The sequence below is a fragment of the Eumetopias jubatus genome, unplaced genomic scaffold (genome assembly GCF_037043125.1).
Source record: "Eumetopias jubatus isolate StellerSeaLion01/CBP00866 unplaced genomic scaffold, mEumJub1_p1.0 scaffold_2, whole genome shotgun sequence".
Lineage (NCBI taxonomy): Eukaryota > Metazoa > Chordata > Mammalia > Carnivora > Otariidae > Eumetopias > Eumetopias jubatus.
The window spans coordinates 118,868,439-119,012,617 of NW_028274808.1; the positions used below are offsets into that span (position 1 = coordinate 118,868,439).

The 144,179-nt window shown below is 39.4% G+C and overlaps 1 protein-coding gene across 1 annotated transcript; it reads left to right on the forward strand.

The window, feature by feature from the left end:
* Positions 1–25,669: 25,669 nt before the first annotated feature.
* On the forward strand, positions 25,670–93,339 carry SLC39A8 (solute carrier family 39 member 8). Its single transcript, XM_028091210.2, has 8 exons — positions 25,670–25,888; positions 51,119–51,281; positions 59,216–59,385; positions 60,508–60,630; positions 61,309–61,476; positions 90,331–90,538; positions 90,727–90,911; positions 93,190–93,339. The coding sequence occupies exons 1-8, from the start codon at positions 25,670–25,672 to the stop codon at positions 93,337–93,339; spliced, it is 1,386 nt and encodes a 461-aa protein (XP_027947011.1).
* Positions 93,340–144,179: the final 50,840 nt, after the last annotated feature.

Here is a 144,179-nt window from a genome sequence, read left to right on the forward strand (position 1 = left end):
GTGAGGAGGTACTGAGAGATCAGTGGGAAGCACTATGGAGTTTGGAGGGTCTGGGGACTGATGGACGACAGGACTTACCTATGGATAGGGGGCGGGGGACTGAGGTACACCTCCAAAGCTGGTGTGACTCATAGGACTGAGGATGAGGCTGAGGATGAGGAGGCCATTTCAGGCCGAAGAGTGTGAGCACAGCCCCAGAGAAAGGACAGAAGAATGCCTGCAGGGAAGTCTGAGAGCTGCCGCAGAAAACGTGACAAGGTGAAAATGGGGCAGGTGGTAGAGGGCCAGGCTAAGGAATGCAGGTTTTTGTCTTGCAAATGTTTGGGAATTAAAAAATGCGTTCGGATTTTTTACAGGGCCATGCTGTACTTCTGAAACTCCAAAAACCCAGAAGAACAAAGGAGACTGCAGTTATGTAGACTTTGTGATTATTTCAGAATTGAAAGTCCAGTCTGCACTGGTACTGGTGGGAGGAGGAGAGCAGGGCTGGATGTTAGCGAAGTGATACAAGAAAAATCAGAAGAATTTAGCAATTTAGAGTCAAGGGGCAAATAACTCTCAAACTTTTTGATAATTATTATTCTAAGACAGGCATTTATATTTTTCACATATAAATACGTATATGAATAATACATGTATATGTAAAACAGAAACAGAAATGCAAATTCTAAGAAACAGTATTTACCTTTACTTTAAAGTGATTCTTGCCTTGACATTTCTATTTCATTAATAAATAACCTAGTGTTAACCCACTCAATGGGTTGTTATCCCCAATTTGAATACTATGTCCCGAGGGGTAAGATTTAAAGGATACCACAAAGGTATCTTCCCCTAAGACCTCTTACTGATGTTGCATTTCTAACATTAGAAATGAGATTTTGGTTCTCTGTTAAAGGAAACATCTTTGGAAAGGGCTAATTTTTGCCAATCTAGTACTCGAGAGTGAATGATTTATTAATTTTTCTGGAAAGCAAGTTGTGTGAGAGGTAAGAGTAGAGAAAAACTGGGAGCTTGAAATGTATGCCCGAAAGGGACAAAAGGGGAGAGATTCTGAGAAAAATGTTACCTTTACCATTTTACCTAGAGGTTACTGCAATACATACAAAATAAAAGTAATATTTCTTGCTAAGTCGGGACCTTAATAGTTCATTCTCTGAATGAGGAAGAAAGAATCTGGGAAGAAGGTTAAACCAGGATTGGCAAACAGGACAGTAACATGTCATTTCTTAACTGTGCAGATAAGGTATTAACCAGTACAGCTGGAAGATGGAAGACGGGAAAGGGAGTGGTCTGGAGTTACCAGAAGAGGAAAGGAGAGAAAATGTAGGGTTTACCTTATTTATTTATTTGAGAGAGCGAGACAGAGAGAGAGCATGTGTGTGCCAGGGGGAGGGGGGAAGGGAGGGACGGGGCAGAGGGGGAAAGGAAAGGTGGGGGAGAGGGGGAGGGGAGGGGAGAGGGGGAGGGAGAGAGAAGCAGACTTCCTGCTGAGCAGGGAACTAACGTGGGGCTAGATCCCAGGACCCTGAGATCATGACCTGAGCCAAAGGGAGATGCCCCGGGGATTACCTCTTCTAAGCAAGATGTGTCAATGGGCCCTAATAAAAGTGACTCTGGTCTTCAGGTTTAGGCAAGTTGCCCAATCTGGGTCCTCTATCTTTTGTTACCAAGACTCAACCCCAGCAGAGTAATCTGTTCAAGCAAATCAACAGCTGGAGAATTAGGAAAATTGGTTCAGAGGTCATCAATCGTTTTGTCAGGAGGACAGAAGAGTCAGGCTGCTTGTATTCTCCTAGTGGTTCTACGGATAAGAAAAAGAAAAGACATATTGGAAAAGGGGTTTTGAGCACATGTCTAAATTTGTGTGTCTAGAGAAGAACTCTTGCTTCCAAGCTTGAATTCTGCCATGTCGGTATGTTCTGCACTTCCATGATTTTGTCTGGGCTGAGGGGTCACTTACTAACAATGCAGGATTATTTTTTGCAGGCCACTTTGTCAGTATGTAGAACTTGGCAGTTTCACCCTCAAAACCGAGGTGTTAATTTGTTACAAATAGCGGTCAATGAGTGAAGTCAGATAATTTAAATGGAGCACAATGGATGCATTAAATTTTATCACAGTCTCTGTGATCGGTTGCATGAGACTACTTTTCTCTGGAAGGACCAATACCTGCAGAGGAAAGATCAATTTTCCCTTATTTAATAAATAGAGGCATTATATATTATGTTGCAATTCAATCCTCAAGATTTCTACCTAAAAGTTTCTCTTTAAATTGGGAGTCATTTCTGTGGAACTGGAATAACCGGATGAGTTCATCTGTTTTCTCTTTATCAATTTACAGAGGAATCAGATAAAAGGATATGGCCACATTGCTTTCATCCCAGAATAACAATCACTCAAGTGCCCGAGAAGCCCAGCACAGAGTTCAAAGGCTTTATTTCTAGTCTCTGGTGAGAGTGTGAGAGGAAGAATGTGGGCCTGTTCTTACCTGCCTAAGATTGAAGAGGAAGGGAAGGGTGTGTTTGACCACCTCCCTGCCCCCTTCAGTGACTTTGCCCTTAAAGCCTTGCAGTCTGCCTTGAGTCCCCACTTGCCCTAGACTGGTAGCAAGAGAACTTAGCTGGATGGTAGGATCTGGAATCCCCCTGAATGTTGTAGCCTGAACAAGCTTTGCCATTTCTAGTAATTGTGTAAAACCACATACAACTAACAGTTGGCTGTGACTCCAGCTCCTCAACTCAAGTGCCCCCCAACTCTCTAGTCCCTCTTGGAGATAGAGGTAAATCCTATCTGAGCCACACTTGGGATGCTGCCAGCCTGGGCCAGAGACGAGAGTCTGCAGAAGAACCAGTGGACCACGGCACTGGGTCTGGAAGTTCTGAGTCTCTCGTTCCGAAGCAGGGAGTACCTGTTTGAGATCTTCAGTGAGTCACAGCGCCTGTGTCCCCTGGCAGTCCTCCTTCATCACTTCATTGAGTCTGCAGTGGACCATACTCTAAAGGGTTTGCCGGGGGATCCGGTCTGTGAACATTCACTCCTAGTTCTGTTTCACAAGAACAAGTGTGAGAACTTCAAGGTCATAAACAAATCCAATGACCAGCCTGGAAGACCAATTCACTGTCTACAGGAGGATAGCATTTGCACATTTGATATGATTTCACAACCGTGATAAATGACTAAGAACAGTATGAAACATGCAGTGAGCCAACTGCTCAAGAATGGCTTGGGGAGATTGCCTCTCCATCCTCTGAAAGACAAGGCTGAAGAGGCCTGATTTTTGTAACACATCCCTCTCCTCTCCTGAGTTGCAGTTGGATAAAACTCTGGGCTGTATACCAGTGATTCCCAACCCACGTGGTACAGTTATTCATGAAGGCAGGGTGAAATGAGAAAAGTCACCAAATGCAGTGGGTTGTTGACAGAATTTCTCTCACTTTAAGATTATGCTTTTACATTTATGTGATAAAATATCCTTCCTTCTAAAGGAATATTATGTAGAGTGAGTGTGGATATACTGGTATGTGTATGTGTGCCCACGTGTGTATTTAATGTACTTACTTGGCAAAGGAAAGTGAAAAAAATCTGTCTCTTTCTGAGAAATTTTACTGGTCTCCCAACTTCCAAGATCTGGGAGCTGTTGTTTTGTACAGTGTTTTATAGACTGGAAGGTAAAAGAGAGAGCCTATTTCTTTAAAAAAATTAATTGATTTTAGAGCAGTTTTAAGTGTATAGAAAAATGAGTGAAAAGGACAGAGTTTTCATAAGCCCGCTTCTGTTCCCTCAGTTTTCCCTTAAAAATACATAATGTGCTGGCGCCTGGGTGGCTCAGTCGTTAAGCGTCTGCCTTTGGCTCAGGTCATGATCCCAGGGTCCTGGGATCGAGCCCCACATCGGGCTCCCTGCTCAGTGGGAAGCCTGCTTCTCCCTCTCCCACTCCCCCTGCTTGTGTTCCCTCTCTAGCTGTGTCTCTCTCTGTCAAATAAATAAAATCCTTAAAAAAATACATAATTTAGTATTCATTTGCTATTAATAAAAGGATATTCATCATGAAATTTCAAAAAATACAAGAAATATAAAAAAGAAAATAAATGTAAAAAAATGTTATTGGTCATCTCACTCCAAAGATCGCACTAGTAACTCTTAGTGCATATCTATACCCCCTTTTTCCTTAAATCTATATCTAGCTATATTTGGAAGCTATATCTATGTCTTCATTTGCCTCTGTTTTTTTATAAGCTTGGGAATCATATATAGAGAGAGCTATGTCATATAGAGAGAACTGTATATACATATGTATAGTTTTGTATCCTAGTCTTTTTCCCACTTAACATGGAAACGTTATGTGTACATAGTTTCAAACCTTTAAATTTTATTCTTTGGGAGACGATATTTAAAACTACACAGTGACTCATTGTATGATAAGTGTTTTTTAAAATGAACTGTATGTTATTTCGCTCTACTCCTACTAAAATATGAACTCTAAGAAAGCAAGGATTTTGGTCTGTTTTGTTCATCAAAGATCCTTTAGTACCTAGAAGAGTGCCTGGCAGACCCATAACAGGCGCTCCGAAAACATTTGTTGAATAAATGGAAGAATCGTATTTTGGAGATTTGTCTGGTGTCATTAGCTAACACCTTAGAGTCACCCAAGAGCTGATAGTAAAAGTTATTGCTTGCTAAATTGCTAAGAGGCTGAGCAACACTGTCTGGATTATGCTGGAAACAACTCCTACATGGTAGCAGCGATGCCCTGATGACTCTGATGACAGAGTCTCAGCTAGGAAGTGCTTCTCAGGTCTTCCTGGGATGGCAATCATTTACCCAGGGTGATTGGTAAGATGCCACAGATTCCCTGTAGAATGCCCAGAAAACCAAACTCCCCATCTTAGCTCACCCCAAATTCCCACTCATGCACTCAAGTGCTGTCATTTGTTTGTATCCCACAAAGTGGAGAGGCAGGGAACGGCAGGGATGACACATTATTTAGATGCTGGATAGCTGGGAAGGGTGGTTTACCAGGGCATCCGGTAAGACTCGGATTCACCAAGGGGAAGGGAGGGTGGTGGGCAGGCAAAGGAGGCTTCTGATTTTAGAGCCCGGAGCTGAGGTGGAAGCAGTGAGAGGAGAAAGAGCACTGTCAGAGTGAGAAATCACAGATTCAAGGCCTAGAACAAGTTTTACTTACTTCTCAGTAAGGACCTTTCTTACTGAAAGGGTAGTCCTGGTTAGCACCTTACCGTTCCATTGAGTGAGGTCATAAATTAGAACCATCTCATTAAAAAGTCATTTCAAAATTCATTAGGTTATGGGATTGACTTAATTTTCCACTGAAAATGCTGGCTTTGTATTACAAGCTTTTAAAATTGCTTCCTAAGTAATAGATTTAAAAAGTCTGAGTAGGCCTGTGTCCATGGTTACAGCAGTAATGGTATCAAAGAATTCTGAAGATAGCATTTTTGTCCTAGATTTTTATAGAGTGTCTATTTATTAATCTTCCTTCTGTTTTGCTTCATCCTTTCTATATGATTTGAAAACTTGTTTGCCAGGTTTTCTGTTGTTGTAAAAATGTTGAGTAACATTATTCAACAATTTGTCTTTCATTTATTAATTCATTTATTTTACCAATATTTGTTGAATATCTGTGTAGTACTTGAGAAATGATAGGAAATAGAAACCCTCAAAAATTATAATCAAATGTATGACATAAACAAGTAAACAGGCAATTAAGACATAGCATAATATGTCTTGAGAGGAAATAGAAGAGGCACCTAATAAGTCAAAATTGGAGGTTTTTAAGAGTAAGTGCCAACTAAACTAGGAATGGCAAAGGTGAGTGGTAGTGGTGATGAAGAGTGGAAAAAAGCATTTCAAGAGGAGGGAGCAGCAGGTGCAAAGGTCCTGAGGCAAGATATATTGCATGACTGGTCAGAGACCTAAAAATAGCTTAATAGATCCAGTCTACCAGGTGATAAATGAAGGATGAAACTGGGGAGGAAGACTAAAAGACCTTGCAAATCATGTAAAGGACATCATGCTAAAGACAATTGGGAATATTTGAAAGTTTTTATGAGCGCGTAAGTAGGATCAGACAGTCTATTTAGAAAGCACACACTGACTTCCCTCGGTAGAACAATTTGGTGAGGGGCAATTCACAAGGCAAAGAAAATTAGTGAGAAGATTGTAGTATTATCCAATTAAAAGTAGATGGTGGCCTGAACCCAGGGTAAAGGCAGTGGGCTTGGAGAGAGTAAACTAATTTGAAATCCATGGTAGAATCACCAGAATTTAATAATAGATGGCCAGATAAAATGGGTAAAGGAGAAAACTAAGAGAATGACATTGACTGTCTTCATGTGGGTTTCCCCTCAAAACAAGTCTGAGATTAGGACTGGGGTTCAGGAGGTTTACTTTGGAGGTGATCCCAGGAAGTAAGAGTGGGGGAGTGGAGAGAGTGAGTCAGAAAAGGAGAAAAGCCAATTTAGGAAGGAGGAAAACCAAAAAAGTGTACATTACTGAGCTGTTTATTGCTGCAAAAGCTGGAGCACAATCCTGAAGGGAATCTTCTGTGGAACTGTGTTAAAAGCTCCTCAGAAGTGTCCCTCTGGACCACTGGAGATGGCCTTTATTCTGGACTCTCCTCTCTTTGGTTTGTGAGTACCTCCAGGGATAACTCCTTTGCTCTTGAGAACTGCTGAGCAAGTTCTTAGAATTTTGGACAAAACCCCAAAGCAGAAAATCTGAGAGAATTTCTGAGGTGAAACTGGAGTTTGAGGTGGGTGAAGGGGTTTGACATGGGGCACAAGTAGCATCTACTACAGTGACCATGTTTCTGACTCAGGCAACCAGATGCCCCAACATACAGTGGATTCTTGAAATATTTTTGAGACATCCATGTGGTGAGGTTCGGCAGAATTGGGTTATGACCTGGTGATGAGAGATGGCACCACAGTAAGGAGTTTAGGAGCCACAGCCTAATCATGGGTCATATATGAATTTGCTGGGGTTGCCAAGCAAATTCCACACACTGAGTGGCCAAAACAACAGAAATGTACTTTCTCACAGTCTTGGAGACCAGTATGTCTACAGGGATGATTGCGTGTGAGGACTCTCTCTTTGGTCATCTCCTGCGTCTTCAGATCATCTTTTGTCTGTGTCTACTTGTGCCTAAATCTCTTCTTCTTATAAGAACATCATTTATATTGGATGAAGGCCACTCACATGACCTCATTTTAATTCAATTACCTCTTTAAAGACCATTTGAAGTCACATTCTGAGGTACTGGGCATTAGGACTTCAACATATGAATTTTGAGGGGACATAATTCAGCCCTAACAAGTATAACTGACAGAAAGGGAATAAACAAGCTTGTTCAAGAAAAGAGGATCCAGAAGAGGGTTTATTTTTTAAAAAGTTATTATTATTATTATTTAAAACTTTTCTTTTCTTGTAAAGCTTTTTATTTATGTAAGCAATCTCCACATCTAACACGGGGCTTGAACTCACAACCCTGAGATCAAGAGTTGCATGCTCTTCCAACTGAGCCAGCCAGGTGTCCCAGAACAGGCTTTAGAGGGACACCGGCATTGAACAAGACTACTAGACTACAGGACTACACGCACACTAGCAGGACTCATATGTAGCATTAACAAAACAGACTGATAAGGAGTATAGAAAAGTTGAAGAAAAACAAGGTGAGTGCGGCTTCATGAAAGACAAGGCAGCGTTGTTTCAAGGAGAGAGTGGTCAGCCAATGCCAAAAGCTGCTGAGAGACCTAGCAAAGGAGGGATACCTTGAGATCATTGAGCCTGTGGGTTGATAATTGAAGGTGCAAACTTTGGTGGGAGAAGAAGAGTGAAATAGTGTATTGGCTCCAGTGGAGCATGGAGTAGGTAGATGGGTGTGAGTGCTGCTGGGAAGAAACCAAGGGCCAGAAAAAGGATGAAGGTATGGGTGAGAAAGGAGACAACTGGTGAGCAGGGCTTCAGGTGCAGGGAGAGAAGAGGTTTTGTAGTTCAGGTACGGGACTGTCTTCAGACAAGTGTAGAGATGCCTCTTCCATTTGTCTAGGTTGGAAGGAGAAAATGATGGGAAATCTGATTGGAAAGTAAGGAAGGGTGGTTAAGAGGCAGGGTTGGGGGAGAGAGAGAAGAGAGTTGAGTTAAACCAAGGGTTGAAGTAATATTCCATAAAATAGAATGCAAATGTATTTTTATAAATAGTTTTTGTCTCGTTAAATCCAGTATCACTTGTCCTTAAAATTTCTGGAATTAATTTTCTTCATGAAATTAGTGAGTTAACATAATTTTTAAAAAGGTGAGTTTAGTGGAAATATGAAACACAGTATTCACAAAAGTATTGTTATTGGATATATACATGGGTGATTAAAATACTATTGTTATATTACTCCCATTTCCAAAAAATAGCTTGAAAAAAATTCATAGTATTCTTCTATGGAGGCCTCCATAGGCAGTGTAACAATGTATCCCTGATTTCTTCTTTAGCAAAGATTCAGTACCTTTAATTTGCTGCCTTATCTTGCTATTACTGGTAGGGAGGGCAATGAGAAAACGGGAAGACAAGTTTATGTGGATATAGATGGTTGATCACTGTGAACTATCACATCATAGACTGATGTGACCATAGTCTTATTCACATTGCAGATAATGCACTTTATGAATATGTCTAACAGTGCTTCTCAATTTTCTCTTTTTACTCAGTTCATTGTGCTAAATGTCTGCTGCTCCTCAGAGCACTGACCTGAGCAAGAAATCTTCATTTATGCATTTGTTTGCATAATATATCTGATTTCATATTCCTCATCTATAAATTGCCATAATATCCAGGAAGAAGTTATTTTTTCTCATTTAGTACAATCAAGATAATAATCTTAAATGTCAACAAAATTATAAGGTAGTGTTGATGGTGGGTGATTTTAGTGGAAATTAAACTGATTTGATCAGTTTCTATTTTCTCATTTATGCACTGAGATGTTACAATAAGGCCCTTTCGTTCATAAGTCACTTAGTTTCCAAATCTGTAAGATACAAGTTAAAAAAAAAAACTGCCTTTCCCCAATACATAGGATGAATGTGAAGATTAGTATCTGCTCATAGCTTGGGAAGGTATAATATAAAATAAAGACATCACAGTTTATCTTAGGGTGAAAAATGAATGATAATATATGCTTGCAATGCATAAATCACCTTTTGTTGGTAGTCTTCAAACTCCTGAAAACTGCAACAAATTCCTTACGAAATTTCTAGCATCCATAATTAAAGAGTATTTGAATCCCAATGGAAGCTTTATGCATCACATGTAATTAATGCTCTAAAAGTAAATGCGTTGCCTCATTCAACAAAATTTCACTAAGGACCCGCTGAGCGCCAGGACCTGGAGGGGGCCAGTGAGAGCATACACCAATTCCCCGTCATTGTGGAGCTTAGATTCCGGCGAGAGAGAGAGAGACGACAGCTAAATTAAAAAATAAACATATAATGTTATTTGCTTTGAAGAAAAACAAAGTACAGTAAGTTATCTTGACAAAAATGGCAGCTGAGGAGTGGAGGGAAGAGTGAGGGTCTTGACCAGAATGAGTGCACCAGAGGACGGGGGGGTGGGGGGGTGGGGGGGAGAGTAAGTAACGGCACCACTTAGAAGGGACTCTCTAAAGACATTTCCTACAAAAAGGAAGCACAGGATTAGGGCGCTAGCTTAAGGAAGATTTAGGGTCAAGGGAATTTTTCAGTGATAAAAGGTAATGTTTTCTGCTCATGGGAATAGTGTAATACAGAGTGGAAATGGTCTATTTGCTTCCCAGGGCTGCTGTAAGAAAGTACCACACGTTGGGTGGCTCAGAACAGCAGAAATTTATTGCCTCATGCGGTCCTGGAAGCTAGAAGTCTGAGATCAGATTGTTGGCACGGCCATACTCCTTCTGAAACCTGTAGGGGAAACTCTCCTTGCTTCTTCCCAGCTGCTGGGGGTTTACCAGCAACCTTTGGCGTTCCTTGACTTGCAGCTGCACAACTCCAATCTCCGTCTTCATCATCACGTGGTGTCCCCCCCACCCCCCCCAACGTGTGTCTCTCTGTTTCCACATGCCCATGTTCCTACAAGACACCAGTCCTATTGGATCGGGACCCACCCTACTCTAGGAGGACCCCCTCCTAACTAATTTCATCTGCAATGACCTTATTTCCAAACAAGGTCATGTTTTGAGTTACCGAGGGTTAGGACTTCACTCTGTCTTCTTTTGAGGGAAACAATTCAACTTATAACAAATAGAGAGATAGCTTGAGACATTTATAGGGTGAGGGAAACTTGTAAGAGGTAAGAGGTAATGTTTTCTCTTGGGAATGATTGAATACTGAGGGGAAAACCGATGATATGGTCGGGGAGAGAAGGTATAATGTGGGGACAAAGACCTTGAGCAAGCAAGAAAGGATGTGATCCGTTGTTCCAGTGGAGGGCTGGGCTTGGAAAAAAGTTTGGAAAGTTCATATGCTCTACCAGGCAAGAAGGTAGTTTAAGAATTCAGATAAGGGTGGGCTACAGAGTTGATGTAGGAAAATAATGTTCTCTTCTGAGGGTTTATATTTTCTCAGTGAAAACAGATATTTCTGATTTGGAATTCAGATCAATGTCATAATCACAATTAGTATTATTTTAGGGAACTGGGGCACATAAGAAAGTATAGCACAGTGCTTGAGGCACACACACACACACACATCCCTATGCCTTTATGCTAGATCCTCTACATATATGACCTCCTCTAATTCTCATAATATTTGAAAAAGGCATCTCCCGGCTAAAGATCCTCTTTTTCTATATACCACAAAGGTTTGGGCTAAGTGTTAAATATGTTCACATGGTAGTCTAGAGGTTTACTAATAGCATGTTGTCATATCAACAGGTTCTGCGAAGGTTGTAATATAATCAGTGCAAAACTGAGAACAGGGTTTAACATTTTTTAAAAGAAGTATTTAGGATATAGATTTAAAGATCAATTAGTGAATATTTACCAAAGAAAACTACTTTATGAAAATCGGTGTTTATCAATAATCAACCATGTGCCTATAAGTGACAGGATCAAGTGGTCCCAAACCAACCAGAGCAAAAAGTCCTTCTTTTGTCTTTTAAATGTTTAAGGAACTCCATATTATTATTATTTTTTGTCATATATTTTAGATAATAATTAGCTGTCAGAAGAATCCAGGCCAGGAAAAGAAATGAAACAAAACAAAACACCAAAAAAAAAAAAAAAACCGAAAAATAAAACCAAAAAACCAAAATGAAACAAAAGCGGACCCATTCTAACAGTTATAAAAGAGTTGCAGGTAGAAAAGTACCATGAATGAGCACACTTGGGTTCGTTGTAACCCACTTCACTGGCTGATCAAACACTGCAGCCTCTATGTACTTTGACCTGACTTCTTGGCAAGAAGCCTAGTGACCAGACATTGTCTCTTTTTGTTTTTGTTTCTCAAATGCAGATCAATTAGTTAGCAGGTAGTGCTCTTTACCACCCTTATCAATATTTATATCAAAAGAAGACTACAAATTTGAAATATATACTGCATATGATGTTAATGCTGGTCTTTGTTTTAAATGAGTCAACATTTAAAAAAACCAGTTTACCTTTCTGTATTTTGCCTATCTTTGATTTATTTTTATTTTTATTTTTTTTAAGATTTTATTTATTCAACCGAGAGAGAGAGAGAGAGAGAGAGAGAGAGAGAGAGATCACAAGCAGGGGGGAGGGATAGAGGAAGAAGCAGGCTCCCCGCTGAGCACAGAGCCTGATGCGGAGCTCTATCCCAGGACCCTGGGACCAAAGACCTGAGCGGAGGGCCGACACTTAAGGACTCAGCCACCCAGGCGCCCCCTATCTTTGATTTAAATGGACTCCTAATAGTTAAGAACATAAACTATATGTGAAGAGTTCTGGTGAAGGCAATGAATTAACTTCCCAAATATTGACACACTGGAATTGAAATGCCAGGTAGTCGTTCAAGCACAGATTATATGGTAAGAATAACATCTGTAAGGAAAAGATGGCATTTGGCCAACTACACACGAATGGGGAAGATGCAGTGAAAACGCTGTTATCTTCATTGTAGGCTTCCATCAGACGGCCCCCTCAGACCAGCTTGCCTCAGAGATTATGTCTTCGTAGGAACTATGGATCCGAGAGAGCAGATTACAGATAACGATTTTTGGCGATGGCGCTGCATCTGCGGCCATCAGTGTTGAGTTCTATAGTGTCAGTGGGGAGATAGCTGAGTAAAACATGACAGTGATATAAATGTTCTCTAATTATCTTAAATCCCAGGCATCTCTGAACCTGCTTTAGAAATGATTTTTGATATGATCTGGTCCGTGATGGTGCCCAGTCCCGTTCTTTGGTTCTCTATCTACAGATCCCAGGGGCAGTGTATGCAGATGGGGAAGCTATGGCATACCTCTTCCTTTTCTAATCCCAGCAATTCTGCTAGTCTTGTTCTCCAGAGTTGGCCAAATGGAGCATTACAAATCTCTTTTGATATAAAAGAGCAGAAAAGACATTGAGTTTTATCAGCTTCACTTCCTGTCTGAGCTCTCTAGATGACAACTTTATTTTGGCCCCAAGTGTGTTCCAAGATTTTTCTGAGGCTTCTTTGAAAATTCAAAGCCTAGAATCACACAATGATGAAGAATAAGGTAGGCAGAGACCTTATAGGAATAATTTTGCATTATTAAGATTAAAGACTTGAACATAATATTGGTAAAATCCTTTTTATATTAACCTTCAGTGGAGTAAGTAGGAAGAAGCAACTTGGAGAAGTTACTTATTCCAATTTTAGATATTTTGGATGAAATGCTTTAGATTATTTTAAGTTGTTAGTTTTATTTAGATTTTAGTTAGATTTATTAGTTTTATTTAGTTTTTAGATATTTGATAATATTTTAGATTAAAACTCTCTAAAGTAATTATTTTTCCTATGTAATATTTTATTTTATTATTATTTTTAAAGAATTTAGTGATTCATCACTTCCATATAACACCCAGGGCTCATCACAAGTGCCTTATGTATTCCTATGTAATATTTTAGATAAAAACTTGCAAAATGGTAACTGCTTAGAATTTTTGGGGCCATTTATTATATCTTAATCATTTAGAATTTATGGTTTTAGTCTACCTTTTTCCTTTGCATGTAGGAGGGAACGATTACAGTTGGAAAGTTTTATGAAGCCTAAAAATTCTGGCCTTTGGGGATTTTCCCCTGCTACATATTGAGTTTGCTAACTCAGTTTTTATTCTTAATGTGAGTCTATTATTAGCCCTATAAATAAGAAGGAAGAAGAGTTCTTTCCTCAAATTAAGGGAAATCCCACAGACATGAAATCCACAATGGGAAAACTTCACCCCACCTTAACATTCGCTTTCTTTTTTTTTAAATAAAGATTTTATTTATTTATTTGTCAGAGAGAGAGAGAGAGAGAGAGAGAGAGAGAGACAGCGAGAGAGGGAACACAAGCAGGGGGAGTGGGAGAGGGAGAAGCAGGCTTCCCGCTGAGCAGGGAGACCGTTGTGGGACTCAATCCCAGGACCCTAGTATCATGACCTGAGCCGAAGGCAGTCGCTTAACCGACTGAGCCACCCAGGCACCCAACATTGGCTTTTCAATAAAAAGTTGTGCATATCCTCATTCTACTTAACTCTCTAACTTTTCATTTTGTTGTTGCTGTCTTAAAATTAATATTAAACATTTAATTGTGAAATAATTTTTTCAGAAGATTTAGAAAATATGAAAAATCTTAAAAAAAGAACTTCACATTCCTACCATCTAGAGATGATCAGGGTTGATAAATTTATGCATACAAGTCTTTTCTCTGTGCACATTTATCAATTTATTTTTTTACAAAAATGAATTCAAGCTCATTTAAAAAAATTAAGGCGATCTCAGCAACATTTTCCCATGACATTTAAAATAATGAAAACTGCAATTAAAGAGCAACAGTAGCAGGTGAGAGCTCAAATACATAATAAACCCCCAGGTTATCTTTAAAATATAAAACAGTTTAGAAATCACTGGGGATTAGATTCCATTTTTAATAATAAAACTAATTGGGAAGTGTCAGAGGAAATAAGAACTTAATTCAGTATATGCAACTCATTTTATCAAACTTGTATCATTATAGAATATCTCCCTCTACTGTCCTTCTTTTCTCCTCCCCTCAAATTCACAAGTGAAGATAATAAATGATGGAGAAGAAATCCATCTAAACTCTCTGTTTTCCTGGAATGAACACCATGATAGCAATTCTTTCTTCTTCTTTAAGAGAAAGACCTAGGCAGTAGTTCTAGGACTTTGGAATAAAGTACCTGCCTATTCCTGCTTGTAATAAGCTTAAAGACTCATGGTGCTTTTGTGTGAGTAAATATTTAGGCTTCTTTCAACATGAGTTTTTCTCATATCTAATTGAGCTACCAAACTTCAATGGAAAATATATTTTTCTGTACGAAAAAGAGCAAACATGGTTTGGATAGCTTGAATTAAGAAATAAGCTGTGGAGATCCTAGAAGACACCCAAGGGCCATCAGTTGTCCATCGGTTGTCCCTGCCTTCCTCCAGACAAGACAGTCTAGAGACTGTGCCTGCAACATAAAAAAACCTTGGACATTAGTAAACCCATAAATCTCTCAGTGGCACCAGATTTTATGTCTGGGGAATATTTCTTTTATCGCAAATACAAGTTGAAAACTACTCTACAGTCCTTAGGCCATTAAGATATGTTATTTTTGGACAGGACGTTTTCTGTGTATTGTAACTGTTATCTTTCCCTGTAATAGCTATCCTGCTTTTATTCTATTTTTGTGTAAATCATACTTTATTCCAAGTACATTTATCTACATTAAGACTTTCACCTAAGAATGGATCATATTTAAGTATAAAGCCACAGGTATCAAAGCTTGGTTTTTCAATTGTGTGTGCCAAGAATAATGTTCCTCCTTCTGAAATGTACCAAACAAAGGCATCAAAACAAGAAATAGAACTAGAAAACATTAAAGTTTCTTTGATAAAGTGACAAACTCCATCCAAGTTAAAAAAAAAAAAGCAAGCTGGGTATTCTAGAGTGAGCTCTCTGGACCACGCTCTGGTCCTACAGAGAAGTACTTTTCTCTCTGGAGAAGGTGCGCTACCTGGCTTGTTTGAGGTTGTTGTGTGCCTCAGAGAGACAAATCACATCACAATGCTGTAAACTGTGCTGAAAATGACATCAATCTGGTTTGGCTTGTTTGGAATTTTTTAGTTTTCCTTGGCTTTGTGGTTTATGAAATGCTTTAATTTGTATTCTCTCAAGGAACTCTTGTCACAACCCCTGGGATATCTGGAAGCACTAAGGCATGCCAACTACAGAATACAAAACTGTTCACATGTTTCAGTTAGAAGGAGAACGCAAGTCTTCTGATTCTTATTTCACTTTTTCTTCCTCAATACCTTGCTGCCAGGAGACCTGGGGTGGGAGTAGTCTCCGTGCACATTGCTTAGAAATCACGGAACTCTCTTAAACAGGGTTTAACCCCTTTATCAGGAGTCCTAGATGAATGTGCAGTAACAGTGAGAGCACTTCTGTTCAGCAAAAATGTGGTGTGAATGAGTTTCTGGAAAAAAGACTAAAAGTGAAACTGGTCAAGAGGATTCTACTAGCGCAGACACTGAGGAGATGACACGTAGTATTTTGTTTTCTTACTTCCAGTAGTCTCACTTAAATTCTTTTTTTTTAAAAAAATATTTTATTTATTTATTTGACAGAGAGAGACACAGTGAGAGAGGGAACACAAGCAGGGGGGGTGGGGGAGGGAGAAGCAGGCTTCCCGCGGAGGAGCAGGGAGTCGGATGTGGGGCTCGATCCCAGGATCCTGGGATCATGACTTGAGCCGAAGGCAGACACTCAACGACTGAGCCACCCAGGTGCCCCTCTCATTTAAATTCTTAAGTTGAAAATGTTTTGTGAACTAGAAAAACCAGTGATACCTTTGGCGCGCGCGCGCGCGCGCACACACACACACACACACACACACACACACACACACACACAAAACAAATAGTCAATTAGCATTTTTTAATTCGTAATTTTTTATATTTTAAAGGGAACAGGAGATCCTGGGATTATAAGATGTGGAGAAAGGGAAGGCAAAGAAGAGGGTGTGGGTCCCAGGTATTAAGGGGTTGAGAACCCAGAGGAGAAAAGAGTTCCTTGTTATAGTTTCATTCTATAATTTTGCCTATGGCTAAGCTTTGTACTAAGTTTTTATCTTGAAAACAAAATTCTTTATTGTTCTTACATGATTATATTTCCCAGCAGCTCAATTTCAGTCAAGCTTTGGGATTCTGAGCCTCAAATTCTGGGAGGGTTGAGATAGGGGTAGAACCTCTCCTGTGGAGACTTATTCACGCCTGCTGTTGAGCTTACTCCATTCCCCATCAAAGACCTGGGGCTATTCTGGATTCATAGAGTAAGGGGTTGGGTGCCTTTGGGGGCTTCTTTTTATAAATCTGTGTTCTTTTTGCAAGCTTTCTGTGATAAAAAGAAGCATGCCAGCCACACAGCATGGGATCTTTGCATCTGCTGCTCAAGACGGTCCCCATTGGGCGCCTGGAGACGCATTGACTGATTCTAACTCTCCATTTTAGAGGCCACCCAGACTTCTCCCACTATCTATAGTTTGATAATTTTTTGCTCCTTTAATTATAAAAGATATACCTTTTAAAAAATTCAAATACCATAAAAGTATATGAAGAAAAATGTATGTTTTCCTTATTCTTCTTTCTAGAGAAAGATACTATTCTTCCCTTTGAATCCCCTGCTCACCAAACCTGCTTCTTAGGAGGAAAACGTTGTAAACAGCTTGGTGCATATTCCCCCAGACTTTTGTTAACTTCAGTGCAAACACACACACACACACACACACACACACACTGCTGTTTATATTGTTTTACAACATATTCTGTTCTTACTGTTTCCATTAATTTATTCAACACCTTTCCATGTTAGTACATATATATTTTCCCAGAATTTTAAGAATATGATAAAAATTGTATAGAATTATGAAACACAAAAGCCACGATGAGGTCCTGCTGGGCGAGCTGAGCTGAATGGGAGCAAAAGGCTTTGGGTTATTGGTCCATTAGAAAAGAACTCAAGAAAAAGAAGGAAGAAGAGCTAAGTAAAACAACGGCTAATATAATTTTGTTTAATTTACTCAAATTAAAGTCACACAAATATTATTTTTAAAACATTGACTGGTGGTTTTTTAGTTTTTAAGATTTTATTTATTTGTCAGAGAGAGAGAGAAAGCATAGCAGAGGGAGTGGCAGGCAGAGACAGAAGCAAGCTCCCCACTAAGCAGGGAGCCCGATGTGGAGTCCATCCCAGGACCCTGGGATCATGACCTGAGTCGAAGGCAGACAAGTAACCGACTGAGTCACCCAGGTGCTCCAGTCTAATTGTCAAAATGTGTTACTTTACTATTTCATTTGACTCTCTTGACCTTTCTTTTCCTTACTCAAAAACCCACCAGATTAGACTTGCTGGTGTCCATGGTTCTTTCTATTTTTGATTAGTGCTTTAATTTCCTGGGGAGGAAAAAAAAACCTCAAGAATTTTGTTAGCTATAAAGCAGTCTTTTGTTCCAGGGTATTCTTGGTTGTTCTTGTCCATTTCTCAATGGCACCTCACTGGGCTGATTACACAGGTCACATTACCCTACCATGTTGGCTTATAATAATACTGATGTTCTGTTTTATAGTTTATAAAGAGTTTTCACACACCTTATCACATCTGATTTTCACAGTTATTCAGTGACATAGATTGCATGGATATTATTTTAGTCCCGTGAATAATTCACAGAGGACTTGCAGAAATCTGATTCCTACCTACATCGTCTGTAGCACTGATGGCTGAAGAGATATATAGACACGTATGATATGGACAGAGTCATTACCTTGCCCTTACTTGAGAATTTTATGTGTGGCATGTTTGTAGTAATGAGGAGTGGATATTATTTGGTGCTTATAATATAGGAAAAAGGAGGCTTAAATTCACTGAGGAGATTTTTTACTACAGATGACCATAAAGAATCTTTTTTTTCTTTAAAATTTTTTATTGTTATGTTAATCACCATACATTACATCATTGGTTTTTGATGTAGTGTTCCGTGATTCATTGTTTGTGCACAACACCCAGTGCTCCATTCAGAACGTGCCCTCTTTAATACCCATCACCAGGCTAACCCATTCTCCCACCCCCCTCCCCTCTAGAACCCTCAGTTTGTTTTTCAGAGTTGATCGTCTCTCATGGCTCGTCTCCCCCTCCGATTTACCCCCCTTCATTCTTCCCCACCTGCTATCTTCTTTTTCTTCTTTTTTTTTCTTAACATATATTGCATTATTTGTTTCAGAGGTACAGATCTGTGATTCAACAGTCTTGCACAATTCACAGCGCTCACAATAGCACATATCCTCCCCAGTGTCTATCACCCAGCCACCCCATCCCTCCCACCCCCCACCACTCCAGCAACCCTCAGTTTGTTTCCTGAGATTAAGAAGTCCTCATATCAGTGAGATTATATGATACATGTCTTTCTCTGATTGACTTATTTCACTCAGCATAACACCCTCCAGTTCTACCCACGTCATTGCAAATGGCAAGATCTCATTCCTTTTGATGGCTGCATAATATTCCATTGTGTATATACCACATCTTCTTTATCCATTCATCTGTCGATGGACATCTTGGCTCTTTCCACAGTTTGGCTATTGTGGACATTGTTGCTATAAACATTGGGGTGCACGTACCCCTTTGGATCCCTTCGACCTTAGCCCCAGCAACTTCTTCCTAGAAACATCACCAAAGGCAAAGGAAGCAAGGGCAAAAATGAACTACTGGGATTTCATCAAGATAAAAAGCTTTTGCACAGCAAAAGAAACAGTCCACAAAACCAAAAGACAACCAACAGAATGGGAGAAAATATTTGCAAATGACGTATCAGATAAAGGGCTAGTATCCAAAATCTATAAAGAACTTATCAAACTCAACACCCAAAGAACAAATAATCCAATCAAGAAATGGGCAGAAGACATGAACAGACATTTTTCCAAAGAAGACATCCAAATGCCAACAGACACGTGAAAAAGTGCTCAACATCACTCGGCATCAGGGAAATCCAAATCAAAACCTCAATGAGATACCACCTCACACCAGTCAGAATGGCTGAAATGAACAAGTCAGGGAACGACAGATGTTGGCGGGGATGTGGAGAAAGGGGAACCCTCCTACACTGTTGGTGGGAATGCAAGCTGGTGCAGCCACTCTGGAAAACAGTATGGAGGTTCCTCAAAAAGTTGAAAATAGAGCTACCATATGATCCAGCAATTGCACTACTGGGTATTTACTACAAAGAATCTTTTGGAGCATCAGTAGATGAAGACATCTTTGACCCAGTGGAACTTGGAGAGTTTTTTGGGTTCTGTTAGATGCTGCTTTATGCTCCAGGCTCTCCAGTTCCAAAGACCTCCTTGTGGTTCTCCTTGCTCTTTCAGGTGTCTCAGCGTTTTTTAATTTTCTTTTATTTTTTATTTTCAGGTCTCTCAGCATTACTTCATCTTGCAATGTGCTTCTGCTCCTTGTTTTTTCTCTCAAACTTTAGTTATCCTTCAAGCTCAAGGGTTACCTGCTCTGTCAATTATTTGCTCAGCCTCTGCTGCAAATATAGGTGCTTTTATCTCTCTCTACTGCAACCTTTAAAATCTCCACTATAGCAATCATCTTACTACTATCTAAATTGAACTACAAGCTTCTTAAAGGTAAGATAAAATGCATCCTTTCATTCTTGTATTCTCAGACAGCATGGACTGTGATACAGATGTTAAAAATATGTAAGAAATGAGTAAATCAATTTCACTGAATATTATAAGGTTGGAATTTTAGCAAAACTTTCAGATTTGATTTCTATGTAATTTGTTGTGGGAACTTTGTTCTTATCTTCAATACTCAATGTTGTATTTTTTAAATTTTGAAGCAATTACAAACTTAAGATGTAAGCAAAGACTTTTCCTCACTGAACCATTTGAGTGTAAGTTGCTGATATAATGCTCCACTATTTTGGAATACTTTAATATGTATTTTCTACATTCTTTGACCACTTCCTTGTTTTCAGGCACAATGAGAGATTCCAGGGTTAGCTTGTGCTTTGTCTGCCTAGTCCTGGAATCAAACTTTTCTCCAAGGAGCCCAGGTTCCTATTAGAGGAGAATAGTTTCTATTTTATTTTTAATTTTTTTGAAGTTTTATTTTTACTTAAATAATCTCTACCCCCAACATGGGTCTCAAACTCCTGACCCCGAGATCAGGAATCCCATGCTCTTTCCAACTGAGCCAGCCAGCCAGCCACCCCCTGAGGTTAGTTTTTAGAAGCCAAGCTGAGGGCCATAGGTATGCTCATTGATTGTTGTTGGGGCATCACTGTTTCCAGGGCCTGCCAGTGGCCAGAGCTAGGACATTTTTTACAACTATATCTATTTTTTTTATCTGTTTATGTAGTGAAAACCATGAATTTGCAATGATAGCTCCAATTCTAACCCAACAGAATGGGTTCATTCTAAGTTTTCTCCCTCTCCAAGTTTGCAAATTCCTTCCTTGACAGTGAGAAAACTGGTTGCGATTATCTTTAATATAGTCACGTGTTTAATGAATCCCTTTATGTATAATTAATTTTTTACTTCCGCTGCCATTTTCTTCCCTCTCATTCCCTCCCTCTCTTGCTTGGGTTCTGGCACTCTATGATTCTGCACCCCAAATTCAATATGAGGGGTTTTCTACACACATCTGAGCAATTTTCAGACACCAGCTGAGGGTCCCACAATTCAACTCAGTTCTGATATCACCTACTGGGAGATAGCATCAGAACCCATAGTTTAAGGGCTCTGTCCTACAAGACTGCCCCTTACCCCCAGCAGTTACGAAGTCCAAGCTGACACCTGTGCTCTAACTGACTGACTATAGATTGGAGTTTCCAATGACTCACAGAACTCTGAGAAATACTTTACTTACTAGATCCCCGGTTTATTATAGAAAGATGTAACTCTGGGACAGCCTGATGGAAGAGATGCACAGGACAAGGTGTGGAAAAGGGGCTTGGGACTTCTACCCTTCTCCAGGGGCACCACTCTTCATGAATCTCCATGTGTTCACCAACCTGGAGGCTCTCCAAACTTAGTCCTTTTGGGTTTTTATGGGAGCTTTCATGACATAGGTATGATTGATTAAATCATTGGCCATTGGCGATTGAGTCAACCTCCAGGCCATCTCTCTGCAGAAGTCAGGCGAGTGGGACTGAAAGTTCCAGCCTTATAATCATATGGTTGATTCTCCTGGCAAGCAGCCCCCAACTTCAGGTGTGGTCCAAAAGTCACCTCAGACACCTTTGTCATTCTCATAACTTGGAAAATCCAAGGGTTTTAGGAGCTGTGTGCCAGAAACTGGGATGAAGACCAAATACATATTTCTTTTTATAAATCCCACTGTCACACACTCTGTGTGGGGCAGCTCTCTGCTCACTGCACAGAGTCTGGTACCTCATGCTATTGCTCAGCAGGGTCTCTCTCCTCACCCTTCTCCATCTCTGACTTTCTATGCAGGTCATCATCAAGCACAGACTCTCTCTCACCCATTCAGGCTCTGACTCTCCACACTCAGCTGCCTCTCTCTCCCTCCACCCAAAGATGCCCTCCTATCTTCGCTCTGGCTCTGAGACCCCATACCAGGCCACTGTGGACGCACTCTCCCTCCAGCCTGGGCTCTGACAAACTATACTGGGAAGGATGCTCATCATACCTGGGTGCTGACATTCTGTGCTAGGCTGCATGCACACACTCCTCCTGTCCAGAAATAAATGCATCTTCTGATTTTCCATGTTCCCTCTACCATCTGGACACCTTTGCCACCCTGCGTGGGCTATAACTGCTGACACTAAATTTCCCTCCTCCTTGGATACCCTTCTTCTCTCGTTCAGGTTCCAAATGCACCCCTCTTTGGGTCACTGTGACTGCCCTCCACACAGATACTATTTACCATGCTATGCTCCACCTCATGGCTTTAAGACTGGAGGAAGCAGAAGAGAAGGGAAGGGGAAGAAGGGAAAGGGATGTGTTGTCTCTTCGATTTGCTTGTTAGTCCTTCCACAGGGAAACGAATACGTGAGAAAGTTTAAAAGAAAATTTGAAGCTATTGGAAAAAGTAAGGCTTGACTTTAAATGTCCTTTCCATTGGAGAATTGATATTTTTTAAAGAAGGGAGGGGCCGAGGAAGAGAGAGAATAATTTTTTTCCTTAAAAGATTTATTTATTTATTTATCTGAAAGAGAGAGAGTGAGAGAGAGCGCGCATGAATGGGGGGCAGAGGGAGTGGGGGCAGAGGGAGAGGGATAAGCAGACTCCCCATTGAGCAGGGAGCCCAGTGCAAGGACAAAGAGGGAGGGGCTCAATCTCAGGACCCTGGGATCCTGACCTGAGCCCAAATCAAGAGCCGGAGGCTTAACTGACTGAGCTACCCAGGGGCCTCTGGAGAATTGAACTTTTATTTCTCTTCTAGGAGTTTCATGTTTTGTTCTCAAAGATGACTCCTAAATTAGACATTTATTTTTTTATTTTTTTAAAGATTTTATTTATTTGTTATATATATAGAGAGAAACAGCATGAGAGTGGTGAGGGTCAGAGGGGGAAGCAGGCTCCCTGCTGAGCCGGGAGCCCGATGTGGGACTTGATCCGGGACTCTGGGATCATGACCTGAGCCGAAGGCAGTCGCTTAACCAACTGAGCCACCCAGGTGCCCTAAATTAGACATTTAGAAATAAGGCTGGAGTAGATACTTGTTCTTCGATCCCAATTTTCCTGTGTCATAGATGAGGGAATTGAACCTGTCACCAAGATTCCCAGGTGACATTGTCAGAAAGACAAAGCATCTTTCAATATCCTGGCTGCAGTTCCTGGCATGCTCCGTTAAATATTACCATTTAAAACTACTTAAAACTTTCAGGCAAATTTCTCAGAGAAATTATAGTTATTAACATTACACTTTATATTTTAAACTGGAAGTCCTTTTTTTCAGTAATGATATTGCTGACAGAATGCCATATTTTGAGCCCTAAAACATTATCTGAGTAGTACTTTGGTGATTATATTTCATTAGAGTGGAAGATCTAGAAATTAGCCTTGCCAATTTGGTAGTTAGTAACTTGTAATTTTCTGAATACTCTCTCTTAATTGCATGCTTAAATCATACTAACTGTATTTGGCAAATTTGCCAAGCAAGTTGATTATTACTTATTTTACTGTTTGTTGTCTTTTGGGGTTGATGGGCAGACAAAATGTATGTATTTAGACATGAATGACTAATATAAAAATTTTATTAAAAAAATCCACAATACAAATTTGTATTAATTAAAACCCATTTATATTTGTGGAAAATCCAACATCTTAGCAGTGTTGCAGTTCAAGCTGGGAATAAACAACTTGCTGGATGTGGATGAACTACCTGAAGCATTCATGAATTTCAAAGAATCCCCTTGAGTCACTGAGGTCAAAAGGAAAAATAAACAACAAACTACATTTAAGAATCCAATAAAAATCTCGAAGTGTCCCATCATTTGTATAATTTAAGAGCTTAACTGTGACATGAACTTACTTCTGGCCCTTGGGTGAAATATTTGCCCTTTTTGTACCATTATAATTTCATAAATTATTACTAACAAATATACAGATTTTATCATTGGAAGGGACACACCATCAAGATCATTTTGCTGATCTCCCTCCAAGACAGGAATCCTTCTACCACTTACCTGTGGGTTTGAAACACTCTCAATCATGGAGAAGTCACTACCTCCCAAAGCCACTTGTGCTTTATATTCTGCAGAAACTTTCCTCTTGGTGACTCTGCCCTGTTACTGGTTAGAATACAGTTAAACATTTTCCGTATGATAGCCCTCAGTTATGTCCACCTAGATCCTTATCCCTCTGGAATTTTCTCTCTCTGTCTCTATTTTTCACATTTACATTTAAGTCCCCCTTCCACATCTCCTTGCCTTTTTCTGCACTTTAGTGTCTCTTAAATTCGGCTTTCTTAGGAGCCTGTGCACTCTCCAAGTGAAAGGCAAGAACACCACTTTGAATTCTTCTTATTGTACTTAGCCATGGAGCAGCGAACCAAGATTTACTTTATTTCTGGACAATTATATCCACTAGACACAACCTTTGTCCCCACACACCGCATTCACTTTGCACAAGCTTGTTGATCTCACACCTAAGTCAGCTTTTCTTGAACCCTCATTTGAACAAACAAACACTTATTCTGATCTGCGGATATCCTGTGCGGCGTCAGGAAGGGCCGACTTGGGCAGTGCAGGCTCAGTCAGCCCGCCACCACGCTGCAGATTTGGTTTCCTTTTTTTCCTCGGAGTTTACGAAGTACGACAAAAAAGCCAATTCCTGCTAATCTCTTAGACAATGCATGGGGCTCCAGAATCTATTCCAGGAAGCTGGTTTCAGCAAGGTAACAAAGAGACCACCGAGACCAGAAAGGAGGCTGGGGACACCGACACAGATGTGGCATTCAGGTAACCCCCCGGGGTGAGGGTGGAGAGCTGGGTCGCGGGGCGGGGGTGGGGGGAGGAATGCGCAACGCCGGTGGCTCTGCGCCCCGGTGTGGACGAGCGCGGGAGTTCAGGTTGGGGGAGTGCGTGTCACCACGTGCCAGAGAGGCGGGGACAGGGCCCGCCTCTTATCTGTAAAGGGGGTAGGGCCCGAGCTCGGAGTTTCCTAGCGGACTTGCCAGATAGTGTTGAGAGAGAGAGAGAGAGACAGAGAGAGACAGAGAAAGAGAGAGACTGAGACTCACGTGGACACACACAGAGACGCAGAAGCAGAAAGAGACAGACAGGCGAGGTGAGAGGTTAGCAGGTTAGTTTGCCAAGCCCAGCAAAGAGATCTGGGAGAGGGAGGGTCCCGTTTAGACGCGAAGTCCAGGACTCCGAAAGAGCTATTTCCTGCAGCTCCTCGGGGACTGCCTTGTCTCACCGCGTCTAAGTTTGCTCAGAGGGAATTTAGCAGCAAGACAGGAAGAAGAGGTGGGGTTCTATAGTGAGAGTGGTTTTAGTTCTTCCTAAAGAAATTTGGTTTGGGGCTTTATATCCGGGAGCAGCGTGTGTCACCACACTATGCAAATCCTGGGACATTTGCAAACCCGGCTCCGGGGCAGTTGGCCCCCTGCCCGGCCGGGCGTTCGAGGGCTCCGGCAAGGCAGTGCTCCCGGGGCTGGCCGGCGGGTGGCCCGCTGGCCTTTATCTCTGTCCCCTTTTGTCCTCTTTATCTTAGGCTCTCCAGGAGGCCGGGGGCCCGCTCTGCTTATCGCTCCCCACCCCCGCTGCACCTCCACTTCAATGCCCCGCAGGTCGCGGGCTGCTGCTCTTCCGAAGGCGGCGGAGGACCAGGGGCGCCCGCGTCACGGCTGACTCGGACCCGCGCCGACGACGCCTGATCCGCGCGCCCTTGGGCACCGACGCCGGTGCGCCCAGAGCGTCCCGGTGCGCTTCAGCCCGTTCCAGGCCCTCGAGAGGCAGCCCCGGCCAGGATGGCCCCGGGCCGGGCGGTGGCTGGGCTCCTACTGCTGGCGGCCGCGGGCATCGGAGGCACGGCGGTGGGGCCCGGGCTCGCCTTTAGCGAGGATGTGCTGAGCGTGTTCGGCGCGAATCGGAGCCTGTCGGCGGCGCAGCTCGCGCGCCTGCTGGAGCAGCTGGGAGCCGCCCCCGCGGAGGGTGTCGCCGAGCCCGGGCAGCTGCACTTCAATCAGGTACGGCCGGGGTCCCCGCAGCCCTTCCAGGCTCTCGGGGTCCGTGGACTTTCATTTGTATAAGAACGCTATTTGTTTGGGAAAAGAGAGGGAGGAAGACTATCGGGGCATTTTTCAAGTGTGAGGCGGTAACTGATCCGTGGCCCTTGATTCGCACCACCCTGGGCTTTCTTTTACCAGGGTTTTATAAAGGGCTGGTGTTGCTGAGGGAGCCAGAAGTTGCAGTTTTACTCCTGATGAGCGGAGAGGGCAGACGCCTGTGGTTATAAAATTTTACAGAACAGTTTATGAAGTAGTTGAGGGCTGGAAGCACCTTATGAGATGCTTTTTAGATGGGAACGGTGTACTTAAATCTTCCCAGCAAAGATAGTGGCTCACATGCCACCCTCATCAACTGTTGCTTGATGGGTAAGAACGGCTGTAGGTGTCTTTCCTAGGTGGGTTTCATGAGGCTTACAGAGCTGAAGGGTCTATTGTACAGAGATCGGGAAACCAAGGAGGCCTTGACCAAGATCACATACCCAGCTGATGCCCAAACTGGGTTTAGAGTCTTAGTTTTTAGTCATTTGTCAGGTCAAGTGTTTGATTCTAATTTTCATTCAAAATAAAAATATATTTCTCAGTATGTATACACAGTATTAGCCAGATATTTGGTAATGCCTAGGATTTAAAGACAGCCATGAGCTACCTGGGAGAATTTTAAGATCATACCTGTTAATAAGTTTCAAAAAAAAAAGATGCCATTATAGATTCCTAGTCACCTCCATAATAAATATTTTGTGATTATTTCTTAAAACTGTGAGGTAGGCAAAGTGTGCTTTTAGCATCCTCCCCAGAACTCCTACCCACTTCTAAAAATTCAGTTAACTCAATGCTTTGATTTTTTTTTTCCTTCTGCTCTTGTTCCAGTGACAACTGATGATGAACAGCAGTATGCAGTATTTGCATAGTGTTTGCCACTTCTGGGCAATGTTAGTTTGTGTTAGAAAAAGTGTTTGTGTTCTGAGATGTTTGGGAAATACTGCATACTATGTATTCTCCACTCAGGAATTTAGCATTTCCCAACGTATCTAATCTTAGATGCCAGATAGGGAAACTTTAATCAGGTAAAATCCTTGCTAATAAAATTACAGATAGGTTGGCATTTTTTTTTATTAGAAATATCTTACCTCAATTAAAACATACAATACTCGGGAAGAAGTAGCACTTTCTGATGCCGTGGGGGTTTCAGAGAGTGAACTGCCTTTGATCTGGAAGTGTTTTGTGGTCTGCTTATATATGTTCTTTGGTAAATTATGTATAGTTCCCATTCTGGCATGATATTACCGTTGGTTTAAAGTCTGAGAACTTCTATGTTGGATAACTGAAATGCCCCCATAGTTATACTATTTTAGAAAATAAAGCAAACACCTTCTTAACTACTTTCTGTCCAGTTGCAGTCTCTTCAGTTAGGGGAAATAGCTGACTAAAATGTTCTAGGTAGGAGTAGGGGCGGTCATGTGCTTGGAAAGAAGTGTGAGGATTTCGCTTGCAGCTGCATATCTGTGGCCCACACATTGTTTTCACTTACATTATCTCCTTATCTTGTCATGTCTGGAGAGGTGTAGATGAATTATAAAGTGACAAAAGACCCCTGAACCATCTGTTGGCGAAGACACTGGAAAATATGTCCAATTTTTTTTTGGAAAATCGGATCATTTTATTAACAATATGATCCCTAGTTTATGAGTAATTCGGATGCCTCAATAAGTAAATTATATGTATGTGGACACCTTGTTTCTTATTCTCATGTTTGCATATTTAACTGCCTTCATTATGGCATCTGTGGGCATCAAAAAGAGAGAGGAAGAAGCCCATAATTACTTTGGAAACAAAGGGAAGCTGAGGAAAGTTTATCGTGTAATCAGGCCTAACAAACATCAACTAAAAAGTGCTAAAGAAAACAACAGTCATCAGTTAAACAGTGACAAATGAAATGCCTTTGCAGAGAATCTACTAATTAGCTGGCATTCATATCTGTTATAGCAAGACACCATCCAATTTGGAACAAAATTTATAGCCATTAATATCTCTATTGTTTTTTTTAAAGATTTATTTATTTATCTGAGAGAGAGAGAGAGAGCAAGGGCAGCATACATGAGTGGGAGGGACAGAGGGAGAGAAAGAATCCCAAGCAGAGCCATTGCTGAGTGCTGAGCCTGCCTAGGAACTTGATCTCACCATCCTGAGATCAGGATCTGAGCCGAAACCAGGAGTCAGACGCTTAGCCAACTGAGCCACCCAGGCGCCCCTTGATATCTCTATCTTAAAGAATGCAACTTCAGTTTCCCCACCTGCCGTAAAGTAGAATAAATAATACACGGGCCTATTGTGAGGAGTCTGACTTTCTGACTTTGAAAAAGGCTGAGAAAATAGAATTTATTTTGATGAGCCAGGGATTTATTGACTCTTCTAAGAGATCTATTTATAAATGACATTGTTCCTTTGGATGAGGGTTGTGATGTTTCTTAGGTCAGCTTTTCTTAAGTAATAGACTACTGTACTCTGGAAGTTTGTTAGACAATTTTGGAAGGGGGTTTCTAATATTTTTTTTCAGTATCCCTAAGTACTATTAAATTAAGTTGTCGCTTTGGGAAACCAAAGTGACCCGAGTTCAAACAGGAGACAACAGAACAATTGAGTTTATCCTTCTGCTTCTTGTCGTTACTGAGGTTACAAAGAGCGGGTAGAGGAGGTGACCCCAACAATGAGAGAAGGGAACTCTTTGAGCTAATTCAACCCCTGGGGTCCCAGGACTGGGTGTAAGTCTGGTCTATCTCAGTGGGGTCCTGCAGTAAACAGTGGTGCCCCAACTGAATGAATACCTTGTGTGATTGATTTAGGGGACTTAAGAATGGCCTCAGTTTGTTCTGATCGTCTTCTCTCGTTCTCCAAATATTCTTTTCTCTTCATTTTCTTTAAAAAAAAACCTTACCTCCTAGTTCTTAGGTGTAGACACTGGTTAAACAGCTTCATAAAAGAGAAGACTCTCATCATCCAAATGGTAACACAAAGCTTCAGGAAATGCATCTATTCAGATAAATCAGCCTGCCAGGGAAATTAGTAGGGGTGCTGGAGACGTAGGAGGTTGGCATGTGAGGTGACCTTTGTTTCACCCATCACCCAACCCTATGCTTTTACTTCTCTTTTTTTTTTTTTTTTTGATATGTATCTTGCAGCTCATCTCCTGCTTTTGTTTTTCCTTTTACATTCCTACACCCTGTTACCTGGACCTGGTGTTTAAACCTCTTCCGATTCATATTCAATCTTTCTAACACAACACTTGGAGTATGCCTCTCTCCTTTCAAAACTCAGCCAGGAGCTGGCAGTCTCTTTGCTGGTGAAGTTTAAATCCTGAGACCGGCATTCAAGGCCCCCCCATCCCTCAAGGCTGACCCTGAGATGCCAACCTATCTCTCCAGACCTAGCACTCACTAAACTAAACTATTTGCTCTTCTGTGAATTCACCTGAAACTTTTGCACAGCTACTTCCTAGCTCATTATCTTCCTTGTACCCTTCCTGTTTCCAACTAGAAAGTGCTTTTCCTTGAATTACCCTATCAAAATCGTACATTTTTGAAAGACGAGTTAAACTGCTTCATAAAACCTTTTTGGGGTATCACAGCCAGCACCGATTCACTGATTTCTCTCTCTTTTGAATTCCTGCAATCTTTTTTACTATGCTACTTACACTTAACTAGTCATGTGTTCAACAAACACTTCGAATGGTTACTATACTCTAATTAAAGTGGTCATTTTAAAAGTAGAAATCTGATCATATCACTCCTCTTACTAAAGCAGTTCAACTCCTTCAAGATAAATTTAAAACTCTTTAATGTGGCTTAAGCCCTTTTATGATCTGGTTCCTGTATATTTCTCAAGCCTTCTTCTTTGCCACTACTATGTCTTAATGGACTGCCCATAGTTCCTGGTTCTCCCTGTGTATCTGCTGATGCTTCAGCTATCAGTTAAGATGTTATTTCTTCTGAGAAGCCTTTCTTGATCTGCCCAAGGGTTTAGTAGGAGCCCCCCCTTTTTTTTTAAAGATTTAATTATTTATTTGACAGAGAGAGACACAGCCAGAGAGGGAACACAGGCGGGAGGAGTGGAAGAGGGAGAAGCAGGCCTCCCTCTGAGCAGGGAGCTCGATGCGGGGCTCGATCCCAGGACCCTGGGATCATGACCTGAGCCAAAGGCAGTTGTTTAATGACTGAGCCACCCAGGCGCCCCTAGTAGGAGCCCCTTCTATGTGATCTTATGTTACCTGGTGCCTATGAGATAGTAATATATTATATATCACAATTATATCATAATATTATACAATGTGAATAATTTCATGCATTATAATTTTCTTTTTATATGGCTCTCCCCACCCAGCCCCCACGACCGACATATACACATATGATTTTAAACACATTGAAGGGAATGACCTGACTCATCTCTAGGGGCTAGTATAGTGCCTGGTACATAACACACATTTTATGCATGTTTTGAATGAATGAGTGAAGATTGTTTAATACAAGTAATATAGTTTGGGTTCTCCTATGGCATTACAGTTTATTGAGGGAGGTATGACATAGGCACACCTAACTATAATAATGCACAATAGCATGATATGTCTCATTAAAGAGTTGCAAATGAAAGTGGAATAGGGATCAGCCTTGTGTTTTCAGAAAATTCATCTGCATGAGAGTGTGGAATGTGTTGGGTTGGGTCTAGACAGAACGAAGGAGACTGCAGTGGTTTGCCGATGTAATGATTGCTTGAGCCTGGAGACAGGAGGTAGCATAAAGGCTCTGCTTCTTGTAGAAGAGCAGGCAAAAAAGCTCCCCTCCCCCAATAAATATCTTCTACTTCAGTCTTTTGCCTATAGTGTCATTTGACTCTTGTTAAATCTTTTCCTTCATTGCTTCCAGCTTAATGATGCCAGAGGGAGAGGCAGTGAGGTAACTCTTGGCTTTTTACTTCACTGGATGGCCAGGTTAGCAGTGTGTAGCCAACAGAAAGGGTGTGTGTGTGCGCGTGTGTTCATTACATATGTGTTGTGTGCATAGTTTGTTGTTCTCTATTGTGCTTTTTCCTGGGGTGGGGATAATGGTGGGTTAGATGAGGGAGGCTGTGGGAACCCCTGACGTGGACGGAGGAGAGAAAGAACATCTGTTCTTCTTTTTTTTTTTTTTTCTTTTGACCTTTATGTTCTGAGAAATGGTGGGGGTAAATCTTCTAGGAATGCCTTCCAGCCTGCTTGTTCAGGTGAGAAATGAAGGGAGAGACAGAAGGGCAGGACAGAGGGCGAGGCTGCATTTAGGTCTCTGGTTGCTTTTCCTTCAAGACAATGTATCTATTCTCATCTATTATATCATTCTCATTTTAGTTGACGGTGTACAGTTAGATCATTGTTTCCAAGAGGTTTTGGGAAAATGAAGGACGCTCATAATTCATTTGACTATGATGTCAGAGCTTAGTTTGCCTCCATGCCAGGTATGATTGGGATCCGTATGGGAAAATGCTCTTTATTCTTTCTATATCTACTACCCGAAGAGTCTCATGCACCCTTTTGTACATATCATAAATAATTATATCTCAGAATTTATTGGTCTTTTTCTATGTGCCATATCTTCTAACTGATTTATTTGTATTATCACATTTCATCCTCACAACAGTCCTATGATAATGGCACCATTATTATCTTCATTTTACACATGAGAAAAATGCGGTACAGAAAGGTTAAGTAACTTAACCAGTATAACACAGTAAGTGGTAGGACCTCAGGCAATCCTAAACACAATGCTGTAGTGGATGTTTTAAATTATAGTCTTGAAAATCATACTCTCTCTAGCTTGGGCAACTATTCCTTCAGATTTTGAACTATGAATAGAAGTTACTCATCACTGATCACAATCAGCTTATCCATTGCTTGGTCACAGGAAGGGACCTGTGCCAAGACTATAGAAACCACAGTGGTGATAACGGGTCCTTTTCCTCAGAGAGCTTCGAATCGAAATAAGAAATAAGATGGAGACTTGTGAAAGGCGTGCAAGGCAAAACTGTGTAGTTAAGTAATCCCTGGGGCAAATATGGTGAGAGATAGCATTAGGCTGGCCGTGACTCACCGACATATGAACACTAGTGATAGCATGAAGGAAGCAATGAGGAAAGAGTCGGTGAGTGGAATTCCTAGCTCTGACCAGGGGCAGGTCTATGCTGTGAGGGAGCTTGAACTCTGACACACATGAACAGGAGAGGGCAGAGGTAAAAACGTTCTTCCTTAACGGGGATAGGTCTTTATTCCTCACAAGGGATGTTCAGAGTAGAGTAGCTGGGTGGGAGACTTGCAGGTTTTATGCTTTCCAGGAGTCATGCAATATTCCTGTTTCCCGATGAGACCCATCCTGGGAGATGCTGAGAGGTGGGGACTTCATTACCCATCATAAAAACCCATTGCTTTTCAACTATGACTGTAGTTTAAGGTTTTTTCTTTTTCCTTTAAATTTAATGTACATTTGAATCCTCTAAGTTATCCATTTCTTTTGGTGGTAATAGGGGTTGGGGGAGAAAAATAGGACTATAAATAAGAATGGAAAATGAGGCCTGAAGTTGAGAGGGATTAATATTCCTCAGGGAAAAGAAAAGCAACCCCTTTATGAAGGCAGCTTAATGTGGTTGGTAATAAGAGTCTGCAAGTTACTTATATTCAGAGTGGCATTTCCTCAAGGGATTGTCCATATTGCTAGGTGTAAACAGTTAATATTAGGATCATTTACCATGCAATTTATTAAAAAAAAAAAAAGAAAAGAATGTTACTGAACTCTAGACCACCTAAGAAACTGTAGTTTTCAGAGAGTTTTCCCATCCCCAACTCCAGATAATAGTAGGTTCCTGCTTGTAATTGAAACTAATTAATTTATTCTCAAACTATTCCCAGTTGTCTATTTCAGGAGCCAAATGGGTTCACCAGGTCTTGAGATTTATTTTATAAAGAAATGAAACTATCATTGAGTTACCTTTGTTATGATGGGATTTGGGAGCATAGCAAATCTCCAGAATGGAGCCTTGTTTCAGGTGGTTTCTGTCTCCTTCCAAAGATCCTCTGTTGTTTTACTTGGCCTGGAGTTTAAGGAGAACAAAAACAAAAATCTGTGAATCTAGATCAAAGGTGTTAACCTGAAAAGTAGTATTATGCTTTCCAAGTCCAAATATTTAATACCTTGACTGTTTTATAACCAACTGAATGGCTAGAGAACAAAAACAGGTGTGCATTGATAAGGCCTTTAAGGCTTTAGTTCCATGAACCTAGCTCAAAAATAATCCAGAGTTGTCATCGATTTATTTGGTGAGCTCCTTAGATCTCTAACTATAGTAGAGAATACAACATAATGGTTAACAATTTGGCCTCTGGAATCAAACAGACCTGGGCTGAAATTCTAATTCTGTCACTTATTAGCTGGGGAATCACAGGCAAGCCACTTAACTTCCTTAATCCTTAGTTTTTACATCTGTGAACTGAAAAAAATGAACCTTACTCATAGGATGGTTGTTTGAACTAAAAAATAAGAACAATAATAACATTTCCTGAGCAACCCCTATATTTCAGGCACTTATATATTTACTGCATTACATGTAGTAACTCAGATAAGATTTTTCTTCATTGCCTATATTACTTCAAATAATAAATAACAAGTAAGAGAATATATGTAAAACACATATTGCCTGGCTCAAATATATGCTCAATGCACAGTTATTATAATACTGTGTTACTTGGTATAGCTATACTGTTCTTAACAAAATTCTCTTTCACTGGAGGCCTGAGTACCCCAGGGTCAGTCAACTTACAGAGGAAATCACTGCTAAAAAAGCACAGCAAGGATTAATGAAATGAAAAGTTCAGTGGGGAATACATCAGTCCATTGACTTTGGTTTCAGTGTTAGTTTCCATGACAACTCTCACCTCTTAGAGTCTTACCTTTTGCCTCGGCTTCCCTTTAATCAAACACTCCCGATAAATTCCTAAAAATGTAAACCTTAGGTGTATAGGCTAATGAGATAATATGGAGTATTTCAGCATGCATTGAAATTATGGACATTGCCTCTCCTCCAGATTACTTCTGAGGCTACATTTAGGAGTTGGCTATATTTTATTACCCTTGTCCAAAATTTACATCACTCCTGAAATGTGAATGGTTGGGAGTCGATGTTCTGTTTCTAGAAATTCATGCAATTGTGGTTTGAAGTTTAGATTTACTTCAGGATCTCTGTATGGGTTTTGTAAGCTGACAGAATCCAGGGCCCTTCACCTCTAGCTGGCCTTATTAGTTGAAAGCAGGTAAGAGAACAGGGGCTGCTTTGGTCTCACTGGAATAAGTGAGAGCTGAAAGGTAGCCCAGACTTCAGATGAAAGGGAATGGTAAAATCAGTAGGCCAGTTCTGAGTTGGGTCACAGATCGATCCTGCTTTCTATACATATTGAGCATGTGTGCAAGAAAACACAGTCTCTTTTATTAAGGAATGCATGCTATTGATGATACTAGCTGATTGAGTTTGTATATCAAGTCTTGATGCTCTACGGTTCTCTTTAGGATCAGGGATCTCAGAATTTAGGGATATTCTTTGCTTACTTCACCTACACACCTTGATAAGAAAAGTTGGACATTGGCTCTATTCCTAATCTTGGGATGAATGCCAGTTAAGGAAATATTATTTTTTTAATTATTATTTTTTTTTTTTAGAGAGAGGGACGAGGAGGGGGAGGGGCAGAGGGAGAGGGAGAGAGAGAATCTTAAGTTGGTCTCTACCTCACGACCCTGAGATCATGACCTGAGCTGGTGAGAATCGGGCGCTTAACCGACTGAGCCACCCAGGCGCCCTCCTCCTTTTTTTTCAGTTAAGGAAATATTCTGAGTTGGACCTTCACCTTAGGAAAGGAAGTGGGTTCTGTCTTAAGGGGAATGGGGCCAATATTTACGGAGTACTTATCGTGTTCCAGGCACTGTGCTCAGTGCTTCCTTATACACCATCCCATGATCCCTCCTAATCTCACCGGAAGGCCAGTCTTAGCTAGGTTAAATACTTCACTCAGAGTCATAGCTCCAAAGTGGCAGAGTGAGCATTCCATTCCTGGGTGACTGGACTTCAGAACCTGTGCTCTTTCCACTTTTGTTCCTCAGGCTGAAGAATATCATCCCAAGGAGGGGCTGGTTGATTTAACAAAATCCAAGTGTCCCCTACTGTCATCCATGTGCCTGGATGTCACCATAGAACGGATGGGAGCTTCTTGTAGCTACTTGGACCTGTATAATCATTTGAAGTAGGAAGGTATTCTCTGCTGTTATTACTCTTGTTTCAGTAAAACGAGAAAAAAGGTATTATTTTTTTCCCCTGCTGAAGTTGTCTCTGCAGGAGTCAGAGTTAGCTCTAAAACCTGATGTCAGTTCCTTCACAGCCATTTTTCAACCTTACAATGTTATTTCCTGATTACTGGCATTTGATACTCAAAACAGTACCATGAGAGAATGAAGACATATCAGTTTCCCCGGAAAGTGAGACACAAATAAGTCATTTGGCAAGAAGTCACCAAGTGTCCAAATTGGTCTGGGAGAACAGACATTCCCAGTTCGAATGCCCATTTCTTCTCATGGTTTGGGGCAGAGGCTGTGTTAGTGGGGCCCCTGTGCTGTGAATCCCCCGAAGATGCTATGGTCTTTGTGCCCCACTTTCTGTATATAACTGGACAGTGGAAATAATATGAATTTCCATTCCATTTCCGCACCTTTCCATCCCTCCACAGCACATTGTGGTTCTGGCTTGGTCTGGCTCTGACCATGCTTTCATGAAATTATCCCACAGGACCTTACCCAGAACCTTTTTACTGCTAAACACAATGGACGCTTCTGAGGCCTTACCTCTCTCTATTAGTATTGGTGGTGTGGAGCACATCCTACTGGAAACACACCCTTTCCTTGCCAGCAACTGTGTGTGCCTTGATTTTCTTACCTCTCTGCTTCTTTTCAATTTCAGTGTCCTGCTCATTCTTTACCTACTGATGTTCCTCAGGGTTCTGTCTCAAGTCCTCCTCCCTGTGATTTTACACACTCTCTGCACAACCTCAGTCTGTCCTGTCACTGGAATGTCAACGTATTTCTGACTCAATCTCTCTAAACGCCAGGGTTCTCTCTTGTCTAATGGGGGTAATTTTACCTGCTTGATGGGATTGTTGTGGAGATTAAATGAGTTATTGTATCTTGCCTTTCCGTCATGTGCCTGGTATGCACTAAGTGCTCAATAAATGTCTGCTGTGTGGCTGCTGCCACCCCCAGTCTTACCCCGTGCCCTTCTCTGTGCCCCCCTCTGTGCCCCTCTCTGTGCCCCTCTCTGTGCCCCGCTCTGTGCCTCCTTTGTGCCCCTCTCTGTGCCCTGCTCTGTGCCCCACTCTGTGCTCTGAGTTGCCACCAGACTTAATCTTTCATATGCAGATCTGATCATTGCATCCTCAAATGGCTTCTCATTACTGTTAGAATAAAATCTAAACACCTTGCCTGATATTTAAGGCCCTGCAGTAGTATTCCTACCCCCATATTTCTCCCACCTTGTTTCTCCTTTTTCCTTTACATCTCAGCGTAGATATTGTTTTCTCCTGGTAACCTCTGACAGTCCCATAACTTTAGGGTGGGTTAATTATCCTTTCTTCACATTAAGGGATCCTACCCTAGCCCTTATCAGCCCATCCTGTAGTTACTTATATTTCTATCCAAACCTGTAATAATCTCTAAGATTTGGGAGCTTAGGGGCTGGGTGCATTTCAATCACTTTCTCTATTTCTGTAACTAGCATAGTATCTGGCATTTAGTAAGTATTCAGGAAATATTTGTTGAATGAATGAAAACTTCCACCTTTCAACACTAAATTTTATACTAACGTAACTTTCTAAGTCAGCCTAGATGTCTTACTTAATTCAAGGTAAACCAGCTATTCCTTTATTTGTTGCAGACAAATTTTTAAAACACTATAAAGAAAATAGTATGTTAAAATACAACCTGTATATCATTGAAGTAGAAGGAAATAATAGTTTTTATTCCTTCTAATTTGTGAATTTTGTCAGATTTTTTTTCTCATTTAGACTTGGATTTTCTCCATAGCTTATAGTTATAATTTCTAAGGCAAGTTGGAAATGTTGCTGTCAGTATAGCTTATCTGTAGTATTAGGGCCACATGGAGCTGGTTCTGGGAAAGTTTCCTGGCATGAGCAGAGAAACAAGTGTTTGGAAAATTTGGCTCTTCAGAGGTAAATGACTCTTAGGTTATTCAGTTGTATTTCTCAGAATTATACTCAGATACTGTGTGCTAGTTTCTTTCTTTCTTTTTTTTTTTAAGATTTTATTTATTTGAGAGAGAGAGAGAGATATTGAGAGAACTAGTAGGGAGAGGGGCAGAGGGAGAAACAAGTCCTCCAATGAGTAGGGAGCCTGACATGGGACTTGATCCCAGAACCCTGGGATCATGACCTGAGCTGAAGGCAGGAGTTCAACCGACTGAGCCACCCAGGCACCCTGTGTGCTAGTTTCTAATTTTTTTCATCCACCCTTACTTTCCTTAATCTGGCAAATTAACGATTGTTATACATTGAGCATCTTACATGTCCAAAGCCTTGGTAAGGGTTGAAGAAGATATAAAAAGAACACACGCACCCTTTCTAGATCTTCATGTGATCTTATTAAAGAGATACCCATTTTCACGAATGGATGATAATACAAGGAAGCACACAGTGAATGCCAAAAATACTGTGGGTGTAGTAGTCTAGTGAGCATAGCAGTATTAAGCAGAGGAGGCGGGGCCCAAATGTTAGCACAGATCGGAGTTGGGTACTTTGAGAGGAGATACATCAGCATTCTAGGTGGGGGGCATGGGGCGCGCAAAGTCACAGTGAAGGTAAAATACAAGACTTATTAAAACTTTTATTAGAATAGAGAATTCAAATATGCTTTTGGATGATGGTAAAGAGGGTAAAGAAGATTGGAGACAGATAACTGAAGTTTTTCAGTGTTTGGACTTTAGATTCTCGGCGGAACAGAAGTTTTTTGTTTTTGTGTGGGGAGCCAGTTTGAGTAGAAGAGTGACAATGGCAGTTTTCAGCAGAAACCATCTTATGGGGATGTAGGATAAACAGGGTGAGAGGTATATTAGGTAAGATCAAATAGAAGCTCCCAACTTGTCAGTTAAGTGGTATATAGGGATCTATGTGTCATTCTTATGTGCCAGACCAAAGTTTGTACCCCTTTGTACTCTTAACAATTATTGAGAACACCAAAGACCTTTAGTGTATGTGGTTTATATCTATTGATATTTACTATTATAGAAATTAATGTTGACAATTTTTAAAAATTTTTTTATTGTTATGTTAATCACCATACATTACATCATTAGTTTTTGATGTAGTGTTCCATGATTCATTGTTTGTGCATAACACCCAGTGCTCCACGCAGAACATGCCCTCCTTAATACCCATCACCAGGCTAACCCATCCCCCCACCCCTTCCCCTCTAGAACCCCCAGTTTGTTTTTCAGAGTCCATCATCTCTCATGGTTCGTCTCCCCCTCCGATTTACTCCCCTTCATTCTTCCTCTCCTGCTATCTTCTTCTTCTTTTTTTTTCTTAACATATATTGCATTATCTGTTTCAGAGGTACAGATCTGTGATTCAACAGTCTTGCACAATTCACAGCGCTCACCATAGCACATACCCTCCCCAATGTCTATCACCCAGCCACCCCATCCCTTCCACCCCCCACCACTCCAGCAACCCTCAGTTTGTTTCGTGAGATTAAGAATTCCTTATGTCAGTGAGGTCATATGATACATGTCTTTCTCTGATTGACTTATTTCACTAAGCATAACACCCTCCAGTTCCATCCACGTCATTGCAAATGGCAAGATCTCATTCCTTTTGATGGCTGCATAATATTCTATTGTGTATATATACCACATCTTCTTTTTTAAAATTTTTTTATTGTTTTGTTAATCACCATACATTACATCATTAGTTTTTGATTAGTGTTCCATGATTCATTGTTTGTGCATAACACCCAGTGCTCCACGCAGAACATGCCCTCCTTAATACCCATCACCAGGCTAACCCATCCCCCCACCCCCCTCCCCTCTAGAACCCTCAGTTTGTTTTTCAGAGTCCATCGTCTCTCATGGTTCGTCTCCCCCTCCGATTTACTCCCCTTCATTCTTCCCCTCCTGCTATCTTCTTCTTTTTTTTTCTTAACATATATTGCATTATTTGGTTCAGAGGTACAGATCTGTGAGTCAACAGTCTTGCACAATTCACAGCACTCACCATAGCACATACCCTCCCCAGTGTCTATCACCCAGCCACCCCATCTCTCCCACCCCCCCACCACTCCAGCAACCCTCAGTTTGTTTCCTGAGATTAAGAAGTCCTCATATCAGTGAGGTCATATGATACATGTCTTTCTCTGATTGACTTATTTCACTCAGCATAACACCCTCCAGTTCCATCCACGTCGTTGCAAATGGCAAGATCTCATTCCTTTTGATGGCTGCATAATATTCCATTGTGTATATATACCACATCTTCTTTATCCATTCATCTGTCGATGGACATCTTGGCTCTTTCCACAGTTTGGATATTGTGGACATTGCTGCTATAAACATTGGGGTGCACGTACCCCTTTGGATCCCTACATTTGTATCTTTGGGGTAAATACCCAGTGGTGCAATTGCTGGATCGTAGGGTAGCTCTATTTTCAACTGTTTGAGGAACCTCCATACTGTTTTCTAGAGGGGTTGCACCAGCTTGCATTCCCACCAACAGTGTAGGAGGGTTCCCCTTTCTCCACATCCCCGCCAACATCTGTCGTTTCCTGACTTGTTAATTTTAGCCATTCTGACTGGTGTGAGGTGGTATCTCATTGAGGTTTTGATTTGGATTTCCCTGATGCCGAGCAATGTTGAACACTTTTTCATGTGTCTGTTGGCCATTTGGATGTCTTCTTTGGAAAAATGTCTGTTCATGTCTTCTGCCCATTTCTTGATTGGATTATTTGTTCTTTGAGTTTGATAAGTTCTTTATCGATTTTGGATACTAGCCCTTTATCTGATACGTCATTTGCAAATATTTTCTCCCATTCTTTTGGTTGTCTTTTGGTTTTGTGGACTGTTTCTTTTGCTGTGCAAAAGCTTTTTATCTTGATGAAATCCCAATAGTTCATTTTTGCCCTTGCTTCCCTTGCCTTTGGCGATGTTTCTAGGAAGAAGTTGCTGTGGCGGAGGTCGAAGAGGTTGCTGCCTGTGTTCTCCTTTAGGATTTTGATGAACTCCTGTCTCACGTTTAGGTCTTTCAACCATTTGGAGTCTATTTTTGTGTGTGGTGTAAGGAAATGGTCCAGTTTCATTCTTCTGCATGTGGCTGTCCAATTTTCCCAACACCATTTGTTGAAGAGACTTTTTCCATTGGACATTCTTTCCTGCTTTGTCAAAGATGAGTTGACCATAGAGTTGAGGGTCCATTTCTGGGCTCTCTATTCTGTTCCATTGATCTATGTGTCTGTTTTTGTGCCAGTACCATACTGTCTTGATGATGACAGCTTTGTAATAGAGCTGGAAGTCCGGAATTGTGATGCCACCAGCTTTGCTTTTCTTTTTCAACATTCCTCTGGCTTTTTGGGGTCTCTTCTGGTTCCATACAAATGTTAGGACTATTTGTTCCATTTCTTTGAAAAAAGTGGATGGTATTTTGATGGGGATTGCATTGAATGTGTAGATTGGTCTAGGTAGCATTGACATCTAATGTTGACAAAAATTTCAAATACTTATTTCATAGATTAAAAATAGCATTAATAAGCCCATACTGTGTTAACATTTTTGATGAAAACCCTAACAGTATTCTCCATGACAAAAAATTAGTGAGAAGAATGACATTGTTTTACATTTTTGCAAATCTCTTTACTATCTGGTCTAGTAGAAGACAGCTGTATTCTCATATATGTTTCTGCATTCAATCTGTTGTGACATATGTCACATAGCCTCTGGAACATCCATTGTTCATTCATAAAAGAATGAAAGTGAAAAAGGAAAATGCAGTCTTAGTATTATTATAAAAATAAGTTCGACCTAATATATTCTCTGGAAGCGTTTTGGTAACCCCTAGGGGTCCCTGGATCACACTTTGAGAACCACTGTGCTAAAGGCTTGTCATAAAATTGGGGTTGTGATGGATAAAGTCATTCCTTGTATGCAGAGGTGAGATGACTTTGAAGGATGAGCTCACTCCTACTGGCATTTGCCCCAGCCTTGCCTGGAGAACAGTCATACCTTCTACAACTTAATCCTGGAGAGACTGAGTGGGAGGCCTTTGGTGAGCAGCAAGGCCCAAAGACCTTTTGAGCCTGGCAGCAAATAAAAGAAGGTCATCCTCACAGGTGATGGAAAATAGGGTAGCTTCTGCCATCTGGAGGCAGGTCCGGGTCAGAAAGTCAAGAACCCAGACTCAGTGTCTGTGCTCTGATACAATGCCAAGCTTTTAGAGGTGAGAGGGCCTTAAGCAACTGAATGTGGATGGGATAGAGCTGAGAAATGTGTCAATAGCTATGGTAAGATCAGAAAACTTTGTGAACCTCTTTTAAAAAGTGTATCATGGCTTTAAAATTCCTTTTTCTTTAGTAAAATTAAAAAAAAATTCCAACTTGTCTTAATTGTGTTTGGAAGAACCTAGAAAAAGAGATTTAAGAAACTCCCCATGATTTAACTTTATTTTTCTAATTGAGATAGGAATACATATATATTGTCTAAAACTTTGGCAAATATTGGAAAATAGAAAGGAAAAAATAAAAGCCACACATAATTTCATCACCCCGAGATAAACACTGTTAATATTTTGAAGCATACATCTCCAGATTTTATTTAACCTTATTCATAGCAATGATGTCACTCTGTGCATATTATTTCATAATAATCTTATTTTCCTGAACAATGTTTCATAAAACAAGGTATCCTCTTTAAATAGCATATCTAGGAAAGGCCCTTTCTGTCTTCTTTTAAGGAGTAGTTTGGGGAGTGAATGTGAACGTGTGCACGTATGTGTATGTGCGTATGCGTGTGTGTGTCTGTGTGTGCATTTCGGGTGGGAATGCGTCAGCACTCTAGTGCCTTCAGTAAGAAGTGTAAGAAAACTTGTGGGGAAAAATGGAAAAACGAATTGGGAAAACCGAGTCGGGAATCACTTGATTAGCCATTTCTTAAACTTAGAGATCACGTGTCTAGAATGTTTAAGCTCAAAAGTCTGTCTTAGTTTGGTAAAATAGTATTGAGAAAACGTTGGAGAGGAAATTAGGGGGGAAAAGTACAAGAGAACATTGGTCAGTGTGACTCAGTGCACATGTGCATTGAGCAAGATCAAGGAGGTTCGGGAGTGGTAAGTACTCACGTTCCTGGTGACTAAGCTTTGGTCATTCCATTATTGCAATCCTCAGTAACAAATCTGGAAGTGTGTTTTCAGTCACTCTTACTTTAGACCCTCCTACTTCCAGTTTGCTTCTATGCAGCTGCTTGCTTGTGAGCTTGTACAATCACCCTGGAAAGGATAAAGGCGTGGGACTCCTCCCTTGTTCCAGGACCAGAAGTGCCCCCCACCCCCGATTGTTAAACTCCAACTACCCTTCTAACATTCAAGTATTTAAGTTGTTCTTTTGGGAACTTTGGCTGGTTGCCATATTTGAAACATTCTTATGTATACTTCACTTGTTTACTTTTTCGTAATTTTGTTTAGGTTACTACTGTGAACTTAAAATGTTTTCACAATTGGCTTTTAAAAATACCGTGAAGACGAGTGAGGAGGTCATTCATGCATTTACTCATTCACTTCTTCAACAAGTATTTACTGAGCCCTACTGTGTGCCAGGCACACAATATTATATTATTAGTATTAGTGTTTGTGAATACTGAGGTAAATATAATCTCAAGGATTCCAGAGGTTTCTCTCCCATCACATAATTATTTTGGATCTTCACTTCTTCCTCTTCTTAATACGTTCCTAACAATCTATGGCCCCTCGTACTGGTCTCATGGTCCAGTATGGTTATGTGATGGTAGCTCGGGTGGGTGAATTAACCAGTTGCCTTCTCTGCTTGAGTTGCAAAAACACTGACTTTAAGATAGTAACAGGGAAGCAAAGCATTCAAGATGGCACACATCTAGGTATTCTAGGTTTGATGAACCTGTTACAGGAGGACTTCAGGGTAGTGTCAGCAGCCGGGCATAGGAGGCAGAGAGGGTCGTGCCAGATTCTGGGCTGTGTGCTGCTCTAGTGTGGTCCTTGTGCCTGCCCAGCATTCCTGTTTGGGTGATGGGTAGGAGGGCTATTTGAAAGGCAAAGAATCACAACCATTGTGCATTTCCTTCTTAATTCTCACCACGGTGAGAAGACCTGGCTCATGTTTGATTGTTTTTGAGATCTCTCTTTGGGTATAATGCTAAATATGATCTAAGAGTAATTTAACTCTATGGCTCAAGTCGCTTTAGGGACAACAAATATACTCCTCGCCAGGGTCTAAATGGTTCTCTCTTTTATTATCTGTGTTCTTATCCGTGTTCAACCAGCAAAACAGGGGCATAGCTGCAAGAGGATGGGCTTAGAAGTCAGAAAACGCTCAAAGTCGTTGGTCTGAATTCTGTCTTTAACAGTTATAAGATGTTTCATCCTGGACAACTTACTTTTCTAAGACATGATTTCTTCATCCCCGATTTCTCCTTAAATCTACTTTAGTCATTGATGTGGGGATTAGACAAAGATAGCTTTTCCGTGCTTCTCAGTACTCCTATAATAACTATGGTTTATAAAACTCATTTGTCAACTAATCACATACTTACTTACATTACTGATTTCTGCCTAATGTAAGCTTTTGTGGCTCCTGTCTTATCCCTCCAGCCGGCTAAAGCACAGAACGAACACTTCGGACTCAGCACATGTATCTCGTTCTTCAGGAAGCCTTCGCAGACCTCTTCCCTCACAATAGTTTGGACATATCTTTACTATTCCCCTTCCTACATTGTACTGTAGCTGTAGTATTTGTATATATATGTTCTGTCTACTGAATGGTGAACTTGTTGAAGCTGGAACCATGTCTTATTCTCAACACCTATCAGAACACCTGGCCCAGAGAAGATGTGGATCAGCCTGTGTTTGGTGAATGACCGAATATGTGAATGACAGTGAGGGAGCAGTGGGACTGGCCTTGATGAGAGTGGCGCAGATGAAGATTTTGGGTGGATTCTTATTCAAACTCTTACCTGTCGCATCTCTTCAAAGAACAGGAGATGAGTCATTCACTTGGGGTCTGGGGAAGGGTGAGTTGTTTGGCTTTCATCTCAGCTCCATACATGGAAAGTTCCAGAAGGTAGCTGTAGTTCTTGCTGTCAAACAACAGGTGTGCAGGGCAAGGCAGGGTAGAGGAGTCACTAAAGGAAGAGGGGTTAGACAGGACTTTTTCAGATTTGGATTCTAGTTCCAATTTTACTCCTGGCTCCCCTGGGGCTTGGTAATGAAATTTAAGGTTTGTGTGCCTCAGTTATTTGACATCCTAAACAACAGCCTGGACTGGGTGTTTCATTCTAATTTTGATTGTCCCTGAATCTAAGTGCATTACGAGGCGTTCTCTCTTCCTACATTTACCCTCATAAGAGAGAACACAGACACACCTCGCAGGGTTAGTTCTTACTGGGTTTGTGAATTGCTCAGCTTCCACAGAAGCACAATTCATGGAAAAACAAAATCTGAAACCATCTTTGGGGTGACTTTTGAATGGGATGATATTTCACTTCTGGTGTGGTGGTGAAGGCCTTGGCACAGTGGATGTGGGATCAGGTGGTCGTAGCGTTCTGTATTATTTAATCTGTGCCATCTTACTAGAGAAAATAGCCTATGTGTTGAGAAAAAGAGGAATGGAGAAGGTTTAAAGAGTGGAAAAGCTTATCTTTTTGTTTTCCCATAGATTCTGGATGTAGCATTCATTTCCTAGCTTTGAAAATGTCTTTTGAATGATTATATATCAATTAAGACTCTTTCATTTGTAAGTGAAAAAACTTAATCTTAATTAGCTTAAGTCACAAAGGCAATTCATTGTCTCAGTTCACTGAAGAGTCAAGCTTTAGGCACAGCTGTATCCAGGGGATGAGGGATGGTATTGGAAACCTGTCTGTCTCTGTGCATTAGTTCACCTTTCTTGTGCTAGAAAAATGGCCTGAGGAAATCCCAGACTCATAGCAATTCTAGTCAAAAAAGATTTTTTCCAGTTGCTCTATCGGACAGTGGGCAGGTGTGGGATGTTCCCTGGTCAGCTCCAACTACATTACATGGAAAGAGGCTCCCGTGGCAGGAAGGTGGTCTGTTGCTGGACGATGGGGATCTCGGACAGGCAAAAACAACAGGCATCCACTACATTTTACTGACCTAGATGTTTTCTTCTGTTTGGGGCTTGTATTACTCTTTCTTGTTCTCTGGCTCTCTTTGGCTGCTTTTGCACAAACGATATATATGTTCCCAAAGCTTTCTCTTCTTTCTGTGCTCTGTCTCCTGATGATCTCCTCCCTTCCCACTCAGCTCTTATCTCCTCACAGAAGACAGCCCTGTCCTTATTTCTGGCCTCTACCTTTCTCAGAAGAAACTCCCTCATCATTTCTATCTGGTGTCCCACAGGCATTATCACTTAAAATGTCTACAGCCAAATTGGCAACCATCCTCCCAAATGTGTTTGTTTTCCGAGGTCCCCCAGTCACACTGGTGGCAATATCCTCTGTCTACTTTCTCGGAGGTCTAACCTCAAAGTTGTTTTTGACAATTTCCTCTGCGTATCATTTCTCCCTTATAGGAACTTCCTTAGTTCTTTATCATTATGTTTCGCAAATTTATCACTTTTTCTCTGGTTTTATAGATATGGGTGTGAGATTTATTTCTGCCACAATTATTAGATTTCTTGACGGAGGGTCTTAGGACTTACCTTTGTGCGATTTTTTTTCTTGGTTGTCATCCTTCAGCTTCCCCACCTTCCCCTTCTTCCATCAATATTATACCCAGATTTTATGATTCCAGAAGTGTTTGTGGGATGAAGGAAAGCATTTATGCACTGCATAGTACAATTACACGGTTATGATACTAGTAGCATAGTACAACAGTAGTTGAAGCGGTAAAGACAGATTTTATTCAAGAACTGGGCTCAGTTCCAAAGACATCAATGGACAAGTGGGGATTTATAGCTGAGGATCAGGTCAATGAATGGAAAATTACTACGGGGAAACATCATGGGTGGGTGGGGGGGATTTTGATTAAGCAAACTTAATTGGATTCTTGCTGAAGGCAGACCAGGGTGATCCAAGATCCAGGATGGAGGATTCTCTCTAAAGTAACTTAACAGGATTCTTGCTAAAGCCGGACAGTGCAGGCCCTATAAGGACGGATGCAAGACTGAGGCCTCATGGGCTTAGAGGAGCCCGATCAAAGTTTAGTCAAGGACAGCGCCTGTTATCATTTTCCACGCTGTGTAATTTCAAATCTTGCCTGACTCGTTGGCATTCATCATAAGCAGGTTTTAACTCTACAAAATGTTGGAGGAGGAAGTTGTCCTTATCACTCAACCCTGCCCTGTCCCCTCCCTGCATCAGCATCTCCAGAAAGATATGTCTGGGAAGGAGGCAAACACAGCAAAAAAAAAAAAAAAAAAAAAAAAGCAAAATTTTTGATTAGTCAGAATTGGTGACGAAAAAGGAGTAGGGGAAGTGGAAGAAGAAATGCATGGAACTCTTCGGTTAAATGGTTTTGAATATAATTTGAGCTCTCGTGTATGATAGGAATCTCAACCCCCTTACCTCTCCTATTTCCTTACTTTGGCACTTCATCTACCGAAGACCCATTTGAGATCCCCTTAATGTGGCAAGAGACTCAAGGAGTTTAACTCAGACACTGAGAAAATGTCTTTAAGAAAGACGTCAACCCACTGAATACTAGGGTATCTGCTGGCTGGAGTTTGCCTCCTGTAACACAAAGCTTAAAGGGCTGCAGCAAGCAGCAGGGTGGTACCCTCGAGCATAGTGGTGTTGTAAAAACAAATAGATGGAAAGAAAAAAGCTCAGTACGTAAATGTAAAGCAGATGGTAGAAAAGCTCAGGAAGTTTTATTAAGACACATACCACTCAGGCTCATCATCCTGGATCCTTTCATAAGGAGACCTTGTGCCTCCTTCTGGTTTCATAATTTATTCCTTGTTTGTTTTGGAAGCGAAGGGCTATGTTTGAGAGGATGTTTGACCTTCCTCAACCGTTCCACCGGTTTTGTTGTCCCCTCACTGTTCAGGCACTGGGCTCTCATCCTGTTTGCCTCTGCCCTGGGAAACACCGCCCTTTCTTAGACAACTGCTTCCTTTGTTGCAGGTTCAACTTGGTTAAATCAAAGCATTATGGGTATTGAGATTATGAAGCCAAATAGGCGGCTGCATAAAGCTATTGGCATCCTACTTGCTGGTCGATGGCTATTTTATTTTATTTTTTTGTGTTTTATTTATTTATTTATTTATTTTTATTTATTTTTTATTGTTATGCTAGGTTAATCACCGTACATTACCTCATTAGTTTTCGATGTAGTGTTGCATGATTCGTTGTTTGCGTATAACACCCAGGGCTCCATGCAGAACGTGCCCTCTTTAATACCCATCACCAGGCTAACCCATCCCCCACCCCCTCCCCTCTAGAACCCTCAGTTTGTTTTTCAGAGTCCATAGTCTCTCATGGTTCATCTCCCCCTCCGATTTCCCCCCCTTCATTCTTCCCCTCCTGCTATCTTCTTCTTCTTCTTCTTCTTCTTTTTTTTTTTTAACATATAATGTATTATTTGTTTCAGAGGTACAGATCTGTGATTCAGCAGTCTTGCACAATTCACAGCGCTCACCATAGCACACACCCTCCCCAATGTCTATCACCCAGCCACCCCCTCCTTCCCAACCCCCACCACTCCAGCAACCCTCAGTTTGTTTCCTGAGAATAAGAATTCCTTGTATCAGTGAGGTCGTATGATACATGTCTTTCTCTGATTGACTTATTTCACTCAGCATAACACCCTCCAGTTCCATCCACGTCATTGCAAATGGCAAGATCTCATTCCTTTTGATGGCTGCATAATATTCCATTGTATGTATATATATATATATATATATATATATATATATATATATATATATCACATCTTCTTTATCCATTCATCTGTCCATGGACATCTTGGGATCCGAAGGGGTACGTGCACCCCGATGTTTATAGCAGCAATGTCCATAATAACCAAACTGTGGAAAGAGCCTAAATGGCTATTTTAAATAAATCAGGCCTGCCATTAATTGAGTTTTGCCACACTGCTAGGACGCTGTGACTATTCTGTCCTTATTCTCATAAAGCAAGGCCCAGAGTATTTTTTTTTAAGTTTTTATTTAAATTCCAGTTAGTTAACATACAGCGTTATATTAGTTTCAGGTGTAGAATGACAAGTGCACCCCTTAATCCGCATCCCCTATTTTCCCCATCCCCCCACCCACCTCTTCTCTGGTAACCATCAGTTTGTTCTCTAGAGTTAAGAGTCTGTTTCTCAGTTAGGCAAAGCCTAGAGTTTTGTTGTCTCTCCACCTCCTTGTTCTTTTTGGAGACTGAGCAGTTGCCACTGTCAAAGCATTATTATCCATGACCACCTGTCCAGCCAAAATTTCTACACAGGCGCTTCACAGATCATCAAGACTCCAAGCTGTCTTACAGTATTGATTATATGTTCCTTTGGCTACACGATTTTTCCCCCCAACTGTATGGAGGAGAGTGTCTTTAATGATGTATGATGCACAATTAACGTATTTTTGAGGGCAGTGACTTTCAAACTCTTCACTGCCATTTACAGTAAAAAAAAAAAAAATACATTTTACATTGTGATCCAGTATCTCTGTGCATGCTGTGTAACTGGAGCAAAAGTTTCACTAAATAATACTTACTCTTGTGATGTGTGGTACGCTCTATACTTTCTCTTATATTTTTTAGCTCCTTACAAAATGCTGACTGTGACATTGTAAGTGGATTTCCTGACCCACTAACGAGTCACCATCTCAGTCTGAAAAGAACTGCTTAACAGCCATCAAGTTTTAGGAAGTCTTAGTATGTTAATTCTGAGAAGACTTTGGAAATTATCTATGGGCAGCTTTCCCTTTTTATCCTGGGTTAGAGTTGGAGAAACTTGAAGTCCAAGTAGGTTAAGACCTTCTTGTAGGGAAAGAGTGCCATTTTATGTTTATGCTACTATAGCCATTTATTCCTGGAACCATGCTGTGCTGTGTGGGCAGTTTGACCACATGGACTCTAATTTTTGAGTCTAGCTATTATGCTCCTGGGTGACTTCATGGTAACGAATAAATTATTGCCACTTTCCTTTGCCCAGTCGAGCTATTTTCTCCCTCCTTTAGCTTATTATCCCCGTAGTCAGCCAAAGGGAAGACTGAACGGAGCATTGAGAGTGGTGAGTCTCCTCTTCTAGGGATAGTACACATCTATCATTGTCATGAATCCAAACCCATTGTCATGGCCTGAACAAGTAATAGCTTTAAGCACATATTTAGGCATTAAAAAGAAACAAAGAAAGAAGTCTAAATGTGAACTTTCTTTAAGGCATTTGCAATTTTAGTTTTGACATGTGCACACATCTTGGTGTATTTGATGTTTTTTCTTCTTAATAATCAGTAGTGATCTTTTTTTTTACCTGCATTTAAAATTTTTAGTTTCATTGTTTCTGTTGTAAAGGGAATCACAGAGCTTCATGGTCAAACAGTTAACATCAACTTTGGAGTTCTCAAACACCATTCATAGAGTGTTTGTCAGCTTGCGCTGCCATAACAGAATACTGTCAACTGGGTAGCTTAAACAATGGAAATTAGTTTTGTCGCAGTTCTGGAGACTGGAAGTTCAAATCGAGAGGTCAGAAGGGTCGATGTCTGGTAAGGGCTCTGTCTTTGGATTGCAAATGGATGCTTTCTAGCTGTCTACTCACATGGTGGAGAGGGCAGGCAAGCTCTTCGGTGTCTTTTCTTAGAAGACCACTAATCTAGTTGGACTAGGACACCACCCTCATTACCTCATCTAACCCTAATTATTTTCCAAAGGCCCCAACTTTAAATATCATTATAATAGGAGGTAGGGCTTCAATATATGAATTTTGGGAGAACACAGTCCAGTCTATGGCACAAAGCCAAGTAAAATCTTAGTGGGGTTTAAATATTGGCTGAAGCATGCAAAGAACTTTTCTGAATTGTACTTATTAAAAATAGACTCTTCTGTTTGAGTGAATGGATATTTTTCACAGTCTGTAATTCTTACGATGATTATTAACCATAGTAACACATTTAATTTCTTTTATATTCTCAATAATGCAAGTATGTGGATGATAGTTTATAGTTAAAATATGCCCAAGAATAAAATGATACCTTTAAAAAGTGATTTTCACAAAGAATTTTTCCTGAAAAATTTTATTAATAGTTAATGAATTTCTAAACAGCCTAGCACTATTTTCAAAACCTTATATAGTGGAGAAAAGCTACCCACCATCATTGAGAACAATACATATTTTAGCAAATAACCATATGTGCTAAAGACATACTTTAAAACAACTATTATATGTTGGAATTCTTATTGCTGTCTAGAAGCATGGATGGGTTTCTTAAGAGACTGTAAGGGAGCCAGGTGTTTGTCTATAAGAATTGTCACAGAGAGTTACTCCAATAGCCTACACAAAATATCCAATCTAAAGACAGAGAGGAGAGATTGATAATATAGAATCCTCTTAAAGCTTTTGATTTGAAAGCTATTGGTCTACTTTTAATGTTTGTAAAGTCCTTGGAAACCCCCAAACCAGTTCTTACCTTTTTGGCTGCCATGGGTAGACTATTGATCAAGAAGGATTTTTTTTGTTTTGTTTGTTTGTTTGTTTTTGCTATTTTTTTCTTGTTTCTAGGTTTAAAGAGGTATGGACTGTTTTAAAATTTTAGGGCTTTTGCATAGAGTTAGTGCTGTTTGTCTAGATGAAATATTCTCTGTCTCTTTAAAGTATCTTTGCTGGCATGCTTTTACTATGTTAACACATACATGTTTACTTTGTTTATCCTGTTTCAGTGTCTATCAGCTGAAGAGATCTTTTCCCTTCATGGCTTTTCAAATGCCACTCAGATAAGCAGCTCCAACTTCTCTGTCATCTGTCCAGCAGTCTTACAGCAACTGAACTTTCATCCTTGTGAGGATCGGCCCAAACACAAAACAAAACCAAGCATTTCAGAAGGTATGTTGGAAGTTTTTTCTCCTGTTTATTCGAAAAGTCCATAGGCTCGTCTGAAATTAAATTAACATGCTTCTTTCTTTGCTTTATAGCTTTAGTTAATCTACAAAAGTACTTATATTCTGAAAGTATTTAGAGCAAGAAGAATTAAAACTCATTTAAACTTCATGAACTGTGCTCTTCTATTTGTGGAGTCAAAATTACACTTGGTACTGCTTAAAAACTTTGTAAAACTCAATACTTGACTTTATTTTATTATTTTATTTATTTATTTATTTACTTATTTTTGTTTTTTTTTTTTAGAGAGAAAGGGAGAGAGAGAGAGTGAGTGTGGGGTGGGAGAGGGGCCAAGGGGGAGGGAGAGAGAGACTCTTAAGCGGGCTCCATGCTCAGCATGGAGCCCGATCCGAGGCTTGATCTCATAATCCTGAGATCATGACCTGAACCAAAGTCAAGAGTTGGACGCTTAACCAACTGAGCCATCCAGACGCCCCCCTCAATTCCTGATTTTAAAAAATATATGCTTTATGCTGTTCATGTTGGATTGTACATTCACTGTTTGGCTCATAAGTGATCAATTTCCATTACCTCGTGCTTATCATATTATTTTAAAAACTTGTCAATTTATCCATAATTTTCAGTAAAGGGATAGCGAATAGCATGGTTCTAGATTAAATACTAAGGTACTGAGTTATTACTGCTTTAATTTTCATAAACGAAAGAAAATGCCTGTGACTGTTTTAAATGCCTCTAATAGTATTGCCATAGATGTTGGATTTCAAAGGGATAACCTGCTGCAAAGAAATTTTAAAATATTAGAAAACAAGTGCATGCTTACTATATAGTTCACATGTTTAAACATGTAGAATTCTTTTGCAAATGAAATAAACCACTTGTTCAGGGGGTCTGTTTGCCATCTATGTGCAATTTCTTGGTATCCTCAAATTGTTAACCTGACCCACATGGATATTTTAATTCTCATCTGTTGGTACATTGTTCATTCAATAAATGTTTATTGAATGACATGCCAAGCACTGTTCTGGGCACTGGGGATTCAGTAGTCAACAAGGAAACTCCCTGCCCTTTTAGGACTTACAGTGTAATGCAGAAGAGAAAGAATAAACATTTATACAAACAAGCAAATAAATAATAGAATTTCAGGGTGATAAATACTATGAAGAACATAAAGTAGGTAAGGGGTAGAAGGAGACAGTGGGTGAGTGTGAGTTTTGATAGGGTCAGAGGAGGCCTTTCCGATGACATCACATTTGAGCAGAGTCCTGACTTAGGGTAGGGAGAGGATCGTGGCAAGATCTTCTCTGGGAAAAGAACATTCTTCGTCAAGGGAACAGTCAGCATAAGCTTGGCAATGAGCTTGGCGTATGTAAGGAACAGTAAGAAAGCGTGTGTGTGTGGAGCATAGTAAGCAGGAGGGAGAATAGAAGGAAATGGTGCCCGGGGCCTTGTAGGATACAGTAAGTTGACTGGATTTTATTCTGAATCTGGTATGAAGACACTGTAGGGTTCTAAACGGGGGGCGGGGGGCACATGATTTTGTTTGGATTCATAAAGGATTATTCTACCTGCAGTTTGAAGAACAGATTGTAATGGGGTAAGAGTAGAAGCAAGGAGATTAGTCAGGAGGCAGTTGCCAAGGGTTGGTGCTCAGGATGATGGGACTTGGACTAAGGTGGGAGAGGTAGAAGGGAGGGGAAGTGATCAGATCCAGGATGGATTTTGGAAACTGTGCTAGAATGGTTTGCCTCTGGTTGGATGTGGGGGTTGGGAAGAATGAATCAAGGTTTGAGCCACTGAAACTGGAAAGGTGGTTGTGCCATTTCCCAGGAAGGAGAAGACTGGAGGAGCAGTTTCTTATGGGGGAAGCAAGTGGTGAGGATCGGGTGTAATTTTTCACAGGGTCAGTTTGAGACATTGACATAGACCCACAAGGAGGGATGTCCAGTAGGCAGTGGCATACACACATTTAGTGCTCAGACCACAGGTCAAGGCTAGAGATTTGTCGACTTAGAGATGGCATGTGAAGCCACTGGTCTGAGTGAGCACATCTATACTGAGTATAAAAGACTATAAAGAAAGAAAAGATAGGGGCGCCTGGGTGGCTCAGTCGGTTAAGCATCTGCCTTCGGCTCAGGTCATGATCCAGGGTCCTGAGATCAAGCCCCACATCGGGCTCCCTGCTCTGCGGGAAGCCTGCTTCTTCCTCTCCCACTCCCCCTGCTTGTGATCCTGCTCTCGCTGTGTCTCTCTCTGTCAAATAAATAAAATCTTAAAAAAAAAAGAGAAAGAAAAAGAAAGAAAGAAAGAAAAAGAAAGAAAGAAAGAAAGAAAGAAAGAAAGAAAGAAAGAAAGAAAGAAAGAAAAGATAGAGAAGAAAAGGGACACCTCAACAAAGGAAGTGCTTATTCTACGGACTTTTGGATTCCTTTTCAGGAATTACAACAGTGACAAAAATATTGATAATAGCCAACTCTTATGTAGTACTTACTGCGTGGAGGGTACTATTCCAAATACTTGACCTGTGTTAACTCATTTAATCTTCCTACAACTATATGTAGGTGTAGGAACTGCTGTTCCTATTTTACAGCCAAGGAAACGTAGGTCCAGAGAAGTTTCAAATCTTTTGCTCAAGAGTACACAACTTGTACATGATAAAGCTTGGTTCAAAACCCAAGCTGTCTCAACTTCAGGATCCACGTTCTCTTTTATATTCTATATTTACGTACATGAAGAACAGAAGGCCCCAAACATACTTTATTAATATAGTTAGCAATTTTGTGGATAACAATAATTTTACAACTAATTGTTTAAGCAAATATTTTTCTAGATTATATACTAAATAGGAATATGTTTGTATTTCTACAAGTTTGTTTAATATGGTTTGCATTTTATATTTAAAAGTAAGTTCAGAAAATGCTTTACATATCAACACTTAATAGTAGTATAATGTATGAAAAACATAGGTCTGAAGCCGGCCTACCTGGGCCCAAATCCCAGCTCTATAATTTTCCAGCTATGTTGGGCACATGACTATGTCTTTCTACCTCGGTTTTCTTATCTGAAACAGTACCTTTATCATAAGGTTGCTCTAAGGATTAAATAACTTAATATTTGTAAAGCATGTAGAATATAATATGGAATGTATTTAGGCCCTATGTATACATCTGTTAAATAAAATATATCTACCATGTACATGATTCTGGGCATAGGAGATGAAGCTTCAGAAAAAGCAAGTCCTCTACTCTGTGCCGGTTAGTGACTGACCTTCAAAAGTGTTTTTAACCTTAATTCCTAGGTTTCCTCTATCTCAGGAACCAGGAGGTAGGATCAGGGAATTGGGAAGCAGGAAGTGGGAGCATTCCAAGATCAAGACTGCAAAATCATAAAATGGAAAATCAATAGTTCTAAGTTAAAAGATTAGACAGGCAACAAATATTTGGACAGAGGCCCAATAAAGACAGAAATGCTGCTTAGGGTACACATTATCTTAGGAATTGAAATGGGGCTGGAGGGGGTGGGACAGGGTAGGAGAAGAGAGAGAAAAATTTCTGGAGAATTAGGGAGACTGGTAAAGTACTCATTATTACTAATCTGTTTAATTTGATACTACATTGCCTTTATTTGGTGTACTCTCTGGTTGTATTTTAAAATGTGCAGTTGTGTGTGCAGCTGTGTTGAGCCATTTATTTAGTATCCCTGTGCCTCACTTCTCTCATCTGTAAAATGGAGATAATTATAGTACGTTCCTTCTAGAATTGTATCAAATGAGTTAATATTGCAAATGCCTGGAATCGTGCCTGACACAGAGAAGGAAGACTATGTGTTCGCTCCTCTTATACATGTGTTCATAGGTTCACTCCATTCCCTGCTTCCTGTGTAAGCCTATTCTTTTCCCACAAATAAATTCTCTTTTAAGTAATAAAAGGCCCTGGATTCTTGATTTAACTGTTCACTTAATATAGAGTCAGTCCTGAGTTCATTCAAAGAAGTGAAAAACCAAAGTAAAACTATTCAAAGGAGTCATGATATAAGGATTTTATAAGCATGGTACGTGGTCCAATTACTTTAAAAAAATTTTTTTTATTATGTTAATCACCATACATTACATCATTAGTTTTTGATGTTGTGCTCCATGATTCATTGTTTTGATCAAAGAGCCATGGAAGCCTGAGGAGCAAGGGACAGCTGCCTGGAGGAGCTAGGCAAGTTTTAGAGAAGATGTCTTGGAGTCAGCTTAGAGAAACACGTGTGAGTTTCTCAGGCAATGAAGATAGAAAGATGTTTTCAGATAAAGAACCACAAGTAGAGGTCATTCTGTACTTGGAAAGCATTGTGTTAGCATAAAGGCCATGTTGAGAAGCGTGCAAATAACCCTGGAAAAGTCGTGTGGGAATCAGTTTATGAACAGTAGTCTCGAATAGGGGCATGAGATGCTCCAAGCTGTGTTTTAGGGTAGTAAGTCTGGTGGCCACGTCACGTAGTGGGAGGCAGACTGTCGTAATGCATCCAAAGAGGAAGTGAGAGGTGATAAGGGCCTGAACTCAAGGCACTGGCAGTGAGGACGGAGAAGCTGGAGGGAGAGATGTCTCAAGCAAAACTGGTTTTGTCGTCAGTCGTCTATGAAATTGAGAAATTGAAATTGATTCTAACGTTTCTGCTATCGACGGAGATCACAGATTTCTCAGGGGAAGGTGATGCGTTTCTTATGTGTATGTGATTTTGCCTCAGTTTGGTACTCAGGAACTTCTTTGCATTTTTATGTTAGGTTCAGCGTGTACGAATCCTATCTACTTGATGAGATTATAAATATTTGTTGAATGAATGAATGAAGGCGTGTAGGCTAGTGAAGGGCTAGAAGGCTATTCGTGTTAAGGAAACTACACATCACTACACCATGGAGGGAGAGGTGGGATTGCGAGGTGTCTCCAAGTGGAGAGTCCGAGGGGAGTAGGTAGTATTGTTTTAGTTGACACGGTAGTAAACAGGAATGAGGTGGACCCTTATGGTTCCAATGAAATGACTTTGCAGGGCCTGGTCAGGGATCTGGACCCGATAGGAAAGCATCTGGAGAAGATAAAGTCACGGTCAGTGCTGTGATGATTCTTCTGGTAACAGTAACATTTACTTTCTGTTCGTTTTATTTGGTATGCAGCATAGACAACATGTATTGCTTTGTGTGTATATGTGCCTACACATTTCCCCGTTCCCCAAGCAAAACATCCAGGCTCCTTGTTGGCAGGAACCATGGTTCGGTCTCTATGTGAGGCTCCATAAGCATGTGCTAAAGTTGTTTATTTGTAGATAGAAGCGTTTGAACTAGAATAGTGGTGAACAACCTTATATTCATGAAGCACAATATAAAATATCTACAGTTTTGCTGAGTCCCTTGGTCTTTTTAAAAATTAGAATACCTATGCACGAGTAATGAAGCATATTGCTAACATACATCAGCCCTGGAGCCAGACTGCCTGGGTTCAAAATCCAGCTTTCCCTCTGCATGACTGAGGCAGCTCACTTGAACTCCGTATGCTTTGGTTTCCTCAACTGTATGAAGGAGGTGATAGTAGTCCTTACCTCACAGGGTTTTGTGAGGATCAAATTCATGAATACATGTCGGTTTCCTTCTTTCTTTCTCCTTCCTTCCTTTCTTTCTTTCTTTCTTTCTTTCTTTCTTTCTTTCTTTCGTTCGTTCGTTCGTTCGTTCTTTTTCTTTCTCTTTTTAAAATTTTATTTATTTATTTATTTGACAGAGAGAAAGAGAGAGAGCACAAGCAGGGGGAGCAGGCAGAGGGAGAAGCAGGCTCCCCACTGAGCAAGGAGCCTGAATCGGGGCTCGATCCTGGGACTCCGGGATCATGACCTGAGCCGAAGGCAGATGCTTAACCAACAGAGTCAGCCAGGTGCCCCGCCCCTACCTGTCAGTTTCTTAGCACAGTAGCTGGCTGGCAATGGCAAACACTCAAAAACCTTAGGTGTTGCTACGGTACTCCATTGAGAGTGTCAATGAGAAAAGGGGCTTAACATTTAAAAATGTTTTCTGTGATTCAACAGTCTTGCACCCAGCCACCCCATCCCTCCCACCCCCCCTACTCCAGCAACCCTCAGTTTGTTTCCCTAGATTAAAAATTCCTCATATCAGTGAGGTCATATGATACATGTCTTTCTCTGATTGACTTATTTCGCTCAGCATAACACCCTCCAGTTCCATCCACATCATTGCAAATGGCAAGATCTCAATCCTTTTGATGGCTGCATAATATTCCATTGTATATATATACCACATCTTCTTTATCCATTCACCTGTCGATGGACAGCTTGGCTTTTTCCACAGTTTGGCTATTGTGGACATTGCTGCTATGAACATCGGGGTGCATGTACCCCTTCGGATCCCTACATTTGTATCTTTGGGGTAAATACCCAGTAGTGCAATTGCTGGATCGTATGGTAGCTCTATTTTCAACTGTTTGAAGAACCTCCATACTGTTTTCCAGAGTGGTCACAGATCTGTACCTCTGAAACAAATAATGCAATATATGTTAAGAAAATAAAAGAAGATAGCAGGAGGGGAAGAATGAAGGGTGGGGGGATCGGAGGGGGAGATGAACCAGGAGAGGCGATGGACTCTGTTTTTGGACCCCAAAAACAAATTGAGGGTTCTAGAGGGGAGGTGGGTGGGGGGATGGGTTAGCCTGGTGATGGGTATTAAAGAGGGCACGTTCTGCATGGAGCACTGGGTGTTATGCACAAACAATGAATCATGGAACACTACATCAAAAACTAATGATGTAGTGTATGGTGATTAACATAACAATAAAAAATTAAAAAGAAAAAAATAAAAATGTTTTCTGGGCATTTTAAAGAAGCAGCAGTGCAGAGGCAGCTTCCTCATCTTTCACACTGTCCTTCGTGTGTCGTGTGTGGGGCGCAGGCAAAGCCACGTTGCGCGGTTCTGGGGCCCAGTGTATGTCAGCCTGCACTGCCATCCGAGGCTGTCCTGGGTTCACACGGCACACTTCACTTGCACTCCCACAGTGTCCTTAAACCAACCCCTCTATAGAGGATAATCAGGAGGAAACTGAGGTCACACATGCCACTAGCTGTAAAGCTTAGGATAATATTCGTTCATCTCATTGTAAGCAATATTTATTAAACACCTATTGGGTACCAGGCCTTGGGCATAGAGAGTTGAAAGACTCACCACCTCCGTCTGTCACCAGAGTCCTCATTGCATAGGATATTTTCGCCCTAATCTGGGCTCAACGGGGCGAGTTGTGCAACACAGCTACTCTCTGGTTCCCACGTGCTCCCCTCCTGAGTGCTCACTGCACTGGGCTGAGTCCAGGTCCTGGAGGCCCCAGCTGGAGGGCCAAGGTGTTGCCTTCCCAAGGAGGTGCACACCACAGGCGCCTGCAGACCAGTGATTATGACAAGCACAGTGTCTGCAACTCTGGTCACCTTGCAGCTAACCCATACCCACCCATCTCCACCCCTACCCTCCACCCATCACTTTGTACCTTTTCCCTGAAACTCACACTGCCTCTATATTCCTCTGAAAGGCTGAGTTTTAAACCAGGCTTTGAGCTACAGATGAAAGTAGGTGACTTGGAGCCTGTGGGCCTCAGATGGTTTGTCACTATTCCAGATGTTCTCTGAATTCCTTGCAAGCTATAAAATTCTCTGAGCCTTTGAGTGGTTTAGGGCTGATGACAGTGTAAGCAGTGTTGCTATTTATATTTATTATTCTGTATTTATGTTCACAGTTTTCTGCATAATTTTCATTGAAAAGAGTTATCTTGTTATTTTAAAGAAGTATCTGTTTCAAGCTTTTAAAGAAAAACATTGTCTCAAGCTTCATGTACAGTAAGACTTCATTTGGCTTCGTTGCTGATTAATTTCTACTCTTTCCCTCTGATCTACAGTTTGGGGCTATGGACTCTTGTCAGTGACAATTATTAATCTGGCATCTCTCCTCGGATTAGTTTTGACTCCATTGATAAAGAAATCTTATTTCCCTAAGATTTTGACCTTTTTCGTGGGTCTGGCTATTGGGACTCTGTTTTCAAATGCCATTTTCCAGCTTATTCCAGAGGTAAGGATGTTGGCTCTTTGTTTCTGTGAATAATTGTTTCTTTTCAATGTTTTAGCACTTTGTACATTTTAAGGCTCTATAATTCCTACAGCATTTTATGGTCTGGTTGATAGTGTTGGATAAGAGAAAGCTGAATCACAGCAGATGAAAAAGCTTGTCTCAGGCTACAGGGGATATCAGTGTCAGAGATAAAATTAATATTCTAGGAGGCCAGCCACCAGGACGTGTTCAGACAGCTCTGGGACACCTCTGAGGGCCTTAAAAATTTATTTTGTCTTGCATTTGGCAAATTTAATTTTTCTGTGTACTTTTATTATTTATTTTCTGAAGAGCCTACAGTGTCAGATTTACTGAAGATGTACCACAAAATGTCCTTAGACATTTATTGCAGCTTTTATTTAAGTTTGTGTGTCTTGTCTGTTAGGAAAACCTTGACTCTTTATAATTTCAAACCCTAGCTCTTGCCTTATGTCCTTTAAACAGTAGATTATTTCATTCTCACGTGTGTGTGTGTGTGTGTGTGTGTGTGTGTATGTGTGTGTGTGAAAGAAATCTTTTCTTCATTCTTGGGCCCAGCCCTTGAGTTCTTTATCTCTTTAAGGCCTACTAGGATCCTCTAGGTTTAAAAGGATCTCTCTTGGGAAAACAGCAATCCAAATGGCTTGTCATATTTGCTTTAAAAATTTCAATCTGGGTATTATGGACAAATATATTACTTTTAGAGAAAATGGATTATCAATGTCTCATTTTTCTTCATTACCTAGATCTAATATTATCTATAAAGGTGGGAAATGAAAAGCTTTCTCTTTCAAGGCAAATATTGCTGAAGGTAGGAAACTATAAGATACGAAACTATCCTATAGCTAGGAAACTATAAGATACTCTGGGGGTTTTATTAATAGAACTTCCTCTGGTATAAGACTCCTGTGTGATCTCTTACAGTTTAGTTACTTAAGTTTCAGAGTTTTTGTTTTGTGATTTTGGTGGTTAAATTCCCAATATTACCTGACCTGAAGATGGACTTAAAACTTTGGTGAAAATTGTATACTGAAAGATTTCTTATTATTTTTCAGAAATCAGGTTAAATTACTTGGTTTTACCTGAATTTTTTTTCTCTCTCAGGCATTTGGATTCAATCCCAAAAGTGACAACTATGTTGAGAAGGCAGTTGCTGTGTTTGGTGGATTTTACATACTTTTCTTTTTTGAAAGAGTGCTTAAGATGTTATTAAAGACATATGGTCAGGTAAATAGATTTTATTGAAAATGTTTGATGTTTGACCCCTTAAAACTACTTTATATAGCTTTAAAGGCAAATAAAGGCAGGAATTTTATTCTTTTTTCTTTTTTTGAGAGAGAGAGAGAGAGGGAATGAGCAGAGGGGAGGGGCAAGAGAGAGAGAGAGAGAGGATCTTAAGCAGGCTCCGCGCCCAGTGCAGGGTCTGCCACAGGGCTCGATCTCACGACCCTGAGATCATGACTTGAGCTGAAATCAAGAGTCAGATGCTTAACTGACTAGCCACCCTGGTGCCCCAGGAATTTATTCTTATGATTATGTGAACAGCACAGTTATTAGACTTGTGAATATGAGGAGAAAGAAAAGAGTCGATATATTGATAAATATAAGAGAAAAGTTTGACAGTGTATAATTTGGAATAAGTACCAACAATTTAATGTCAAGAAAAATGTGCACAATTTGTATTCATTCATGTTCATCAAAATAAGAAGGCATGTGTACCCTAACATGAAAAAACAATCTAATAAATGAAGATACATTTATAAATCTAAAAAGATTATATATTGAATAGACATACAAATTTTCTCTTACAAATAAAAAGCCCTAAACTCTCTACTTTCTTGTATGTGTGAGCCATCGTTTTTTATTCTTACAACTTCCTCTTGCTTTTTAAATTTTTTCATGTAGCATGATCATACCCACTTTAGAAATGATGACTTTGGTCCTTCTCATGAGAAAACTCATCAACCTAAAACGTTACCTGCCATCAATGGTGTGACGTGTTATGCAAATCCAGCTGTCACAGAACCTAATGGACACATCCATTTTGATAATGTCAGTGTGGTATCTCTACAGGTATGGTGACTCCATTTTCTCTTTACTATATTGCATCCTTTATATAATGTGAAGACTTCTGTGAATGCAGCCAAATCAGTATTTTACACACTTAAATGTGTCTGACTTATTCTTGTGTATGTGAGATATGTGGAATGTAAGTCTATATTTTTTTTCTAATTTTCCTCCATATATTTACCTGAACAAGTGAGTTAAGCAAGAAATTGAGGGTTACTGGATCTGAGACTTTATTATTCTCTAACATTATTTAACTATATGTATGAGTTACTTAGATTTACACAGTGATATATAGCAAACTTAATCAGAGCATGTCTCTTATTTTGCAATTCTTTCAAGATCCAAAACCAAAGAATCCCTTTGAGTAATTTTGAAACTGCAAGAGAAAAAGATTTGTCAGCTGTTAAAATTGTGTTCGTTAATTAATTGATTTAGAATTTGTATCCCCATCTTCTAAATAATGTTAATAGGTATCATTTCTTGAGTGACTGTTAATATGCCAGGTAGTATGCTAGGCACTTAATTGTTTTATCTCATTTACTTTTATTTTTAATTTTTTAAAAAGATTTTGTTTATTTATTTGACACAGAGAGAGAACACAAAAGTAGGGGGAGCAGCTGAGGGAGAAGCAGGCTCCCCACTGAGCAGGGATCCTGACACAGGGCTTGATCCCGGGATCATGACCTGAGCCGAAGGCAGATGCTGATCATGACCTGAGCCGAAGGCAGACGCTTAACCGACTGAGCCACCCAGGCGCCCCTCTCGTTTATTTTTTTATAACAATTATTCAAAATAGAGTTTATTTTCTACATATTAGAACTATTTTGGTTTCAAGTGATGGATATCAAACCCAAATTATGTATGCAGAAAGGAGACTTTATTGGAAAGCTAGTGGGCTGTCTAATGGAAGAGCCAGGCTATAGGAAGAGCAAGAACCTAGGAACCATTAGAACCATAAGAAGTCCTTGTCTTCCTCCTCCCCGTAGCTTAGAGTCATTCTTTCTTTCACTGTGCACTGGCTTCTTCCATAAGTGGGAAACAGCCACTAGCAACTCCTGAGGTTTATATCTTACATAAAGTTTCAGTCACTAGAAGGAAATTGACCTGACTCTCAGTCCTAATCCAAAATTCCTGGCAAGTGTCTCCTTGGCCTGGCTTGAATTAGATGTCCACTTCTAGACTAATCTAGAGGGTTGGGCCCTTGTATGGCTTGCAAGAGCATATGGATGGAGTAGAGGAGTGGCTATGAAAAAAGGGTGCTAGGTGACAGTATCATTGGTGTTCACAACAATTCTCATTTGACAGGTGAGGAAAGTGGAACTTCAGATGTTAAATAACTTCCCCAGGGTCACTCAGTTGGTAAATAGTAGAGCCATAAGCTACAAAGTTAAACACAATATAAAAAAGAAAAATTGAAAATAAAATCAAGGAAAGCCAGTTAAGAAAAAACAAAAAGTAGAAAAAAAGATATCTGGAAGAGGTTATTATGGCAAGTGACCTGAATTTCCTTCTGGAAAGAAAACATGATCAGTCATATACTTTGCCCCACCTGATTAAGGAGAATCTCAAGTGTGTTTGAAGAGGCATTTTTGTGTTAGCACCGAGCTAAGAGAGGAAATTATTTCATGCAATGTAATGAATGATACTTTCAGCCAAGATTTTGCAAAGAATATGAAAATGTTCAAATAGATAATTTCTTACAATAATTATGGCTAACATTTATTAATGCTCAGGGACTCTGCCTAGAATTTTAAACGAGTGACCTCCTTGGACTCTCATCATAGCCTAGGAGACAAGTACTATCATAATTCAGAGACTAGCTTAGAGAGGTTAAATAACAAACCCCAGGACACGTAGCTCCTACATGGCAGAGCTTGGGGTCAGCACCAAGGCCATCTGATGCTGAAGCCTGCACGCTTGTGTACCTTGCTGGATTGTCTTCTTCAGGTCATTGCTCTACTAGAGTCAAGTTGATGACATTAACTTTTAACCTAATAATTATTAATTTTTGTAAGGAAAGAAGATAATTTGGCCCGAGGCTGTTGTTTTCTGAAGACAAATAAATTGAACTGCTCAAAAGTTTGATTTTAGTTTTAAAAGTTTTTGGGCTCCTGATTTATGATTTATTATGGCAAGAAGACCATGTTTGTAGTAAATATAAACACCATGACAAAAATGGGATCCTGCACATGATCCTATTTCATGTAATTTAGAAATATCAATTGAAAAGCTATTCTTACTCTACTTCTGGAAGTAATGCTAGGACACAGGCTTTCATTCATTTACCCAATAACCATTTATTGAGTACCTGCTCACTGTCCTAGGCACTGGGGATTCAGAAGCAAATGAATTCTTGTAAAGCTTATAGTTTATTTAATGGACAATATAGAAAAGAGTAAAACTAAAAAATACCACATAACAATAAATACTTTGATGAAAATAAAATATGGTGATGTGGGGGGTGCTTGGGTGGCTCAGTCAGTTAAGTGTCTGCCTTTGGCTTGGGTCATGATCCCAGGGTCCTGGGATTGAGCCCTGCATTGGGCTCCCTGCTCACCAGGGAGTCTGCTTCTCCCTCTCCTTCTGCCCCTCCCCCTGCTCAGGCTCGCTCTCTCTCTGTCTCCTTTCTCTCTCTGTCAAATAAATAAATGGAATCTTTAAAAAAAAATGGTGATGTGGGAGAGACATGTGAGGGCTTCTTTCATCAGGAAGGATCCCTACAGAGATCAGCAGAGAACTGGATAATGAGAAAGAATAGCCCGTCATGCAAATATCTGAGAAAAGAGTATTCTAAAATCTTCGAGAATAATCAAATGGGTTATATACAAGGGAACTAGAAGCTAAATGGCTTTGGACTTCCTGACATCAACGCTGGAGACTAATGGCACAATTCCGTTAATATTCTGAATAGAAATGACTGTGGAGGGTACCTGGGTGACTCAGTCAGTTAAGCGTCGGACTCCTGATTTCGGCTCAGGTCATGATCTTAGAGTCCTGAGATCGAGCCACGTGTTAGGCTCTACGCTCAACGTGGAGTTTGCTTGAGATTCTCCCTTTCCCTCTGCCCCTCCCCCACCCGGCTTATGCTCTCTGTCCCTCTAAATAAATGAATAAATAAATAAAATCTTAAAAAAATGTGGAATTGTAAACAGTGGTAAACTATCAATCTAGTGAGAGGGTGTAATGAAGTTGGATTCTGGAAATATACTTCTAGGAATGAGAAGTCCAACTGAAGGCAGAGAAGGCGTGTTCCAGGATGACAGCCATGCACCAGGCCTTGAAATGAGCTGTACAAATAGTCCTGACACTAATTTCTTATGTTGACTATTTTCTGGCTCTTTTGGTTGAAGGCATAGTCTTAAATGAAGAGAGACTTAAACTGAGTAATATACTATTATTTTCAGTTTTCTCTTTATATCGCATTAAAAAAATTGAAAGAGGTAGAATTTAAGAAATACCATAAAGGTTTAGATATTGCTTTAAAAGAACAGTAGGTAGTGTAATATAAGTGATAGTGATTTTAATAATAAAATTAAAATATTTTCTAATATTTTATATGATAAAAATGACTTAACCTAGATGCCCCCATTATGAGAATTGAACAGGATATGGAAAATTAATGGTTCATTTCTAAGTCCAAGTATTGCCTTAAGAATTTTATTGACAGTTCTTGTTGCTGTTTCTTCAACACAGTCAAGTTTTTCCAAATTGAAAATAATAAGAAACTATCAAAGAGCAAATTAAGAAAAGTAGTTTAATTTGACATTCTGTCAATAGAATGCAAACTATATGACAATATAGACGATAATAGCATGATTCTTGATTTTGCTGGAATTTAGGAAGAACAAAAGAATTGTTATAGAATAATGAAAATCCACGACTTAAGGATGTCTTTATTGATATTCATCCAAACAATTCTGGTCAATCACAGAATACTCAGATATGCAACCATACTTAAATTTAGTTGCCTTTGGTATTTTGTGTGTGTTCAGTCATATAAAAACCATAGCTTTACGCATTTTAAAAAAATGTATTGCCATGTGAGTGTATTTATGGCCGTAAGAGGATAGAAGATATTTTATTTAACTGTTCTTTAGTTTGATTATATCTTTTAAGTATTTAGACAAATTAGTGAGACTTCCTGAGTAGCCCTGCCCCAGACCCAGTAGATGTTAGGCATCACAATCCATGGGACTCACAGGAGTGTGTGTGCGTGTGTGTGTGTGCATGTGCACGCGCACGCACGGGCACACGGGTGCTTGTATGCAGGAGCATGCATATTTCCAGGACAAGCTGGGAGTAACGGGGCAATAGTAAGTCAGTTATGAGGGAAGAAGGGGAAGCCGATTACTTAGTTAATGCCACGAGGTAATGTTTCACAGCTCACCCACCCTGTGACACTTGTTCCTTTTTTTTTTTTCTTTCTCTGATGACCATATAACCCTGTGGAGAAGTCATTGCAAAAACTAATGATGTATTGTATGGTGACTAACATAACATAATAAAATTAAAAAAATAAAAAATAAAAAAATAAAATAAAAAATAAATAAAAAAAATAAATGTGGGTGATGGTTCCAAAAAAAAAAAAAAGTCATTGCAGTACCTGTGCAACCAGATGGGTCCTTCCCGCGTGAATCTACAGCTTCAGAAGGACTCTATTATTTTTTTTTTAGTTTTCTTTTTTTTTATTATGTTATGTTAATCACCATACATTACATCATTATAGAAGGACTGTATTTTTATTAGGTGTTGATTCCTTAGGCATGTTAGGTACTCTGGAGAGTGGTAGCTTCTCTAGGCCACCAGAGGGACCATCGGGCTTACTTCTCCTGTAGTCTGCAATCAGTCTTTTTGTAAAAGAAACCTCTTGTGCTTTTCTTTAGGAATCAACGTCAATAAATATCAAGTGATAGGCATCACCCTTTTTCCTAATAGAAGACATATTAATATCGGCCATTTTTAGATGTTAACTGTTGTGACTTTTATGTTTAAAACTGAGGTGCAGAGGTAGCGGAATTTAGCTGCAAAATGTGGTGATGTTAGGGACAATTTCTTTGTCAATAACTGACAGGAAGTGATATTCTTTCAGTACAGAGAGAACATTTTTGAGATGCTCGGGTCTCCATGAAAGTCCAGTAGATGTTAAATACATTTAATTATTTTTTTCCTGACTGTGCTTCTCCCCAAGATTTTCAACCCTACTCCTTCCCCACACTGTCCAACTTCTTGAAAGACTAGTTAATACTGAAGACTTGTGTCAGACATTTTCTTACATATATTAACTCATTTACTCCTTACAGTAACAACCCTATGACACAAGTACGGTTATTATCTCCATGGTAATGATGTGGAAACTGATGTACAGGGAAGTTAAGTAACTTGGCCAAGGTCACACAGGTACCAAGTTAGAATTTAAACCCAGACATCCTGATCCATAGGCGCATCTGGTTAACACTTACCCTGTGCTACCCTGCCTATTATTTCCATCTGCTGACTAGTCTTTATGTGCATCTTCCTCTTCTTTATCATTTCCTCAAGTATTTAATCATGTATAAATTCTCTGAAATTTCCCTTTGGGGTGATACAAGTGATTTTTTTCTAGACAGTGCACTATATTCTTAACGCTCATTCTCATTCTTTTTAAGATGTTCCTGTAGTTTAGCACATATTTGAGTACTTATTGGCTGGAATGCTAGGAATAGAAAGGCAGATTTTTCACTGGGAACCATTCCCTCCCTCTTGGAATTGCTCATTAGGTAACTTCTGTGATGCTGTACTAACCTTCTTCTCCTGCCATTTTAGCTACTACTTTTCTGGTGCTTTCTCTGAATCTCCTTTTCCTTGAAGGGTAACTGGATGTGGAAGAGGAAGCAAGGGTTTTGGAGTTACATGGGCCAATGTTCACATCTCAGCAATAAAATGTTCATTGTATGATTTAGGGAAAATCAGTTAATGTCTCTGAGCCTTTGTTTGTTCTTCTGTTAAATGATGAACAAAACTCCTTAAGCTAATGAATTTTTGTGAAAATTAAATAATTTATTATGGGTTTACTGTGTAACAATGTCTGGCACACTGTATGCATGTGATAAATACATATTTCTCTTCTCCCATTCGCCAGTTTTTATTTAATCTATTTGAAAGACAGACAGTTGCTTAAGGGTTTCAGTCAGGGACTACTATGATATCCAGTTGAAAAGGGAAGATATTAGTGTCCTGATAAACATTTAAATAGTTACTATTTTTGTAGAGTTTATAATTTTAATCAATTGATATGTGCTATCAGGTCCATGCAAACATAATTAAAATGTTAAGAAATTCGACCTCTGGGTATAACTTGTAGACATTTAGGGCTTTCTTTTCCCTTTGTATATAGATACAAACACAATTTAATTTCTGTTGAATGTATGAATATCTTAAAGTAAAAAGGACAAGAGAGAAAAGAAGTTCAAAGACAAGACTTTCCAAGAGAAGTCTTCTCCATCTCCCGAGAAATTACCAGAGATATCTTGACTAGTTCCTATCCCACATATTGTTTGCCAAAGAATCCTTTAAAATACTCTCAAAAGGTCCTACTCACAGTGGACAGAAGCCTTTTATGAGTTATCAGGATAAGTTGCCAAAAAAGTCTTGGTTTTGAATTTGATTTATAAAACTCAGAGTGATACAGAAAACAGAAGATATGTTTGATGTTGGTGGGAAAGAAGGAAAGACAAATTTGATAAAAGTTCCAGTTAGTATTCATCAGTGTTGGCAAGAGTTTTCTGGGGTTGAAAGACCGAAAATGTGGGCATGAACCTGGGGTATAGAAAACATTATGGTGTAGTTGACAGAAATGGGGCAGTTAGGAAGAGATCCCTGGAAAGGGGGGGCAGGCAGAAAGGAGGATAGATGATTAAATTTTCTCTAAATAAACATTTTTATCAAGACAAACATACAGAAAAGTGAACAGGTCATCATTGTATAGCTCTATAAATTTTTACAAAGTAAATTCGTTTCCAGAACCACTACCTACACCATGAAAAGGACATCACCAGCAATTCAGAAGCCTCCTTTGTCCCCTTTCCAGTGATTATACCCTTTCCTCCCAAAGGGAACTGCTATGCATTCTAACATTATATAGCAGTTTTTCATAAAATATGTAATCTTTTGTATCTGCCTTCTTTTGCTCAATATTATATTTGTGAAGTTCATTTATGTTGTTGCTCATAGTAGTCATTCGTTCATTTTCATTGCTTTATAGTATTCCACCGTAGGCATAGATCGATCACATCAGTGTCATTATCGTGAATTTAACCTTACCATATCTAGTCATGCTCTTATATTTTTCTTATATATTGATATATCCATACAATATATTGAATTTCACATTTTAAAAACAGTGAAAATAGTATTTTGGATGCTTCATTATGCAACTTGCTTTTTTTGCCCATAATTTTAGTACTTCTATTTCCAGTTCATTCCTTTTAAGTGCATGATGTTACTACTACTTATCCATTTCTTCCGACATTGATAATTTTTTTCCCTTTTAGCTTTTTACTATAACAACAATGCTGCAATACACATTCTTTTTTTTTTTTTTTTTAAGAGGGGGAGAGAGAAGTGGGGGAGGGGCAGAGGGAGAGAGAGAGAGAATCTTAACTAGGCTCCACATCCAGCGTGGAGCCCATTGCCGGGCTTCATCTCACCACACTGAGACCATGACCTGAGCCAAAATCAAGAGTTGGATATTTAACTGACTGAACCACCCAGGTGTGCCTGCAATGTACATTCTTATCCATTTCTTTTATCTGCGTGTAGAGTTTGTCTAGGGCTGAGGTGGGTGATAGTGGCATTTCGGGTAGAACAATTCTTTGTGTTAAAGTGCCCTGTGCTTTGAAGGATATTAAACATTTAAGACTCCTGGGGTGCTATTTGTCAGATGTAGCACTCCAGTCACTAATGACAACGGAAAAATAGCTGCCATTACCCTCACATTTCTAAATGTCCTTGGGTGATATTAGGTAGTTTCTGATTCAGAATCATTGATCTAGAGCTTTTCTCAACTGGAGTTTTGTGAGACAAGTTTTGTGAGACAAAAAAATGATTTAAAGTGATTGTTTTCTCTCATCTTTTGAGGATGGTACATAGCTAGTATCATTTTACATGCACAGGAGAGAAAATAATTTATTATGCATGATGGATGCCTTAATGCATTAAGACTTGTCTTGCAGAACATCTGTGAGAAAGATTGGGCTATATAGCTAGACTTGTAAGAAATAGGTTATAGGGTATGCACATAGATAATTTTATTGAATAACAACAAGTTGCTCTCCAAACTGCTATGCTTTTTTTTACATTCTTATCAACAGCAGAAGAGAGTTCACGTTTTCTTCTCATCTTTAGCAATACTTGGAAATTTCAGACTAAAAAAAAATTCATTGCTGATTTTCATGAGTTTGAAATGTTACCTTTTTGTGATTTGTCTTTGTATAATTCTGGTTACTGGTGAAGTCAAACATCTCTTTATCTAGTTTATTCTTGTGTTTCCTGTTCAACTATTTCACATATTTTTAGTTGAAGGTTTTTTGATTGATTCACATTTTAAAGAAAAAATTATTCTGATGCTTGTTGAAATGGTGAAGAGGACTTGAGGACTTGATAGCAATATTGGTCCACTCTATAGAGGATGGAGATTGGACTCAACTTGGAGTACAGCAAGGACAGCTGAGGATTTGTAGCTAACGAGCAGAGTGAAGGGCTCAATGGATAGGAAATCACTAAGAGGCGACATCAAGGGTAGGGGGACTCTCACGAAACTGACTCTGCAGGATTCTTGCTACAGCTGGACCCTGCAAGAAGCCCAGGATTAAGGCTCGGTGAGAAGAGGACTCAGAGGAACCTGACTGAGGGTTGGTCAAGGAGTCTTTGTCCTTTGCAGGCATTTTACATATGTTCCGGATCCTAATCTTCATTGAGTAAATGGGTTACACATATATTCTCAAAGTCTGTGACTTCTCTGTTCACTTAGTTTGTATTTTATTTTTAAAAAGCTTTAATTTTAATATAGTCAGTATATTAATACTTTCTTCAGGTTTTCTATGCTCTGCTTTTGTTTAAGAAACCTTCCCTTTGCCAAAGTAAAGAAGATATGTTTCCATACTTTCTTCTAAAAATTTTAATTTCCCATGTGGAATTTATTTTTGTATATGATAAAAGAAAAAGATCTAGTTGTTTTTTTTTTCTGTATAAATAAGCAGCTGTCTTAGCTTCTTTATTGGATAGATCATTTTATCTCTGCCGTATATCAAGTTTCTGTATATCAATGTGTCTCTCTCTGGGCTTTCTATTCTTTTTTCTTTATCTATATAAAAAAAATTTTGGGCCCAGTACCACACTACCTTAATTATTATAGTTTTTAATAAACACTGACGCTCTTAAGACAAGACTCCTCACCCGTTTTTTTTTTTTCACTGAAACTTATCTTTGTTTTTCCATATCAGTATGATTTTTGGGATTTTTATTGACTTTGCATTGAACTTAGAGATCAATTGAGGGACAGCTGACATCTTTATACTATTTCAGATTTTCCTTGTTTTGTAATTTTCCCTGTAAATCTCTTTAAACTTAAATAAGTAAAAAGATTTATTCCTAATTATTTTGTAGCATTGCAGGTATTCTAAGTGGTATCCTTTTTCTACTATATTTTTCTTTTTCTTTTTTTTTTTTTAAGATTTTTATTTTTAAGTAATCTCTACACCCAGTGTGGGGCACAAGCTTACGACCCTGAGATCAAGAGTTGCATACCGACTGAACCCGTCAGGTCCTCCCCTACTATATTTTCTAATTGGTTATAACTGTTACGCAGACGTGACAAATTTCATATAGTAACTGTATTCTGTAACATTGCTGACTTCTCTTACTATTTCTTGTGTTTTATTTGCTTATTCTTTTGGATTTTCTATGTAGACATCGAAGAGCAAATAAACACATTTTTTTCTTCTTTTCTAATTGTCCAAAAAACTCTTATTTTTCTTGTCTCATTACATTGGTGAGGATTCCTGAGATAATGCTGAGTAGAAGTTGTGATGGTCAGCATTTTGTCTAGTTTTTTACTTTGATGGGAACGCTTCCAAAATCAGTAGATTGCTTGCTTTAGTGTTTTTCTAAATATATATCTTTAATTAGATTAAGAAAATTCCTTCCTTTCAGAGGTTTACTAAGTGTTGTTCTCCATGTTAGATTTTATTGGATTTTTTTTCATTTTCTGTACTATAACCAAATATGGATAATCTATAACAGTTACTTTTTCTGCCTTTAGAATTGAGGAGTCTTCAATCAGGGTGAAAGACTAAATGAATAAATAAGTTATTTTCTCACAAAGATTGTGTCATTTCTGAACTACAGTATTAGTCATTAAATGTAATTGATTAGTAACTTTTAAAACTTTGAGTCAGATGGATTTGAGTTTAAATCTGATTCTGACAACTAATCAGGTTACTTTACTTTTCTAAAACTTCATTTGTAAATTGGAAAGATCTCTACCAGTCAGGATTATTACTAGGATTAAATGAAATATTCTAAAAGTAATGAATAAGTATAGGTATGCAGTAAATATTAAATCGTATTACTACTACTACCATACTATCAAATATCACCATGTTCCAGAGGAGCAATGGGGATTAAATGAGAATAACAGTGGACAGCATTGTGTGTGAACTCAAAGCCACAAAGTCCTTTAGTTCAATGGCCAAGTATTGAGCAGCTCTTAAAAGGAGACTTGGTACAAAGTTGTGGGATCACATCCCAGGTTTGTAAGTACATGTCAACTGGGAAGAGGAGATCATTTTATACATTTTATCTTCTGTGAAGATATGGTCAGAAAACATTTTAAAGATTCAAAAATAGATGGCTTACTTCAATGCAGAAGCAATTTATATCTAAGAGTTATATTAATGAAGGTTTCTAGAATAGAGGAGGAGAGCAGAGTTTTCACGACAGTTTGCAGAGAACAAAACCAGGTAGCAAGTTTGAATAAAGGATCTGGAGGCAGTTGACTTGAATTTTCATGTTGATTGGCTTACCGTTCAGAAAAGAATTTCCCAAAGTCAAGTTCATTAGAAGAGACTTTGGTGGACAAAGTCCTATATACTAGGCAATGCTATATTCAGGGACATTAGAGAGAAAAAGTGGAAGAAAATGGCCAGGGGCTGGGGTGGGTGGGGTGGTGCCATGTTTCCATCTGTGAATGAAGAAACCTTGTGGGTCCCCAGTATCTAGTAGATCCTCCTTGATATAAGGTGTGTCTTTGTTTACATTAACCCCAGCACAGGGTAAATACTGAAGGAGAATAATAGATCAGTGTCCACAGTAGCGAGTTTATCTGAAGATAGAGAACTGGTGTGGGGTGGGGAGAGAAAATTTTGGAAGAAGATTCAAGAAAGAGGAGATTGGGAGGATCTGCCCTGATGGCTGGAACAATGGGCGATGAGACAGTTCTGAGGGATATTTAGAAGTGGCGCCCAATGTGTGCTGAATAACTTCTTCCTCAGTGTTTTTGAAAGGGTTTGGAAAAGAATACATACATATTCAATGCTTCTGAAGCCAGAGATAGCTACTTTTGGAGGCATTAATATGCTTCAGTTTGCTGTAAGGAGAGGAAAGGCCAGATTTAATAAGTACAGAAAAAGACTAGAAAAGTGAAATATTTCAAGGAGTTTGTCGTTGAAGGGAAGAAAAGATTTGGGAAATCCAAGGGAGATTTCATACAGGAAGGAAAGCTGAGTGGACAGAAGAGAATGGAAGTCATAAGAAGAATATCTGTTGGAGCAAATTCCTAGAAAAGAAATGAAGAGGGAATAAGAACACAGGTGGATCTGTTGATAATGAAAAGGAGAAGGGGTCCTATTCTAAGATGGAGGGAAGGTGGAGAAAGTGTCTGTGGATAGAGGAGAAGTGTGTGTCAGATGGCTTCCATCTCGGGCAAGTGGGAAGTAGCGGTGAAAGAGTGTGGGGTTGGGGAAAAATGCAAAAGGTTTGGACTGGACTCTGTTAATGTGGTGATCGTAACAGACTGTAACAGATTGCTGAGCAGAAAGGCAGAATTTTCGGACTTGAGCCTGTGTCCTTACTTTCAGGGGTGGACATGTTGACCTTTACAGCCTTGTGTGGAGCTCACAAGCTTGGGCACCGTTCTGTAGAGATGTGAAACAGAGAGAGCAATAATCCATCTGGGTAGGGTCCCTCACTATTGCAGACAGGGAGAATGGCATGCCTGTTACCTTCGGAGGGCTGGAGGGTTCAGGGAGACGGGCGATCACATATGAAAGTAGCTTGCTCCTATGTTGAAGTTCCAGAAACCTTATTTTGCACTCCACCTCCTGGAAGGCTGTTTCTGCACAGATTTTTCTTTTCTCTAGTCTCTGAAACATAGTCAGTGTTGGGGAGAGCAACCCATTAATATGCATGTCAGATTTCTATTGCTTGTCACTCCTGAATAATTCACAGCAAGGACAGTGATGGTGGTAGTAGGTGTTGTGATGGTGGTGGTACCTATCACGTGCAGGGAGTATACTCAGTACTTAGGAAATATTATTCATGTACGACCTCGATTGGTAGGTGTGATGATCTCCATTTTCACAGATGAGGAAATTGAGTTTCAGAGAGGTCAGAATTTACTTGAACTTAGATCAGTCACGCTCGAAGTTCTTTGAACAGAGCTAAGTAGCTTCCTGATTCGCATGCTTCTCATCAACTAAAATGACTACTTTTAACATTTTTGTGAGAAAAAAAGTCTTATCTGCTTGACAGGCATCTACCATGTACTTGGTACTCCTTAAAGGTACTTATAGACATGTGAAAAATAGTTAGAATACTGTGTAATGAGTGCTGTAGCAGAGGTGTACACAAGGTGCCGAGAAAGGTGTACCACATGTCAGGGTGGGAAGTGATGCAAGTGATGTGAGCATGGATGTTTTCCTGAGAAGATAAGGCTTGTACAGCTTGAAGGACAGGTGGGAGTTTACTAGGTAAATAAGATTTGACGAAATGGTAACCAAGTTGCAGAGGATACTTCCAATTATTATTTTTAAACATTTGGCCATTTAAATTGAAAAATTGAGGGAAGTGTACCTATAGAACATTCTTAATCATTCCCCTTAGGAAGCTGTTTGATGAAGCTCATTAACTTTTTTTTTAAAGATTTTTATTGATTTATTTGACAGAGAGAGAGACAGCGAGAGAGGGAACACAAGCAGGGGGAGCGGGAGAGGGAGAAGCAAGCTTCCCACTGAGCAGGGAGCCCGATGCGGGGCTCGATCCCAGGACCCAGGGATCATGACTTGAGCCGAAGGCAGACGCTTAACAACTGAGCCACCCAGGTGCCCCAAGTGCATTAACTTTTGCAACAGAAGAGTATACATACCCACCAATTATTACATACAATTTAAAGGGGTTCATGAACCCATTGAAGTGCTTCTGTAACCTCTCAGCTAATCCTCTGTGATGTAAAGAGATACTTGAAAAAAGAAAAGAAATGTCTAGGGGTAAGAGTAGGTAGCACTTATAGTAGGTGCTTTATAGCTATTATTATGTTTGATTCTTACAACAGCCCTCTAAAATAGGTATTAAATTAATTTATGCATGAGTAACTTAAGACTCTTAAGTCACTCACTCAAGTTCATCCAGATAATAAATGGCAAAGCTATGATGAAATCCCCTCCCGGGATCCTGAGTCTCAAGTCCATGTTCCTTCCACAACGTGAGACTAACTTCCTAATGGGAACATTGCTGTAATCAGTTTCGATTCCTAACAATTAATTTACATGGACATTGGGGAGGGTATGTGCTATGGTGAGCGCTGTGAATTGTGTAAGACTGATGAATCACAGACCTGTACGCCTGAAACAAATAATACATTATATGTTATTAATAAAAAAAACAATAAACTTACAGGTGAACTTATGTATAACCTGTAGTGAGTTGAGGATTGCCTGCATAGTGAAAGCTCCTTAATTTCGACTCTCTTAATCTAGTCATAGCTAATGAATTATGATTTGCCATATTTTGTTTATATGCTGGGCTACAGAGTATCTTGGCAGCATCTATAAAAATTGCTTTTGAACAATTTTAGGGCAAGATGCACCTAAGGTTTTTAAATTATCTAAAGAAATAACATCCAAGTTGTTATTATGTAATTGATATGCTACATTAGTCTTATCCATGCAATGTGGCCACTTTGCTTAGGACCTCTACCCACCCCCCACCATGCTTGCTGTGGGAGCCATTTGTTAGTGTGAGTTCTAGAAAGCAATAATAGTGTATTTATCTAAACACACTCTATACTAAATTGCTTTCACTAATCAAGCAGGACTTATCCTTATGTAGAAGAATTAGTGAGGTTTTACTCAATTAGGCTTGATGTCAAGTTAATTTTCCCCGTTAGTATAATGAAGAATTGCTATGTTGCTCTGTCATGCGTTCTGATTGATAAAAAAAATTGAGAATGAATGCCAACACATTTTTCTTTTGATAAATGAGGAAAAAATTTAAAAAGTTCAAGTAAATTATTCTGGACATCAGAAAGTTGCTTAATTCTATTGTGTGGGAAGCCCAGTCGCAAAGGAGCATAAGCAATGGAAGAATTTAAATACATATTCTATTGCTGGTCTGCCATTAACATCAGCTTTTTCAAAAATTTTTAAAGGTTGCATTATAAAAGATGTTCATGTCATAAATACTGGACTTGCCAACATTGGCCTCTGTCTTTTCTTTGACTTATGCTATTTGCTCATTTGAAAATATTTATAAAATACTATATTCTTTACATGCTACATCATGCAGTTTGGGAATAATGGATCAAGACCTGGTAAGTAATTTTTACTTATATGGATTGCATGATGGAAAATTTGCCAAAGCTTGAGTTGTTTTATTATAATAAATAGAATTTACGTCCCAGAGAGAAGCACTTGGGGAGGTAGAATTTATTCTATATTCAGTTATTTCAGGTTATATTTATTCCATATATTTCAAAATAAATATCTTAAATTAGATTATAAAGTAAAAGCATCTTGCAAATGAAATGTGTCTTTCCAAAATGTTTTTTGAGTTTGACAGTACTACACTATAGAGTATTAGCAGGTTGTTACACACACACACACACACACACACACACGCTCATCTGTAGATATTTGTCTGTCTCTCTGTTCATATCTATTCAGTTTTATGTCTGAGGCACATGTCCAGATCAAAAACATCACTTTTAGATAGCAGGAAGGGAAAAATGAAGGGGGGGAATTTGGAGGGGGGAGATGAACCATGAGAGACTGTGGACTCTGAGAAACAAACTGAGGGTTCTGGAGGGGAGGGGATGGGGGATGGGTTAGCCTGGTGATGGGTATTAAAGAGGGCATGAACTGCATGGAGCACTGGGTGTTATACGCAAACAATGAATCATGGAACACTACATCAAAAACTAATGATGTAATGTATGGTGATTTGCATAACAAAAATATCACTTTTGTAACTATTAATACTTCACTGATAATCTTAGTGAATAAAAAATAATTGGAGGTGTTTGAAGACTGAATTAGGTGCTCACTTTTAACAAATGTACCAAGTTAGAGTCAGATCATTGATTGGGTGGTGAAATTTGATTTTACTATATGCCTGCTTTTTAGATAGGGGATTTCGGTCTCTTTCTGAGGGTCTCATTCCAATTAAGTTAATAACTCATTTATTTTAGTTAAGTGGTGACTTTCTCCTGTCTAAGTTTGCTCGCCATGTTAATTAGTGGAACAATTGATTCAGATGTATTATAAGTTTTGAGTTCTTATCAGTAGAAAGGAGACAGCCCAATGTGTGAGCCCAGTTATTTTTAAAAATGTTGGGAAATTATTTCTTTTTATTTCTGTTATCAGGTACCAGAGTATTAAAAATAAAGAACAAAATTTATTTTATTGAATCTTCTTCATAGGAATACCAAATTGCTTAATGAAAAGGACTTTATTTAACCTTTATAGCAACTTAGTGAGAGCGCACTAAAGTCAAAAAAGTTCTATAGCTGAGAAAACACCAATAAAGATTATCTTTGCAGGTTCAGTAAACCTTGCAGGTCTCTGGTCTGATGCTTTCTAGCTCATATGCTTTAATTACTAGGTTATAAAGTATGTATCAGAAAAACCAAAGTGAGGGGTCATCATTAATAGTTTTCTAGGCTGCTAAACAAATACTTAAACCTAGAGATAGTTTTACTTTTACGGAAGTAAAATTGCAAAAATCCTTTACTGGGAAGAAATAGTCCCCATTTTCTCTGGATTCTTTATGTTTTTTGTGACTTTGACCAGAGTTTCAGAGTCATGCAACTTGTATGTTAAAATAATAATGGCAATCTTTTTTAAAAAGAAAGATTTATTTATTTACTTGAGAGAGAAAGGGGCAGAGGGAGAGAGAATCTCAAGCATTCTCTGCGCTGGGCACGGAGCCCACCGTGGGGTCTCTATCCCAGGACTCTGAGATCATGACCTGAGCTGAAATCAAGACTCAGAAGCTTAACCAACTGAGCCACCAAGGCGCCCCAAGAATGGCAATTTTAAACTGGGGCTTTTGTGGTAACATTTCATGTTCTGAATGACATTCTAGTCTATAGGTCAAATCAGTGAAGCTGTATTAAAGGGCAGGAGGTAGTATTCATTTATTCATCCTGTCATTCACTCACTTATCACGTATGCTGTGATCACCTGTCCAGTGCCAGGCTCTGTTCTATGCCCTGTTTACACTGTGGCAAGTTAGAAAATGTTCCTGCTTTCCGGCACTCTTTTTTATTCCAGGGGTCTCACGGTTCAATGTCCTAGGGTTGCACATGATGTTGAGGAAATTAAAATGTGGTGGTGTGATGATGTCTGGGTGGCTACTTTAGTAGTTTGGGTGGCCAGGGACACATTTAAGCTAAAATCTGAGCCAGAAGAAGCAGCTATCCATGCAAAGATGAGGGAGAAAAGGTCATGGCTGAGGGAACAGCCCGCACGGGTCTCTAGGGTGGGAAAGCGTTTGGTGGGTTTTAGGAATAGAAGAAGGTCAGAGTAGCTAGAGCACAGTGGATGCTGGTAAAAAAGACACTGGAGAAAATTCAAGATGTGATTCTTTCTTCAAGTTTTACTGTTTTCTAACATTTAAATATATCAATAATCTCAAATAGGTGCTTGGAAGGGCAGTGAAAAAATTTCCATCCATAATGTGGTCTGGAAACAACAGATGGTGGATTTGAAAGCCCAAGGATGGTGTCTTTTTCCCTCAATGACTGGAAGTATTTTCAGTGTGTATGAAGTGTTAGCAAACCTCAGAACACCAGCTTAGTGTATTCTACTCAAAACCAGAGGTACTTGAATCATTGGTATCTAACAAGATGGAGGCTGGTGACAGCAGTAAAATAATCCATTATTGTAGTAACAAACTACTGAACTCAGAAATTCTTATCTGAAAAACTCAGTTCTTTTGAGCAGTCTCTGGTTTTTATTGCATGAGCTTAGGAGCCAAATCATGTGGGCTCGAGTCCTGGCTTTTTCCATTGTTAGTTTTGTGGTTTTGGTCAAGTCCTTTCCTGTAGTATTCTCATCACTTCATCTGTGACTAGGGTATTAGAAGTACTCATCTCATGTCATTCAGGAGAGTGCTTTGCAAACAGAAAGCACTCCACAGTGTTCATTGCCTTTGTTGCTACTACTTTTATTTTTATGCTCCCTTCTCCAACAATCTTCTGAAAAATGTGTCAGTCTCCCAAAGTGAGATGCAAGATGGCTGCTGATAAAAATCTCCTGCCTTTTAATGGTTCCTAGGATGGAGGTGGGAGCACTTTCAGATCTGTTGGTGAGAATGTCATTCCCACATTCCACTTCTCCACTCGGTTTAGCAAAACAAGTCCCCATTCCCCATCATTTATTTAAAGAACACACTTACTGAACACCTACTAATGTTAAACTCTGGGCTGAAATGAAAACAAATCCTTGTCCTCCAGGAGCTTTTGATCTGCCTCCACAACTTTTAGTCACAAAGAATTGGCAAAGAAACAAAAGACAACAGAAACACTTCTGCACTTGTAGAGTTTTTTAATGTAGATGAACCAATTTAGAATTGATGAATGAACATTCATCAGTGCACACCCTTTTCAACGTTGTGTGTAAGTGTCCATGTGTTTGCTCTTTGGCGAGATTGGAATGGATGCTTCACATGACAACGATTTGTGAGCCTGTCGTGAGAGAAAATGTACTTTTACTATTATTACACCTTAATTTCTTCAGACAACAAATATTCAGAATGCCTGCAGCAGTGCTAGATACTGGGTGAACAGGGGCGAACAAGAAAGAAGATAAAATTCCTCATCTGCTGGAGATCACAGCCATGCCTGTTTGGCATAGGTGTTAAAACCTGTCTCTACTCTTTTTTAGAGGTATAACTTTGGGTGTATTATTTAACCTCTTCATACCTCACTTTTCTCATCTGTAAAATGGGCATAATAACCACGTTGGGAAGAGTAAATAACTTGTACTACTAATGTTGTCATTATTACTGTTCTGGGCCAGTGAGTATGTCCTGTATCTTCCATGCTCAATTCCCCACTATAAAACTTCTTTTTAAACTGGTGAGCAAATCTTCAGAGTGTCATAGTGACATCTTTAAGAGAGAACGAGGTCCTGCTACCCTTATCCCCTGTGCATTCCCACTCCTCACTTCCCAAATATGAAGTAGAGATAGCCTCTGTTTTCCTGAACTACTGAGATATAGACCGGATTGCTGGCTGCTCCCTCACAGAGAGCCCCTTTTGATTTCTAACTCTCTGGTGCTTATTTTCCTTTCGACTCCCCACCAATTGCCTATTTCCCAACACCTCCTCTAGGGTCCTAGTTACCTGCTTGGTCACAGTGACGGCAGTTAGCCCTTGCTCTCATCCCTCCTGTCATCTTTCCTTCCTTGTCTCTTTTCACTTTTCCCAAACTTCTTGCCCTAAGGCGTGTGCATTTCTAGATCTTCTCTGCCCATCAGAGAGCACTCCTTCATCTTTTGAAGACTGATTAATCAGTCATTTGTATTACATTAGGTGGAATCTTCTACATTTCAGTTCTTTTGCCATAACTTGTGTCAAACAGTAATTACAGGTTAGGCAGCTCCCACATGGGGCTGGTTCCTCTACCACAGCCCACCCTACCAGTCTTTCCTTGTCTGAACTATTCTGGAAGTTCTGATGCTGAGCAATGGAGATATTCCTGGATTTTGGGAACACTACTTTTCAAGAGCCCAGCAACATTCTGCAGCTTACTTTAAAACTTAACCAGTTTCCTGGTGCCTCCTGACTCCCTTTAAGGCTTCTCAGTAACAACGAGAGTTGTGTGGGCTGGGACACACATTATACAGGCTTTTTATAAGAAATGATATCCTGCTTCCCGAACGTATCAGAGAGCATTAATGCTATCCCCATCTGTCGTAGCAGTAGGCAACCTTTTAGAGTGGTGTAAATGGTCCATTAGGATAACTGCAAATACTTATTAGTGTATACTTTAAATTCCATTGGCAAAATAGTAGCATATTTCTTGAAAACCTGTCAGATTTCTCCTAAGTAATTTTTTTCAAGACGGTAAAATGATATGGTCCCGGCTGAAAATGAAAGGCAATTATTTCAACTCTTAAAGACCAAAACAACTTTGCTCACATTCCACTGAAGGGATGGAGGGAAAGGAAACAATTTTCAAGGTTTCTGGAAATTGTTATTTTCCTGTTAATGGTTATTTTCATTAGCAAGGGGAGTTTTGGAAATAGGTATGAGATTTTCCTAAAACAAGAGACTAAGCACATTTGAATTATGTTTGGTTGCATACATTAAAGATAAAATTGATTTCTTCTTTTCTTATATGAAGTTTCATTTTGGTTATAGTGATCTGAGACTGACTTTTTTGGGCCAGAGGAGTTCGAAGGAACCATCAGCTATAAAGTACATCAAGATTACTATAAAATACAGTCATAAAAGCAAAGCCCACTAAAAATTTACATTTGCATTTTCTTTTTAGAGAGGGAGGGAGCGAGAGAGGCAGAAGGAAAGAGAGAGAGAGAGAATCTTAAGCAGTCTCCACCCCAGTACGGAGCCCGATGTGGGGCTGGATCTCACAACCCTGAGATCATGACCTGAGTTGAAATCAAGAGTGGGATGCTTAACCGATTGATCCACTCCGACACCCCTAAAATTTTACGTTTGTATGGCACCTTTAACTCTTTATGATATCTTTATATCTATTTAATCTTTTTTGTAATTTTTCCCATTAAGATATATTTAATGGCATATGTAGAGTCTGTGAGCATTCTGTGTGGAAAGAGCATTAGACTTTAAATCAGTCATGTTCTTTCCAGAAAGAGGTGGCACATTCAGTTAAGGATAAATAATAAATAGGAAAGGGACAATTTACAAAACTTTGAGCAAGGTGTAAGTGAGCCACAAGGGAGAGTGCAGTAAAACTGGGACTTGGAATAGTGGAGCTATGGATAATCTTATCAAGCTAAGAATAATCAAAGGGAAAAGGGAAGGAAGAAGTTGCTAGAACCTAGGACATAGTTTTGTACAGGTAAGCACTGTATGTGGAACAGTGATCTTTAATTAAGGACATAGCCAGCTCGTTACCCCTGAAGTAAGGAGCCCAGGGAATAAGTACCTTGGTCTCCCTCTCCTCTTTCCCTCCAATTTTATGTTAGAGCTCTTTGTTTGGAACCAACTAGAAGCCAGGAACATGGGAGCCCTTTGACACAGTTGATACTGGTCTCCTAGAGCAGAGAACTGGAAAAAGAAGGGTGGAAAGTGGATCTGGAAGGGGAAATGAAAGATATGTGGTATACTCCGCCCCTTTTTTCTGTCAGCCTCCACTCTTTCCCTTCATCTGGGTGAAAAATGCATGTCCCCAACACAGAGACTGTGTGAATCCCCATCAACAACTGTGTGGTGTATCGTCCCCGTGTGATAGCAATTCAGTAATATGCAATCTAGAATTAAAATGTTGGCCACCACCAGTATTCTTCATATAAAATACCAGGGGACGGAGATAGGGAGAAGAGATGCAATTAAGGAATATAAATTTAAATAATAGCTAGTCCTAGCCTCTGTAGATGGTTATAAGGCCTATGCTGGTAATTATAGTGCCTCCTTCCACTAAACTTCTGTATTTAACTCACTGTCTGATATCACCTTGACTGGTAAGGTCCTTTTCCAATTGTGGGGACCCAGACCTTCATTCCTGCCAGATCTGAGTCCTTGGTGGTCTGGTCTTCACTGGGTTGTTGCTCTTCTTCCTTGACGAGGATCATTGGAAGGGGAGTATAAGAAATGCCCCACTAAATTTCCTGAGTTCCAAACATTGTTCTTATCTTTATTCTGTAGCAAAAACTCAGGTTTTCCTGATCATTGGGTGCCATTATCCTAGACAATATATAGTGACTTCCTCATCTACCTATGGTTTATGGATATAAAGAACCTTGAATTTCCTGGGGTTAATCTCTACTTCCAGTGAATCAGAAAATGGCCATGTTTTCTGGTGGATGAATTATTCCTTTGGATATTAGGACCTTCAAACTCACCAAGTCTAAGGTTTTGGGGACAGAAAGCAAGAATCCATCAGGTGAGTTATTAGGTGTAAACACAAAATGGGCCACCCTAACCTCCACTGGACCTGTGCATCCCTATAGCAGTGATAGTCCCGTATATTTGGCTGCTGGTATAAGGCACATATCTTCATTCTGTGGGCAGAGCTCCAATCTTTCAGGATTTTATCCCTTGGCTTACACTTTAGCTGGGCCTTCACTGGGGCATTCCATAATTCTATCAGGCTGTTTATTCTATGAAGGGGAAAGTGACAGGACATGTGAATTCTAAGGATTGAGCCGATTGTCTCACTTGCTTTGATGCAAAATGGTTTGGAGACAATTTATATAGGTTATCTTGGCTATATATCAGGCATACTATAAATCCATGAATGATGATGCTAGCAGAAACACTGAAAGCAGGGAAGACATATTACATATGTCTATCTTTCTGAGTCCAAAGAGTACCTCATTAGGATGGAAGGGATCATCAATGTAGTCATCCTGCCTCTACGTATAGCCAGCTGGGCCTTCCTATCCCATTGGGTGGTGATGCCTTTTTAGAGGTTCAGCATCAATCCTGGTTTTGGACAGGTTGGACCTTCTTCGGTGCAAGCCAGATCAACGCTGGCTAGAAGAAGAGAATGCTGAGCTATGAATAGTCACCATTCCCTCTATTCTGACCCCTTTGTTTACGGACCCATTAAACCAACATCAGAATGGCTAATGAAAGATACCAAGTGATGTTTACAGTTAGATCTTCTTGTTCACTTTATTATTGAGACTATCCTCTGTGATGATCTCTCATGAGATCATCTTCACACTCTATGCCTTTTATAAGAGGTCCATCTGTATATTTCTGTCCAGATCTCCTTGCGACCAACGTCCAATTGTGGTTTTTGGAAGTTTCTGACAACCTAGCCAACTTCCTAGCACCCACCCACCAGTTAGTATAGGTCTATATCTCAGTCATTTCTTTTACATGAAGTTTAACACTACACCTAAAAGTTTTGCCCATGTGCTATGTATATTTCCTTTGGTAAGGTGTCTGTTAAGGTCTTTGGTCCATTTTAAAATCAGGTTGTTTTCTTATTGTTTAGTTTTAAGAGTTCTTTGTATATTTTAACTGTTCTCTATTGGATGTATCTTTTGCAAGTATTTTCTCTCAGTCTGTGGCTTGTCATTCCATTCTGTTGACATTGTCTTTGGCAGAGCAGAAGTTTTTAATTTTAATGAAGTTCAGGTTACCAGTTATTTCTTTCATGTGTTGTGTTTTTGGTGTATCTAAAAATTCATTGCTCTACTCAAGGTTATCTAGGTTTTCTCCTATGTTATTTTCAAGGAGTTTTATAGTTTTGCATTTGACTTTAGGTCTATGATCCCTTTTGAGTTAATTTTTGTGAAGGATGTAAGGTATCTAGATTTTTTGTTTGTTTGCTTGTGGATGTCCACTGGTTCTAGCACCATTTGTTGAAGGACTATCTTTTCTCCATTGCTCTGCCTTTGCTCCTTTGTTAAAAGTGAGTTGACCATATTTATGAGTCTATTTCTGGACTCTCTATTTTCTTGATCTATTTGTTCTTTCACCATTGTCACACTGTCTTGATTATTGTAGCTTTATTAGTAAGTCTAAGTCATGTACTGTGAGTCCTCCAACTTTGTTCCATTCCTTCAATGTTGTGTGGGCTATTCTAGGTACTTGCCTTTCCATATAAATTTTAGAAAGACAAATACCCACAAAATAACTTGCCAGGATTTTGATGGGGATTGCACTGAATCTATAGGTCACATTAGGAAGAAATAACATCTTGACAATATTGAGTCTTCCAATCCATAAACATAAAATATCTCTCCATCTATTTAGTTCTTCTTTGATTTCTTTTATTATAGTTTTGTGCTTTTCCTCATACGGACCTTGTACATATTTTGTTAGATTTCTATCTAGTCATTTTTAGGGGGGTGTCGATGTAAATGGTATTGTGATTTTAAATTCAAGTTCCACTTATTCATTGCTGTTATATAGGAAAGTAATTGACTTTTGTATATTAACCTTGTACATCCTTGCCATAATTGCTTATTAGTTCTTGGAGCTTTTTTTGGTCATTTCTTTTAGATTTTCTATGTAAACAGTCATGTCATTTACCAACAAAGACAGTTTTATTTCTTTCTTTCCAACATGTATATGCCTTTTATTTACTTTTCTTGTCTTATTGGATTAGCTAGGACCCAAGTAACTTTCTATAGGCACAAAGAGATTAAGGAGCCATTACTCAAACTCATGCCAATTTGATGCCAAGGTACATATCCTTCAGTCATTAAGCTAGCTTGCACTCAGTGCTCCTCTCCTTAAACCTCACCCCTTCCCCTTATCTGCAGCCTCTTAAAATGTCATTTTATTATTTTTATTTTTATTACATTAATTTCTTTTTCATGGACATAGAATTTATGTATTTCTTTGCATATAACTTTCATCTTTTGTTGTTATTTATACTTCCTTTTACCATCTTCGTTATGCTTTTTGGTGGGTTGCTCCTTTCCTTTTTGGTTTGGTTTTATTTTTATCAGAGTTCTTCCTCAGCAAAATTCTTTTACCATGGGATTTAGAATTTGGAATTTAACTTTTACCTGGAATGGTTGTTCACTTTTACCTTCTTATCAATGTAGACATATAGACAATAAACCATAAGAACATTTTCATTAATCATGGTTCATTTTGCCTCCCCAAATGCCAAATGAGATCTGACTATGCTCATGCTGGTCTTTGCAACCATTAACCCAACGAAAAAAGTTTAATTTTCATATGACAATACATACTCTTTTCAATGCAGACAAAATCTGGCTGGCAGCCTGATTCTCCAGCTTTACCTTGTTTGCTGATGATAACTCCTGAATCATGACAAGTTCACTTTTCCCTCTTGCTATTTCTCATCCCATGGCTTGAATGTTTTGTTTTCTGAGTATTAAAATGATAATAAATGCAAAAAAAAATCCAGAACACCCATAAGAGGAAAAAAGCCTGCAAGGATTACCCACAATACTCTCTCCCAAGGAGAACTGTGATTACCAATTTTGTAAATATCGTTCAAATATATTTGCACTTAGGCCTTCATGGAATTATATAATAATATTTATTTTAACAAAATATTGTCCATACTGAGATAGACACACACACACACACACACACACATTTTACCTCAACACTGTGTTTTGGACATCTTTACATGTGGAGATATATAGGCATTCATTGTTTCTACTACTCTGTAATACTTCACTGCACATGTAAGCCATATTTATAGGATTCATATCTTACTAAAGGATAGCTAAGTCCTCTTTTCTTTCCTTATCTTCCTCCTCCTCCTCACCCTGCTTCTTGTTCTCGTCCACTTCTTCCTTTTTACTCTTTTTCTCCATCCTCCGTATCTTACTCTTCTATTTCTCTTCCTCCGGCCCCCGGCATACCATACCTCCTTCCCCTTATGTTCTTCATTCTCTGCTCCTTATGCCCTCCTCCTCTTTTTGTTTTTTTAAAGATTTTATTTATTTATTTGACAGAGAGAGACACAGCGAGAGAGGGAACACAAGCAGGGGGAGTGGGAGAGGGAGAAGCAGGCTTCCCGCTGAGCAGGGAGCCCGATGTGGGGCTTGATCCCAGGACCCTGGGACCATGACCCGAGCTGAAGGCAGACGCTTAACGACTGAGCCACCCAGGCGCCCCGCCCTCCTCCTCTTTTAATCTTCCTCCTCTTTGCTTAAACATAAGGATTCTGCATTAAGTCTACTGGATTTCTTAATTTTGATTTTCTTAGTACTTTGTTTTCCTTTTCCTTTTTGCTTCTTCCCCTCTATACTTACATGGGGATTCTAGTCTCCCCTCTACTCTTATAACTTTGGTCCATGATATTCTTCCCCATCCCCCCATTCTGAGTAGTCTGGACTTTCACTTTGACTTTTATTTCCATGAATAACTAAGATGAGAGATGTTAATAGTCTTGCTGATGATTACACAGTAATTCCTGTCAGAGCCAAGTTAGAACTTGGTTTTCCTGGGTGTCAGAACTAAGGTCTTTTCACTAGATTGAATTGCCTCATCATGGCTGAGGTTAGAAACAGCCTAAAGAAAATAGCCTAAAAAAAATAGCCATGGGGTGGAAAAAAAAAAGAAAAAGAAACAGCCTTAAATGTACTATGTAAGTCACAGAAGCAAGCAAACAATGACAACAACAGCAAACAAAAATAAAGGAAAGGAGAGAGAATACTCACTAACTTAACTAGAGGGACTTAAATTTAGTGTTTTCTTTGCTCAGTGACTTAGTATCAGGTGAATTAAAAACAAGCTCTTCGTGAATGTTCGCCAACTAATGTTTGTTCCAAAAATATTAAAAATGTATGGCTGTTAACCTACCCAGCAGTGTCATTTGACACATAAGCTTATAGAGCATAAGAAATACAGTCAATAATATCTGTACTTAGAGGTAAGAAATACAGTCAATAATATCTGTACTAATAGAGGTAAGATAATCATGCCTGATATATTAATTGAATTTCTTTTTCAGAATTAAAGGAGTTTGTATACAGATTCTGTACATAATATCAGGTAGTCAAGATTTGGTCTTTTAATCTTTTCCCTAAATCCTCACAAATAAATAAAGACATTATAAATATTTGATTAGGTAAACCAAATTGGAAGATGAAAACAATTGGTCTTATTAAGTGTCTCTTGGCATAAGTTTTTGCAAAGCCAAGGTCTCTTCCTCTATGGCTTTTCTCATAACCACTTTTGTTTATTCTTTGGCAATTATTGCTTCCTGCTCTGGGGCATTTCTTACCCAAGTCACCTATGTGACCTGTACTAAATCATGATTGTGTTGTCCATTTATGATGTATCAATTGTTAAATTGATTAAATAAGGAGGCCATTAAACTGGGGTGCTCTAATCCTTGGCAGCCTATATAAACAAATCATAAGCCTGTAAATGTCCCAAGGTTATGAAATTGAAACCTAAAGACAATTGGTCATGAAAAGCCAGCTGGGCGTTAAGTTACAGCCAATCAATAGTTTTCTTGCTTTGCTTCTGCCTTTTCTCTGTAAAAGTCTCTCCCTGAGCTCCTGTCGATGGAGTGCCCCTAACCACATCCGGTTTGACACTGCCCAATTTGAATCACTTTTTTTCAAATAAACCCTTAAAGCTTTAAATTTACTTCGGTTTATCTTTTAACACTGTAAAGTAAAAAGACCACATTTGAAGAGCAGATGGAATTCTTTTTATGCTGCTGAGATTTACCTTTAAAATGAAAGGAGATTGAACACTTACTCTGGCATTGCTTCAAGTGTTTAGAAGAGTTTTTTTTTTTTTTTTTGAGAGAAAGGGGGTATTCTCCTTGTGAATTGCCTTCAGAGCCTATTTCGAACAAGAAGTATCCACCCACCGCCCATAAATCTGGAGTAGTAAAACAGTTACTAAAAATAGTCCACTTATTGCTTTTGCATCCCTCGGTAAGCTCACCAACATTTCTGTGTTTCAGTTTCTTCAACTCTAGAATGATGATAATAATAGACCTTAATTCACAGAATTGTTCGAAAGGAATTAAATATCTTAAGTACTTAGAGCAGTGCCTGGCACATGATACATGCTATTTGCCTTTGCGGTGTCTCCTCCTCCTACTATTACAGCTCCCGCTACTTCTACAACCACCGCTACGACGAGTAACAGTCCTCCCTCCTTCCGTGTTAATTTAAGAATTTAGTGGCTCCAAGTGACTTTTGGCTGTGTCTACACACAAAAACATCCCCCAAAGATGAAGATTTGCTGCTAATGACACAGTGAAAAGGTGTATTGCAAGATCTAGTCAATTCTGAAAGAGCAGGCCCCAAAGTGTTTTGAACAATGAAGCAACATTGGAATAAACCTAAAACCTCTCAGATGATGGGTTTGAAGGCAGCCCTTCTCATCCGGATGTATACTGAACGATTTTTAAATAGTCAGTCATATTCTTTACATCTTGTTTCTCCAATATAAATACACTTCTTGAAGACACAAGTTGTATTTCCCACTTCTGGGCACTCCCCATAGCATTCAGCACACTGTCTTACAAATTGCAGATGCTCAATAAATATGTAGATTAACTGTTGAGGTAGAGTTGAGGGGAGGAGAATTTGGAACAAATGTTCTCCAGTTAATTGTAAATTGCTTCCCTACTTAAAAACAAATTTGCATTTTATTATCTTTTTCTCCAGTTTCTGGAAAATGCTTTAGTTGGCGTTTGGTGTTTGATTTTATACAATTTTGTAAATTTCATGGAAATCTAAATTCTTACAAAGGTTTTGTTGTAGGATTTTCTGTTTTTATTATTGTTGCAAAATGGAAAGAGGTGTTAGTGCAAAGGCAAGCCTGTTCCATCACATTTCATGAAATGTGTTAAGAGACTCTTTGAAATTTAGAGCTGATAGGAAACACGTTACAGCTTAATCACCCAACACTACTTTGGAACACAATGGAAACTTAGTAAGTCATTGAAAAATGTATCATTTAGTACATTACCTTCATTTCACAATTGAAGAAACTGAGGCCCAGATTACCTGCTCAGATAACATAGGAGGGATTACAAGTAAACGTTCTTTGATGTCATTGTGCTTTAAATATGGATTTCACCTGTACATTGTAACATGGAAAAAGACTTTAAATTTAGTCTTTGGAAAACTTCCTTTATTTTAGTATGAAAATGAATTGAATTCTTAGGTTAGTATCTGTTGCATTTTAGGAAGGCAATAGTAAGAATTGTTCATACAAATCAAAAGGATTTTTTTTAAGGGGAACCCAAAGTAAAATGTCTTTTAAGTGGCTTGTTCAAGGCCTGTCAACCTATTCGTTTCCTTTTTCCCTACCATAAGTTTTTGTTGTCATTTTGTTGTTATTGTAAATGATTAGGAGTTCTTAACCACTATGAAAGACTCTCTGTTGGAACTGTGTGTCTTTCTGAATATATAACACATCTCTTACTTCTGTGTATCTCTGAGACTTTCAAGAAATGTTGGTTATTGGGGCACCTGGGTGGCTCAGTGGGTTGGGTGTGGGACTCTTGATTTCTGCTCAGGTAGTGATTTCGTGGTAGTGAGATCGAGCCCCCACGTCAGGCTTGGGTTTGGAGCCTGTTTGGGATTCTCGCTCTCTGCCCCTTCCCCCCAGCTCCTGCAAACGCACTCTTTCTCGGTCTCTCTCTCTAAGAAAAAAAAAATGTTGGTTATTTTGTTGGTTGATTTTCTGTTATTTTACAGGATGGCAAAACGGAGTCAAGTTCGTGTACCTGTTTGAAGGGACCCAAACTCTCAAAAATAGGAACAATTGCCTGGATGATAACGCTCAGTGACGCCCTCCACAATTTCATAGATGGCCTGGCGATTGGGGCTTCCTGCACCTTGTCCCTTCTTCAGGGCCTCAGTACTTCTATAGCAATTCTGTGTGAAGAGTTTCCTCATGAGTTAGGTAAGAGGCTCTGTTCATACTGTGAAAGTCAGTCACTTTTGGTTTCAGTGGGTAAGACATTTTAGGCGACACACTCTTAAAAATCCCACTGATACATCAAAATGAAGGAACCCTGGTTGGACATTGATGCGTATCTTTTCTCATCCCAAAAGAGCCCAAACTATTCACTTGATGTTTTCTTCTTCTAGGAGACTTTGTGATTCTACTCAGCGCAGGAATGAGCACTCGGCAAGCCTTGTTATTCAATTTCCTTTCGGCGTGTTCCTGCTATGTCGGGCTAGCTTTTGGCATTTTGGTGGGCAACAATTTTGCTCCAAATATTATATTTGCCCTTGCTGGAGGCATGTTCCTCTATATTTCTCTGGCAGATATGGTAAGAAATTATAAAATTTTGTTTTAATTTAAAATTTAGAATGAAACATCTGGGTTATGAGTTGACTAAGGGTAACCTTCTGCTTTCCACAGTGTGGAAGTTCTGTTGTAATTTAAAACATTCTGGCTCAACAGATAACTCTTTCATATTAGTAGTAATTTGAAAGTGATTCTCACTGATCTTTCGATCTATGATCTTATTGGTAGAAAAAGAAATGATTTTCTTCTGCTGAAGTAGAGATATTTCCCCAGGTTTTTTTGCCTTGTGGGAGGTAAACCTTGTTCTCTATTATAGTATGTCCCCACGGGACCTCTCCCCCCTCTTTTGTGAGGATGTCACATTTAGAAGGGAATAACTTGTTAGAGTAAATAGCATTTTGTTATTTCAAAGTTCTAAACAGTGGCAGCCTTTTGGGTTGAACTAAAGCTGGTAAATTGAAATAGAACAACATTGACTTGGGTCAGTATATATTTGTATCTGTTTATGTCCGTACTGTGTCTACATCTTTATTTATGTCTTTGTATGTGTGTGTGTAAGAGAGAGAATATCAATGGTCCTGTGCCCTGTGCATTTTCAAATGAATCATAGACAGCTTTCTAGAAAATGAAAATGTGCTCCATATATGCAAATCAAGGAACATTTTCTTTGCATTTGGAACTGAATATGTATTACATACATAATTTAATAATTTAGCTTCCTTCATCCGCATTCTTAGCTCCAAATGATAACTGTCTAGCTCTGTTCCTTGCTCTTTGCAGGCCCTTATCAGAGCAAGCATTTCATCTCTTGGAACTGTCACTGCATTTATATTTTTCTTCACAGAATTAATGTCTCATGCTCTATCTATGCTAGGGCATCACTTCTTTCTTGGTTATAAGAATGGAATCTATTAAAATTGTTCAGTTTAAGGAAATAATCCTAATAAGTGATGCCATATGCCCTTATAGCAGTTTTGCTTTTTTCAGAATAATTTCACAACTTTCACTCACTTGATCCTGGTAACAGCTTTCTTCAGTCAGGCACATGGATTGATGGGATTCTGGAGACCTCTTGGATGCTTTGGTACAATGTGCCATTGTATATATAGCACATGGTTTTGGAATATTTTTAAAAGCTGCCATTTACAGATCTTATGGAGCCTTTTCAGTAGAGTTTATTTGCTGAGTGAGGGTAGATTTTAAGTACAGAACTTGGAGTTTTATTTGCTTTTACTGTAATGAGATTGTTATAGCCTTCAATCCTAAAAGAGCACATGATTTATTTAAAAACCTTAAGATTTTGGGGTGCCTGGGTGGCTTAGTCATTGGGCGTCTGCCTTTGGCTCAGGTCATGGTCCCAGGGTCCTGGGATTGAGCCCCGCATTGGGCTCGCTGCTCAGCAGGAAGCCTGCTTCTCCCTCTCCCACTCCCCCAGCTTGTGTTCCCTCTCTCACTGTCTCTCTCTCTGTCAAATAAATAAATAAATAAATAAATAAAATCTTTAAAAAAATAAAATAAAAACCTTAAGATTTTGTGAGGGGTAGAGCAAGTAGAAGGAATTAAATGCATAGTGATTTCTAAAAATTGACTTAATCAGCTACTGTTGATTGATATTCCTGTGCCTGGCCTGGAATTTGTAAGGCACTGGGGACACTGGGGTGAGGAAAGGAGGCACAGCCCCTGCATCTGTGGGGCATTCTGTCTTTAAAGAGAGGAAACTGGAAATTCAATGAACAAAATCACACTCCATGACTAAATAATTAAAAGTAAAAAAATCTGTGAGCTAAGAGGAAAAGCAATCTCTGCGGTGAAAGATGATGTTAGAGGAATCTAATGTAACTTAGGAGGGGCTAAGGGAAATCTTGCTAGAAAGTGTGATTTAAGCTGAAACCTCGAGGGCATAACTCACTGAAAAATTGGAGGGGGAAGAGTTCAGATAGCAGTTTGGCTGGGTGTGAAGATTTTGATGGGGGAAAGAGGGTGGATCTAGTTGAGGTCCTGAAAGAATGGTGTGGATGGAGCATAGAGAGTAAGGGGGAGAGAGAGACAGACAAATAGGAGGCATAAAATGAGGTTAAATCCCATTCCACTGATTCACTCACTTGGGGAACACTATTTCCATACTTTTATTCCTGTTTGTGTTTGATAGGGCTAGATATCCCTTTAATGCTATCTATACTAAAACATTTACACATCCGAATTAATTCCTCACCCTCGCCCCTGGCCGAAATCTCTAGGCGACTGTTTTACGTTTTACCACCAGATGGCAATAGTTATCTAACAATGTCTCTCTCTCTCAGTTTCCAGAGATGAACGATATGCTGAGAGAAAAGATAACTGGAAGAAAAACCGATTTTACTTACTTCATGATTCAGAATGCTGGAATGTTAACTGGATTCACAGCCATTCTGCTCATTACTTTGTATGCAGGAGAAATCGAATTGGAGTAATGGGAAGTGAAAGATGGTGTTATTAATGAAGGCATTTAATAAATAAAAACATCTCCAAAGGGATATTTAAGCTGATCTTATTTAGTTCAAAGATAATCTTGTTTTCAACTGTAGGTCAAGAAAACTGATTATTGGTTTCAGATCTGTTAAACAGCCATTATCTGTTGTGAAAAATGCTTCAAAGGGTTTTCAGTTCCCGTCTGAAAAGACTGGTACACGCGATCTTTGGTCAATACCCACTTCTTCCTCTTTCATGCATTCTATGACCACTTAGACACCCAGACCCAGAGAAAAATACAAGCTAGGTTGTATGAGCCTTTAAACGTCCGTGGCAGGCTCAAAAGCTCACGCGGTTTCAGAGTGGTTTTCTTTCAGTTAATTTGTTCCAGTGATTTCACAAGTACATTCAAATGTGGAAGAGTCTCGACATGTATACAACACAGATAGAAATGATTGCAAGGCCTTAATGAGCCCAGGAAAGAAAGATTGCTTACAGCCTCTGTTCCGTTTTATATACCCGTTAGGGACTTGTAGGATTGTTTTAAAAACCGTCCTAAAAAAATGTGAATTATGATACCAGTAAAGTTTTGTTAGCCCTACTAAGTTCAGACTTTATCTCACACCTTATCGCTAAGTGAAAGCTCTGCCAGATCCCACACAAATCCAGAATTAATTTTTTAAAATGACTTAGGTTGTAATCGCACCAAGGTACATGGCAGAAAGTGTGAGGCTGGGGCCGCTCGGCTTCGGGATACTGTGTATTTTTGCATTGTGAAGGGAACGACTATGTTGGTTTATAGAAAGAAACAATGTAATTTTTAAGCAGTTTACTTTTAAAAATAAACACAATTATTTAGCAGAGGATATTTTAAATAAATGCAAAATAACAGGCAGATCACTGTATGGCAAGGACTGATTAACTAGAAAACACATTCCTTACGGATGATTGAGAGCGATCCGAAAAGACTTCTGTGTTCAGTCTACATTTTTTCTATATGGCACACCTTGAGGAAAACTTCCACACACCATGGTTATTTTTGTAACTCTTTTAGGTGGTAGGGCCTATTTGCTCCCTTAGCACCTATAGAAAGCTGGGCTGCAGTTGAACATCCTGACCCCAATTCACAGTCCCACGGCACTTCAGGAGACATGATTGACAGTGAGGAAAGTGATGGATAACAGCCAACAATGATCTCAGGAATCACATTTTCCCACAGGCCATACAGTGATGTCACACAGCAACCATGCAGATTAGATCAACGTTTAACACGTCTGTTAATGTAGATTTCACTTTATGACCGACAATTTAAAAAATTCTTGTTTGACCAAATAGTAAACACCTCTGAAGCCATGCACTGGGTCCTTCGTTATTCATGTGTATCCTTTTGAGTGACTTCCATGTACCTGGCATTATGGGGAGAGAGATAAATAGGAAATTGGTGATGTGTTTATTGCAAATATAACAAATATTATTTGTTATTCAGCAAATAAATACTGTAAAGATTAATCAGTAAACAGAATCTATTTTTATCATTTAATCTGTTTACATTTGGTCTTAAGAAATAATCTTTACCTTTTTAAAGCACAGATTGTATGTCTGGGTTAAGAAGCTATTTACAACATGATATTAAAACAAGGTAGTTTAATGAACTCTCATTTGGTGTAGATCATTGTGTATGTGGGCTACCCGGGTGCTTTATATGACTTTCTCCACCTGATCTTTTGACTGTTTTCCTCAACTATGAGGAGAGCAGAGGCAATAGGACACGGAGGCGCAAGAAGCAAAAAGAAAATTACTATATATTGGAGGTTATGGTTGCAGGTAGAAAGCAGGGTATGGAAAGCCATGATTGCACTTAAATTACCCTAGATAACAATTCAAAAAACCGGTTAACATATCTTATACTGAGGCATTCGTTATACCAGTTGAAGGTTCTATAATTTGAAAACTTTAAAGATGCTACTATGACACATCAAAAATGATTTCAAAGCATTATATTTGGGGTTATGTCCTTCTACTTTTGCATTTTTGAACTTAAAAAAATGCCTATTACTAGCTGGCATTTTTTTTTTTTTTTTTTGAGTACTGAATCAGACCCTGTCTAACCCAGGCTACCACAGACTGTGGGGCTTGTAAACAACAGGGATTTATTTCTCACAGTTCTGGAGGCTGGAAGTCCAAGATCAAGGCACTGGCAGATCTGGTGTCTGGTTCATAGATAACACCTTTCTTGCTGTGTCATCACACAGGGAAAGGGAAAGGGAGCTCTCTGGAGCCTCTTTTAAGAGCACTAATGCCATTCATGCGGGCTCTACCCTAAGGACTTAAGCCCCTCTCAGAGCCCCCCCCCAGTATCATCATCTTTGGGGGGTTAGGATTTCAATATATAAATATTTGGGGGACGTAGATGACCCCTATTACTGTGCTGACATGGAGAAACAACCCACCCAAAGAACCTGAGGCTCACAGCATGTTATTCTCATGCTCACAGGTCTGCAGACGAGGTTCAGCTGATCCAGCCTGGGCTCGGCTGGGTGGCCCCACTTCTGGCTGGGGGTCATCTAGGTTGGGCCACTGTAGTAGGAAGTGATGCCGTCATGTGGCAAAGGGCAGAGGCGTGCAGTTCTAGTATAGGAGGAGAGTGGAGAAGTTCAAATGGTTTCAATTTACCTTTAGTCTCCAGAGACTATTATTTTTACCTAGTAGAAAAATAGCTCGTATCAATAATAATTCACCCACAGCTTCCAGAATTAGCTTCGTTTCAACTCTAACATTTATCCTTAATCCTTTCATAAGAATATGATTTTCTGTCCTTTACCAGCATGTTAGTGTGTGTAAATGTGTGGATGCAACACTGCTCTACCCTACGTCAGGATAATTTGTTGTTCTTCAGTCTGTGAGTCTAACCCCGCCACGTCCATTTCTGCGGCAGTTACCTAGCATGGCCAACACGGGAGTCCAGGTGTCTAGCAGTTTCTGACTGGAATTTCATAATGATATTGAGATGCTCGGTAAACTGCCACGTCTACAAGTGTTTCACCGGAGCTCAAATTTTTAAAAAAATGAATTAATTGAGAAGAACCAAAACAGCCCTAGGAGTTTAGCAGATACTTAGCGTAGGTGTCTTCCCAGAGCTAATGGCCGATGGCCTGTGCCAGGGGACGAACCGCCAGTCGGCTGTCCCTGCTCTGATTGCCATTGACTTCCTTTGGGGCTCGCTTTGGTTTTTATCCGGGGGCTACCATAATTTCCAGACTCTCTCTGTGTTTCCTTAAGGTCCATTAGAGGACAAGAGGTTCTTAACCCTGCAATAAATAAATTCCTCACCCCGATGTTGTTACAGCTGCTTTCTCACTGACACTTCGCCTTCTCCCCGCTGCGGGTCGCAATAGCTGAGCGAGATTGCATTTCCCTTCGCTGCCTTTCTGTGCTGACCGTGCACAAGGCATTCCCCTGTGGCCACTTCTCTTCCTGTATTGGAGGCTCCCAACTTCCGTAGGTCTCATAAGCAGGGACTTTACTAGGAAGAATTCAGGTAGGCTAGGGCAGCAGGATGAACTAAAAACTCTAAAGACCTGTGCCATTAATTCTTAAGATGGGCATTTCCCCCCTATTTGAACATTTCCAAATGACATACTGCTATCGTTGGCAACCAGGTGGCATCGTTGGGATACTTATAGTTAAGTGAAAATGAAAGTCATCTGCTGGCATCTGGTAAGGTCAAAAAAATGCCAGTATCACTGTGTTTATGATTTGATGGTATATAATAATAGGCACCTAAACATGTTAGGTTTACTTTCCTTCCTACAAAAGAATGTGGAAGAAGCAATACAGGGTGGACATGGCAGTTCCTGGTCATTGGGGATCCAATCTGTCTTCTGTGGCTTCTGACTTTAAGAAGACTTCATGTTGTAGGATATTTGCTAGAGAAATCCAGTCTTGAAGTCTAATTCCACAGAGAAGGGGAGGGGGGAATGGGTAGAAAACAAAAAATTCACATCTAGCTCTTCATCCCCCATAAAGGAGCCTCCTCGGAAAGAACATACAACAACCTCTACTTACATTCACTGGTGAGAATGAGTCATATGGCCACACTAACTTGAAGGAGAAGCTGAGAAATGTTGCTTCTAGTTGGATACACAACCACCAATAAAATCAGGGTTCTGTTACTAAGAAGAAGCAAAGAATGGGTATTGGGTAGACTAGTGGCCTTCTCAGGTATAGACAGGTTTGTGTCTGGTTCACTCGGGGAACTTACTATTCTAGATGGTTCTGACACAGCCAGTTCAGGAAACTGCTTCTTTTAGGGATTCTCATGATTTCTTTCAGATTAATTCCTTGTCACCTTGACCATTATAACTATACTGGCCCACCTGACAAGTCTTACCTCCAAAAAGTATTGTTCATACACATTGGTACTTCCCTTTATAGTTCCTGTGTCTCAGTTCGTTGTGAGTACTACTTATTTACCTTGAAGACATCCCATGTTCTTTTACAGGGTGGTCTAAATTCTAAGGAAACCGAAATAAAACTCTTTTCCTATGGACTTTGATCTCTTTGTTTAAAGCTCTTTTGGTCACCAGGTGTATGTCCAGAACTATGAAACTAAGTACTATTAGCAGATTTTGGCAAAAATAACATTTAAAAGTCATTTATCCCTCCACCCTCCTCCACCCGGGTAATCAGAGCTATTTAGCATAAACAAAGTTGGGTCAAAAATGTTATTTGTTACCAGATTTTGTAGGTAACTAGATAGGCCACTGGAGATATCAAATCTCAAGGTCATTTAGCTTGCAGGTGCACAGCAAGATTATCAAAGAACGGTGCTCATGGTGGGGCTTGCGTGTGTTTAAACTGTATATGGTGGCTTAATTCCTACTGCAGTGATTGTGCATGTTATCCCCACAACTGTATACACCAATCTGTGGTAAAGCCCCAGTAAAGTGACAAGTGAATAATTTATGACATGTTCGTGGTCACCAAAGGGATGTTTGATCAGGGGTCATGGGAAAGAAAAATAAAGATGTAAAATTATGAATGGCAGGCAAAGTCTCTTAGGGAGAATTCAAGTCAGAAATGCTTCCCTCCCTCAAAAGGCTAAAGAAGTGTATAAAACCCGTCTCATTCTGTATTTTGCGGCAGGCTCCACAGCAGGCCCTGCAGAATCCTTGGTAGGAGCTTGCTGCAGTCGGGGTGGACAGGGTGGACTGGTGTCTGACTCCCTGCCCCCCCCTCAGGAAACAGAGAGGCTGAGAGTTTACTGGTGAGTGGCTTTGGAGGTCAAGGGGGAGAGATACTGCTGTATTCAGCTAGACCTTCAGTCCTAGAGTTTTTGGACAAAGGATACATGAATATTCCCCTGGCCCGGTATGAGCCATGCAGTGGGCAAGAGATCTATCTGGTCTGGAACAATTTCAAGTCATGTATGAGAGGGATATCATCCTGAGGGCAGAGAAGGTGAGTACTGTGTGGATTTCCAGCAAACCAAGGCCTTAGTCAGGTGGGACAAGTGAAGAACCACAGTACATCTTTGGGAAGGAGCCCCTCTGAAGAGTCCTAAAAGTGCCAGTAAGAGAATGGGTTAACTTAAGTACCTATCAGTCCGGATGGCGTGAAGCCACACTTTGTACCCATCAAATAAGAACTTTCTATGCCTCTTTTTCTCTCCTCCGTCCAAGCACTTCACTCTGGAGGGGCTGGAAGGAAGTTAGCAAACACGGGGAGTCAGAGAGACAGAAAACAAGGATTTCTTCCCATGTGTCTTGTCTTTGAATAAGGATGGAAGTACTGATTGGTATATTGGACCGGATACTTTCCATAATTGACCTGAGACTATGTGATTGTAGGACCTGATATCCCCCCAAGTCCTGTCAGAACAGTCATTTTGCTAGCCCCAGTTTTACCCAGGGGTAGAAGGACTGCCCAGGCCCCGGGCCCCAGGCAGGTGGGCAATAAAATCAAAGGTGTTTTTCGTTCGCCCTGTGAGAACTGCTTGTCAGTATGACTATATATGCACTCTAAAAATTAGCACTCACAGCAACCCTGGGAAATGGGTTCTATTTTTAATGACAAGCCAGGCTGGAGCTGAGAGCTGGCAGAGGGTGGCAGAGGGACGTGATGTATGGTTGGGTGTATGGTTGGAGCAGAGCATGACTGAAGTCCTCCCACCCACACTGCTGACCCCATGCAGCAGCTGCCAACAGCAGGAGAGCCCCTTCCTCCTGCAGTATCCCCCAGGGCCTTCTCCTGAGAAAGCTCAGCATGGTGCTCACGCTGTAGGAGAGGTGTGTAAAGGAATTCTATCCATCAGAGTGGAGCATGTACTGAAGGGTGAATCTGGAGCTGAGGGGTCATAAGTTGGTAAGTGGCACAGGGAGTATCACCAAGACACCATTATTCTGTGATGATGGAACTTTGTGCATTTGCTATGTTGGGAACATAAACTTTTCAGTTGTACAGAGAGGAGATCCACTCTTCACACTTCTGTATCCTGCTGTTCGCCCCAGATGACTGACTTGTATGGCCATCAAAGGGCTGAGTCCATGGGGAACTTCCATAGGAGACTGGAGGGAGAGAGGAGCGTGAGGATAGGGTATCAATTTCCTTGACTATCTTCCCACTGGGTTCCCTTGGGTTGTTTGTGTTGCGTAACAGAGGGGCAGCTCCTCTCTAGAAAGCCTTCTCCAGAGCAGAGCTTCTTACATTATCCAAAGTCCAGTTTGTCACAGGTTGGTACTTTTGTAAATAGAATGCAAAGGAATTGCCAGAAAAATGAAGTAAAATTTAATATAAAGACATAGAAAATCCACACCATTTTTATTTTTAGATACAAGAGACACACAATCATTCTATCAAATTGCTATCAAAATTTGTAAATGCTTACCCTGAGTTTCTGTACCTATGTCATCTGACAGCTACTGGGCCAGCACCAGTCTGTGGATCTCTCTCCTTTGCTTCTGGCAAGCACTCTCCCGGTCCCCTTGGCCTAGGGGTGGTAACAGCGGGGATGGGGTTGCTGGAAGCCCCAGGTTCACAGAGCAGGCTGCCGGGTCCCTAAGTCCCACTTGAATGTTTGCAATGAAACCCTTTGTAAATAAATGAAGCCCCCCTCACCTTAGCCTAGGTTCAGTGGGCTATTTGTTTCTTGTTGTGATTAGGAATGATCAGCAGGAAATGTCTTAACCTGGAAGAGGAGGTGTCTCTCTGAATTAGAGGGGAGAGAGTAAGACACTAAAGTGGGTAAAATAAGAATAGAGTTGGTACAGTTGGAAAGCAAACTGGAAATTTGTAGGGGCTAAAGATGATTAGAAGGCATGCATTAAGTGTTCTTAGGTTAACAGGGTGGGATTGGCTTAGATTACTTTGTCTGACTGATTATTCAAATAGGGAATCTCTAGGATGTTTTGAGAGATTAGCTATGGAGTGGACTTATCACACTTCTGGCAGATAAATATCTTTTGAATAGATAAGAAATCCCAACACCTGTGTGGCAACCCTTCTTAAATGTAAGCATCACTTCTTTTTAAACAAAGACTGATTTCTAGGTAGGGAAGAGTATGTTTCTGTAAATACTTATCGAATAAGCAGTTTGTGTCTTATGAGAATCTTTCCCATGTATTATATTCTTTCAAATGCACCATGAATTGTTATGAGGCAATCTGAGTGGGAAAACCAGGCAATCCAGCATATATAATCAGAGAGCTGAGAGGCTCCTCCTATTTGCTGCAGACACCTGTAAATAGATAATGGGATTCATCATGTTTGTTAGCCTTAATGTTGTTATTCTTGCAATTAAGCGAGGGATTGTCAATGAACTTGGAAACACTGATTTTAGAAATCTTAGAAACTGTTGGGAAGGTACTTCCTCTGCATCTTTTACCTTTCTCCACCTTTGCCTTTTGTCTTTCAATAAAGAAATCTTTCAATTTGCAAAAATGAAACCTCAGAATTCTGTGTGTGCACTTTATAGATGCATGTGAGAATAATCAACTGCACCGTGGTAGCGATCTCTGGCTGTCTTAAGGTGAAGGAAGTTTAAGACATTCTAGAATAGTGAACATTTGGGGTAATATTGTGTAAGGTAGGGGTTGGGTTGCCCCAAAGTCTTGCAGTGGCAAAACTGGTGAAAGTGATATTAAGGTCACTGCTGCCACGGTTGGAGTGATGGACTTCTTTTGATCTTGACTTCAGCTCTTGTTCTTGTCACAGCTTCCGTCTTCCTTCTGGAAATCATTGCTGCCATCCCCAGGGGCTCTGGAGGACCTGTCAACCACCGCACCTACCCCACCCCTGTGCCACGAGCTGGGTAGGCTGCCCAGGTGGGGCCAGTCATAACCTCTCCATACAACTTGGTCTATTTCTAATTTTTCAGCAAGTCCTTCAGTTTTGTGAAGGACTTATTCTAATGTCTCCATATGTTCTTTTTTTCATTCGCTTCAGGCAATTTGATTTGAGTTCCTCTTAACTTGCAATAAAAACTTTCAAAGGAATACAGCGGTTAATATTGAGATACTCATTTCAAGCACAATTTCTAGCTTTTCTAGCTCTTGAGTTCAGCACACGCTGAGTACCTTTTGGACCTTCCATTGTCAAGGTGCGAGGTGGACTTCCTGTTTGGGGCAGCTTGTAGCAAAATCTTCATTATGTTCCATTGGCAGTGAACCGAAGTCTTTCAAAACGTACAGATAATATTGAATTTATTTTTATTTCACTTTGGAATACAGAAACATTGTAGGTATTTTAATTTTTGTGTTTAGCTCTGTTAGTGCATCAAAAGTTCCTTAGTAGTGACTGAAACTCTTTGGGACCAAAGGGGCCTCTGTCTGTAATCTAAACATGCTGACGTTCAGAACAGATAATGGTGCTGAAATCACATTCTATGTATAGAACTGTGATTTTTAATAGCAAGAGCAGAATAGCAGAGGGAGTAACTTACGTGCCTTGACAAGCCATGCAAAATCAGACTTTTTAGGTAACTCCAAGCAAGATGTTTTATGTAGGATATGAATCTAGGCCATACTTCATACACCATGTGTTCACAGAAAAATGCAGTTTCTTAGCAACCATCACCTGGTTGACAAGTTATCACTTGATTTTTAGAGACACTTGGCTTTTTTAAGCACATGCCTCGCAATACTTAAACCTAATATCCAGGTTAGTATTGGAATAATTATATTTCACTTTCTTCCAAACGCTACTTTAAAAACCATTCCAACTTTATCTCTTTTCTTTTTTTAAAAAAGGTAAACTACTGCAGGGAGTGAGAAAAAAAATCTGAGCATGTTCTCCTGTGAATGAATGAATTCATTCAATTTGTTCAATAAAGCATATATTTGATGTCTATTGATGCCAGGCCCAGAGGATGCAAGATGAATCAGAGCTCATGTCTGCTCTCAGGAGGATCGTGGGGATGTAGTCATGTTAAAAACCACTGATACCGCTATTCAAGGTATTATGAGAGAAGACACGGGCAGTCAGATTGGCAGACACAGACAAATAATAATTGAGCACAAGTGGGGAATTCTTAGGCTGGAGTGAGCGTCAGATAAGCAATAACTGACAGAGGAGGTAGTGTTTGATGATTTGACTTTGGCCCTACTGAATAATTTTTAATTCCTTTCTGAACAGATTTTTTTCTCCCAACCCGTAGTGGAACCAGGAACTTCACTGTGTGACTTAACTTGAGATGGAAGGCTTTTGCAATTAATGGTATCGAATGATACATTTGGTATCACTAGTGTGATGCTTTTGGCATCATTACACTGGTATCATTTATACTATATCTATCTGATGGATATCCATTGGTACCAAATGTGTATATCTTGGTATATTTGCACTGCAAAGTATAAATATGTTGGAAGTAAGTTGTTCCAGATAATATGATGGTATCAACTGATACCAAATGTATACCTTTTAATATAATTTACACTGTAGATTGTAAGTATGTTTGAGGTAAGGCGCTCCAGATAATATGATTAGTATGAACAGTACAACAAAAAAAAAGAAATGTAAACAATTAATATTAACTAAAAAAAGCAGTCTACCCAGTATACACTACAATCCCAATTTTTGTTTATATATGTGTATATGTATAAATATATACAGATAAATATATTTTCTAATGCATCGGTAGGGGGGATCTCTGTGGGATTATGAATGGTTTTAAATTGGTTCTTTGTAAGATATTAACATTTTTCCAACTTCCTTTAATATACATATATATACCAGTGTTTTAGAGGAAGAAATCTCAGTAGTTGGAATTTGAATCATTCAAAATTTGTCATTTTTAATACTTTCTTAATTTTCTTCAGTGAATATTCTAAAAAAACTAATCAATGCATTCAGCAAAAATAGAGAATTGCTCACAACTTAGATGACTGGAAAATGTAAGTGTGCATACATATTACGTGTGTAATATCTCGCTGTGCTCTTTCTCCTTGTCAGTCGAGACATTAATTGCATTCTCTGGCACATTTCGCCTCCAAATCTCCGCAGTTCCATCCCCTTCACCAGAGATTGGTTAGGGGTAGGCATAGTGAAACTGTTCTGGCCCCCTAGACAAGACAGTGTATGTCCTGAGAATTTTCTTAAAAGGAGTGAGGAAGAAATAGCTCTATTTCCTTGGGACGTTGTATCTTGATGTGGTGTCTGGAGCAGCTGTTTTTTTACTGTTATAGGTCCAATTGTGTCTCTTCCTCCCCATCCCCCCAGAAAAGATATGTTGGAATCCTAACCCTCAGTACTTCAGAATGTGATCTTATTTAGAAATAGGATAATTGTACATGTAATTAATTAAAATGAGGTCATATTGGATTAAAGTATGTTCCTAATCCAGTATGCCTGGTGTTCTTCTAAAAAGGGCAAGTTTGGGTACAGATGTGCATACAGGAAGAATGCCATGACAAACGGAAGGCAGAGATTGGAGTGATGCTTCAACAAGCCAAGGAATGCCAGAGATCCTCAGCAAACTGCCAGAAGCTAGGAGAGGGGCATGGAGCCGATTTTCCTTCACAGCCCTTAGAAGGAACTAACTTCACACACAGCTTGATCTTGGACTTCTAGCCTCAAGAACTGTCAGAGAATACATCTGTGTCGTTTAAGCCACCCAGTCAGTGGTACCTGGTTAGGGCAGCCTCGGTGAGCTCATCCAGGGACCCTGAGAGGAAATAACCTGAGAGCCCAGGTGAGTGCTGAAGAGGCAAAGTAGAAAGTGGAAATGTGGTCAGAGGTGACATCCTTAGCAGCTGGATTAACAAACCTCTGCCATGCAGTCCCCCTTCCGTGGGACTTCTTGATGTGTTATGTAATGTCAGTTTTCCTAGTCTTGCAAACGCTTTTGAGTTGCTTTCAATTACTAGCAATTAAAGCAAACTGACTGATTTCTCTCTCCTTAGTGTTCTCCTTTGCAATGCAAATTCTGATGTCAGCAGGCTGCCCTCTGGCCAACCTCCTCCACTCATCCCCCAGACATTTCTCTCTATGTCCAAACTCAAGAGGAATCATGCGGTATTTTTTGTCCTTCTGTGACTGTCTTATTTCACTTCACATAATGTCCTCCAGGTTCATTTATGTTGTCACGTATTGCAGAATTTCCTTCATTTTTTTTTTAAGGCTGAATAATATTCCATTGTATCTATGTAGCACATTTTCTTTATTTATTCACCCACCAATGGACATTTAGGTTACTTCCATGTCTCGGCTATCGTGAATAATGCTGCTATGTACATGGAAATGCTAATATCTCTCCAAGATCCTGATTCAATTCTTTTGAATAAATACCCAGAAATGGGACTACCAAAACACATAGTAGCTCTATTTTTAATTTTCTGAAGAACCTCCATACTCTTTTCCATGGTGGCTGCACCATTTTGCATTCCCACCAACAGTGTACATAGATCGCAATTTCTCTACATCCTTGTCGACACGTATGTTTTGTTTCTGCATGATTCCATCTACCTAAAGACATTTTATCTAAGGGTATCTAAAATAGTTATAATCATAGAATTGAAGAATAGAACCATGACGGTCAGGTGCAAGGGGAAGGGGGTAATAAGGAGTTGCTAATCAATGGAAATCAAGTTTCAGTTAAGCAAGAGGAATAAGTTTTTTTTTTTAAACTTTATTTATTTGAGAGACAGAGAGAGAGAGAGAGCTAGCAGGAGGGGTGGGGAGGAGCAAAGGAAGAGGGATTGGGATAAGTGGACTCCTCGCGGAGCACAGACCCCAACGCGGAGCTCCATCCTAGGACTCTGAGATCATGACCTGAGCCGAAATCAAGGGTCGGACGCTTAACCAACTGAGCCACCCTGGTGCCCCAAGAGGAATAAGTTCTAGAGATCTGTGGTACAACATTGTGCCAATAGTTAATGATATTATATTGTACACTGCAAAGGTGGATCTCATGTTTAGTATTCTTACAATCAAATCAAATCAAAGTCCAAGAAGAAAGAGGGGTAAATCATTTTTTTTCTCCCCCAAGATTGCCCTGCTTCTGAAAAACCTAGAAGGGAGGGTGGTATCTTGCTCTTCTCATCAGTAGGAGTCAAGCCCAGTCATGACCACTGCTCTGCTATTTAGAGAGCAGCATTTAATGAGGAGAGGCTAAACAGACCTGCCTGTTAGGTCTCTCATCATTATGCATTCTTTACTTAGTGCTTTCGGGAGTGCCTGATTGTTACCGGGTAGAAACAAAAGAAGCAATTTCAAGCCTATGCTCTAGCTCCCCACTTCTTGGAGTTGGCTTTTGGGCCTGGACTCTCTAGGACTGAGGAAAGGTAGCTATTTTCATACCCTGCTTTGGTGGAGAGAAGCTTTGGAAAGTTGTGTCGTTGGACATAATCTCCGAGAGGAAAAAGTGCCTAGGGTCACAAGACCTGGGAAATCAAACAAGGCTCTGAGGTGGGCCACTGCCCCTGGAAGCTGGCCTGTTGGGACTCCCCTTCCTGTACAACCCAGTTAGGTGCCAGTGCTAACCCTCCCCACACAGATACGGGACCAGCAGCCCCTCTGCCTTTTGCTGGCAGGATGGGTTCCTATGACTTCTTCATCTTCACATGGCTTCCCTGTGTCTTTAAGCTGCTGAGCTAACTCACACCTCCACAGGGGAATGGGACACGGGTTTTGAGGAAGAGGGTACTCACATAAGCTATCCAGCCCCTGATTTCCAGGTGGCACTCCTTATTAGCTGTCCTGCTTCCATCTGTGTTATGGGTCACAGGCTTGGATGATCTCCTGACTGAACTTTGGAGTTTTTACCCTGGGATGTTGGTCTTGGCCTTCATCTTATTTACTCATCCACTGAAGAAATAGTGGTAGATTGATATTCAGGGAAAGGTATTTTTGAAGGTGGTATTTTCCTGCTGAAGAGTAAACAGTGGGAAGTGTCTTCCTTGAATTCTTTGTTTATCAGAGCTGGAAGGAATGATTTGTGAGGTAGTCACACAGAACTTGTGAAGGTAAAAAAACTTTCTTAAAAAGGACTCAGGGTGCAAAGAAACTAGATCATCCTTCAACCTGGTTTTAAAATACAGAACTTGCTATTGCTATTTCAAGATCAGTATAAAAATAGATAATATTGAGCAGAGAACATTTTTATTAAATATAACACTTGTATTTTTTTAGTCCTGATCTATTGTCAATCAATAAATATTAGCCATTAAGTGCTTCTGCTATTTTAAATGATAAGTTATACTATTTCTTTCATGTATCATTTACAGTACCACTTACTAAGTAGTACTTCTGTTAAAAGTAATTTTTCTTTTGAAACTTCTTCTATGTCTGCAATTATAAAAAGAAGTTTTGGGGATAACTGTAGAAATATTTTTTTGTATTACAAATTTACTATGAGCTTATTTTCAGCTACTTACACTTTTAGATTTCATCTTATATCACCAAGAGCATTTGTTTTTAGTTTATTAATTTTTAAAATTATTGTTTCTTTAAAAAATGTAGACACAGCACACTTACTGAAGGAGAAAAAGATTTTGGAATCGAAGAGACCAGACTTTTTGATCCTACCTCTGATATATATTTGCTATGTGAGCATGGTCATTCCTCTGTGAACCTCAGTTTCCTTATCTGTAAAACAGGGATATTAATTTCCGTCTGCCAGGGTTAAATGGACCATGCATGAAATGTGTCTGGTGAGTGGTGGACACTTAACTCATTATTTTATAAGCCCCTTTATTTTCTAACTGGCACTTAGGGAGAGTGAATGGTTTCCGTTTCGTAGTAACGAGGCCACCGAGCTGTTATCATTTATAAAAAATTGTAATTGAAGGTATTGTTAAGGTTCCGCCCTCATGCTAGATTTGCTTTCTTTGAAAGTATATTTGGGTAGCAGGAATATTACTAATATTACTTTAAAGGAGGAATACTTAAATGCTATTTTGACTTAAAATGTTGGTGTTTTGCAATAGGTTCTTAAGATCACTGGAATTCCTGCCTTGGTTCAGATGGATTCATCAAATAACTTAATTGTCATCTTGACCTTCCCTGACAGAGAACTTTGCTTTGGTTTTAGTTCTTTGATGATTTCTATTACTTAGCAGTTTGTGGTGGTTTTCAGACACACGTTACTTAAAATGCGACAGATTTTTTCCTTTTCCTATATTGTCTCTGATGGAGGAAATATAATTCTATGTTATAATAATAATAATAGTAACAAAGCACATTATACTCTTCGTCATTTTTCTTTATTATATTATTTCATTGTCATATTAACTCTACACAGTACACAGGACAAAGAATATTCAAATGAAGAAACTAAACCCCAAAGAAACTGTGATTTGTCTGAAATTATAAGCAAGATCTAGAATTCAGCATTCATATCACCTTCGTAAAGATTATTTTGACTGTGTAAAGTACAGTTGGTTCTTAAGCTTTTTTGGATCCTGGAATTATTTGAATCTCTGATGAACAAGATGGAGCCTCTCACCATATGACAGTGGAAATATACATAGACACACATAGTGTCTGCTGTTCATGGTCCCTCCCCAACTCAGGTAGCTAATGAACCTCTAGTTTTAGTAGTCCTGCTTATAGATCACATTGCATTGTACATGATAAGGCAGCCTGGGTGTGCTGATTTATGATACTGTGGTACATGGAAGTGAGCAGTGGTGTGAACACATGAGATGCATAGCACTGATCCTTCCCCCAACAATGTGCTCTGTTAGTTAGTTTATAGAGAAAGAATAAAGGTTGGTTAATTCATTCATACAGTGTTCTATGGAAAATGGGTAATCTACAAAATGTTAACATCTTTTTCTAAGAAAAAAGAATGCTGTGTTCAAAAAAGTTTAGGAAATGCTGCATATTACAGTCATCTCATGGAAATTCACTTTAGTTTATCAAAGACCCTGTCAGCCTTTCAGTAAAGAAACCTGTGTAGGGGCATCTGGGTGGATCAGTCAGTTAAGCATCTGCCTTCGGCTCGGGTCATGATCCCGGGGTCCTGGGATTGAGCCCCGCATTGGGCTTCCTGCTCAGCAGGAGGCCTGCTTCTCCCTCTACCACTCCCCTTGCTTGTGTTCCCTCTCTTGCTGTGTCTCTCTCTGTCAAATAAATAAATAAAATCTTAAAAAAAAAAAGGAAAGAAACCTGTGTAACTCTTTCACCCAGCTTCTCCCCATATTAGTTTTTTTAAGATTTTATTTATTTATTTTTGAGAGAGAGAGCAAGCGTGAGCAAGAGTGAGGAGGAGGGGCAGAGGGAGAAGCAGACTTCCCACTGAGCAGGGACTCCATCCCAGGACCCTGGGATCATGACCTGGGCTGAAGGCAGACCCTTAACCAACTGAGCCATCCAAGTGCCTCAGTTTCTCTCCATATTATCAAACCTCCTAGCCTTTTCTAATAAATGTTTTTATTAGCATCACCTAGAATACACTTTTGGAAATGGTGGCTACTTTCTTTCAATTTTTACAATTCTTCTAACTGCTACTTGATCCCGATACTTAGCATGTCGTGGTTGCACCAGCATTTGGGAGGCATGAAGCTGCTCGGTCCCTGGCTGCTTCCCCTTCCTGTGGCTATCTCCTCACCTCGGCCAGATCTGGGGACGGCTGCTCTCTTATGTCTAATGGCCCAATGTACTGAGACTGACATGTTGCTCGTTTTCCTGGTTTTTACTCTAAAAGTTTTTGGAGATAATAGACAAGGATCAAATGCACTCTTGGTAGTAGTTACCTCCTTCTATACTCTCTGCAGTTTCTATTTCATTTGTTTTCAAACTTTTTCTTCACCATTTCAGTGATGGTTGATCTTACTATAATCTTCTGATTTTCCCACTGTGTAGTAACTCTGTGAGCATGGTGATCTGCTAAACCGCATCTGTGAAATGGTGATAGTCAGTCATGGTGCCTATCCCACTGGCGCCAGTGACTCAAAGCAGTCAATGCATATGATGGAACTGGAACAGGGCCTGATTATAGTAAGTGAGTGAGTGTTATCACTAGTGAAAGTCAATTGATGGTCAAAAGGTACAAACTTCCTGTTATACATGAGTAAGGCACAGGGATGTAATGGTACAGCATGGTCACCATAATTAGTAATACTGTATTATATTTGAAAGTTGCTACAAGACTAGATCTTAAGAGTTCTCATCATAAACAAAAGATTTTTTTTAAAAATTATTTATTTATTTATTTGAGAGAGAGAGAGACAGCAAGAGAGGGAACACAAGCAGGGGGAGTGGGAGAGGGAGAAGCAGGCTCCCCACTGAGCAGGGAGCCCGATGTGGGGCTCGATCCCAGGACCTTGGGATCATGACCTGAGCCGAAGGCAGATGCTTAACGACTGAGCCACCCAGGTGCCCCAAGAAAAAGATTTTTTAAGGGAAATTATTTATTTATTTTTTTTAAAAAACTTTTTTAGAGGGAGAGAAAGAGAGAGCTAGAGCATGGGCAGGGGGGAGGGGCAGAGGGAGAAGAGAGAACAGGCTCCATGCCCAGTGTGGAGTCCCACGCAGGTCTCAATTTCACGACCCTGAGATCCTGACCTGAGCCAAAATCAAGAGTCTGATGCTTAACTGGCTGAGCCACCCAGGCGCCCCCCCAAAAAATAGATTTGTGACTGTGTGGTGATGGATGTTAACTGGATGTATTGTGGTGATTATTTTACAATATATATAAATACTGAATCGTTGATGTACACATGAAACTAACATAATGTTATATGTCCATTATATTTTAATAAAAAAAAGTCAGTCGAATCTGGTTGTCATGACCTGCTCATGGCCTGCTACACAGACAGCACCCAAACATTAGCTATTATTGCTATTATCACCATTACTCTTTTGATAATTCGATTGATTATATTCTCATTGTCTTGACTTATCTCACTCCAGAATGAAGATAACTTTGATACAAACTGATTAGACCCATTTTAATTCTGGTGCCCGAAGCTCCCGTTATGGAATTGATACACAATTTTGTTGTTGATTTTTAATAGCTTATACCCAGTAAAGAGCAGACAATTTTCTTTCTTCCTTATTTGAAAGAATTTTCCTGCCAAATTGCACCCGAAGGTAGGAGAGCTGTGCGTGTGTGAATGTGTCAGGATGTATCTAAAGCAGCTTCAGGAAGGGAAGAGGCAATTATGTTAAGCCTTCTGGAAATGCACCATCATCAAGAAAGTCACAGTTAATGGAAAAACAACTCGGTCCCTATTCCTGTGTTTATTTTTTTGTTCCTAACCATTTCATTACATTTGCCACAGAGTGAAGGAATAGCTTCAGTATAGTTTACTCTCACAACCTAAATAAATTGCTCAGAAAAAAGAAAATTAGGCTTACATTTTTCTGTTCTTATTTTATTTAATTTATTTTATTTTATTTTATTTTATTTTATTAAGTGGGCTCCACACCCAGCATGGAGCCCAACATGGGGTTTGAACTCATGACCCTGAGATCAAGACCTGAGCTGAGATCAAGAGTCCAACGCCTAACCAAGGGTCACCCAGGTGCCTCTGCTTATTTTTCCTTTTAAATTCTATTTTGTCCTCTCCTCCTATGGGAATAGTTGCTGAACAGTTTTAAGTGTGAAGTAGTTTTGTGAATCAAGATTTGTTTCCTCCTGAAGGGAGAAAAAATTACCAGTACCAATTTGGATTTATTTGTAATGGTCATTAGCCATTTTCATCAATCAGAAATATAACCTTTTAAAAAGCTGAGCAGTTTGGTTTCAAAGCTGGTTGACTGGGATCTCTTGGGAAGCATCTACTGTCAGTGGTCACTGGAAGAAGACACACAAAAGAAGCCTCTGACAAAAGGGAAGCCCCCTTTCATGTTACAAAGCAGTTTTCAGACACTTTTTTTTTTTTTTTTTTACAATGGGACTAATTATTTACATGAAATCTTATTTGGAACCTAGATATGAAAGAAGAGGCAATAAAGATGTTTGAAGTGTGATGACTTGTTGGCTTCTCCTTGCCCTCATTTCTTTTCCTCCCAAGATTATCTCTGAGAAACCTGACAATTCCAGGTTTGAGCATCACTGATATGTGGAAGAAATGAATATCCTCGATAAATTTGTCACTCTCATATATAAGGAGAAATACTTAAAAATATGGTTAAGCTTTCATATTTGTAATTGGGACTCTAGAAAAGGAGTTGGCAGTTTTTTTTCTGTAAACAAGCCAGATAGTAAGTATTTTGTGCTTAGTGTGCCAGGGTACAAAATTGAGAATATTATGTAGATAATTATATAACATGAAAGCAAACAAATTTCCTAAGAATTTTTTGAAAAAATTCAAAATAGAATAATGATTATTGGTTACAAGTTTTCATAATGTAGTTTGGCTAATGAGAATAATTGAATTTTCTTCTAAATAACATTTTACTTAACCGGAGTTCAAGTTAGCATTCCCTATCATCAAACTGATTGCAAGTGTTCATCTGTAAAAACATTTCTTAGCTTGTGGATACACAAAAATAGACAGCAGGTGAGATTTGGTCTGTGGGCCATAGTTTGTTGAATACTTCTCTAGAATAAACTTCAACTGGAAAATAGCAATTAACAGATTTCATTTAGCCATTAGAGTGCTTTTATTTTATAGTGACAGCAATGAAACACTTTCTCACTTCTATCATATTGGCAAAGGTGAAATTATAAAACCCAGTGTTGTGGATAGTTTCAGAGAAAAGAGAATTTCACATATTCTCAGTGGGAGTCTTTTCTGGAAGAAAATTTGTCAAAATGTGTCAAAAAATCTAAAAAAGTGTACATTCACTTTGACCTGGAGATTTCACTTCTAGGGATTTAACCCAATGAAGATTATATTGAAGTATTTATGTGCAAGGTTATTCATCATTTCATTGCTTATCATAGCAAAAATTTGGGTGTATCCTAAATGCTCAGCAATAAAAGGATCAGTGAAATAAATTATTGGAGAGCTATAAAAGGAAGTATTAGACAGCCACCGGAAATTATATTGTGGAACTTTATTTATTGACATGGAAAGATTGTTTAAAAAAAACAAGCTACAGACATTATGCATAGTATGATCCCATTATTGAATAAAAAGTATGTGAAGCATACACATAGAAAACAAAATGAAAGCCTACCTGCCAAAACATTAATAGTGCTTATTTGTGAGATAGGAATATAGATCATTATTAGTAGTAGCACAATAATCAGTACTGTTTCTTGGGTGCTTAGCAACTGCAGGCACTCTGGGAAATGCTTTACATACATAAGCTCATGTAATTTTTACATCAATATCCTCTAATATAATGGGGATGCTGAGGCTTGGAGAAGTTAAATCGTTTCCCCAGTTGACACAGCTAGAAATGGGGGGTCTGGGTTTTGTACTCAGATGTGTCTGATCCTGGAACTTACCCTAACATCTTGTATGCCATAGTGACTCTTTTATTTTCCTCACGCTAGTTTGTATTTCTAATCTTGCTCTAACGTATCAGGGGTGTTTTTAAGAAAGTTGAAGATAAGAACATTGGGTGTAATTACACTAAATCCACTGAACTGCCATGTGGAACATTTAACCATTTCTTGTTCCATTACTTCTGATTCTGGGGATTTCCTTCTGTCTGTCCTTTCTACTGGCTCGCGGGCTTCCATGAAAATTTGGAAGACAGAAGTCATTCCTCTAGCTATTGCAAAGAATGGGTAACCTTAACCAAGAAAAATTTGCTTTATCTAAGATGAAGAATAATCTACCATATTTTAAAGGTAAATTCCTTTGCTCCAAGAGACCATCTGACTCTCAGAGCTTTTTAGAATCAGTGCAAGAAGTGGGGGTAGTTGTCAACTGGTGACCAAGAAACTTCCTCTCATTTCCCCACTATTTCTCTCCTCCTCACCACATTCCCTCAAAAATGGATAGGAACAGCATCAGTCCAGGAGGGGAGTGTTAACTTATTCAAATTAAAACCTTATTCAAATGAAAACCATTACTTAATAATGTGTATACCAGACATAAATTATCACCTGGATTTAAACTTCATGATTCTTTTTTTTTTTTTTTTCCTGTGTGCTAGGCCACAGATGCTATAAAAATGATAACTATTCAACTCCGACATTTTCTATTCACTGAACAAGATGAACTGTTCTTTCCTGTTAAATTGCTCTTTAAGATAATGAGTCCTGTCACCAAAGGTCTGTGATCACCTTGCCACTTTGGTTTGTGTGATTATTGGGTTATAGAGCACAGTCAACATGATCAACTTTTTTTCTGACCTGTTTTGTCACATCTTTTGTTCCCAGTTCCTTGAAAACAGAATGATGGGTAAATTTATCTTTCTTAGGAGTTATGAAGAGCCCTAGCTTTATTTATTGAATGCAGGAGTATGGCCTATTGTGAAACAACGCCGGATCACAGATAGACAAGTAGGGTCATGTAAAACTATTACAGGAGACACATGACAAATCTTGAAACACTGGTAATTTAAAAGTGCTTATAAGTACAAATCTAGGTGTTGAAGTGGGCATATAGTGGTCACTATTCACTCCAAATCATTTTGGAGTAGGCAAAAATCAAGTTGTACAGTGGAGGATAATAAATAGTTAAGTATAGTAATTAGAGGTGGGGTAGGGCATAAAAGGAACAAGTATATAACAGTAGCTCTGATTTCTTTTTAGTTCCCATTCATTCAACAATTAGCAGGTCTTTAAAATTAACTTCTTTTAAAAATTAATTTCTGTATTGGAAACAATTAGTCTCTGATTTCAGAGACTTTGTTCTCTTATTTTGTGCATAGCTTCAGAGGGGGGAAAGGAATTAATTCTAGAGGACATGATGGTTGCAGGAGCTCCAAGAATCATGGTCTCATATTACAGTATTTGGAAGAAAGTGGCCTTTTCTTGTATTCTTTTTTCCAGAGCTCTTTGCATACTTCCCTTCAGCTTCATTGATCTACACTTAGGCCAATCACTATAAAGGGGAGTGGAATTACTGTGTTGGCTTTTAGGCCAATCATGATTCACCCTCAGGGTCTGGAGAGTTCAACTTCCCCTGTGGTCAAAGGCTTCTTGAAGAAGGATGGACATAATAGGGTTTCTTTGCACAAAGGAGAGTGAATGACTGTCGGGCAGGCAAGCTAAGGTGTTTGCCAAAGTTGTTTTAGGCAAGTTAATATTATCAATTTCGGTAAAAAAAAATTTCCTCTTATATCTTTTAAAAATTCCTCTCAATTAATGGTATTCTAATTCTTCTTCACATAGTTAATTTGCTTATCAAACATTGCTTAGAGATAACAAGTCAAATATTTAAAAAATATATGACTCAGTATGTAATATTTTACTGTAATGGCATTTCATTAAAGTGGATGTAGTTTTAGAATCATTACCTAAAATTTCAAGATTTAAGAAATGAAGCAGGGGAAGGAAAATAAGATTTACAATTTATTGCAGGAATAGGAAATTATTATACAGAAACTTCTCTATTTCTTCAGGTTGTGATAATGGGAGCATTTAAACTCCCGTTTCTTTAAGTTTTGTTTGTTTTGTGATAATTGAATTATCTGAGATGAAGGATAGTGTTATGGGCTGGACTGTATTCCCTCCAAATTTATATATTGAAACTAACTTCCATCCTCCTTTTTTTGGATTTGCCAATGGTTTAGTGATTATAATACCAAAAACATAGGCAATAAATGAAAAAAATTCATAAATTGGACATAATCAAATTTAAAAACTTTTATGTAAATGATACTACCAAGAAGGCGAAAAGACAGCCCACAGAATGGGAGAAAATCTCCACAAATCACATATTTGATAAGGGATTAATATTGAGACTATATAAAGAACAACTACAAATCAACAACCATAAAAAACCCAATTCCAAACTGGACAAAGGACTTGAATAATATTTCTCCAATGAAGTCATTCAAATGGACTATAGGACATGAAGAGGTGCTCAACATCATAGTCATCAAGGAAATGCAAATCAAAACCACCATGAGGTACCATTTCACACTCACAAGAATGACTATAATCTTTAAAAAATGGAAAATAAGTTTGGTGATCTTGTGGAGAAACTGGAGCTCACACATCATTGGTGGGATTATAAAATGCTGCAACCTCTGTGGAAAAAGAGTTTGCTGTTCTTTAACAAGTTAAATATAGACTCACCATAAGATCCAGCAGTTGGGGGGCGCCTGGGTGGTTCAGTCGTTAAGCGTCTGCCTTCGGCTCAGGTCATGGTCCCAGGGTCCTGGGATCGAGCCCCGCATGGGGCTCCCTGCTCCACGGGAAACCTGCTTCTCCCTCTCCCACTCCCCCTGCTTGTGTTCCCTCTATGGCTGTGTCTCTCTCTGTCAAATAAATAAATATAATCTTAAAAAAAAAAAAGATCCAGCAGTTGTACTCCTAGGTATAGAGCCAAAGGAATGGGGAGCCGGGACTCAGATGCTTGTACACCGGTGTTCACAGCAGCATTATTCACAACAACCAAGAGGTGAAACAACCCAAGCACCTCAGGATGAGACTGTATTTGGAGATAGAGCCTTTAAAGGGGTAATCAAGTTAAAATGAAGCAATTAAGGTGGGCCTTGATTCCATCTGACTGGTGTTCTTATAAGAAGAGATTAGAACACCCAGAGAGACACCAGGGATGTTGGCACACAGAGGAAAGACCATGTGAAGGCACAGGGAGAAGGTTGGGCCCAGGATGGGGCTTTCATCCTCCAGAACTGTAAGAAAATAAAATTCTGTTGTTTAACCTACCAATTCTGTAGTATTTTGTTATGACAGATTAATACAGGTAGGAATTTTAATGAATATTTACAAAGTGCCAAAGACTGTAATAGGAGACTTTATGAACCCCTACTTGAGGGAAGAATTACCCCATTTTCACCACTGAGAAACAACTGAGCCTCAGAGAGGTTAAATAACTTGTAAGTAGAAACATTGGGAATCAATCCACTCTAAATACTTTCTAAATATCATACCACCTGGATAAGTCCATTTAATATATATTATTATTCACAAATATATATATATATTCACAAATATATATATTTGTGAATAATAATATTCACAAATTTAGTAAAACCTCATCTTAGTGAATTCTTGCTATTTGTCAGGCATAAGGTGCTAAGCATCTTATAGGAGTTGGTGTATTTGATCCTCACCATGACATTATGATCTGTGTGCTATTATTATTCCATATTACAGGTAAGGCTCACACACTTTAAGTCAATTTTCCTGGATCACAAAGCTACCAAAGATTGGAGTGAGGACTGAGCTTGATAATCTGACTCTAGAGCATACTCTTGTTATCCAGCATCCAAACTACTTTCTATTTGAATGGATCATCAGAAGGAAGAATTTAAAATGTAAAGCTTAAGTCAAAATGACACAGAGCACCCACAGTGTAGGAGACATGTAAATTCAATGATATGTTAATTGGTAAATGAATCTTGAAGAGATTTTTAAAAGGCAAATATGAAATAATATTTTTTATGAAACTAGTACATGCTTGGAAATAATTATTTGCCATCATAGCACATAGACCAGCCTTTTAATCAGTTAGTCAATCAAAGGATCAACAAAAGAGACACAGGTAGCCTTTGAAATGGCATCATATTAACAGAATGGCCAAAGAAATTCCACTTTTCTATAGGGACATGCTATAATTAGGGCTTTAACAACAAATACCCATTATCAAATAACTCACACAGGTGACCAAAATACGTCACAAACAGGGAGATTCATCTGAATATAAAATTGTAAGATATCTTAAAGTGAAAAAAAATATGTTTGAGTCTTATAAAGTGGGCATTGGTATATTGTTCTTCCCTTCTCTTACCAACTTTAAGTTTCAAAAAAAATAATAGGTATCTGATGTATACTATGAAAAAGAGGCAGAAGAAGCAGTCGTTCCTGGTGATAGCAGGTGGTGTCTATGAAATCACAATGCAGCTATAAATCTAGGATTTTTTCCCCTAAATGCCAGCTATACCTCTCTCTCACAGCTTACTTGAGTCACTGCCCAGAAACCAATGGATGAATGGGAAATGCAGCAAGATGTGAAGCAGAGTGTTAATTAGTAGCAATGAATGAAAACTCATGATTTGTGAAGAACCCCGAAGCAGAACTGACTGTAGGAATTCCTGTGATTCATATAAAACATCCTGACTTTCTGAGCTATAAAATCCTTTCTTGGTTAATTTGAGTTTTATTTCTCTTGCCATTAGTAAATTTTATGTAATATGCCATATGGTCTGGAACTAAAATTAATTCAGCTTCAAGAAATTTTGTATCATTCTTTGGTATAAATATTTAAGACCTTGAAGGGAAGGAAAAATTCTTCATCTACCCTTCAAGGTCTTCCAGCTAGACTAAGAATTAAATTGACATTAGACAGATTAATAGGAAAAAAACCCCAAAGTTTTATTAAGTGCACAGGGAGGCCCAATAAAGAAAAAAAATTTTTTTTGAGAGAGAGAGAGAAATAGAAAGAGAGAGAGAGAGAGGAGAGAGGGAGAGGGAGAAAGAGAATCTTAAGCGGGCTCCACACCCAGTGTAGGGCCCAATGTGGGGCTCGATCTCAGAACCCTGAGATCTGCCCTGAGCTAAAATTAAGAGTTGGACGCTTAACTGACTGAGCCACCCAGGCACCCCCAATAATGAAATTGAACAATGAATTGACCAAGGCAGGCAGTTTTTATACTTTTTAGACAAAAATAGACAAAGAGATAATACATCTGTGAGGAATTGACAGGACAAAGGAAACTTAACTTTGGAAGCTTCAATTAGTAAGGAATTCTAAACAAAATTTGGGCTGGGGTAGTAAATTCGTAAAAAGTAACAAGAGTTATTTATCTATGCTTCTTTTTTTTTTCTTTAAATTTTTTATTGTTAATCACCATACATTACCTCATTAGTTTTTGATGTAGTGTTCCATGATTCATTGTTTGTATATAACACCCAGTGCTCCACACAGAACGTGCCCTCTTTAATACCCATCACCAGGCAAACCCATCCCCCCACCCCCCTCCCCTCTAGAACCCTCAGTTTGTTTTTCAGAGTCCATCGTCTCTCATGGTTCATCTCCCCCTCCGATTTCCCCCCTTCATTCTTCCCCTCCTGCTATTTCTTCTTCTTTTTTTTTTTTCCTGACATATATTGCATTATTTGTTTCAGAGGTACAGATCTGTGATTCAACAGTTTTGCACAATTCACAGAGCTCACCATAGCACATACCCTCCCCAATGTCTATGCTTCTTGGCTCTAAGTTTCCCATCTCTGGTGAGTAGGATGTCTCTTTACCTCCTGGTGGAAGGACGGGTATCTTTCATTTGGGAGATTTCTTTCCTGCTTTCAAGAGCACAGAGGAGAGGCTGAGTGTCTTTCTTGCACAGGCTGTCTTTTAAGTAACTTTTATTTAAAATAATCAATATGCCAAAGTGGACCATTTTGCAGCATCCTGCCCTTGGCCCCTGCAACCTCAAAAGTTCAAGATTGAAAATGATATCCTCTGAGTTGCATTTAGCATCATACTGGTAGGAATAAACTTAGAAAGTATGTCAGCTTAAATCATGCCAAAGAGACTTTTATACCATGGAATAAAGGATGGGGGTTGGAAAAGTGAGGTATTTAAAAAAATATACCTCACTGTCTTATAAAGGGAAATACCAATATAATCAGCAATGAACTCCCCAAAATTCAAATCTGGCATGCAGGGGTAATAATCATACGACTCAGCACTTCTAGGGAAGAGTGAGAAATACTCAAACTGATTTTTATCAAGAGTAAATGGGGAAATTTTGTGAGTTGGAAAGTTTTTCATGATGGCTAATTCAGACCTTTAAATTTGACTCCTAAACTTATACTTTCCCTGAATATGTAGGCCACAGTGGCTAACTAGTCTCACCTTACATTCATCAAGGTGCCCCCTGTGCTGTTGGCAGTCACATTAGAGTCTCAAGTCCATTGCCTCCCAGTCTCTTAGACCATGACATTGTTCTCAGCCTTATGCCTCTCCTCAAACCTCCCAAACTCCTTCTCCTTCTTATAGATGAGCTTGCTGTTTCCCTGAGGGAAAAAGAAGCAAACAGTAGAAACCTTCCATAAGGTGCCACAACCACTTCTACACAGCTATGTGCATCTGCTTTCTCTTCTGATGTTAAGAGAAGAACAATTTGTTACCAAAGGAAAAAAAAATTCTAATGCCTCCACTTGCCTATTAGCCCTCATCCCTTCTTGTCTACTCAGAGACATTGCTCAGCATTTCTTCCCTCCTGTCCCTTAGGCTGTAAATATGCTTTAAATTCTCATATTTAAAAAAGGAAGAAGGAAAGAAAAAGGAAAAAAAAAGTCACTTCTGATGACCTCGCATTTCTTTCCATTATCATCCCATTTCTCGCCTCCTATTTACAACTAAAGTTTGAAATGAAATTTTTTACTGGTTCTCTCCAATTCCTCTTCTCTTGGCTCTTGAATTCAATCAAATTGGGATTTTGATCCCACCAATACATCTAACTGCCCTTGTGAAAACCGTCATTCACCTCCAGGTTGCTAAATCCAATTGTCAATTCCCAGCCCTCATGCTACCGAGTTTGAAGCATTTGACATCTTGATCACTCCCACTCTTTGAGATGTGCTCATCACTTGGCTTCAAGGACACTCCACTTTTCTGTCTTTTCTGATTACCTCCCTGGACACTCCTCAGTCCCTTTGATGATTCCTACTCAGATCCCTGATCTTCAAATGTTGAAGTAGTCCAGTATTTAGACACGGAGTTTCTTTTTACTATTTATACTCCCTAGGAAACAGCACCCAGACTGGTGATTCACAAATTTCTACCTCCAACCCAGATATCTCTCCTAAATTTCAGAGTCATAGATCCAGCTGTCTACTTGACATTGCTGCCTGGGTGTCTCATAGATGATTTAATATTAACATGTCCCCAAACCTGCTTCTCCCAATCTTCCACATCCAGTAAAAGGCAGCTCCAATTTTGGAAATTCTTTCCAATTTCTCGAATAAAAAGCCATGACTCTTCTCTTTCTTGATCCCACATCTGATTCTTCCACAGATTCTTTTGGCTCTGCCTTTAAGTGTTTTCTAGAACCTTACCATTTCTAATGACCACCACAACTGCCAGTCTAGTCTTATCCAACATCATTTCGCCATGAAGTACTGGAATATATTCTACCTGGTCTTCCTTTTTCTATCCTTGTGTCTCTGACAGTCTATTCTCAATTCAGATGCCAGAATGATCCTTTTAAGCACGAGTCAGTCAATGTAATTTCTAGGGGCAAAATCTTCTTATACCTTCTTCCTGTTGAATTTGGAATAAAAGTCAAAGGTCATACTATGTGCCTCTCCCGCTGGCATTATTACGTGTCACCTCATCTTCTACTACTTCCTCCCTCATTCCCTTCCTTCCCTCCCTCACACTAACCTCGGGACGTTCCTGACAGGCCAAGTATATTTCCGCCTCAGGCTTTTGCACTTGATATTTCCTCTGCCTTGAACATTCTTTTCCCCAATATTTTTTAAGACTTGCTCCATCATCATGTTCAGATTTTTATTCAAATGTTATCTTCTTTTTAAAGGTCTTCTCATACCAGTTATTTAAAAACTGCAACCATCTTATTCCTTTTTTTTTTTCCAATGCATTTTTTATTGTTATGTTAATCACCATATATTACATCATTAGTTTTTGGTGCAGTGTTCCATGATTCATTGTTTGTTCATAACACCCAGTGCTCCATGCAGAACGTGCCCTCCTCAATACCCATCACCAGGCTAACCCATCCCCCTACCCCCCTCCCCTCTAGAACCCTCAGTTTGTTTTTCAGAGTCCATCATCTCTCATGGTTCGTCTCCCCCTCTGACATACTCCCCTTTTCTTCCTCTCCTGTTATCTTCTTCTTTTTCTTTTTTCTTAAAATATGTTGCGTTATTTGTTTCAGAATTACAGATCTGTGATTCAACAGTCTTGCACAATTCACAGCGCTCACTGTAGCACATACCCTCCCCAATGTCTATCACCCAGCCACCCCATCCCTCCCACCCCCAACCACTCCAGTAACACTCAGTTTCTTTCCTGAGATTAAGAATTCCTCATATCAGTGAGGTCATGTGATACATGTCTTTCTCTGATTGACTTATTTCACTCAGCATAACACCCTCCAGTTCCATCCACGTCGTAACTGCAACCATCTTATTCCTTGCTTTATATTTTTCTGTAGCACTTTTCACCACCTGACCTGGTTGGTAGCTATTTTACTTCATTTTTTATTGTCTGTCTTCCTTCCTAAAATGTAAACTCTAACATGGTAGTGGTTTTGACTTCTTTAACTCCAGCACATGGAGCACTGCCTTGCACTTAATACGTACTTAGTAAACATTTGAATATATGAACATACGAATAAAATTGGATGGACATCTGAATGGAACTAAAACAATTTTCCAGGAGATGTGAAATAAGTTAGTGTTTTATAGCAGTAGGTTTCTGTCTTTTAACATAAGAATTCTATCTTATAAGAAGTAAAAGGTATTCTTTTACTTTAATGTAAAGAATACATTGATTAAATAGACATTATTATAACTGGTGAGCCCATATGGGGAATTAAATGAAATTAGTCAAGCCAAAGTTTACACTTTTCATTGTTAACTTACAGCTCTTTTTCCAAAAGAGATTTTTGTTCCTTTTCACTTCAGTGGTTTTGAACGCCTCCCTATGTTTTTTGTCTCAAAAAATGGATTATCTCTGTAGGTCATCTGTAGAAAAGTGGCATCCGTCACATTTATAAATGATCTTTTGAATGCCAACACAGATAGCAGAGTGGAGGAAAGTTAGCTATAGTTAGATTTTTGAGTAATTCTCCAGCTCTGAAACTGTCGGGTGTCAAGGAACCCCTGAAGCTGCTGGTTCAATACAACCTCCCCGGCTCCACTCCACACTTGCTTTTCTAGAATGTCTGACAAGCGGCCCTGGGAATCTGCACAATGCCCCCAGGGATTCTGATGTAAGAGTTCCTGGACTTGCCTTTGAGATGTGCAGCTCTGATCATTCAAAAGATGTTTAGTATCTTTCCTAGAAATCAAGCAAAGGCTCATGGTAAGAAGACAAGTATCATATATTTCATTCCTGTGGAGACCAATTATCTTGCTATGAATGGTGACTTGTCTGCAAACTGTCCCCTATCCCCAGGATGCCATCTTACATATGTGCTGTGGCGTACAAGGGGCGGGGGTGGTGGTGGTGGTAATTTCAACTAAGCTCTGCTTGATCAATACTAACCTATCACCTTTAGTGAAGAAATAATTCCGAGGAAATGTCACATAACTGTAGGTGATTAGAATCACCTCCTGGCCATGTTTGCTGACCTATCATCATCCACTACACAGATGACTACCTTTTTTTTTCTTTTTTTTTTTGTCTTAGGGCTTTTGTCTCCTTGCTTTTTTTATCCTAAGGGAATCAGGTGATGAAAGGGGTCAGATTAAGACACACTGTTACCATGGAGACCAGAAGCTACTCAGCTCTTGTGTGGGTTGGTTTTCCCCCTTTCTAACCAGCTGTTATTCCATCAGAGTAAAGGATTTTTACCAAGTGGAAATATGAGCCTTTGAGATCTTTTCCTTTAGCTCTAGCTTGTGTGAGAGAGAGGAACGCCATAGAACACTTTTCATTATTCTGAGACAAAGTGCCAAGAAAATGTTGGGTTTGGGGTGGTGAAATTTCCTGTCATCGTGGTGTTTGGTTTCTGGACTTGTAGTTATTTTGTTTTAAGCCTTTGGTTAGCATATTATAATCCTGAGTGGGAAGACATGGAGTACTTTTAAGCACTCACCTCCTGTTATGAGAGAAGGAAATGGCTATGTTCATAATTACGAATTATTTGATAAAATTCTATCCACCCCTTAGAGTACTTACTACATCCAGGCACCCTCCTAAGTACTGCACATGTATTATTTCATTTAACCCTACCTCAAACTATGAGGTGAATTTTATTATGTCCATTTCCTAGGTGAGGAAAATGAAAGACACTGAATTTAAGGAACTTGTGCATGCAGACTTTCTAGTCATGAAACCAGGAGAAGAGCAAGGTACACAGAGCCCACACTCAGGCTGTGATCACTGCTCTGGAGAAGCTATGGCTGAATCAGTTGTGTGTATTGTGATAGTATCACTTCATAACTGTCATTAAAGTCACATTCATGTTAGTATGAGTGTGTAAGTCACAAGGCTAAATCAACAGTTATTTAAGCAAGTTGTGAAATATCCTGGACTTACGGTACAGCTAACACTCTGGTGCTTGGACCACAGCTTCTGGGTCCAGCTTTAATTTCAGTGGTGGCTGTGCAGGCAGGGCTCCTATAGCTCAGTCTCAACTCAACCCAGCCAACTGCCACCTGGAGCCCAGTTATGGGTTTTCCTGGGCTTTACCCCAGGGTCTTCTCTGACTCTAGGGGCCTCTTATGTTGCACACAACGGCATCCAGAAATTGCAGGAGAGTTAACCTACTTGGGGACAACTCTCAGACAATGGGGGTGGAGGTGGGAGATTAGTGTGTAAATGTTCCAACCTCTCATTGACAGCTGGATAATTCTAGAAGGCGTTCTGTGTGCTTCTCAGAGGTCCTGGTAGAGACAAGAATCCATCCTAGAGGAAACCATCTCTGACCTCAAAAAAACAATTTATGATAGTTTTCCTCTCTCCTGTCTTACTGTCTCCGCTTATTTGCTCCTGCTTCCTGGGTTCAGTTCCTAAATAAAACACCTGCACCAAGGCTTTGTCTCAGGTTCTGATTTCTGGAGGAACCCAAACTAAGAAACAGAGTCATTTTTCAGTGTTCAGAACTGTGATGATTATGCTATGCAGGCACTACAGCCAGCAAAATATGGGTGAGTCCATTGCTCAGATGTACTTTGTGTGTGTGTGGGTGGGTGGGTGGGTCCTGGCTCTGTCACTATATACTCTACAACACTGTCAGTCCGATATTCTGAGCCTCAATAACCTCAAGTGAAAAATTGAGAAAAACAGTACTACCTCGTAGAATTGGGAGCTCGCTCAGAGCCCTGATAGGCCGGTCGTGGTGTGGCCGCCATCCTCGTCCCACCTCTGGACCCCCACTACCATGACCAGATATTGGGAGAAAGGAAGAGTGTGAGACAGTCACGAAGATGCGCGTGTGGCAAACGAGAGCTCAGAACAGGCATTTTCTCTTCCGGGAGAATAAGGAGAAGTAAATGCTGGCTGGTGATCTCTGTTTATAAAACATGGCAGAGGCTTTGTGGGGCAATGTTGTTTCAACATTCTTATAAGGAATTTTATAAAAAACATCTGCTTTCCTCCATTCCCTTAGACAAAGAACTATGAGTCTGCTGTAATATACAGAGAACTCTAGGGACTCCAAAAATGCCAAAAGCTTTTGTGTAAATCATACTTCCACTTATTAAAATGCTTCTATTTTATTAAACTTTCTGTCTCTTGCTGTTAAAGAGATGTTACAGCGAATGGGAACAGAAAGTGGGTGACTGTGAAATGGCTCTAAAGTTGCCATGGAAACAGGTGGTATAACCAATCTATGAAGAGATATGTGTTCATCCAGGAAGTCTTCAAATTGCCCCTGAAGGCCATCTGACTATAAGTGAACTGAATAACCATAGCTGATGCCTGCTGCCCACTGTGCAACCCTAAATCGAGGGAAAGGTGTAAGAGAAAGCTTACCTTTCACAAACAGCTGTATGACTCTGAAGATAACAGAAGTCATTTATACGTCAGTTCCCTCCCCTACCTTTGCAAATAACAGGAGAGGCAGTGAGGATGGCAGTAATAATGACTTACATGTGAATTGCTCTTCCCATATTTCCTACGGGTTTTTTATTCATTGACCCATTTGACCCTGTGAGACAGACAGTCTTGGACTAACTATGCCAGTATCACAAAGAGCACTGAGGCACAGAGGGATTTGTTCAAGGTCATACAAATAGTAACTAAAATGGAACGAGATTCCTGAACTCTTGTTTGTGCAACTTTTTTTTTTCCTGCTAAGTCATAGCCCAGAGATATACAGGAAAAGAACAGAAGACTTGAGTGTCAGTTCCTCTGCAACTGGGAAGAAATCTTGGTGCCGTTGGGAGCTCAGTTGAGGTGCGAAACATGGGTCCCCCGCCCCTCCAGTCTGTCCTCCATTTCTGCCCTTATCCAAACCTTAATTGTTTTTCTGCAGCTGTTTTTCCTCCATGAAACTTTTCTGAAGTTAAGTGGTACCCACATATATATCTTTCTCAAAGTAACCCATAGTATTGAGATATTGTGATTTATAAGAAATATATATTAAAAAAAGAAATACATATTTACCATTCAGATGACCAAATCATCCAAGATTCCTGGCTCAAAATTTCCCCAGGCTCTTGGAATTTCTTGAGTTATATGAATAATAGGAGCATCTTTTCTCATAATACTGGGTCTCTTGTTCTCAGTTTCTGAAATTGCCTAGAGCCATAAAGGTGTTGTTTGAGGAGACACTGGTTTGGGAAATTTCCCTGGTGTTCTCCGTTACGTGTTGCAAATAAAACCTTTCCTTTTCTTATTCTTTGGCTTGGTTGTGTCTTTTGGCTCGACACCTATCAAGAAACGAACTCAGTTTCAGATAACATTGTAAGCCCTTTGTTTCTCCTCAATTTCTGGCAGTGTTGGACACAAATTAAGCGTTTAGATACGCTGATTGAGAGTATGATGATTTGCAGCACCCCCCTTACTCTAGAGATGTGGTTGTTATCATTTGATTGCTTTTTAGCGTGTCCACAAATGTAATATTACATTTTAAGAGAAAATATCCCTTTACAATTCAGCTGAAGTCTTAACAGAAGTGAGTAAACAAGTTGTTACCTCCACCAGAGCCCCCTCTCAGTTGCTGTGGCTTCACTGAATTTCTCTGCTAACTTAGTAAATCCAGAAACAAGTTTAACTGCTACAGTCTTAGGATATTTTACTGACCTTAGCCTGTGTTCTTACAATGAGCTATGTATTATAAATCTAACAAAGGAGTTAAAACCAAAGCAAACCGACAACCCTTTATACAGGTGAAGCTTATACACATTGCAATATACTTTCCTACTTTAGTCCATCTCTATACTTAGGGTAGGTGAACTGCTATCACAAATGCACTCTCAAATGAGTAATGGCTTAAGCACAATAAAAGAATATTCTTGACTCATGTAATAAACTTTAAAGGGTCAATAAGTCAGAGATGCTGCTCTCCACTTATCCTTAGGCTTGAGGCTGATGTAAGACAAGCCTTCTTCAAGGAGTGGCTTCCAAGTTCATCCTGAACTGAAACAGAGGGTGTCTCCGTTTCAGTGAGATGGAAGAGAAGAGAGGAGAAAGGCTTAGCTGGTTGGTATGGGCCAGGCTTGGATCACATGCATTCATATTCAGTGGCTTCACCTATTTGGAGAGGAGTGGGGAATCCAGTCTGTGACAGAAGAAAAGGAGACTATGGATTTTGGAGCATAGCTACTAATCTGGGACACCTCTCCCCTTCATCACCGCAATAACCTATATTCTATAGTAAATACTCAAGAGTTTTACCTGGAGATACCAAGAAAAGCAAAGAAAAACAAATTTATGAATGCCTTCTTTATTCCCAAAAGAGAAGTTTATCTTTGGAGGTATCTACCAGTAATCTTGTGTTCTCTTAACCCCTTTCAGCCCAGATTAAAGGGGTTGCAAAATGTCCTTGGGGAAAAAAAATTAACTGTCCCAGAGGCTCTGCCTAAAGGCAAACAGAAGAGGGGAGGGATACTGGTTAGCCAAGGAGGGTTTGTAATATTCGAGGTTTTCAGACCTGGGTGGCCAGTACATCTCATTTGTTTGCGTATTCACTCCCCTGGTGACTGGTTGTAAAGGAAAAAGCCTGAGGCTTTCGTGATCAAAGGGGAGGAAGACCAGGGCAGTGATGGAGCTGTGGGAAAGGAGACATGCTCAGGGCTTGGTTTTGAGTGGGGGTTGATGAATCACCCCATAGGGGGTGTGACTTGTCAGGTTTCTATGAAACGGCTGATGCCGCATTGTCCCACACTTCTCCGCACCTCTTCATTAGGTGGAATGGCATCCCTGCATTCTTTGCCCACCGTGTAGGGTTTTGTTTTAATTTTTACTTCTGTCTCACAGTGAACTTTTTATTTATTTATTTATTTATTTATTTATTTATTGTTACATAATTTAACCCATTTATTATAGGCTAGCAATGTTTCACATGGCGGAGCTTCTACTGGTTTTTCAATTCCTTTAGGCTTCTGATGGCAGATTTTACTGTGATGGCAGAAGTGATGACGGAGGTCCAGGCACCTCCAGCTACACCATAGTGCCAGATCCCTGCAGCTCACCTTTTCATTTGGGTTTGCCACAGAAGGAGCAAGTGTACTCCACATGCTGGCTTATTTTGATCATCTTCACCATTTTCCTGAGGAAAGCACCATTGCGGCTCCTGTATTTACCTATAATTCCAACTTTATTGGTGCATTTTAACCACGTAGAGTTATCAACTTTTTTTCCCCTTTGGTTGTAATAGTAGATTGGACTAGATATTTATTAAAATCTTAACTTCTTGGGGCACCTGGGTGGCTCAGTCGGTTAGGCAGCTGCCTTCAGCTCAGGTCATGATCCCAGGGTCCTGGGATTGAGTCTCGCATCGGGCTCCCTGCTCAGCGGGGAGCCGGCTTCTCCCTTTCCCTCTGCTTGCCTTTGTGCCTGCTTGCACTCTTTCTCTATCTCTTTGTCAAAAAAATAAATAAAATCTTAAAAAAAATCTTTTCTTTTTTTTTTTTTTGAGAGAGAGAGAGTGCAAGAGCAGGGAAGGGCAGAGGGAGAGAGAGAATCTCAAGCAGACTCCATGCCCAGTGTAGAGCCAGAAGCAGAGTTCGATCTCACTACCCTGAGATCATGACCTAAGCTGAAATCAGGAGTCGGATGCTTAAATGGCTGAGCTACCCAGCGCCCCTAAAATCTCAACTTGTAATGCTTAGGTTTTACTCATGTGGGAGATAATACACTGCTATGTAGACATTGCATCTAGTGTTATTAAAAGCAGTGTATTATCACATTATAAAAATTGAACTGTGTTTTGTGAAAAATAAATAGACTCCCAGGCCCAGAAGAGATTGTGTTAATTCATTGGGTTTGTTTATTTCCTTCTTTAAAACTATTTTAGAAAGAAGATGCTCTAATTCCATTTCAAAGAACTTGAGAATTAAAGATTTTACATGTTGTAAACAATGACAAAAATATTTGATCTTCATAATACTAGTGTGCTAAAAATTAAGAGAGACTTCTTTCCTTTGCCCTAGAATTAAGATTAATATTTCTTTGTTCACTCATTTATTAACATTTTTTCTTTATTTATTCTCTGCCTTTTCACTTCAAGAGATCTTTGAATTTCTATGGTAGTTGCTCTTCCAAATTGGTTAGAATCAATTCAATGCTCTAAGAAATAATTGGTCTCTATTACATGGCTCTTTCGATTATTTCCTTGAAGTCTTTCTTTCGAAGGGGGAACTAGAATGATATTCCTTCTACTCAAAGAAATCATACTCATTGGTGTGCAGTTACATTGGTGGGTAACTGCAATGACTTATGTTATCCATAACTACATGTCTCACTCAAGTTATCACGTTGTAAATAGGACAACTGTAAATTTGGACAACTTATAAAAATACTAATATTTATTATTTTGCAATTAAAATGGATAACAATGTTGTATGTTTTCTAAGAAAAAGAGTTTGTGTTTATCTTCTAGGACTCTTGAATCCTCCAAGTTTACACGATTCTTTTTTTTTTTAAGGTTTATTTATTTGAGAGAGAGAGAGCATTTGCGCATGAGTGGGGGGAAGGGCAGAGGGAGAGAATCTTCAAGCAGACTCTCCATTGAGCATGGCACCCATCGTGGGGCTCAAGGTAGGCTCCAGTGGGGCTCTGTCTCACAACCCATGATATCATGACCTGAGCTGAAACCAAGAGTCGGATGCTTACCTGACAGAGCCACCCAGGTGCCCCCAAGTTTCCACATTTCTAAGGTGTCTTTTACATTTCAAATACAAGGCTCTATTTCATTGACCCATCAATTGGTCATCCTCATTACTGGATAAGTTGGCAGAGTTAGAAGTTTTCTGCACCGTGACGATGCACTGTATTGTTTGCTGCCCTCTGGTGAACACCAAAGGAAGAGGAAGCATAAAGTAGATCAAAGTAACTTTGACAGAAGCCTCTACTGGGGTTAATGGGAATGAGATAGTATACCAATTTTCTGGTATGTACAACTTCAAGTGATTTATTGAAAATTACATACTTATACATAAGTTCTTTTAAGAGAGTGTGGGGACAGGTTTTTATCTGTAGGTCAAGGAGAGAAAGAAAGGATTTTATGGGTCCCTGGGAGAACTGGACAGGAATAAGAAATCATTTAATTAACATTTAATCCATGTGTATTTTGAAACCTGAAAACAGTGTTCTGTTTTAGAATGAAAGGTCTTCCCATTTACCTTCCAGAAGTTTGAAAAGATAAAGCATTACATTTTCAGAGAGTGGGTTGATTGATTTCTTGTTGGCTTCCCCTACCTCCTCTTCTATGTCCCTGGGGTGACCCTCTCTTCAGGGTGATGGGAAAGCCGGGAGAGAGTAGGTCCAACCCCTTCTCAAAGTGCCTCCGGGCTTCCTGAGCACCTGGGAATTCCTTCCAAACAGTCTGGATTAGACCAGACATGACACTGAGGATGGGAATTGATATGACTTACCCCACTGATTCTGATGATAGTCAGCACGAGAAGTTAGAGGGCCGAAGAGCTCTCTCTTTAGATGACAGCCTCAAGTTGTCACGTGTAAGTAGAGTGAGCGCATATTTGGTCCTAATGACTTATTGTGCGAGCTGAAATATATTTGGGAGTGAAGAGAGGAACTATTAATGATTAAGCCAAGACAAGAGGTTTAAATCATCCCTGGCAAACCAGGATACATGAGCACCTTACAAATGAATCACATTCTTTTTCTTTGTAATGGCATTCAATGCCTTGGGGCAGAAATCCCTTCACTTCATCCCCCAGATTTTCCATGAAGCAGAAGCTACCCAGACCTAATAGTACTTAGTGCTTATTTACTGCCTGCTACACTTGTTTGTGGATTTTCTCATAAAGCCAACGTAAGGTTGGGGGTTTCTTATTGTTAAGCAACTAGAAATAGAGTCTGTACAATGCAGTCTTACCTGAGATCATTAGTTGCACTTGCTTAGATTCCCTGTGTTCTGGCCTTTCCTCATTCTCAGTGTTAAAAGAAGGCAAGAATACATACCATCTCACTGTTCTACGGATTTTCTGTTCATTGTCTCTCTTCGACTGTACATTATGGCTGACCGGCATAGTTCATCTGGATTTTCTAGAGCCTGGGAAGGTGGCAGAGTTGGAGGGCCCTAAGCTCACCTCCTCCCACCGATACACCTAGATAACAGTCCCATCAGTGCGTCTAACCCAGAAACCGAACTGAAGACTGGCAGAACAGACTCTCCACAGTTAATCTTACAGAGGAAGCCACATTGCAAACAGTAGGAAGGGTGGTGTCTCTCTTGGGAACCAAACTAACAGGTAAGACTGAATTTACTAATTTAACTTATTCTGTTCTTTCTACTTAAAGTCAATGCATGTCCTCTTCTCTTATAAAGAGATTTTCCTTTCTCATTAACTTACCACTCAATCTTATTTTTTTATTTTTATTTATTTATTTTAAAGATTTTATTTATTTATTTGACAGAGAGAGACACAGCAAGAGAAGGAACACAAGCAGGGGGTTGGGAGAGGGAGAAGAAGGCTTCCCGCTGAGCAGAGAGCCCAATGTGGCGCTCGATCCCAGGACCCTGGGATCATGACCTGAGCCCAAGGCAGACGCTTAATGACTGAGCCACCCAGGCTCCTTCAATCTTATTTTTTAAAAAAATTATTGCATATTACTTCTTTGCTTTGTTCTTAGGTTTTCCCTCTCATGTATGAAAATGCAAATTGATCTGATTTTTCTGTATTTTAGTTTGCTCGCTTTTAGGTGTATGAAATATTTTAATAATTTAATAAACTTGGACTCAGAAAAGTATAATAAATACTAATGAGATAAATGCTATTTTTGGTAGCAGAGTAAATGTAGTATTTTGAAAAACTCCATACTTTTTAAGATGAAGGTAAACAGTTTTTTAAAAATGCATTTCATGTCTACCATATTAAGTATTTAGAATCTAATAGAGTTATCAATCATTCTTCAAAAGTTTGCATTATGCCACTTCACTTTTGTGAAAGACCTACACAAAAGTACCTGTTTTCACTAACTGAAAGAAATCCAAAGAGGATTTTTGCTTTTATGGAGAAAGGTGAAAAGCGAAAATAGCCTTCAGTGTTATATTTGCAGCGAGTTGTTAGAGGCTGCGCTCACCCCGAGGCAGTGAGCATGGCCCCACTGAGCCCCTTCCCCAGGAACCACACTCAGCGTCTCAGCTTTGAGCTGCCATAGCTTTGAACTGTGTCTGTGAGCATCTGGGCTTTATCTCGATTTATTTTGTGCATCCTTTAGCAAGACATGTCCTAAAGTATCAGAAAATCCAAAGATAATTTATTTTTTGGGTCTGGGAAGGCTCAAATATTTTTCCATATAAATTAATGGTAATTGCTTCCTTGCCTTATGCCATCTCAGCTTACGAAAGTTTTCATAGGAATGCTCTACTTTCAGATAGCGGGGGAAACTTGTATGAAATTTGTTTTTGCCTCAAGGATGTAATCATTTTGAATAAATCTGAATAATTCCAAAATGACTTGCATACTGGTGAAACCAAACTGAAAGATTCTAAGAAAACAAAAATTGAAAGATGGCTATTCTCTCTACTATGTATTTATTCCTGTGCTTTTTCTTGTTTTCCTTCTATGCCCCCTATTGAATATAGGTAAATCATTTCATTTTGGTTCGCTATTTTCAAATCATGAAGCTAATCATATTTGGAATGAAATAAAATAGGCTATCATATATTATTTCTACCTCTGTAACACCTACATTTATTCTTATTACATAAAAATAAATAGATATTCTAAAAATGAGGTACAGAGAAGCACTTCCAGAAAGATGGAGCAAGGATCTCCAAAATGCATTCCTCCATTAAAGCAACAAGGACACTGGCAAAAATGATCTAAATCAACTTTTTCAGAACTCTGAAAATTAACCAAAAGCTTGCCACAATTTAAAGAGCATGTATTCAATAAAAACTTGGTCAGAACAGCGAGCTCTGTGGATTTAAAATTTTCCCTGTCCCATCCCTCTCTCTCTAGCTCTCTCAAAGATTGCGAGGTGGCTGGTTTTCAGCAATTCCACAGAGTTGTCATTATGTAACTTGTCTTTAGCTTGCTTACCAGTTGCCAGGACAGCATTACTAATGGGTAGTTGGATAACACCAAGCCTAGCTGGGGTGGAAAGGAAGAAACCGTGGGTGCAGATGCCCTCTGAGCATTCCTCCCATTCTTCTTTCTAAGAAGGTGACATGATTTTTACTGTGGGAGACTGAGATTGCAAAGGAAGAGTGCCAGGACAGAAGTATTGTCTTTAACACCAGAGGTTTTCCACCTTGAGTAGTATCTTGCCCCTCTCCATTAAATAAAGACCCTGGGCTCACACCCTCCTCAGAGGAATCCATCACTAGCTGAGCTCTCCAACACCAATTCTTTCCAGGGGGAAAAGAAGACATCTGAAGTTTGATATTATTTAAAAAGACAACAGAGTTTTTAAAAATATACTAGATAAACAGATACATGAACCAAACAAAGAATTTAAAATAGGCAAATAAAATCTCAGAGAAATGAGGATTGCGGCAGATACTGAAGTTTGGCTCACTCAATGTTCTTTCCAATGAGCTTTTGACATGCCTTCAACCACTATAAGAGTGTGGAAGCCAAAACCTGCCATCAAAATGGCCTTGCAGCTTGAGTTGGATATGTGACGCAATGGTAGATAATGAGACATAAGAAGTCTACTGAGGATTTCTGAGATTTGTCTGCCTGATAAATGTATTGCTTCTTCTCTTCCTTCTCTTTGCCCTCCCTTCTTCCTGCTACCGGCTGCAAGATAGCTGGAGGGCATTTACCATCTAGCCTCTATTAGGGAAAGACGTGGGGAGAAGAGACCTTGACCCTAACACTTGGAATTGCCAACAACCACTTACTTCTACATCTCTTGCTGTTTGTGAAAGGTGAACAGTTTAATTTGCTTCAGCCCCTATCAATTAGATTTTCTGTTACTCATACATATAAGTAATTTCCAAATGATGCAGACAGGAAATTAGACATATGAAACAAAAAGCGGTCATTTATACAATTCACTGGAAATACTTAGCATGAAAAATATAGCTTGAATAAAGAACTCAATAGAGGGGTTAAAGAGCTCAATGGGACAATGGAAATAAATTGGAGAGCTGGAAAAGGAGGTCCAGGAACTTTCTCGAAAGGCATCAGAAAGGGATAAAGAGAAGGACCATGTGACAATAATTTAAGAATTATGGAAAATAGTAGCAGTGGTGTCTGAATAAAAGGTATTTCAGATGGGAAGACAAGCAATAAATAGAAGTAAATAATTGAAAAAATAGTGAGTAAGTTTTACTCAAACTAAGGAAAGATATTCATGTGATAAACTGAGAAGTTCCACTCAGTATGAAACGAAATAGGTAAGTGAGAACTTACACATCTGCATATTATGAGGAAATGTAAGAACATTTAAGTCTAAGAGAAAAATTCTGATAGCTTCCAGAGATTAAAAGCAGATCGTCTCAATGTTGATAACAAGAATTTCATTGATACCAAGTTGTACAATAACAATATTGGATAATGGAATACGGTTTTTAGAGTATTGAATAAAAAGATATTTGAATCTAGAATTTTTCCAGCTGAATTATTTAAATGCATGAAAAAAATCCTCACGTGTCCAGTGCTTCAAAAGATTTACCACATAGTGATCCTTTTTGAAAATACTCTAGGACAAGAGTCAGAAAACTGTGGGCCATAGGCCAAAACTGGTCCACCACATGTTTTTGTAAATAACATTTTGTTGGAACACAGCTCTGCTCGGTCCTGGATGTCATATGTGTGGTTTCCTTCCAGCCATGACGGCTTAGTTGAGTAGCTGCCACAGAATCTATATAATCCACAAGCCTAAGCTATTTGCTATTTGGTCCTTTAAGGAGAAAGTTTGTCAACTCTTGCTCTAGGACAAAGGATGCAAGGATGAAGAGAAATGAGTCTAGGCTACTTCAAGATAAGGGAAGGTAGGATGAATAACTAAACGGTATAGTTCACTAAACAGCAAAGGATGAGTAAACTAAATGATAAAGTTCACTGTTTAAATAATAAAGGATATAAGCAAGCTAAAATATATCTCAAACAATCCAGAACTAAACTATTTTATGTGATGATCACATGGTCGTGGAAAAGCCAGGGGAGGCAAGTTTATGCTAAAGGATTTGGCTCGTTCGGGCCACACGGTAGCATAAGGTAGCACAAACACTTCAGGTTTGTGCTGCACACTGGCATCGCCTCTAAGGAGGGCATCATCTACATTACAGATACATCTTAGATAATCCAGGCCTGAATTCTGGCCCTCATGTTACTACCTTACTTGTGGAAGGGTGGAGTGGGGGTGAGGCCAGAACTTGTATGTGCTGCCACACTGTGATGTCTGAGATGCCGGGGGTGAGGATTATGTGTGAGCATACAGTTAGTGGGGCTCTAGAAAATCCTCCTCACCAATTTAAAATGATTCTTTTCTTGAGGAAGTGTTGTCTTTCTCTAATTCGTACAAATTTGCTCTCTGAGCTAGCAGCTGACGTATTAAAAGGGGACAATTCAGCTACGAATAGGCTTAAAAATGATAGGAGAAAGTCAGTTAAGCGTCCAGCTCTTGATCTCAGCTCAGGTCTTGATCTCAGGGTTGTGAGTTCAAGGCATGCATTGGGCTCCATACTAGGCATGGAGCCTCCATAAAAACAAAACAAAATAAAACAATACAAAATATTATAATTTTTAAAATTTTGATTAACTTGCTTAGAACCAAATTTGTCAGAAAAGACCTGTCACCTGTGATATAAAGGATGATTAAAATGTGTATAGAGTCGCAGAGAAATTAACAGTCTCTCATATTTTGCGTAAAAGTTGACTAGTTCATTATGAAGAACAGAGAAACTATAATTCAATGAATTTTTTATTACATGACCATTTGTTTAAAGTATTGGTAGATTTCTTCTATAAACTTGATTCTGTTTTATTTAACTTTGGGTCATTAAGTTGCCAACTACTGAATATGATGTAGTTTTGTTTCAGATAGTAGGAAACACAAACCTCACCTGTTTCTATGATTAAAAGCCACATTAAAAAAAATGAGAACCCACAATGGGCAATATATGATTGGAGAATAATTACTAATTTTCACTAACAATAAGCACCTAGGGATGCCTGGGTAGCTCAGAAGGTTGGGTGTCTGCCTTCGGCTCAGGTCATGATCCCAGGGTTTTGGGATCGAGTCCTGCATTGGGCTCCCTGCTCGGGAGGGGGGGGGCCTGCTTCTCCCTCTCCCTCTGTGCTTTCTCTCTCTCTTTCAAATAAATAAATAAAATCTTTAAAAAAAACCCAAAACAATAAGCACCTAGTTCCAAAAATCCATTTTAGTGCCAAAATGAAAAGTCATACAAAGGACACATTTGGTTTTCTTGGAGCTAGTAAAACAAAAGTCATTCTACACCATACTTACTGAGATTGATCACCACTTTGGTCCTTTACAATGTCGCCTAAGAATGTTTACACTAAGGAATTGCAAAATTTCCACTGCTTTGCTGCACCTGGACTGGTAATGAGAGAGAATGATTAACATTCAGGTAATAGTCACATTATACTAGAAACCATCTTACTATCTTGTTCATCTTCAAATGTTTTTTTTAAATTTTATTTTTATTTGTTTATTTGACAGAGAGAGAGAGAGCATGCAAGCACAAGCAGGGGGAGCGAAAGGAGAGGGAGAGGGAGAAACAGACTCCCCACTGAGCAGGCAGTCTGACGCAGGGCTCAATCCCAGGACCCTGGGATCCAGACCTGAGCTGAAGGCAGATGCTTAACTGACTGAGCCACCCAGGCACCCCATCTACAAATGTTTTCTACAATAAGGTCATTAAACTTCCAAATATCCCAATGTCATGAAAATTTATAGCTAAAGAAATGGGGAAAATTATTTTTGTGACTTGACAAAGGACATAGAACTAGAAGCCAAATCAAGATATTCCTTTTGGTTGATGCACTAAAAATCACAAAAGAAAGACATATTATCTTGACTATTTGGAGGAAGTTGGAAGCTAAATATGTTAGCCTCGGCTCCATAATCAACATCTTGTGTCCAATAGTGAGTTAGCCTGAGCCCAGGGCAGTGGTAGGACTGAGGAGAGGAAACAGACTGAGTGAAGCCCTAAGGAGAATGGGGAAGAAGAAAGGGATAGCATTTGTTCTACAACCAGCATTTAACACTGTTTACCCAGGACATGGCAGGAAATCTTATCATTTGCTGAGACTCATTGGAAAAATTTAAATGCTGCACATTTACTTGATATTCGGCCGCAGATAAGTAACTACAAAATTTCTAACAGCCCTGGATTCTTAGGCTAAATTTGGCATATGGTTCTAGGATGTTTTGGAGCTCATAGGAGTGTCGCTTAACCCAATTTCAGATATCAAGGACAGCTGCTTGGAAAAAGTGCAGTTGTTAGCTGAGAGCCAAAGCATACAAAGATTAGCACGGTGAAGGCCATTGGGGGTAGGGAGCGGTGTAGAAGTGTATTCCAGGCAGAGAAACCTGCCTGTGCAAGGTTCAGTGGTTAGAAACATGGTGATTTATAAGGAATTAAGGAATTCATTATAATTCAGGAATAAAGTAGCAGGTTGGAGGAAGGGGAGAGAAGAGATGACCTCATTAAGAACTACTCTGTAATCCATGATAGGGAGTCTAAATTTCATGACACAGGCTCCAGAAGCCACTGGGGGATTTAACTAGGGTGAGGGTTGTGCTTTAAGAAGATCATTTTGGAAGCAGTATGAAGAATGACCTAGAAAGGAGATACCTGGAGGCCAGGAAAGAAACTGGGATACTATAGTGTAAACCAGGTAAGAAGCGGCAGTGGTTAATTCAGATAAACAGCTGAGAGAATGGAGAGAGGAGAGGGAGGTGGGATGACATAATTACCAACTTTCTTATTGTGGTAGTTTCCTTATTGCTACTATATCACAAATCACCACAGATGTAGTAAGTCTATTATTAGTAGATAAGTCTATTATTTTATAGTTCGGTAGGTCAGAAGTCTGACAAAAGTCCTAACTGGGCTAAAATCAGGGTGTTGGCAGGGAGGTTCTTTTCTCAAGGGCTCTAAGAGAGAATCCTTTTTTTTTTTAATTTTTTTAATTAAGAATTTATTTATTTATTTATTTTACTTTCTCCAGTGTCTGGAGGTCACCTGTATTTCTTGACTCATGGTCCCATTACTCTAACTTCAAAGCCATCAATGGTGAATGGAGTCCATTGCATTACTCTGACCTCTTCTACTCTTTTCTTTTCCCATTTTTATGGACCCTTGTGATTACATCATCCTACCGAGATAGTCCATGATAACTTCCCTATTTTAAAGTCAGTTTAAGGATTGGTAACCTTAATTCCATTTGCAAGTTTAATTCACATTTGCCATGTTACATAACATTCACAGCTTCTGGGGATTAGAACTTGGACATCTTTGAGGGGGTGAGTGGATCATTATTCTGCCTACCACATTTATGAAATCCAATTAAACAGCATTTTAATTGTCAAGGTTTTTCCTCTGTTTTTCAGATTTAATCACACTAAGTCATTAATAATTTACATGTGGCAAAGTACAACGGAGAATTCTCAGTTCTCCACTTGACCTAAGAGCACCTTTGATTAATGAATGATTTACTTCTCCTTAATGCCCATTCTTCTACTGGCTTCCAGGACATTACATCCTTACCACTTTTCCTCTGTCTGATGGACTACTTCTGAGTCTCCTTCCCTGGGTGTTCCCATTTCCCTGAGCACATAATGGTAGAGTGCCCCAAAGAGTTCTTTGTCCGCTGCTTTTCAGCATTTATACTCACTTCCTTGGTAACCTCATGGACTCTTAGGACTTTAATATCACTCACAAGCTGACAGCTTTCATACTTGTATTGCTGTGCCTAGACCTCTCAAATTCCCAGACTTGTATATTCAGCTGCTTCCTCTACATCTTTACTTGAAAATCTAACAAACATTTCAAAGTCAACATACTCATAACTGAACTCCTGCTCTTCCCATCTGAATCTGTCCCATTGTGGTTTGCTCTATCTGTTGAAGTCAACTGTATCATTCCAGGATCTTAGGACAAAAATCTTGTAGTTGCTATTGAATTTTTCCTTTCCTTCACACCCCCATATCCCTTTTGTTAGAAAATCCTGTGCCTGTGCCTTTAAAATATACCCAGAATTCATCACTTCTCCTTAACTACTTCTCCTTAACTACTATCACCATGGTCTATAAACTATTTTCAGGACCTGATGACCCACACGACATTGGTGAAGACTGTCTTGCAGTAAGGAACACCATATTCAGAAGCATGATATGCAAAAATTGAAGAATCTGCTATTTTATGTGCAGGCAGTATCTTAATACTTTTATCATATGCTTTATATGCCTTATAGATTCCTGGATAAAGGCACTATCAAGCACAGACTTTCTTCAATTCCATTTTCTAATATGTTTCATTCTTTAAGAAGAAAAGAAAGTCATCTGACTTTAAAAATCATAGCAGCATTTCAAATTGCTTTCCATGGCTGGCCAAATATAAAAATGTTCTGAATATGTGTTTGGTCAAGGTAAATCTGGAAATGCTTGGATTTGGATTATACTGAGACTTCAACATTTATCAGACTATATTAACACTTATCTCTAATCGTTTAAAAAAGAAATTTAGAATAATATACGTGATTATGTAGGGAGGCAAACACTAACCCACAAATATTTTATGCATTCCTTTATATACCTCCCAAATCCCTGATAATTCCTGACCAGAGTAATACCATTAGGTTAAATTTGATACACTGAAATAATTTTTAATGACAAGGAAGACTGCTTTTGATTTTATTATCAGCTTGATCTCCCATTAAAATGAAGGAGAAAAGTAAAATTTGCAGCCCAAGTAGAGATTATGTCAAACTTCCTGTATCAACTGAGACGGTGATTTTGCATTAGTATCTTGAGTGTTTCTTTACTACTAAATAGGTTTGTATTTCTAGTTGCTCGTTCTGATTAATTTCTTCCTCCCTACTGCACCCTCTTGAGGATGTTTGTTTAAGATAAATATTCTCGAAAAAAATTTCTTTGCTAGTCTTTAGCTATCTTTTGCAAAGTTTTCTTCATGGGGTTTGTTTTTTTAAACAGAGATATTAAAAACTAATTGCTATGGCAGCTTGCACACTGGAACTTCCCAAACCAACCCAGTGTTTCCTAGAATATTGATGAGAACACACTGTTTGTTCCCAATGATGGCTCTAAGCTATTTTTTGTCTCTTTTCCAAAGAGATCCATCAAAGGAGAGAAAGACGATGACTCGGGGCCTCTGAAATAAAACACCACTAAGAAAACTTTTGGGAATAGAAACAACAATAAATAAATAAATAAATAAATAAATAAATAAATAAATAAATAAAAGCATAGACGATCCTAATATTTAGGAAGATGGATTTGAAGGAACAATTAGGAAGGAGAGAGAAAAGGACTCCTCTGAGGCACATCAGTTACTATTCCTCCATTTTAGAATACTCTACACACTAAGCAATATAGGTCTGATAGACCCACAGAAAAGATGGGAATTATGACCTGTGCTTTTATGTTTATGCATCCCAGTGGCTATCCTGCTGACTTAGCACAGGCTGGAATATCCTTTCTTCATTTGGGATCTGATTCTCCAACTCATGAGCATCCTTGGAGGCCTACTTGTCCTTGAAGACAGAGGAACTGCTCAGCCAGTTTTAGCACCTCCATAAAAGAGGTGACAATAACTTTCTCAATACTTAAGTAAAGTGAGAGGTAGTATTCCTAAAAGATGCTTTCCATAGCTGCTCTCAACTCATCTTTTAAAATACTAATGGTATAGATCCTACTTGGCCTCTGGCACACATTTGTCTTATGGTTGATCCTGGGGTGAACAGAGACACTGTGATTGATATCCCTGGTAAGCTAAACTATTTGGGTTTGTCTGCAGGTCACCATTGCTAGTTGTACAACCTTGGGTGTATTAGATGATTTGTTTCTCAGTCTTTTTATTTGTACTATGAGGATGGTGATAGTAATAATACCTGCCTCATAAAATTGTTGACAGGATTGGATTAGCACCCTCAAATAAATGCTGGTCAATATCATTGGGATGAGTGGGTCAAATTTTAACAATCACAATTTTTCTTAGAAGTTTAAACCAGATTATTTACTCTAAAATAAGAATGAGGCATTCTGAGGGGAGTGGCCTATTTTAACCCTCAGAGTTCTAAAGAAAGATGGATTGAAAAATTTTACCAATATTGAAATAAATTGTGTTGTAAGAAGGGACCCTGATGATCAGAAATAGATGCCTGAGGCTTTGGTAGGGTAATCACAATATTTTTACTTGGAAGAGTAAGTTCTGAAGCTCAAAACACTAGACTTAGCTTTGTATAAGTCTATCAAACAATACTGATGTCTAAGAGCTTGGAGTTTTTAATTGCCAGGAACTATCTAAAAAGCAGATAATATTATTTTGAATCTGTGCTCCTATTACTAATCGGCAATTGGGATACCTGTGTGTTTGTTACAAAATGTAATGTTGTTGATGACCATAAAATCAACAAACAACACATTTATCTGCCTTTTTGATTGTTCACGGCAATTAAAAACTCCAAGCTTTTGCTTGGATTTCCATGAGTTTCCTTAGAAACTCAATTTCCGGGTTGCTCTCACCTCACTGACCAGGGAGTATGTGCCCAAGGAAAAGAAACTGCAGTCGAGCTTGTTTCAGCTGATTCAATTCCAAAGATTATTAAGTACCTACTATGTGCAAAGTTAGTGCCAAGGACTGAGAAGAAATATCAAGGAAAGACAAATACAGAGGCAAATAGATTCATTAACAAATATTGTTCAGAGCTGCAAGAAACTTAGTCTATACAGGGCATAATATAATAATATGACTTAATATTATACCAATATGTCAAACTTGATGGTCAATGATGTTAGTGGGTCTAAGTTATTCTTTCAAATTTTTTTTTAAGCAGTCTCCACGCCTAGCATGGAACCTAACGTAGGGCTTGAACTCACAACCCTGAGATCGAGACCTGAGCTAAGATCAAGAGTTGGATGCTTAACTGATTGAGCGACCCAGGCGTCCCTCTATTAAGTTGTTTTTTAAGTGCTATCACATGGAGGCTGATTTACTGCCCTTGGCCATCTCCACCAACTTAAAATTCTCTGAAATCCGAAAGAACTTTTTTTCCTCACCTAACTTTCATCAAGGCCTGTCATTTTTGTAATTACTTAGTTTACAAGGTAGAATAGTTATTGCTACATCAATATCTGATATCACAATTATTAGAAACATTCTCAGCTAAGGCATTTACTGTGTAACCTTGAGCAGGGCCTCTAATCATTTTGTGTGTCAGTTTCCTTCTATTTAAAATGGAAGCTAATGACAGTACTTATCCCACAAAACTATGAGGATTGAAGGTGTTAGAAACACGCAAATGTGCTTAGGAAAGTGTCCTTATTATGTACATCATTCATTATATTAGGTTGAATTAGAATTGAAAAGTGTTTTTGTTATTCTTTTTTGAATCACACTGAAAACTAAAAATAATCATACATTTAACTAAAATAAACTGACATAAACCATTCCACCAAATAGCGCACACAACATTATCTCACAACACTGGAAATGAAAGGATACTGGAGAAGATTGCAAGGGAGATTCTTATAATTTGCTCTCATTACATGTATGATAATTGATTTTAACTTTATTTTCATGTGCAATTTGAAAACCTGCCTACAACAAAATAATTAGAAATTATGGTTAAGATATAACAGTCATTCTTTTGAATATATGGCTGAATGTACAGAATTGAAAAGTGTTTTTGTTATTCTTTTTTGAATCACACTGAAAACTAAAAATAATCATACATTTAACTAAAATAAACTGACATAAACCATTCCACCAAATAGCGCACACAACATTATCTCACAACACTGGAAACGAAAGGATACTGGAGAAGATTGCAAGGGAGATTCTTATAATTTGCTCTCATTACATGTATGATAATTGATTTTAACTTTATTTTCATGTGCAATTTGAAAACCTGCCTACAACAAAATAATTAGAAATTATGGTTAAGATATAACAGTCATTCTTTTGAATATATGGCTGAATGTATAGCAAACTTAGTGATAACTACAGGGCCAAAACAAAGAATGGACTAATATACAGCTAATACTTTGGTGCCAAAGGGACTAGAAGAGCTGGACTCAGTGGTCACATGAGGCAGGGAATTAGACTTGGACCTTACAAGCACAGAGAGCAGGAGCTGAGACCTCTCTGGAAGCTGCATCCTTAGTGAGGTGTGAACAAGGAAAAACAAAAACAAAAACAAGAACCAACAACAACTGCTTACAAAGATGGGAGATAATGAAGAAGTTTATATATTTCTATTTAGTTCCTTGTGTGGAAAAAAAACTCTCTGAATAACTTGTAATCATGTTTCTGCCACATATGTGTGAGGTTTACATTTATACAAATTGCATTGTGTAGAAATCACCAAGCTGAGAAGTTTAGTATAAAAGAATGCTAAGCTAGTCTGAGAGTGGCTGGCAGAAGTAAATACATACCCTTTTGAATAGGTCCACCTTACACTCAGGTTTCACAAGATAGTCACAGATAGAGCCGCCTTATAATCCCAAATTCAAAAGACACGAGGAAAATCTACTTATGGTTAGTGTCAATAGACACACAAACAGTAGGATCAGATGCCTAAGGACTTTAGATATAAGAATTATTAGTAGACACTATGAAATACGTATGTTTCAGGAGATATAAACATGAATCAAAATCATAACAAAAGAGAGCATTAGGAAAAAATATGTTGAAAAGGAAAAAATTGAAATTGCAGAAATGAAAAGAAAAAAGCTATTAACAATATAATGGCGAGGTTAAATAGACATAGCTGAAGAGTGAATTAGTAAATAGAAAAGCAGATCTGAGGAAATGAGCTAGAGGCAAAACAAAGGGTTAAAAAGACAGGAGATATGAAAGAGAGGTTGAGCAA

What these genes read in the sequence shown, in the direction of transcription:
- SLC39A8 (XM_028091210.2), top strand. Translation starts at nt 25,670, where the DNA reads ATGGCCCCGGGCCGGGCGGTGGCTGGGCTCCTACTGCTGGCGGCCGCG. An exon ending in GGCAGCTGCACTTCAATCAG is followed by an intron (nt 25,889 to 51,118) that starts GTACGGCCGGGG and finishes ATCCTGTTTCAG; the next exon opens with TGTCTATCAGCTGAAGAGAT. An exon ending in TTTTCCAGCTTATTCCAGAG is followed by an intron (nt 59,386 to 60,507) that starts GTAAGGATGTTG and finishes TTTCTCTCTCAG; the next exon opens with GCATTTGGATTCAATCCCAA.